This window comes from Lissotriton helveticus, chromosome 5_1 (genome assembly GCF_964261635.1).
Source record: "Lissotriton helveticus chromosome 5_1, aLisHel1.1, whole genome shotgun sequence".
NCBI lineage: Eukaryota > Metazoa > Chordata > Amphibia > Caudata > Salamandridae > Lissotriton > Lissotriton helveticus.
The window spans coordinates 83810778-83954857 of record NC_136065.1 but is presented as its reverse complement, the minus strand read 5'-3'; the positions used below and the strand labels follow the sequence as shown (position 1 = coordinate 83954857).

The following is a 144080-nucleotide window of genomic DNA, read 5'->3' as shown; positions in this document are numbered from 1 at the left end:
TTAAAGTTAAGGTTCAGAGCAGCATCCAGTGAGGCTCGCACCTCCCTCCCTACCCTTGCAACCCTGAGTGGCATTAAAGTTAAGGTTCAGAGCAGCGTCCAGTGAGGCTCGCACCTCCCTCCCTACCCTTGCAACCCTGAGTGGCATTAAAGTTAAGGTTCAGAGCAGCATCCAGTGAGGCTCGCACCTCCCTCCCTACCCTGCAACCCTGAGTGGCATTAAAGTTAAGGTTCAGAGCAGCATCCAGTGAGGCTCGCACCTCCCTCCCTACCCTTGCAACCCTGAGTGGCATTAAAGTTAAGGTTCAGAGCAGCGTCCAGTGAGGCTCGCACCTCCCTCCCTACCCTTGCAACCCTGAGTGGCATTAAAGTTAAGGTTCAGAGCAGCGTCCAGTGAGGCTCGCACCTCCCTCCCTACCCTTGCAACCCTGAGTGGCATTAAAGTTAAGGTTCAGAGCAGCATCCAGTGAAGGCTCGCACCTCCCTCCCTACCCTTGCAACCCTGAGTGGCATTAAAGTTAAGGTTCAGAGCAGCGTCCAGTGAGGCTCGCACCTCCCTCCCTACCCTTGCAACCCTGAGTGGCATTAAAGTTAAGGTTCAGAGCAGCGTCCAGTGAGGCTCGCACCTCCCTCCCTACCCTTGCAACCCTGAGTGGCATTAAAGTTAAGGTTCAGAGCAGCGTCCAGTGAAGGCTCGCACCTCCCTCCCTACCCTGCAACCCTGAGTGGCATTAAAGTTAAGGTTCAGAGCAGCGTCCAGTGAAGGCTTGCATAGCAGTTCAAGGCACGGAGAGGGCTCGAAGCAGCAGCGGAGACCGGACATTACCATCAATATCTCGGTAAGAGGAGGGGAAACACAGGTGTTAAAATATAGTGCACTCTGGTGCTCAATACGTAAAACCGTTTTCCAAAGGGAGTGATGGTTTACTACCAACTTTTCAAAAAGCATTCAGGTGAAAGAAAGTTTGTGGAAATCCAAGGCAATGTCAGAGACCAAGTTGTATCTGCCGGCGCTAGAAGAAGTAGGCAGAAAAATAGGTCGTCTAGGTGGTCCCAGATCTCTAAGAAGACCCACATAGCGCCATGTGGAACCCCAACTGAGCAGAAGAAGGAAAGGGCAGCACTTCACACAACCAAAAAGAGCCACTGGAAAAAGAGGATTCGAACCAATGAAGAGCAGGATCAAATAAGCAAGGCCCCAGAGTCAGCGATGAACGGATTAATCTACGGACGGCCTTCTGAAAGAAATCATGTGTTTTAAACAAAATCACCGCGCAGGAAGGGATCCGCGTTCTTTGCTCTCCAACCCTCCTGAAAGTATTTGATGCAAACCTTCAGTGAAGGTGGAAACGCATTTTTCAATTCCGTACAAAAAATAAAAAGATGTGACAAAAAAATATCAACACTAGAAGCATTTCTATTGTGGAGCGGAATCCTGTGTCAGCGAGCTCGTGGAATTAAACACAACTACTTTACTAGTGGTGTCCTGGCCACTGAATGCCATCCCCTGTTCACAAGTATTACTCCAACAAAATCACATGACAAAATGCAGAGCCCAACGAAATGTCATATAGCGATTTGATAAGCTGGGAACCAGAGACACTGTGCTTAAATCGTGTCTTCACCGCTTCGTGACAACTGTGATCTTGAGCAAATCATCATGTGTCTCGATTTCTTGATGTGCCAACATTGGAAACATGCCAGTCATTAATATTATGAGCAATATCAAAGAAAATATCCTCATGCTCAACCCAGAGTTGTTGACATTTTAGCGCCATGTGCTGTGACTGCTCTGTCTCCTTCATTGTCTGTAGAAGAAACCTAATGTAGCCACATACACAACCCTCTACTACAGCATGACATCATCATACACACATAAGGCACGGGCTTCTGTATGCTGAGACAGGCTACAACGAACAAAGGGCACGCGCTTACAAAGACATAACAAATTTCACAAAGATGGAGAGATACAGACCATTGCACAAAGAGCCAGAAATCGGGCCAATATGAGCATCAGTGACCTTGCAGGTGTGGGGGCGCGCAGCTGGGAGCCATTTCACTGATTAGGTGAACACTCACCTGTGCTCGGGTGAATAAGCCACGTCCACGCGCCCCTCTATGACGGATGCAGAGCAGACCCCAGGTGTGCCGTTTGCAGGCTCGCGCTGGCACCAGGGCTGCAGCCGTCACCTCCCATGGAATGCCGGCCCGGGACAGCTCCTAAGTTCAGGGCGCGGGCCGCTGTGTTTGCTCGGCTTGACAGGTGTTGGCCTGAGCGGAGCCGTGCCTCGCGGTAATGAGGGGACTGCAGGAATGACAAGCCTCCTCCTTAAAACAAAAAGGAGAAAAAAACTCTGGCAGACACTCCCTCCTGGCAGCATTCCGCGGGACCCGCCGCCTGCCAGCAGCTCTTACCTTATTCGCATTGCTGGGCGAGATTAACATACCTGACCCACTCCCCCCTCGACCTGTCACTCCGCCATTGTTGACCCAGCCAAGAGTCTCTCGGCTGCTTTGTCCCCCCGCCGCATTGTGGGGGCCCCAGTACAAATGTTTACTTTTTTTCCCGGCGTGTCTCTAAACTTTGCTAAATCCAGCCATGTTGAAGGCTAAAAAATTGTCGAGATTATAGCTGAGTGATGGCTTTGCGTGTTTACACGGTGAAATGCGCCCCGGGCGAGCTGCACATCTCGGTGCTCTGCGCCTCTCGGGTTTCTGTTTTGCAATCTCCGTCTTTTCCCCTGGAACACTGTGAATGGCAGCCGGCTCCGTCCTGGAGACATGCCTGCCAGCCAGAGGAAAGAAAGCATGAATCGCGGCCTAGCGCCTCCCCAGCGTAACCGGACTTAAGACAGTCAGCAAATTATGAATGGGGAGTCCCTGCCAGCCCTTTGTTTACTTGCAACAAGCATGGAGCGTTTACAAATCAAGTACCTGTATATTTACATGTCCTCCATAGAGTGCATAAGAAATGGATTACACAAAAAAAACAGCAACACGACTGTCAATAACAAGCTTTGGCCGGGAGCCAGCATGCGCGCCCACACAGCTGAAAAAAATGGAACTGGAAAGAGGTGAATGCGCGCCGAGCATCTGGCTTCAATTACGCGGCCCCTGACAGCTGGTAATTGATGAAATATAGCCTTCTGCTGCGCGTGTCCGCACAGAATATGCAGGAAGTGCAGCAACTCTACAGACTATGGCCTATTGCGTGCTGCCTTGTAAAAACACAGCCGTGCGAGGGCCAATTGCCATGCAGCTGCCATAAATAACGAACAAAATTCACGCGCTTCTCTGGAATTCGTAGGTTAGATTTTCGAAGTCCTCTCAAAAGGACTCTGAAGCCACACCCACTTCGTGGGATGTAGGCCGAGCCCTAAAAAGGGGGTAAGGATTTTTTTACTACTACTACATTAAGAGAGTCCCTAACCCACTACCTATTCTTACAAAACATCAGTGTTTAGAAACAATGATACCTCTGCATCGAATAAAACACTTAGGGTCGTGTACAGAGGGAGCATTTTTCGAGGGATTAACACAGATTAGGCGCTTGCGGCCGTAAAAATGTTTTTTCTGAGATGTACTAATTCCATTTTAGGAGCAAGAAAACGTTTTCCGACAACACAATGCGATTACAAAGTGATACTGATCCGTTTCGTTATCTGAAGTGGCACGTTGTAGGAGACTGTTGCACATTCAGATTTAGTATGCTATGAATCAATAATTTGTGACCGATATCCAGCTGCAAAACATTGAAAAGTTACCTATACCTCCAATAAGGAGGTAACCCAGTCACAAAAGGGAAGGAATCCACCTAAAGCCCCTTCCCCTATGTGAATTAAAAAAATAAAAAATTAAGTTTGCTGAGGTATAGGCAGTGGTTCACGAGGCCACTGCCAACTCTCAAGCAAACAAACAAAAAAACAAAAGGGGCAGATTTATGAGGCCCTTGCGCCTCTTTGCGCCGCAATTGCGTCACTTAATTTGAGGCAACGGCGGCGCAAACAATGCGCCCTATTTATAACGTGACGCATCTCCTAGATGCGTCACGTTGGAAAGCCCTGCGCCATAAGGAGGCGTTCTTGCGCAGGGGGGGCGTTCCTGCGCAGGAACGCCTCCTAAAAGTGGCTGAGTGAAATCTATGAGATATCACTCAGTCACTTTCTACGTCAGTGACGCACCATGCATTGTAGAGGTGGCCCCTGTGCATTGCAGGAGTCATGTCGCACTTGCGACATGACTCCAGCAATGTGCCGCCCGTACGCCGGAAGATGCGTCACGCATCTTCCCTCCTTTGCACCATGGTGCGCCGCATTGTAAATGCGGCGCACCATGGGTGGCGGAGCTGTGGCGCACTGTGGCGCACATTAACTGGCGCATCCCTGGGGATGCGCCAGTTAACATAAATCTGCCCAAAGGCTTTTCTTTTTAAACCCAGTCACTTTCCTTTAATGAAAATAAGCTACAATTAAAAGAAAACTAGCTTTTATTTATTTGTGATCACAGACATGGCGGTCTGATGACCCCAGCTGGTCAACGTCCCTGTGCTGGCCTCCTGTTGTAGCGAGTTGTAATTATTATTCATAAGGTGGGTCAGATTGTGACCCACTATGAACTGGAATTTTTTAACTTATCCATTAGTACATAAGTCAGTTCGAAAAATTCTTTACTGGTTGCACGAATACTAGTCACAATTTGCAACCCGTTTTTGCAACTCCCTATTCATACAGCTGGCGCATACCAAAGCACACTCCAGTTGCTGCCCTCATTTGTAAGTACGCGTGCAAATAGCATGCATATGGTGTGGTACATTTTGCCTCATTCCTCTGCATAGCTCTAGAAAAGTTTGATCATTCACATGAGATGAGGAATGAATAACAGTGTGACGGCAAATACAAATCTAGCCACACTGTCCCCCTGACTCGAATGGGAATGGGACTATAAAACAGCATATAAGAGTTAACATATGATATATTCAAAGAAAAAACCATAATCATATGCTTCAAATCAGTCGTGTGTTAAGCACTCACTGCTGAGATTTGTGCGTGATCACCAGGTCACAGGTTCAGATCCTGGCATTACCAATTCAGCCTCTCATCCTTCCAAAGAGAATGGAATGAGCGCTGGGGCTGATTACGAATAGATGGAGTCTACAACTTCATGCATAAAATGCTTTGATGAAGATTGATAATAACAGGATTTGTTAAAATAACATAAGGCATCACCCCCACCGTGAAAGTCCAGTTTGTTCATTTGCAGCTCATGTTGTTTTTGTGCTATATTAAGCATACAACTGAAAAACCTTCTTCAAACCCACTAACAACTATACAATTGCCAGAAATCCTGATGTGCTCAGCTAAAGTTAGATTCTCATGGCAAAAGCCCCATAAACCAATATGAGGTTAAAAGGTGGGCGACTCCCTCAAGTGGACAGCTTGAAAGATGCGCCTTCTGCATCCTTAGGAGGGACGGTGGGGGGCGGTGGAAGGAGGGGGCCACAGTGACTCCATTGCTCAGCTCACATGAAAAGGGACGCGCCCCTGAGTCCTTGATGGCAAGAGGCAGAGTACCAAGCAGCCTTTCGATTGCAGTGGGACTCCAGCCCCTCGCAGCCACACTGCCCCGCCGCTTGTGGTGAACAGGGCACCTCTGGGCGAGGGTTACCCTTGCACAGCTCCTCGCAGCCACACTGCCCCGCCTGTGCCCTGGTGGGTGCGCTTGGGAGGAACAGGGCACCTCTGGGCGAGGGTTACCCTTGCACAACTCCTCGCATCAGTGCCAACCCCAATGCACTCAGAACGATGAGACTTTTCAGTGTGCGACCCGCAGGGTCAACAGAGGTCTCCGCAGTGTATTCATTATTACCCTGAACTCTTGTATTTGCCTTAGTAGTAAGGACAATCCTTCCAAGAGCAGGGATCGCACGGTGGCTCCCAGGCCCGGAAGAAGGGCTGTTCCTGGCTGTGTCATAACACTGGAAGGGACAGTGTCTTGTTTGCTATTAAAATGAACCCTCCAAAGCCGGCACGGATCGGCCCCGCCGCGGCTCCAGCTCTGCGGAGTCTCCGCCAGGACTGCAGGTGCGCAGGCAGAGACGTTTCAAGGCGTGGGCCAAGTGGGCGGTCGCCCAGGGCGCCCGCCTGTAAGGCGCCCCCTACAAAGGTGCACGCTCTCTCTATTCCACCTAGTTACCTATCTCAACTTCTCTTTTCCTCCTCGGCCTCCTCTACCTCTGTCTCTCTGCCTATTGTTATCATAAGGGTGTGTGAGTCCCAAGCAAGACAGTATTCAACTCTTGCTGAGTAACCATTACTGAAAGCTGTCATTACAGCCTTGTCCAGGGCCCTTCACATTCTTACAATGACACTGTGCGCAGCCTCCTGGACCCCTCCATCCTTTTGAACTTTTAAAGCATGTATTTCTACCTTAATATCGGCATTTGTAGCAACAGTAAGAGATTGAACAAGGCAGAGAAGTAATAAGGGGTGCACACAATGATATGCCGCCCATCACATCGCTATAGAGATTGCTTAAATATTTTGAGATAAGTATGTAAAATACACATGAAATATATTCAAGTCAATTGCAGGTTGTGTAGCATAAGTGAATGCTCATTGTGGCTGCGAAGAAAGAACAGGGGTCAAGACAGGAAGAAAGTGGCAACACGTGCTTGTTTGGCACAGGATGACAGAGGGAACGAGGTGCTGGACAGCACAGCGGCGTCACTTGTGCACAGAGGCGTCACTTGTGCACAGCGCATTGTTGTGACCCAGCCTCTCCGTGCTCTCCTTGAGCACAGCCGGAGTACGTGCATTCGAGGGCTTGTTGCCACCAGAGCAGGGAACGTTTATACCCAGGCTCCTAGCGGGGTGAGATCTGTGGGGTGGGGGGTACATGCTGAAGTCAAAGGTCTGTGCCAGTGTGCCAGTGCTACCTTAAGTGTGAATACACTACATGCCAGTGTACCTTGCTCCCTGACAGAGACGCTCGTGCCAGGGGCGGCCTTAGGCATGTGCAAGCTGTGCACCTGCACAGGGCCACCAAACCCCAGGGGCCACCACGCCAATATATATCCTTAATATAATAATCCTCTGACCTAAAGGTGGTACTTTGGAGCATCCCAGCACATCTCGGCAGGGGCGGCCTTAGGCATGTGCAAGCTGTGCACCTGCACAGGGCCACCAAAGCCCAGGGGCCACCACGCCAATATATATCCTTAATATAATAATCCTCTGACCTAAAGGTGGTACTTTGGAGCATTCTAAACACACAACAGAGCAGACCAGGTCAATAAAGGGTGTGTGGCCATACCAGTACTGTGAAGCAATTGGATGCATGTATGAACCAGTGATGTTAGTAAATGCGAAACACAAAATAATGTTGCAAACATAAACTCGCACAATTTCCATCAGCCCACCATTCAGGTTGAGTTCTCGTCATGTGGAAATTGTTGATCGTACCATGCCGCATCCGACCTTGTAGTGCCGGTGCGGGGATGGCTAGCAGTAATCTAGCTAGGATATTTATCGTCGATTAGTGTAAGATAAAGTGCAGTGCTCAAATAATAATAACAACAATTAAAATTGACTACACAGATCCTGGGAAATGTTTGAACAGAAATCTATGTGTTAAAAGTTAAAAACACGCTGGGTGGTAAGACCACCCCGTAGCGCTATGCACAATGGTCGACATGTTTCAGCCAAAAGGGGGCATTGCCCCGGCTTTCTTCAGGACCTTATAATATGAGATAGCTTCTGCAAATATACATCATATACTGGCTAAGAGTGTCAGTAAATGTACTTAAAGAAGGTACATATCTACCAGGAGCCTGGAACGTTTCGTTTGCCCACTGGAGGGAGAGAAGCATATCTTCTTCCTAATAAAGACAAAGAGTCTTGTTAGTTCTAACAACACTAGTTAACCCACACACAACCTCATGCATACACAAATAATCGTATGGACAGGCACACCTGCATGAATGATTTGCATTCAGCATATTAAAACAGCATATTAGCTGAATCAGCTAGAGGCATTTCCTCTAGTGATACTCACCCAGCTTTTTGTGGGTGAAGACCTCACCTCACCCGGCGACCGCTCGGGAGTATGAGGCCCCGCTCTGTAGTGTAGAAACAAGGACACAGTCAGCACTCAACTGTAAAGTGCCCAACCTAATTACTCTACACATATATAACCCAACACACGTGTAGCAGACATCCACCCACCCATTCAACCAAGAACCGATCTACACAGGGACTTATATGGGCCATTTAGAGATCCCACATGCTGCGACATTTCTAGTGTATCAGGACACAGTAAGACCGCAAATGTACCTTTAAACCTGGTGACATTCACATATTGGTGGGAGATAACTTAATCCAACCCACAGGCGGGATATATGCTCCAAAATAACTCTATAGACCACCCAAAGGCACAAAGACATTATCAGTACCTAGGGAGTAGAACCAACCAAGTCCAAAGTGGGAGACAAAGTCATTAGAGGTTAAGAGCGTGCTAGTTCTCTCTACTCAGTTACATTAGAATGGTGTCTTACCCTCGACAAGTAACGACTACTGTGAAGCGAACCATTTAAAGAAAAGGACTCCGGTAGCTCACCTGTCCGTCGGTGCCCCGGATTCAAACCAAGCGGAAATGGGAGGTGAACGCATTGCCGCCTTTCGTCTTTTTATATTCGCCGGTAATTGGGTGATAGGTAATGCAAAGTGCGTTAGATTGAGGGAATGCGGAAAAGCAGAAACGTGTGCGCAGAACCACTGTTCCCTCGCGCATGCGTGCTAGGTCAAACCCGCGAGGTTAACCACGCCCCAATATTGAAAAAGGAGAACAATCCTTTCCAGAATCTCCTTATCGTTAATAGTTATAGCGGGTATAAAGAAAACTGTCTTTAATCGTTAGCCAGACAGTAGAACACAATTAGTTAGACCGTAGCCAGACAGTAGAGCACAATTAGTTAGACCCTATTTCCTTCGCCGGTCCAGTGTCGGCTCCCTACGCATGCTCAGAGGGGAGACATTGTTCCCATGGTCATGCGCACGGAGACCCTCACTGAACGAAACCTAGGATCGACAGATTAGCAAAGGGTCATTCTCGATGAAAAAATGCTCAGTTGGAAAAATAAATCCAAACTGTTCTAGATAGTTGTGTACAATGGCACACCTATACTCGAATCACCTCACATCACATCAAGTACTCATCAAATGCTGGAGAAAGGGAACTCCAAAGAAGCGTAAGTCTGTAATGGGTCACTGTATAATGGAGCCTCACTAAGCCCCATATAGAGTTTGAAAGTAATTGTACTATAGTTGGCATGGAGTTCTTCACTTATTGATGGAAAGTGAAGAAGGATGTTGTTATCATAAAGTATCAAAGCGGAGGTAGATGGGACTGGGAGAGCAGGGGGGCGGCATGTACAATTGAGTTGGGTGAGCTGGAGGTGCAAACTGAGATGTGTTTGCATCCAAAGTCAAAAACTTTATTCGGAGGCATGTAATTCATGTCCATAAAAGTACATACATATAATACATGTTAATAAAAAATACACATTAATAGAAAGTACACTTTACAATCGCAATCCGCAAAAAATACAGTATGATACATATAATGCATCAAATAACACACTTTAAAAAGTTTCCAATAAATAAATTATTTTAAAAATTTGTTATTATATTAAAAAGTCATGCTTTTTCTAGAGCTAATTGCCTTAAGTAAATAACTAGCCGTATAAAAACAGATGTCAGGGTGATGCAGATTAAAAAGTAATTTAATTGCCGCTTTGATGGTTCTTACTCCAAATTTAATAAATAATGGTTTTAAAAAGAATTTACGATATTCACTATAGAGGTTACATATAAGTAAAAAGTGCTCTATGCTTTGTTCTGAAATGTTGTCGCACCGACATGGACCTATAGGGCGCATCTTAGTCTCAGGAAATGCAACCAATAGGTGGACCGTACCCATCCTCATCCTGGTAAGAACAAACCGATGTTGCCCTTTAGTTACCTGGGAGAGGTAAGGGTGTAGGCCCACAAATTCGTTCAATTGGTTATAACGTATACAGGTGGAAAGTTTAAGATCATCCGTGGCTCGTCTTTCTGCACAGTGATTTAAAAAGATTGATTTCAAACTCTTTTTAGAAAGATCCGAAGCAGAACAGTGATCTAATATAACGTTTAACCCAAACACATTAGAAAAGGATTCAATTGTGTATTTAATCCATGGGATTTTAAGAAAGTAGTCTAGACGTAGGCAATCCTCAATAATAGCCCTATTAAATGAGGTTTCGTCTTTCATCCAGACCGAACGCCATAGTAACAGAGGTCTCAACAATAATAGATCATTTAAATGATGTAGTCCTAATTCTTTGTGGACCAAACTATTGGCAGTGGATGTCGGGAGGCACAATAATTTTTTCAGAAATGTATTCTCTTCCACCTGTAGAGATTCTACCCTGGATACCCCCCATACCCCTGCTCCATAGAGAGCAGCCGAAAGACACCTAGCTTCAAAGATCTTAAGCATTTCTTTGGGCCTTCTACTACCTAATTTACTTGCAAAAACAAATATTCCAGTGGCGCTCCTGGTCATTTTGTCGCGCACCACCTTATGCTCGACATCCCAGCGACCATTTTTGGAAAAGGTGACCCCCAGGTAGCAGAAGTTTTCCACACACTGCACCACTTGACCATCAATAAGATACCTATAGGGTTTTTTAGTTTTAACATTTCTAGCTCCACACTCCATCACATAGGTCTTGCTCTTGTTAATGACCAGCTTTCTTTTTTCAATAAAGGCCACAAAGTTGTCCATCAAAAGCTGTAGACCCCGAGGAGTCCTAGAAAGCAACACAGCGTCGTCCGCATAGAGTAACACGGGGATGGTACTTGTGTTTACTCTGGGGGCGTCCGCTGGCGCCTTCTTAAGGATCGAGTCTACTTCGTTAATAAACAGGGTGAAGAGCAGGGGAGCCAGAACACACCCTTGTCTGATACCTCTCTTGACCCTGAATTTGTCTGTGCATTCGCCCGATGTCCCATACCGAACACTCGAGCTAAGCCTCTCATACAAACGGGCCAGAAAATATATAATTTCCCTAGGTGCTCCCATTTCTAGCAAGGTGGTCCATAGTATGGCGTGATCCACCAGATCAAAAGCGCTGCTCAGATCAGCGAAACAAAGATAGAGTGAACCATTTTTTGCTCTGGTGTATTTCCCTATCAGGAGTTCCAGATTTAAACATTGTTCAATGCAACCTCTTCCTTTCCTGAACCCATATTGGCAGTCTGTCATTATCTGATTAGACTCTGCCCACTCTTCTAATCGGACGAGGAGTACACGGCTCATAATCTTGACGGACGAATCCAACAATGAAATTGGCCGGTAGTTTTTAACATTTCCTCGGTCCCCTTTCTTATGAATGGGAACTATTATTGATTCAGACCAGGTACACGGGATAGTATAGTGAACAGCAGCATTAAAAACTTTGACTAGTACTGGCCCCCAAGTCTCAGGTGCGGATTTATACACGTCAACTGGGACACCGTCGGGTCCCTGGGCCTTACCGCCCTTACTAGCCCTGATACTACTTAGAACCTCCTGTAAGGTAATATCTAGGCTAAGTACTGGCCAAGAGCAACTTATCTGCAACATTACCGTGTTAGGATTAAAAATGCCAGAAAAATGCTGTACCCATGATTCCTTACCTACGTTTGAGGTTAACACAGGGAGTTTATCATCTTTTAAAAAAGGACTGTTTACTACTGACCAAAAGAGAGTACAATTTTTCGATACAGCCGCTAAATCAAATCTCTCCCAAGCTTCCTCTCGTAGTTCAGCTTTCCTTTGCTTAAGAGCTAAGTTATAGTCAGATCTAAGCTTAGCTACAGCCGTTTTGTCTCTAGGTTTGGTGGATAATGCCACTTTTAATGTCTTCAGGGCCACAGTACATGCATTATTAAACCATCCCCTAGCTTTATTGTTAATATTCCCAGCAGCCCTAGTAAACTTACCACTAATGAAAACATTGATTTTGGTGAAATGAATGATACAGGCCTCCATATTTGGCTTCTCATCAATAATTGATGTAATATCATTTAAGCAGCATGAGATAATGCAATTAGAAGTTACTTCAGCTTTATCCCCAGCCCACCTTATTCTAAAACCGTTCGGCCTATGTACATCAATGTTTGTGATAGGGCTGCTATCTGGAATTATACAAGCCTTCCAAAACCTAGTTTCAATAACAAGACAGTTATGATCACTAACCATATAGTCTACAACCTTGACATCAGAGCTAAAATGGGCTAGTTCGGAAGACATACAAATAAAATCTATTACAGTGTTCGCCCCCCTCCCTACAAAAGTTGGCAAGCTATCACCCTTCCCATCCTGCTCAATCTCTAGGACCTCCATATCATAGGCGAGTAGGAAGGAGTTCAAAGTTTCTCCATATGTATTGTGTGGGAAATGTGTAGCTGGCTCTCCAACACGGTTCAAGGTGCCACACAACATTTGATTAGAGAGAGGGCAAACAGAAATGTTAAAATCTCCAACATATATGAACTCAAAAACTGTATTAGAAGCTTTCATCAATTGTTTGATTGCGATGTCTAATTCTAAAATAACCATATGTCTGCTAACATCAAAGACATTATTATACATGTTAATCAATAAAATGTTTTTGTCTGCCTCATCAGCTAACCACAGCAGTAGGGAATTATTGCCCACTGTGATATGCTCCTTCACCCTAATTCGCATTTTCACAGAAATCAGAATTAGCAAACCACCTTTGGCCCTCCCAGAGGTAGTTGCCACCGCTGGTAGCTCATATGCTACAAAACCATCGAGGCCCTTAAAGTTTAGACACCAGGTCTCTTGTAGACATAAAATATCAAATGTTCTGATTAGTTCTAGCCACCCTAATACTTCAAATTTAGAAGCTAGTCCTGCTATGTTCCAACTAGCAATATGGCAAGATGTTAATGACCCCTCTAGGATATTGCAAGATGTACTCACAGGCTTAAGCAGTGTACTACCTATAGTATTTGGGGACTGATTTAGGTCTACTTCTGCGGATGCTCCGGCAATCTCGTGTCTGACCTCTTGTCAATCACAATTATTAAGACCAGACAGGGCATCAAACCTGTTGTGTAACAGCAGGCTTGGTACTGGGGGAGTAGGCCAGCGGTTATGCATATTCAAATTGTTATCCCATCCTAATGCTGGCGTTTTTGGTAGGGTTACGTTTTGCTGTTCCCCATAAAAAAATTTTAATGTTAGGGGAACCACCGTACCTCTTCTACGCTGGGGCGGAAAAATATGAGTTAAGACATTTGGGAGTACTTCAGGGTGTGTAAATGTCACCGCCACACAGTCCCCTTTAAATCTTTTGGGGCGATTCCCAATCCAGGGGACGCGTTTAACTGCTTTAATATCGTGCGCCAGTTGCTGTAACCCTTCAGGTGCTAACCTCATATTACCAGAAAGCCAATGGAGGGCCTTACTAGTCAGAGAGCTAGATCACTCGGTAATGCCCTCGTCCAAAAGGGGAACATTAGCTAACACCAGTACAACAGGTGAGGCTTCCTCAATAAACTGCAGTGGGTCTGTACCGTGAACTTGTGCTTGTGGTAAAGTTACTATCAACGGACGCCCTTCTGCTGTTGTTACATGTTGATTATCTTTTGGAGCTGGCATATGGACTTGATTAGTCAGTACACCAGATGTCCCTTCTCCTACTAGGTTAACCCCTTCGGTACCATTTCTTGCTGTTAATAAGGTATTAAGACTGCCTATTTCCTCTGTCAGCTTTATTTGCACACCTCCAAGTCTTTTTACTTCAGCCTGCAATTTATCGATTTTAGAGATCAGAGGTTTTACAATTTCGTTCAGTTTACCCTCTACAACCTCGAGCAGTTTACTAATCATTTCATCATCTCCTCTGTTTCTTAAAGTCCCTTCCCCTACAGCCTTTTGGGGGGCTCTCGAGGAGCCTGGGGATAATGTTCTCTTCCTTTTCACTCTTGGCCTTTGTCCGCCCTGTTTCCGCTGGTTCTTCACACAGGTGCGCACAGGCCGAGGTGTGTGCTCAATCGGTGGTAAGTCGTCCTCCACAGGACCAGTTACAGTTTCTAGATCTGAATCTATAACATTGTCAGTGTCTACATCCAGAATAACAGGGGATGGTAACATAGTCAATGGCTGGCTACCAGACTCAATAGTAGGTGATGCATTTGGTGAAAGCCTAGTTTCCACCAACACGAAAGGGCTATCATCAGTTGACAGAGGTAAAGTAGGGCTTAGCCTGCGCAAATCTGGTGACTGGCTTAGCCCAAGTGATTCCCTCCTTTGTTCGTTTATTTTCTTTACTGTTTGCACAACAAAGTTATCCATGGTGTTTGCGGACAGAGCAGCAGGCTTCTTTTTGGACATCATCTGTATATAACGGAGTTAGCAAACAATACAGGGACAACAACAGAGTCTTACTTGTAGGGGCGCCTCCAATGGAACAGGGGGTCGGGCCCTGTCCCTGCCTCTTCCTGCCGATGAGGGCCGTAGAGGGCCCGCCCTTTTCCCGGGCTTCTCCCGGGCCGCTCCCGCGCGCGACTCGCGGTTGCGAGGGGCGTTCCGATCTTTCAAGCGCCTCCGGGCGCTCGTGCGGCGTCACTTCCGCCGCCGGGGCACCTGGGAGTTGTAGTCTGGTCGGGCGCTGGAGCGCTAGGGTGCTGAGCGCTAGTAGCGCTAGCCGTTTTCCTCACGGCGTTGGTAAGGCGCTGGAGCGTTAGGATGCTGAACGCTGGCAAGCTGTCTGCTGTACTCGTTGGCCGTTCACCTCACGGCTTGTGAAGATTTCCCGCCGGAGCTCTGGGCGCTCCGTTCTTTCAAGCGCCTCTGGGCGCTCGTGCGGCGTCACTTCCGCCGCCGGGGCACCTGGGAGTTGTAGTCTGGTCGGGCGCTGGAGCGCTAGGGTGCTGAGCGCTAGTAGCGCTAGCCGTTTTCCTCACGGCGTTGGTAAGGCGCTGGAGCGTTAGGATGCTGAACGCTGGCAAGCTGTCTGCTGTACTCGTTGGCCGTTCACCTCACGGCTTGTGAAGATTTCCCGCCGGAGCTCTGGGCGCTCCGTTCTTTCAAGCGCCTCCGGGCGCTCGTGCGGCGTCACTTCCGCCGCCGGGGCACCTGGGAGTTGTAGTCTGGTCGGGCGCTGGAGCGCTGGGGTGCTGAGCGCTAGTAGCGCTAGCCGTTTTCCTCACGGCGTTGGTAAGGCGCTGGAGCGTTAGGATGCTGAACGCTGGCAAGCTGTCTGCTGTACTCGTTGGCCGTTCACCTCACGGCTTGTGAAGATTTCCCGCCGGAGCTCTGGGCGCTCCGTTCTTTCAAGCGCCTCCGGGCGCTCGTGCGGCGTCACTTCCGCCGCCGGGGCACCTGGGAGTTGTAGTCTGGTCGGGCGCTGGAGCGCTAGGGTGCTGAGCGCTAGTAGCGCTAGCCGTTTTCCTCATGGCGTTGGTAAGGCGCTGGAGCGTTAGGATGCTGAACGCTGGCAAGCTGTCTGCTGTACTCGTTGGCCGTTCACCTCACGGCTTGTGAAGATTTCCCGCCGGAGCTCTGGGCGCTCCGTTCTTTCAAGCGCCTCTGGGCGCTCGTGCGGCGTCACTTCCGCCGCCGGGGCACCTGGGAGTTGTAGTCTGGTCGGGCGCTGGAGCGCTAGGGTGCTGAGCGCTAGTAGCGCTAGCCGTTTTCCTCACGGCGTTGGTAAGGCGCTGGAGCGTTAGGATGCTGAACGCTGGCAAGCTGTCTGCTGTACTCGTTGGCCGTTCACCTCACGGCTTGTGAAGATTTCCCGCCGGAGCTCTGGGCGCTCCGTTCTTTCAAGCGCCTCCGGGCGCTCGTGCGGCGTCACTTCCGCCGCCGGGGCACCTGGGAGTTGTAGTCTGGTCGGGCGCTGGAGCGCTAGGGTGCTGAGCGCTAGTAGCGCTAGCCGTTTTCCTCACGGCGTTGGTAAGGCGCTGGAGCGTTAGGATGCTGAACGCTGGCAAGCTGTCTGCTGTACTCGTTGGCCGTTCACCTCACGGCTTGTGAAGATTTCCCCATCCAAACAAGGACCCGCAACCGGAGGCTGCTCAGATACTATAAAAAACAAAAAGTGTGGAGGGTCAAGGGGAATATTAAACGACCTGTCTGCTCAATCCCCTACTTACAAGATTCTAAACACACAACTTGGTTGGTTCTACTCCCTAGGTACTGATAATGTCTTTGTGCCTTTGGGTGGTCTATAGAGTTATTTTGGAGCATATATCCCGCCTGTGGGTTGGATTAAGTTATCTCCCACCAATATGTGAATGTCACCAGGTTTAAAGGTACATTTGCGGTCTTACTGTGTCCTGATACACTAGAAATGTCGCAGCATGTGGGATCTCTAAATGGCCCATATAAGTCCCTGTGTAGATCGGTTCTTGGTTGAATGGGTGGGTGGATGTCTGCTACACGTGTGTTGGGTTATATATGTGTAGAGTAATTAGGTTGGGCACTTTACAGTTGAGTGCTGACTGTGTCCTTGTTTCTACACTACAGAGCGGGGCCTCATACTCCCGAGCGGTCGCCGGGTGAGGTGAGGTCTTCACCCACAAAAAGCTGGGTGAGTATCACTAGAGGAAATGCCTCTAGCTGATTCAGCTAATATGCTGTTTTAATATGCTGAATGCAAATCATTCATGCAGGTGTGCCTGTCCATACGATTATTTGTGTATGCATGAGGTTGTGTGTGGGTTAACTAGTGTTGTTAGAACTAACAAGACTCTTTGTCTTTATTAGGAAGAAGATATGCTTCTCTCCCTCCAGTGGGCAAACTAAACGTTCCAGGCTCCTGGTAGATATGTACCTTCTTTAAGTACATTTACTGACACTCTTAGCCAGTATATGATGTATATTTGCAGTAGCTATCTCATATTATAAGGTCCTGAAGAAAGCCGGGGCAATGCCCCCTTTTGGCTGAAACATGTCGACCATTGTGCATAGCGCTACGGGGTGGTCTTACCACCCAGCGTGTTTTTAACTTTTAACACATAGATTTCTGTTCAAACATTTCCCAGGATCTGTGTAGTCAATTTTAATTGTTGTTATTATTATTTGAGCACTGCACTTTATCTTACACTAATCGACGATAAATATCCTAGCTAGATTACTGCTAGCCATCCCCGCACCGGCACTACAAGGTCGGATGCGGCATGGTACGATCAACAATTTCCACATGACGAGAACTCAACCTGAATGGTGGGCTGATGGAAATTGTGCGAGTTTATGTTTGCAACATTATTTTGTGTTTCGCATTTACTAACATAACTGGTTCATACATGCATCCAATTGCTTCACAGTACTGGTATGGCCACACACCCTTTATTGACCTGGTCTGCTCTGTTGTGTGTTTAGAATCTTGTAAGTAGGGGATTGAGCAGACAGGTCGTTTAATATTCCCCTTGACCCTCCACACTTTTTGTTTTTTATGGTACTTTGGAGCATCCCAGCACGTCTCGGCAGGGGCGACCTTAGGCACAAGCTGTGCACCTGCACAGGGCCCCCAAACCCCATGGGCCGCCACGCCAATATATATCCTTAATATAATAATCCTCTGACCTAAAGGTGGTACTTTGGAGCATCCCAGCACATCTCGGCAGGGGCGGTCTTAGGCATGTGCAAGCTGTGCACCAGCACAGGGCCGCCAAACCCCAGGGGCCACCACGCCAATATATATCCTTAATATAATAATCCTCTGAGGATGGATACATATTTGCGTGGCGGCCCCTGGCAGGGATGTGGTGGCCTCCGGCTCTGTTCCACTTCCAAACACCCTGACCCCCCCTCTTCACTGGCCTCCGCGCTCTGCCCCGCCCGAACCCCCTCTTCCGGGGCCCCCTACCTACGCTCCCTGCCCAGGGCCACCATGAGCCTAGAGCCGCCCCTGCTAGTGCACAACGCCTAGCCTGGGTGCTGAGGTGAATCTTCTGTTAGGAGCTTATCACCTCCACTCTGGCTACCTATTGTCATCAGTGTCTGGTTCACGATGGCTGTAACAGACTTTATTTACACCTCGCTGCACTCTCACCAATAGCGTGGAGCTTTCAGAGTGGAAGAGTCGACTCAAATCTGGAATATCACCATCAGCACTTGATGGGCAGGCTTCCCAGAATGAAGCGCCAGAGATATAGACAGGTTTGATACACCCGTTCTGTCATCCTTGCAACATAGGTTCCCTGCTGTGCTCTCTTAATATTGTGAAATGAGTTTCTCTTACATTGGCTTTGATTTATACTCAGCCTTATTTTGTCTTAACATACATATTATCAAATGACTCCTGATACAGTCTTCCGTTATTTTTAACCTCAAACCAAACATGATGACGTGTCCAATACTGTTTGTGACACTCTGAATGTTCAATGTCTGATACATGCACCAGCACTCTTTGGACATGCAAGACTGATCTTGGGGAGTATGTTTGCAATTCCCTGAGTGGGCCCCTCTGCAGTGACACTGGTGCTTTGTAAGGGATCAGTCACTTTGAATTTGTCAACAACTTCTGTCACACAGCTCTTGACAGGTGTGTGGTGCCTCTGTCGCTCTGGGCAAGAGATGTGAAGGTTAGGCAACCCAACTCAAAAGTTGTTGGTGGATTGTCATAATGCAATGCTCGGAGAAGTGCTTAGTCATTTGACTCAAGGCTCCGTGACTGAAACACAAAGGTCCACCAAATTGGCAACATCTGTCACTATTCAGAACTTTGCCAATTGCTCGTATTGACCAGAGAAAATGCAGTAAACCTAATTCTGCTATCGAGAGTGTGAAATTAAAATGGAGAAATTAGGAGGAGCCTAGCTAGCAACCAAGATGGCCGCATAGGCTCCCGGCTCCGCCGACCTCCGCCGGCAGCTCATCAATCCTGTTAACTATCCTGAATCTGCACCAGACTCCCGTGTGGCTGAAGCTCTCCTGAGTCCGTGGACGCAATCCTGGGATTTCCAGCTTTCTGAATAACGAAGATACGCCGTGTTCTATTCTCGGCCTCACCCAGCGTGAAAGCCGGGGCCTCGATTTTGGACTCATCCGGGTTGGAAGTGAACAACATCGGCTGTGAGACAAGGGCCGAGTCCGGTCCCCCTCGACGGGGAGTATATCCTGTTTGGATTGGATGGCGGTTTGATGGTTGGTCGTATCCAACGACACGACGGCGTGTTGCACCGGTTGCCGTGGTCAGGGGTCCGTTGCCCGGAGACTCCGCGCCCTCCGGGTCGACGGGCGCGGGCCCTCGCAGGAGGCGACGGTGTTGGTCTTGTGAGATTGTGAGCGCCCACTGTCTCCATCGGCCCCACTTGTGTCTGTTACCACGGAGTAGGCGTCCTCCGGGGTTTCCGACTTGTTTAAGTGTTTTGCCAGAAGGATGGAACGAATGGAGACTGAACCGTCGCGGCCGACCGTCATGGCCGCCATTGAAGCGCTCCAATCGCAGATCACCGCCATCATCCATAAACCGACTGCAACGGCGGTCTCAATTAGTTCGATTCCGGACATCGGCCCTTCGACATGTCTTCCACCAGTTTTGTTGCCTGCGGTGCAGGTTTTGCCTGTGGTCGAGTGCCCCGCGCTCCAGCCTGAATTGGTGTTTCTTGATCGTTCCCCCACAGTGGCTACTGTACCAGTGATTCCCGTGAGCTCTCCGCGGTCGATGCCGGTACCGCCCGAGGGGGAGAGAGACGTTCCTTTCTGTCGAGCTCCGTCTCTCGGGGACCATCGGAGTGCTTCATCATCCCTTTCCTTTCGGCTGGTGCGATCTCTTTCCTGGGACTATTCTGGGACGTACGGTTGTCTCAGTGTGACTAGTGGTCTCCGGGTGCGGATGCCTTGGCTTCTTTTCGACTACATTGACATTGACTTTATTGAACGTTTCGCTCTTCTTCTTGAAATGGCGGTCCGCTTGGAGAGGGTTCGTACAAAATGTCGGCGTGGACAAGGTTGATTTGACTGACTGAGTTCTATGGCAGGGTTTCATTCGCTGCGGGATTTCTGGACTATTATGTTGTGGGAGGCTGGTGCTTCTTTCGAATACCCCCGATGGTTGATAATCGTTGCTTGAAATTGTGCTGTTTATATCGGGGGGGTTTGATTCCGGCGGGGGTTAGGGGGGCCGGGGGTCTGTATGTTCTCTCCTCCTCCACTTTCTTTTTCCCTTCTATTAGGGCAAGTTCTGGGGTGACAGGCACGCTGCTAGTGGGTTAAGGCTGTAGCCATTGCAGGGGTGCAGGGTGGGGGGTTTGGGGAGGGTTTGTTATTTTCTCTTAGTTTAGTTCTATGGCCTTTCTTTTTCTTTTTCTTTTCCCTCCCTTTTTGCAGGTGTTTCGTATATCCTGACCCGTGCTTACTCGCTTATTTTGGTGTCTTCTTTGGTTTTCTCTATCCTACTCGGGGGTGGAAGGGTTTTGCAGAATGTGTCTTATTGCGCTAACTGCCAGTATTGTCTGTCCTGTTCTACGAAGTAACCTGTTGGTCTTGCGATAATGTACTGATTTCTCTGCATTTCCTCATACACCTGCCTTATGTATCGTATTCTGAATATGGCACCTGATTTGTGTACTGTTCCTTCTGCCTTTCTTCAATAAAAAATTATTAATAAAAAAAAAATGGAGAAATTAGAAAACTTGGCTCAAGATGGAACAATAAGAAAACAAGAGTTTAAAAGATAGGATATGTAAAGCTTAAGTGAAACAAGCATTGGCATAGCCAATAGGTCTCGCCTTTGGGATCTTATAAGTGTTTAGTAATCCAGCACAATAACCTTGGTGCAAAAACATCAAGTGTTGCATGGTTAAACACTGATAAGGTCCCAAAGGCAAGACCTATTGGCTATGCCAATGCTTGTTCTCTATCTTACCACAATGGAAGCTTAGAGAAGTCAGTCTGTCACAAGACGGCTCCGCAGGAGTCAGGATGGCCTGGAGGACTATCACTGTAGGCAGGCTGGGGCCGGCGGCAAACTTGATTGCTACAGCCTGCAGCGACTTAACAAGGCCTGAGCCCGTCTACAACCAGCCTTGCAGACCATGGTCGCAGACTTGCAGACCATGGTCGCTGCCTTGCAGACCATGGTCGCAGCCTTGCAGACCATGGTCGCAGCCTTGCAGACCATGGTCTCAGCCTTGCAGACCATGGTCGCTGCCTTGCAGACCATGGTCTCAGCCTTGCAGACCATGGTCGCTGCCTTGCAGACCATGGTCCGAGCCTTGCAGACCATGGTCAGAGCCTTGCAGACCATGGTCAGAGCCTTGCAGACCATGGTCGCAGCCTTGCAGACCATGGTCGCAGCCTTGCAGACCATGGTGGCTGCCTTGCAGACCATGGTCGCAGCCTTGCAGACCATGGTCGCAGCCTTGCAGACCATGGTCGCAGCCTTGCAGACCATGGTCGCAGCCTTGTAGACCATGGTCGCAGCCTTGCAGACCATGGTCGCTGCCTTGCAGACCATGGTTGCAGACCATGGTCGCAGCCTTGCAGACCATGGTCGCTGCCTTGCAGACCATGGTCGCAGCCTTGCAGACCATGGTCGCAGCCTTGCAGACAATGGTTGCAGCCTTGCGTTATGGAGTGCGAAAAGCGGAAGGACAGAATTGGTTAAGAGAGTTAAAAACCGATATGGGAGACTGGGAGCAAACCTGTTGTAATGCCAGTGCCCTGATTATGAATTATTTCAGGGGAAGGATTGAGAAAGCAGTTATATTTCAGCCTTTGGAATATTAAGTAAAACAGCAAGTGCAGGAAGAAATTGTTTCATAATTATTTTCCAGATGTCAGTACAGTTCTAAAACAAATATTATAAACAGACACAGAAATTATTGCCACGTTCAAAACCACACAGAGGATTTTATAGAAATCCATATTTAGGAGAGACCGCTCCTGGCACTAACAGAATCTGAGAACAAAACAAAAATGCTGGGATTTTAGCTGAGAAAGAAGGGAAACCTCGAGTCAGAGCCCAGGCAGCAGAGGAGTCAGTTCACTGCTCTGAGATTGTAACATGAACCCGGAAGTCCCGGGGCAGCCAGAGAGGGGCAGAGGCACAGACACACCCACTGCACACGGAGAGGGACAGACGCACAGACACACCCACTGCACACAGGGAGGGGCAGACGCACAGACACACCCACTGCACACAGAGAGGAGCAGACGGACAGACGCACAGACACACCCACTGCACACAGACGCACAGACACACCCACTGCACACAGGGAGGGACAGACGCACAGACACACCCACTGCACACAGGGAGGGGCAGACGCACAGACACACCCACTGCACACGGAGAGGGACAGACGCACAGACACACCCACTGCACACAGGGAGGGGCAGACGCACAGACACACCCACTGCACACAGAGAGGAGCAGACGGACAGACGCACAGACACACCCACTGCACACAGACGCACAGACACACCCACTGCACACAGGGAGGGACAGACGCACAGACACACCCACTGCACACAGGGAGGGGCAGACGCACAGACGCACAGACACACCCACTGCACACAGACGCACAGACACACCCACTGCACACAGAGAGGGACAGACACACCCACTGCACACAGAGGGGGGCAGACGTACAGACACACCCACTGCACACAGAGAGGGACAGACACACCCACTTCATAAAGAGAGAGAAACTGAAACTTACCTTCACTTCCTGCCTTTCTCCATCATGGCGGCGGCAGCTCAGCTCGGGAACCTCAAGGAAGAGGCCACTTGTTCCATCTGTCTGGAATATTTTAAGGATCCGGTGATGATTATTGAGTGTGGACACAACTTCTGCCGCTCCTGCATCACCCAGAGCTGGGAGGGAAGAGATGGAAACTTCCCCTGTCCAGAGTGCAGGGAAATATCTTCAGGGAAAAGCCTCCGACCCAACAGACAACTGGGGAACATGGTGGAAATGTTAAAACAGCTTCATCTGCCCCCCGTGAAGCCCCCGGAGGAGACTCTGTGTGAGAAACATAACCAGGCACAGCTGCTGTTCTGTGCAGAGGATCAGAGGATGATATGCTGGGTCTGCCGGGAGTCCAAGGAGCATAAAACTCACTCAGCAAGTCCTATAGAGGAGGCTGCAGAGGAGCACAAGGTACGTCTGTGGATGATCAGCAGAGGCGCAACTAGAACCAGATTTCGGGGGTGGGGGGGTGCTGAATCTTTGAGCAACATGCAGAATGCAGCTGCAGGGGCTCTTAAAAGGGTGAAACAACAGCAGGGCGTCATTAACATGCAAATGGTCTTTAAAAGACGTGTGAAATGCTCGGTGCGGCTGTGTGTGCCACACACGACGGGGGGGGGGGGGGGGCTGAAGCCCTTTGAGTCCAATGGGTGTTGCGCGCCTGGTGTTCAGGGATCACAAGTCACTTGTTGAGCCACGCCAAGGGGCAGTCGAAGATTATAAACTGTGTGTGAGTGAGAGTGTTCAGAGATCACAAGTCACCATTTCTATAAGGTGCCAAAAGGCGCCATGTCACTGTGACAACACATCTCCACTCCTGGATTTTGCTTTTTATATATCATTTTCATCTGGTGTGTTGGAGCAATAGGGTCAAGTAAAATGAACCAAGACTACAACTCCCAGAATGCACTGATATGTTAAATCAAAAGTACAGAAATTGGAATGTTTGTCCCGGTGGCCTGGGGCATCTTCTCCCCCTACCTGTGTATGCCATTGAGGAGGCTGCAGAGGAGAACAGGGTGTGTCTGTGGATGTTTTTGGATCATCATAACGCACCCGTGGGGCCCAAAGAGAGGTCTGTGCAAGGAGTGTATGTGATTATTCAAGATTCACAAGATAAGACGTTCTGTACGTCCTAGGAAGGAGTTGCAGATGAGCACAACGCGCGTCTTTGGACGATCACGATTCACAGTTGAATACATTTGTTAAGTCTTTAAGAGTGTACAATGTATATTTAGGGGTGTTGTCTGTCCCTAGAGAAGGCTGCTGAAAATTACAAGGTGTGTTTGTTGGTGTTTAGGGATTGTAAGTGAATCCACTCCATGAGGGCTTTATAAGAACCTGCAAAAGAGCACACAGTGTGTCTGTCCGAGCGCTGTGATCATGGGCCGTATACTGTGAGCCAGAGAGGCGGCCGCAGAGGATCAGAAGGGATGTGTGTGGGTGTTTTAGGACCTTACACTAGACTCAAAGGACTCAGGGGGGGCCGGGGAGGGGACCGAGGGGGACTACAACGCCCAGGTGCCTTTGCGGCCGGAAGCCGCCAACATCCGCGCCAGGAGGCGCATAAAATCATGGACACCCCCGTGTCCCGGGACCGCGCGCGGGCCAAGCCGGGCTAAGCCCGGGCAAAGGGCGGGTCGTCTAAGGACGGAAGAGGCCGGGCAGGGCCACCCCCCCCTTGGATGTAGAAGAGTGCAAGACCCTTGTTGCCTGTTGGACTGAGAAACATTATACAAAGTAAGACATTAAGTCTATTAGTCATCTTGGACTGAGCCCGGGTAATTAATAACATCTTATGTGGTATTGTCTAAGGTTATTGCTTGGGTGTTTGGATTTGCTAGGGTAGTGTGTATCGAGGAAAAACGGGGTAGTCCTCTTACATCAGTATTAACATCACCCACCCTATTTATAGCATGGCTAGCTGTGTGAAAACCCACTCATCAAAAGTTAAATCGCACAATACCCCCACTACTGAAGCCACACATCCGGAGCCTAACTTATCGCTCCCACGAAACGCACAGCCCACCGCAATTGACATCATGTTGCGGAAAGTTATTGGGGCAGTTTCTAGCGAGATCGTGCTCACAGAGAGACGCCTCTCCTTAACCCCAACGACTGACCCACTTCCTCCTCAGAATATTACTGACAGCGAGATAGTGGTGGTTTACCCCCAGGCTACTTTGGCGTCATCCGCATATGATATCCCTTGTGCCCAGATGCCCGTTGTGGCAGAAATGCTGACAAATGTACCCGATAAGGAAGAATCTAGCTGCAAAAAAAGAAGAGTATACCCAAAGAAGTCAGGTGCCAAAAAAATAAAAAGGAAGGCTGTCACATTGCCATCAGAGTACATAGATTTAGAGGATAGGGAAACCCAAGTAACAGAGGACCCTGTCCCGCCGAGGTGGATGGCCCAAATAATTACGGGCATACAAAACCATATAGAAATGTTTATTGCAGAAGGGAAGAAGTATGCTTGAATAACGGGAGAGAGTCAAAAGGGGATTTTGAGGAGAAACGAATAAGCTCATCAAAAGAGAAAGGGGACAAAAAGACGCGTTCAATCGAGAGGCAGAGAGGTGAAAAAGGAGAATCCTCACTCGAAAGCCACCTTGAAGCCTGGCGAAAGGAGAAGGATTTGTGGTATAGATGAAAATCAGGGAAATTAATGCCACCATTAGACTTAGAACGACGAGGAGAGAGAGATTCTGGACTTTTTGCCCTTCCAAAGAAATTTGGAGATGGAAGAATCAAGACGTTTGAAATAAACAGCAGGGATATGAACAGGAAGCATAGAGAGTGTATAAATAAGAATCGGAGCAACCATCATTTTAACAGAATCTAGCCTACCCCACCATGAAAGGAAGAGTGGATTCCATGAGGAGAACAATTGGTCAATACGCGAAAGGACAGAGGACATATTTAATTTGACCGAAGAAGCAATAGAGTTAGAGAACCAAATCCCAAGGTATTTAATCTTGGCAGTATTCCAGGCGAAGCCTGTAGAGGAGAAAAGGTGAGGAAGACAGAACTTCGTCAAAGGGAGAATTTCTGTCTTATCCGAATTAATTTTATAACCAGATACAAGGGAGAACTCATGGAATTCAGCCAGTAAAGGAGGAACGGAGGACTCCGGGTCCGAAATGAACAAGAGGATATCGTCAGCGTAGGTGGAGAGTTTTAACTGTTGGTCGCCAAATGGGAAACCAGAGATAGAAGAGTTCTGACTAATAGAGGACAAAGAAGGTTCAAGGGCCAACACAAAAAGGAGTGGGGATAGAGAGCAACCCTGACGAACGCCTCTACGAAGATTGAAGGAGGCAGAAAGTTGACCATTGACAACTTCTCCCCTTCATCTGTTTCCCGTGATTCCTTTTTACGTCAACCCATTTGGTATAATTCGCTTATTCTTGTTAATAACAGGCCTATTTGCTGGTCTTCTTGGAGACGTAAAGGCATTATATGGACTCATCAAATCTTTGACGGTACTGCTCCCTGTTTGTTTCCACTTTTCCGACTTCAATTTTCTTGCCCGCCTTCTTTTTTGCATAAATATACTATTCTCATGGGGGTGATTCTCGAGCGCTACTATTCTTTGCCTTCTATGTTACCGCTTGATCCTCCTTCCCCTCTCTCGGTTTTGCTTTCTACTCTTCCTAAAGCGTCCCTTGCCTCCCCTAACCCAGACCGTCCTAAATCCAAAGTTGAACTCTCTTGGGAGGCGGATCTGGGCTGTGTCTGGCCCACTTACCTCTGGGATAAACTCTGGCTCAAATCCTTGAAAGTTTCTCGCTCTGCCTCTTACGCAATCTCTCTTCTTTCTATATCAGACTCTATCTTTCTCCTATCTCCCTCTCTCTCTTCTCCTCTTCTTCTAACTCTGCCTGTTGGACTTGCAATTCACCAGATGCTGATCTTCTACACTTGTTATTCCATTGTCCCACAGTCTCTATTCTTTGGAAACAGGTTTGGCAGTGCATTTCTCAGATTTTCTCACTTTCTGTTCCTTTCTCACCTTCTATTCTTTTCCTAGGTAGTCTGTCTGATGCATTCACTCTACCATCGCATTCTTCTGGTCTCTTTGATCTCATGCTTGCACTCGTTTTTCAGCACATTTCCTCCAATTGGAAAACCCTTGCAAAAGTCTCCAAGCAGCATTGGTGGAATTCCATTTGTCACTTTCACAGACTTGATGTGTCCTTCGCCTCCTCTTGCAAACCGTCTCGTGATGTTGACCGTTACTGGCTTCCCCTTACTGTTTATCTAGATATTTCAGCAAAACCAAAGAAACCGCTCCCTATCACTTCTGAGAATTTTATGCCCCCTTAAATGGATTTGCTCTCTATTGTATTCATATTTTATTATGTGTATCTTCAGATGATGTTTATCAGTTTTAGGTTTCCTCCTCTGTTTTATTGAGATGTTTATCGAGCTGTGTATTCAATCTTTTTTGTTTTTCTTCCTGATTGCCTTTACTGCTTTTACCTCCCTTATTGCCTAGGTGTGTTATTTCTCCTTCTTTCCCCATTCACTTTCTCCCCTCTTTCCTTCTTTCCTCCCCCCTTTCTTCCCTCTAAAATTCATAAACTGGCTTTCGATCGCTTTAATTTTTTGACATTAGGAGTTCATATGTTTGCTTCTCAAGCAAACACATATTTGTATCCTACTTCCTTATGCCATTTGCTCATCTTTATTATATCAATAAAGCCTTTTCAAACAAAAAAAAACAAAAAAAGAAATGTTTATTGCAAGCCAGATTAAACCACTAGCTAGCAGGCTAGATAGAATCTTAAACGAACTAAATAAACGGGGCAGGACACAGGATACCGCTATGATCACTAAAACATCAACCAATACGGTTACTAGGGTCCATAGTACGGAGCCTCAATTATTGACAGAAATCACTAACCAAAGTAACAAGAATCAGCCTGTCAGCCAGGTACAAAGTTCCTCTAACACTACCATACAATTGGGTGTGGGTAACACCATGGGGAAAGAGCCAAAGGGTGCAGACAGGGGAACAGGTCAAGTGCCATTGCAGTCATGTAATAACAAGCTCCCTACCCCTAAACCAGTAGAGGCACCTCATATAAGGCAGGAGAGAACCGGAAGAAGTCTGACCTCCGTGCCTACCATTAACTTACCACCTGAAGCCTGCCCCTACGTGGTTGTACTGGTGGGGGTCCTGGAACTCAGGCCAGAACAGAAAGAAACACACAATGAATTAAAAAGTAAAATAACAAACTGGTTAAATCTGAACAGGCTCTTGCCAGAGAATAAAAGTGGGGAGATCCTCCATGTGAGAAGAGGGAACTGGCTAGGCACAAGAATTAAAGACACAACAGGTAATTGCATAATCGTGTACTTCGGGGACACAAGTCTAGTGGAACATATACTGTACAGCGGCTACATAAGCCCGATAAGTTCCATAATACCGCTACCATTGGGTTACTTTTATCCTGTGCATGGTGCTATGCTTAATGCAAGGCACTTGTTGGGTAGACCAGGGCTGGTTTCAAGAGCACACAATGCTACCAATTACACCTGGGAGGGCCGTATGTGGAATGAACAGGGTGCAGCAGAATGGACAAATAGATTTAGCCCCCTTATGTCCCTGGACGCGAACGATTGACTGTCTAGATCAGCTCACTATACCACTGATTTAATTGGGGCGGAGTTAGAAACCATTAGGATACAGGAAATGACAGAATCCACGACAGGGTTGATTGATGTTATTGTCCCACTACAATCCCCTGATATGAATCTGACTAATTTGCATGTACAGCATAAAAGGGGTAATATTCAAGAGTACGAGAACCAACATATCATTCAGGAAGGCCCCATTAGTGTAAAGGGGCAAAGGGTGGTTTCAGCACAACAACCCACGTTAGCCCAGGGGGAACAGTCTGTGATGGCAAGGTGGGAGGAAGGGTTGACAAAAGCACCCTCGGGACCAACAGATAGGATAAATGAATATTCACTAGAGGGGCGACTGAAAATACTGTCATGGAATGTAGCGGGTTTGGCGGGGAAGTTTGACAACAAAGAATGGCGACAATATATCAGTGGGTTCCAGGTTCTAGCTCTGCAGGAGACATGGGCGGTGGATAGCACCCTCTATCATATAGCAGGCTACAAATGTTTTTTTGTGCCTGCTCAAAAAGCTAGATCAGGAAGGGCACTTGGAGGGTTAGCGCTATATGTTGACCTAAACCTAGAAGGAGTTTGGACACTGCCCCTCTGGTCCTCACTTACCCTTCAAGGGGCTGGATTTACTGGGGGCGGCTGGAGGTTGATTTTATTCAACATTTATAACACGGGGCTTGCAATAGGAAATAATTCCCCGATTCAGGAATTAGACCACAGACTCACTCAGGAGCTAGCTTGCAAGAAAGGGGTTGTAGAACCTTCTGTTTTGGTGATGGGTGATTTAAATTGCCATTTATGCCCAAACTTGTTCCCATTGACTGGTGATTGGTCAACTTGTACAATCAAGAAGGGCTCACACTTCGAACATACTGTAGAGGGAACAGCCCTTAGTAAGCTTCTAAAATCTCACGCGCTGGAACACACGATCGACATGGTCAGCTTGGAGGAAGATGGATCTTTGACCCCTACCTTTAAAGGTAGAGATTGCTTCTCCTATATAGATTATATTGTGGTTTCCAGACTTTTCAGAAACTGTATTAGCTCGGTTAGGATAGATTGGAGCATAATCAGTGACCATAATCCCTTGGTTGTTGTACTTATAGATAGAGGTAGACCCGGATATCGAACTGAGAGCTACGGACCAGGGTAGACGACTGAGGTGGGCTAAAATCGATAGCAAAGTTTTTTATAAATCATTATTGGATAAAGGGGAAAATTTGATAGGGCAGTGCCTAGATCTAGAGATAGTGGGCAGCCCCTTGGTAGGGGCATTTCGGTCAGTCACTAGCCTGGTCTTAAACCTATTAAAGGCAAAGGGCCCTGGGGGAAATATCTCCCAACCAAGATGGTTTGATAACAAATGCTCACATGCACTGAGAGACCTAAAATCCAGCTTGAAAACCAAGCCAAGGGATAGACTAAGGATAATTCACTGTAGACAGATATACAAAAATGCCCTAAAACAGAGGAAGTCTTCTCTTCAAGCTGAAGCGTGGGCCGATCTAAGGGAGGCTGGAGAAAAAAGAGACCAGACAGCATTCTGGAGAATAATCAATAGGCCATGCTTCCAGGACAGTACCGCCCCAGACATAGGGACACATATCCTACCCGAACAGTGGGTGTCTCATTTTGAGGGCCTTTATAATCATGAGCTGGCAGGAGATGGGGGGGGGGGGGGGAATGCGGAGTACGGACGTTGAATTCTTTCTAGAAGAAATTACATGGGGGATCCAGGGCCTGTCCCGTAATAAAGCCCCAGGCCCTGATGGTACACCACCCGACCTATACCTAAGCAATGTTGACTTATAGGCCCCCATTCTAACAAGGGTTTAAAATGCGGCAGTCAAGTCTGAACTACCTCGCTCTTGGTCCACCGCAATAATTGTCCCTATCTTCAAGAAGGGTAATAGGGACAACCCTCAATGTTACAGACCCATCTCACTGATCGATGTCTCTGCCAAAATCCTGGGTCGGGTCATCCTTGAACGGTTAATTGACTGGACTGAAAAAAATAGCATTATCGTAGATACCCGGTATGGCTTTAGAGCAGGAAGGTCCACCAGCGACCAATATTCAAATCTGTACATGCTGGTGGCCAAATACACCAAAGCCAGCAATGAAGCCATGTATATAGGGTTTATGGATTTAGCGGCGGCATTTGACCATGTGAACAGGAGCAAGTTGTGGGCCATGATGAGTGAGATGGGCATTGACCCAGGTTTGATCAGTATTCTTAGGGAGTTACATCGGGACACTACTGCAAAAGTGCGCTATAATATGGATGGGGGGAATACTGAACCTTTCCGGTGCACCAGTGGAGTGGGACAAGGGTGCATTCTTGCCCCTTTCCTTTTCTCGCTCTACATTAACAATTTAGAGAGGTCCCTAATTGCCCTAAACACAGACTGCCCGCAAGTAGGCTCGCGCCATATACCGGTGCTTTTGTACGCAGATGACGCGGTCCTGCTTGCCCGCACCCAGAGGGGTCTGCAGTGTCTGATTGACGGATTCACCAACTTCATGGACACCTTAGATTTATCAGTGAATCTGAGTAAGTCATTCGTGATGCTGGCAGGCATGAATCCCTGCAAGAAATTTGTATATAAGATAGGGTCCCACACCCTAGAGAAGGTGCAGTCTTTCTCTTATCTTGGCCTGCTTTATGACGGGGCACTCAAATTTAAACCTCTAGTAGACGAGCGGTCTAATATCTGCCAATGGTGCCATAACAAATTTTGCCCGTAGGCTTCGCCTTTGCTCTCCAGAACAACTTATGAACCTATATGGAGCCATAAGCAGTACCAAAGCCACGTATGGTGCAGAAGTGTGGGGTTTTGCGGACATCAAGCAGTTGCAACTGGAGGAAGATAAGTATTTAAGAAGGGTTTTAAAAATCCCAGCAAGTTCCCCGGCAATAATAGCGCACAGAGAATTAGGCAGACCATTTATGGAGGATCAGGCCAATTATGGCATGGCTAAGAATCTGAGGAAACCCAGAAGCTGACCTGAACAGACTAATTATGAGAGACTGTCTGAACATGGATAGGAGCCAGCAGATCCCGTGGCTTAAATATGTTAAGGATACTCTAGAAGATGTAGATGAGCTGGATCTTTTCAATAACCCTAGAGCAGTATCGAACCTGGAAAAATTGAAGATTAAAAAATTGCTACTTGATCAGTTTGATACACGTAGGGCACAAGTGGAAGCCTCGAAACGCACAGTCAGATCCCACTGTCTCATTAAGAATAGTGTGGGCATGGAACCCTATTTGTATCTGATGCATAACGCCCAGGATCGTTTTTTAATGGTTCGTTTTAGGCTCAATTTATTACCTAATATACTGGCTGATCCACCAGGTTTTACTGTAACCATTGAGCAGAAGGGTGGCTGCGACAATAGGTCTCCGCAGGACACTCTTCATTTTGTACTTTTATGTTCTTATTATAGGCCCCGCTGACGGAAATTCTTGGCAGATATTTTAAAACAGGCGAAGTTTCGTCATGCCAAAGAAGCCCTACTGTTTTTACAAAGAGCTAATGACGCATACACCTTATTTTGTATAATGAATTTCATTAAGGTATCAGTTAGGCTGAGAAACACTAGAGGGTTGAGCTAATCAATGTTAAATATAAGCCTGTTTCTACCTTTTATCTGTACTGACTTTTTTTACATGGAGTTCAGAGATTGTATTTAATTTGGTTTTAATTGTAGATATGTGTTTTTATTATGTTTTTTTATTCATCGAATAAAGATTACTGAACTGAACTGAGTTGTCGGTGTCAGAAGACTTAACGCGACAATGCAGGGTGTAGCGCACCGGCTCACATAGATATATACACAGCAGAAGAGCTACAGCAATCCATTGTGACGCGCACAGGCTCACCAGGGCAGTGGTTCAGATGACTCCCCAGCGGTGCAGGGTTCAACAGACACAAAGTGAAGTGCAGGTCCTGGCGCTAGACTTCCATCGTCATTGGGCACAGGGTGAAGATCTCCTGTAGCTTCAGCTGCTTGAAGCTCGCTGCTTCGGGGACCCCGCACAGGATGAATGACCGTCGGGCCGGGATGCGATCACCGGCTCCTGGTCTGGGGGAGCTCAGAGTCTTCGACCTCCTCACCTCACGGTGCTGAGCACTGAACTGGGCTCAGGACAAGCCCCCCCCACCCCCCATCTGACCCCCACCCTCCTCACAGGCAGTCCACCGGACGCGGGAAGTAAGCCCTGCGCCGCTTGTTTTAGCCTTTTTGATACCAATACAGAGTGGACTTTTCTGGGCAGCCCGTGGGAACGCTTTTAAGCTCCTTTTAATTGTGTGATCTCCTTAAATCTTTTGAAAATCAATATATTCTGCACCCTGCACTTTACCTGCTTGCTGGATCAACTACCTGGTCCCGCTTCATGATTGCTGCCGTTCAGGAGTGCAGGGTGGTGTTGGGGAGACCTTTGACCAGGGCCTTGTCCCCACCCCCATGGGAGAAGCCTTGTACGTTTGTTCTAAGGTCATCTTCCAGGAGAAACAACCTCTTCAAGAGAGGACATTGGAATCAAGCTTTCTTGGCATTCTTTGTCTTTCTTTCAGTGTGTTGCTTGAAGAGAGGTCTGTGTCGGGGGGGGGGGGGGTAAAGACCGATGGGTTTACGTTAGAGACCCAGGCTTAAATCTGTGGCTGTTCTGAGTTGGTGGCATAAAGGAAGAGTTCAGTCTTCGTGGGGTTTAACTTTAATACATTAGTTCACATCCAAGACTGGATGAGATCAGGGCAGATGTGAGGATGTCATTGGGTGAGGAGATTTAAGGTAGAGTTGGGCATCATCTGCATATTGATGGATCTTGATGCTGCTGTCTGTAAGGATGGATCCGAGAGATCCCATGGAGAGGTTAAAGATGAAGAGAGAAAGGAAGGAGCCCTGAGGTACTCTGCTGGAGACAGGGCATTTCTGTGATCTTGTGAAACCTATTTGCATGAACTGGTGCCAGTTTGTGAGGTAGGATGTGATCCATTTCAAGACAGTTTCTTAGAATCCCATCATGTTTTTTTGTGCGTTGATCAGGGCCAGCTGGTCGCCTGTGTCGAAGGCTGCAGAGAGGTCCAGGACCAGGAGGTCAGGGTCCGTTCTTGTCGATGAGGAGGAGGCTGTTGTCGACTACTTGGAGTGTGGCTGTGTCAGGGCTCCATTCACAGTTATTGCACTTAGAAAACGTGTTTGCTTAGATATTTTCACTTGGTTCTGTGTTGTTTTGGAATGTTTGATAATGTCTCTAGGACAACCTTTCTTCTTTAGTGTCAAGTCTAAATGTTTCCATGCTTTAAGCATAAAGGGCCCGATTCACAGAATGAACTTAAGACTAAATCCTAAACTTACTACTATTTGGTATTCACAGAATGCACTTACTACTTTCGGGATTCACAGAATGAACTTACTACTTTCGGTATTCACAGAATAGATTTAAAACTACTAACTTTACGGCCGCACTCAGGCCGGAAATTCCGGCCCGGGGGCGGAGCTTCCGGCTTGGGGGCAGACATTGCGGCCAACGGTACGTACAGTCTGGGCACTTGTGGCAGGTAAAGGAGTGACTCTTTTTTTGTAATTAAGACCACACTCTACAGATCTACACTTATTTCTTGCACTCTCATCCCTATAGGTGAAACTTCAAGAGTGGCTGCTTGTCCTTAAGAAACAGGAGGGATATTTTCTGGAGTCTAAACTCAAGGAAGGGGAACAATATAAAACCATGAGGGTGAGTGGCTGCAGTGAGTGCTGTGACTCTTTGTCTCTGTATATATCTGTGCCCATGTCTTTGTGTGGCCTCTTAAAGTTCAAGACACAGGCGCTGATGAGTCACACTGCAGACTGGGTTATGTTCCTCACCCGATAAATATACTGACCGGAGTCATTGCACCTGGATATTGGGGCTGAAATCGGACAAGGGCTTGTCCTAAAAAACCATAAAATCAAGGATTACTCTTCTGACCTTAAGGTAGTATGTGCATACACACATGTGCATGGTGTGTGTTAGAGTATGTGTGCAGTAGTGTGGCAATATCTGGCTGGGAGTACCTACCAGCATGTGTGTGTGCATATATGTGTGTGTGCATGTTCACGCTTAGGGATACGCGTCTAAGTATGTGTTCATATATGGATGGACCTGGAGTTATCTTTGGGAGTACATGCATGTCTGCGCGTCCCTACATCTGTCTGTTTTTTGGGCATGGATTACTGCTTGTGTGTGTCTCCATATTCATATATACATTTTGAGCCACAGAGTATACAAATACATGTCCTTATCTTTATGCATGCGTGTTTGAGGGTTGTGTATGCTTTAGTCTGGATTTATTGGCTGTAAGTTTGTACCTACATAAGTGAATGCCTGCCTGTGGGCTTGTATATCACAGGGTCTGGTGGCATTTGTGAGTGTACCAATACATGTTTGCATCTGTGAGTTTGTGACGTGTATGCATGAGTCTGGAGTTATACATCCATGAGATTTTATATGCATCTGTGTGTGAGTATATATGTTTGAATGTGTGTCTCTGAGTCTGTGCATGCATAGACTGAACGTATCCATCCGTGAGTTAGTACAAGGTTTGTCTGTGAGTCTGCAAATTAATGTGTGCATCTGTATGAGTGTGTACCTCTGTGGGTGTGTGTGTGTATGGATCTGGAGTTACCTATCCATCCATCAGACTGAGCAAGCCTGGTGTAAAACCCTTCCTAAACCAAGGTTTTAGCAATGTAATCATTCTACAGTATTGTATATACATCATCAAACCACTAAACATCCAACAGAGTTCATCTAAGTGATAAAGCGAGCATGGGAGCTCCAACATTGTGTAGATGAGTTTTAGCCCACAAATAGTTCATCAAATGCCCTCTAATCTTAACACGTTTCTGGACATGTACATTCCCTTCTTCAGGACATATGCATAGCTGACTGGAATGTCCCAGGATAACTAGTGCACATTTTTTAATTTTTTTAATTGTATTTATTGATTTTTCAGAGGTTTGTACATAGATCCTTGACAATAGTGAGTGTACATAATATCTTTCATACAGGTATACATAGAACACTGATGGGGTACAAGGATATAATAACAGCATTACACATACTATAGAATTGTGGTTTGTTGTCAATGTCCCATCGGGAACTCAAGATCATATTAATTGTGCAAATATATCACCATGAGCATTGTTAACATTAACAAAAACAACTGTCCGTAATTTACCATTCATCTTTGACGATTATCTATCTTGTGCGCAGGTCTGATCATGATCGGGTTTGTATGCGTACTTAGCGACATGAGGTTTCGGTTATGTCTGCAGTGTGTGTGCCACAGTGTGCGACCTCATGATTTGGGCTTGGAGATTCCTATTACCACACATGTGCTGCACATCCACCGTACGTACATGTACTGGGCATGCACACTGAAGGTTAGTGCAAGGGCCTGGGGCTCACACCGAAGCAGTACAGTAGACTGTACTTTCATCCGACACAGGAAAGAGGTATGGTCATAACTAATGAGCCAATAAACTTAATACGCTGCCACCACCACTTTAGGTGGCTAACCAAGGACAAGAGAAGTAGTGTCATCTCGGTTATGAGGGCACGCTTGGCACGCCTTTCCAGGTCACCAAACAGGTACTGTTCTGCGCTTCAGGGAGCTATAACATTACAGTTTTGCACAACACAGGAACACATTCCTTATTAACACTGGTGATACAAGGACACAACCCTCTTCCAAGGAGAGAGCTAAGAAGTGCAACCCTCTGCCAGTACCAGTAACATAATACAAGAGCACAACACTACCAGGACTGGTGTCACATCACAGGAGCCAAACCTTCTACCTGTATACTAGTGACACGTACAGTAGCACAACCCCCTACCAGCAGTGGAGACATACCCGACTCCACAAAAGGTCTGACTCTAGTCATTTTTGATGATGCAAGAGAAACACCACTCTCTCCACTGCTGAAACCCTCCTATTCCTACTGGGGCGAGGCGTGCCTCGCCTGATAACACACAGGCTCCTGCTCTAAGCCACAGTGTGACATACCTCACCTGATAACTCACAGCCTCTTATCTTAGAATAGGACAAGATGTCTAACCAGTCTCCTCATTCATCTTCTACAGAAATCGCTGAATTACCTTCAGAAACATTGATTTATCTGGTAATTCTCCATTTTGTAACGGAATGCACATACATTAGTTATGATTTGGAACGGGCAAACACATCCATTGTGCTGGCAGGACAGGGGCAGTCCGCACTCCCCAAATCTTGTCTTCCATCCCTAAGGGCTAAAACTTCATGGCACCACTTCTTTTACATCATCTTTTGACTTCAGCCTGTCTCTGGGTGTTTGACTGTATCTGCCTGCAGTGGGTTCTCTCCCTTGCACTCGCTGCATGGATCGAGCGACTCTGCCTGCAGTGGGTTCTCTTCCGTGCACTCACTCCATGGATTGAGCGTTCCTGCCCCCAGTAGGTTCTCGTCCTTGCACTCGCTCCATGGATCGAGCGTCTCTGCCTGCAGTGGATTCTCTTCCTTGCCCTTGCTGCATGTATCGAGCGACTCTGCCTGCAGTGGGTTCTCTTCCTTGCACTCGCTCCATTAATCGAACGTACCTGCCTGCAGTGGGTTCTCTTCCTTGCACTCGCTCCATGGATCGAGTGTCTCTGCCTGCAGTGGGTTCTCTTCTTTGCACTCGCTCCGTGGATCGAGCATCCCAGCCTGCAGTGGGTTCTCATCCTTGCACTTGCTCCATGAATCGAGTGTCTCTGCCTGCGGTGGGTTTTCTTCCTTGCACTCTCTCCATGGATCAGGCTTATCTGCAGCTGCACAAATTCTGACATCTCTACAGTTCATGAGGTGTCTGAGGGAAGGGGGAGGGCAGGAGTGTGAGAAGGATGGAAGACGATAGAAGGAAAGGTATTAAGAGATTGCAGTTCCGAAATTAGGAAAAGCACATTAGTGGTCTGATTTTTGAAGGAACTATCAACCCCTCTACCCTCCTCCTGGACTCTGACTCTAAGGACGGCTTGTAGAAAGCTTTTTAATATCTAAACAACTTTTCTTTGCTTCTGACAGAACAAGCTAAGAACTGAGAAGAATAAAATTGAATCTGAGTTTGAAAAGCTGCGGCAGCTCCTGAAAGAAAATGAGCAAACACTGCACAGAAGACTGGAGGAGATGGAGAAGAAAATGACCATGATAGAAAATGCAAATATCACCAAACTGTCCAATCAAATCACCGCTCTCAAGGCCCTGATAACGGAGATAGAAAAGAAGTCTGAGGCGCCAGCGTGGGAACTCCTGAAGGTGAGATACTGTTTGGGAAATAAAACAGAAGAAGGAAGTGAAATATTCATATTTTGTGTGCATTATTAAATGTATGAGTGGAACACGTATGTCCTCCTATCGGGGTCAATGCACAGTGACCCCACACACTCTGAGAGCCGCACACAATATACAGACATGGATAATTTACATTGTCCTTCTTGATGCTTTGAGCCCAACTCAATGTACAAACTGTGAAATGTACAGTCACGGTTTACGGTGTGATATACAAGTTAATAACACATCTATATATAAATTATTTATGTATTTTATCTATGAGGGAGAATGCAAAACACCAAGCAATTCCAGGACAGTAAATAATATATGAAGACCGCGGAGAAAAATGTGTTAAAAGTTCGATAGAAATGGAAAGCTTAATGAGAGACAACACCTGAGAGAATGGGAAAGAAACCAAATTTCTCGTTTTCCAAGAAATTTGAAAACATTTCTGTTCTAATGCGGTTACTTTTCTCCTGATGTAGGTGGTCACCAAACCGATTGTTAGGGTGAACAGCTATATAACTGGGAATCTGGAATAGGTAATGGCAACTCACTGTTTTTTTTGTCACCCCAGGTAAAGATAGAGATTGCCACAGAAAACTCTTTAGTTTGAAAAATAGTGACAATTTAATATGACGGGTAACCCTTGGTTATATTACAGAGTGTGCAAAATGAATCCGCAACTTGCTGCCCGCCAGCAAAAGAAATTTGATTTATGACTGTATTATCTTGACACCCTGAACAGCAACCAAATTCCTCAACAATATGGCTTAGGGTGGGCTTAGAGGTATAAATTTCCTTATTGTGGTCATACGCTGTCACTTTAACAGTGATGCTCTGCTCAGATAGTTTGATTAGTTTACAGCCAAGAAGCTTCCAGAGAAGTAGCTCCATGTAAAGGGCACTAGTTGATGGTGACAGAGATTATCCAGGACATACCTCCAAGGTTGACCGAGAGCATCCCTCGGAGGGCGACAGAGAGCATCTCTTTTATGGTGACAGAGAGCATCCCTCGGAGGGCGACAGAGAGCACCCCTCGGAGGGCGACGGAGAGCACCCCTCGGAGGGCGACGGAGAGCATCCCTCGGAGGGTGACAGAGATCATCCCTCAGTGGCTGACAGAGAGCATCGCTCAGTGGCTGACAGAGAGCATCCCTCCAAGACTGATAGAGAGCACCCCTCTCTGGTTCGTACACACATGTAATTCACCAGTTAGTCTAAACACATGCTCAAATGCCATTTCTGCTTCTAAGAAAATAATAGATAATAAACCTATGCTTCCCCTGTTGACCCATTTGGGAATCAAGCCCACCACCACCAATATAGATAAAGTTTGGCCCATAGTTTTGCGCCAGTGTTGAGAAATGAAATGGGACCAGTTAGACCCACAGTCCAGGGGAGGCTCATCATTCTTACAAGATAGGACCACTCTTGCCTCCTGCTAGAATGATGGACCCGGACCCGTTGATATGACCTCGCGACTCATTTTAGGATGCTCTCCCGTGACCTCATGGAGTAACCTCTCTTGTATTTACAGGAAAGTGACTCCTGACCTGTTGATAAACCTTTTTTGTCATCAAGGACGATGGCCCATGATCTGTTGATGACCTTCAAAGGGTCCTATGCGTTTGGGTTATCTGATGATAGTGGTCCCCTGCTTGCTACCACCCACTAAGGCAGTCACTCTACTGACTTCTGATTGCAATAGATCAGGCTTCTCCAACGAGGAGCTTGTGAGCTACTGGTATCTCTCCAGATACCTGCAACTTGCTCTTGTGTGTAGCCCAGGCTTCAAAATTAGACGTTTTTGCTTGGTTGAATTAATATATGTGTACTACAATTCTGAAGCCTGTATTTGAGATGAATATGTATTGAGTTTCAGAACTCATGAACTGAACTTTTGAGGAAAAATTGATTTCTAAAATATATTTAAAGCTGTTATTTGAGTGATCAATCCTGCAGCTTTGGAGAGACGTATTATTAATATTATTATTATTATTATTATTAATATTATTATTACCCAGGGCCGGGGGCATTGTACCTCTGGTGTCATGTATTACTCATGCAGCTTTGGAGAGATGTATTATTAATATTATTACCATGATCCAGGAGCATTGCACCTATGGCCGTCTTGTATTACTCATGCAGCTTTGGAGAGATGTATTATTAATAACAACACCATGGGCCGGGGGCATTGCACCGGTGGTCGTCATGTATTACACATGCAGCTTTGGAGAGACGTATTATTAATATTATTACCATGGTCCTGGGGCATTGCACTTATGGTCGTCATGTATTACACATGCAGCTTTGGAGAGACGTATTATTAATATTATTACCATGGTCCTGGGGCATTGCATCTACGGCTCTTATGTATTACACATGCAGCTTTGGAGAGACGTATTATTAATATTATTACCATGATCCAGGAGCATTGCACCTATGGTCGTCATGTATTACACATGCAGCTTTGGAGAGATGTATTATTAATATTATTACCATGATCCAGGAGCATTGCACCTATGGTCGTCATGTATTACACATGCAGCTTTGGAGAGACGTATTATTAATATTATTACCATGATCCAGGAGCATTGCACCTATGGTCGTCATGTATTACACATGCAGCTTTGGAGAGATGTATTATTAATATTATTACCATGGTCCTGGGGCATTGCACCTATGGCTGTCATGTATTACTCATGCAGCTTTGGAGAGACGTATTATTAATATTATTAGCATGGTCCTGGGGCATTGCACCTATGGCCACCATGTATTACTCATGCAGCTTTGGAGAGACGTATTATTAATATATATATATTTTTTAAATATATTTTTATTGCAGGAATCAGTTACAGTTACAAGTTGGTCACCCGTATAGTGATCCGTAATGTAAGCACCGACAGTGTAACAGCACTCATACACGGCCATTCAGCCCACAACCCGGAGGTCGGGCGGCGTTTACATCTAATCGTTGCATTAGGGCCCAACGGTCTGTCAATGTTGAACAGGTGAAAATGAAAGGTACTCTTCTGCTTTTCTAAACAACCTGAAAAAACTCCCTTCCCCTCCCCAATAAACAAACCCCCCCCAGAGGACTAAGTTCCAAATCTTCCGTGCCATAAATCTCCACTGTTGACGGGAGCAGATGACGCTCCCCCTCCCTCTATCCCCCTCCCCCCTCCCAACTCGCCATCGGTGATCTAGTATACGTTTGAAGAGCGTGTGGTAAGAGACAATATCCTTTCTGACGGGAACACCACATCTGCGTTACTCTACGGGGATGGAGGCTAGTCACCATCAACACTATCAGTGTCAGTGTGTGTGTCGTGATCGCGCAGGGCCTGCACCAATGCCTCCCACGCCTGAGCCGCCTCTAGCGCCTGTTCGTTCTGTTGCCGCCTCGCCAGCTGATATCGCAAGGTGCTCTCGCCCCCTGCCCATTTAAGAAGTTCATTGCGCCATTTAGTGCCTGTTGGACCAACCCGTGCTTTCCATTGTCTGGTTATTTCCCGCTTCGCCAGGAGCAGCCCCAAATCGATAAACTTACTAGAAAGTTTATTTTTGGGGGTATGCGGGAACCAGTGTAGAATCCCCACCGCGGCGTCAAACTGCAGGGACCGTTCAGTCACCCTGTTAAGCGTGTCCCCTACGAACGTCCAATATAAGGTCAACGCGGAGCAGGACCATAACATATGAATGAGGTCAGCCCCGAGCGTCCGGCATCTAGGGCAGGCTGCCGTGTCCGAGGCGAAGTATTTCTGTACTTTCTCCGGGGTCAAGTAGGCCCGATGCAGTATATAAAAGTGGACCAATTGGAATCGAGCATTACACGTGCTCTTCCAGGCCCGGCGTAGTAGCTGGGCCCATGTGGTCTCCGGGATGTCCTTCCCTATGTCCACCTCCCATCGGGTCCTGAGCGTGTCCAGGGGGGATAGCCTCTCGTTGACCATCCTGGAATACAAACACGTTACTGCTTTGACCGTCCCCGCCGTCATCATGACGTATTGACATTCCGCTGACAACTGCGGTTCCTCAGGACCATTCTTCCAGTGAGCTTGGAGAGCCCTCGTGACCGCCGCGTGAAGTAAAAAGTCGCCCCGGGGGATGTCAAAGCGGTCCAAAAGCACCTGAAAAGGCAGTAGCACTCCATCCTCATAAAGGTCGCCCATGAGCTGTATTCCCGCTTCTTCCCAAACCCGCAGCTGCGACCAGTCGCCGCCATGCGGTAGTGCAGTGAGCATCCCTAGCGGGATCTTTGGGGCATAAGGGCGTGTCACTCCCAAACTGCGGTGTATCCGGTTCCAGCACGATCGTATAGTGCATTCTTCTTGAGTGAGGTCCCTCAAAGCTAGTCTTTGTTGCAGCGCGATATAGGATAGAACGTGTCTGGGTATGCCACGCCCCCGTGTCTCCTCCGGGCCTCGAAACTCCCGTGCTATCTCCTGAGTGTAAGTCTGCAGTTGGGCAGCCATGTAATACGTTTCAAAGTCAGGTAGGGCCAGGCCCCCCTCCGCTTTTGGTCTCATCAGGGTCTTGAGTGCCACTCTGCGGCGGCCCGATCCCCCAAAGAAACGCTACAATCAAGGAATCCAGGTTCCGAAAGACAGTCGGTGGGATCCAGACCAGAAGTGTCCTAAAGTAATCTAATAGCCGAGGAAGCGCCACCATCTTCAACAGTGCAATTCGTCCCACCACCGACAGCGGCAGGGTGGCCCAAAAGGACATATTTCCCTTCAACGCCCAGACGCATCTGGAAATGTTGCCCTCAAGGATGTCAGCAGGGCTATGATAAACGTACACCCCTAGATATTTAAAGCAGCTAGGCTCCCATCTGATCGCTCTGGGAGTGGCCGGTTGGGGCTCACCTCTGCGGACCGGGAACAGGCAAGTCTTCGCCCAATTCACTCTGAGGCCCGATATCTTGCCGAAAGCAGTGAGTACTGCATCGGCCCCGGCCAAGGCTGCACCAGCATCCTCAAGGAAAAGCAGTAGGTCGTCAGCATAGAGGGAAATGTATTGTTGTCCCGACAAGGCCCACAACCCCCTGTAATAGGCCCCGGTGCGAACCGATAGCGCCAAAGGTTCCATCGCAAGGGCAAATAGCAGCGGGGACAGCGAGCATCCCTGTCTCGTGCCCCTTTCCACTGGGTATTGTTGGGAAATCAGCGGGCCCGACCGAACTCTAGCCACCGCCGAGGCGTATAACACCGTGGTCCAACGCAGGAACCCCTCCCCCAGGCCAAAGCGGCCAAGCACTCTGCGGTGGTAGTCCCATTCTAAGCTGTCAAAGGCCTTTTCCAGATCAATCGAGAGGATCATGGGACAAGGGGCCTCAGCGTGGTCCCCTTCCAGCAGGCGAAACAAGCGGCGGATATTCATCGTAGTATTACGCTTGGGGATGAAACCCGCCTGGTCGCCATGCACCAAGGAGCCCATGTGACCCAGCAGTCTCGAGGCTAAAATGCTGCTCAAAATCTTATAATTCACTGTAAGCATCGATAGCGGCCTGTAAGCCGCCGGCTCACCGCCCTCCCTATCGGGCTTGAGCAGGGGGACCACAAGGGCCTCACGCATCGAGCGAGGCAGGTGCCCCAGGTGCCTCGCCTCCTTGTAAACCCCCAAAAGCCGTGGGGCCAGGAGGTCTATGTAGGTGGAGTAAAACTCCACCGGGAGTCCATCTAGGCCTGGCGTCTTGTTTCGCGCCATCTTTTTTATGGCGCTGCGGATCTCCCCCAGCTCCACATCTCTCCCTAAGTCCTTCGCCTATTCAGGCTCCAGGGTGGGGATCGGCAAATCCTGTAGGAATTCGTCAATAGGGGTGGTGTCTAGTGGCAGTCTACTGCGGTATAATACCTCATAGTAGCGCCGAAAGCAACCAAGGATCTCTGGTTGGGTATAAACCTCCACGCCCTCCGCAGTTCGCATGGCCACCGTGGGCGAAGTACGCCTCGTAGGGTTGGCCAGCCAAGCTAGAAGCGCCCCCGATTCATCACCCTCAGCTAGAGACCTAGTCAGGTAAGCCTTGTGGTCAAAGCTTCGCAGCCGTTCGACTTCCACAGCTACCGCCTCCCTCGCCGCCGAGGTCTGTTGCTGGAGCTCTGGGCGGCCGGGGCGGAGGAGCTCCATCTCACGGAGTTTCTGATCAGCCCTGGCCAGGTCTTCTAGGAGGACCCGTTGCACTCCCACCTTCTGCGTTATGCAATAGCCCCTAACCACCACTTTAAATGCGTCCCATTCCGTGGTTCTCGCCCCAGCTGTGCCCTCGTTCTCCGCAAAGTACTCAGTGATCCTGTCCTCTAGGTCACTCCGGAACACCAGATCTTCCAATAACTCGGGGCGCAGCCTCCAAGTCGGCACACAAGGGGTGCTCGGAAGCCACCGAAAAGCAGCTAATAGAGGATTGTGGTGGGAGACGGTCCTCGCCAGGTACTCAGACCTCACGGCCGAGGAAACCAGTTCTGCCGACCCCAGTAATCCGTCCAACCGCATATGCAACTCGTGCATGCCGGAGAAGTGGGAGTAATCTCGGGTGCGGGGGTGCTGGGCTCGCCAGATGTCCGTCAGTCCCCACTTAGTATGCCAATCCATCCTACCCCTGGCCACTCGGTGGGTTGGTGAGTCCGGGAGGGGAGGATGAGATCTGTCAAGGTCGATGTCCACCACCGAGTTGAAGTCCCCCCCCCCCTATCAAAAGAGGTCCCGACCGGTAGAGGGCCAGGGAGCCCGGCAGAGCGGTCAGAAAGGCGAGTTGGTCCGTGTTAGGCGCATAAATGCAGCAAATGTTCAGGTCCCTTCGCCCCAGCCTGCCAGCAATTGCCACGTATCTCCACTCCGGGTCCACGATACATCTATTCACCTGCAAGGGAACCCCGGCCCGTACCCAGATCAGCGCGCCTCTAGCATAAGCTGAGTATGTGGTGTTGTATACCTGCCCTCTCCACCTACGCTGTAACACCAGTCCCTCTGATTTGGTGAGGTGTGTCTCCTGCAGCAGTGCAATCTGTACGCCCCTGCGTACCAGGTAAGCGTGGACTTTGTGGCGTGCGTCTGGACATGGAGTGCAGGCCCCGCACATTCCAAGTGATGCATTTCAAGGTGGATAGATCAGCCATTTTCCCATCGTATCTCCTCCAGCCTCCCCCAACACTGCTCAAACACAGGTAAGCACTTAGTTAGTTCCGCACAGATGGCGAGTCCACCCCCCAACAACAACATAACATCCCCGAAACATTCACCCCCCTCCTCCCCCCCCCCCCCCCCCCCCCCCGAACAGGTTCCAAATAGTACCATCCAGTTCCCATCCAAACTATACCCACAGAAAAATCCCCCCAATCTAACCTGACGGTAGCCACCGCAGGTGCGCCTTAAAGGCAAAGTGGGGGCCGAACGTCGATAGGGGGTCTCCGCACCTCAATGCTACCTAAGTGCGATCGAGCCCTAAGTTACGAGGGCCGAAAGAGGGTGCAACCGCAACCCACCATACAATCAGTTACCCAACAGTTCCCACAGCAAGACCCCCCTCCTCCCCATCGCCCCCCCCCCCCCAACCAGAGCCGGCTCACCCGAAATCATCATTGTCCATCAAGCAGGCCCTCCGCCGTTTCTGGAGTGATCACAGGGAGTTTCACGCTGTCAGATTCCGAGCCCTCCGTGTCCGAGCCGTCACCACTTTTTCGCCTGGCTCCGAAATTTCAAGTATGGGTCCGCCTTGGGAGCCAGATATATTGGAGACCATCTCCAGTGCCCCTCGTCGCTCCGCCTCAGCCTCCACCGTCGAGGGTCGAGCAGATCTGCCTCTGCGGTTCCGGAACCTTTTAGACTTCCGTTGTAGGTTGATCTCCGAAGTGGGCTGGGAGGAGGCCCCAAAGCCATCTTTGCCAGCCCTGTACAACTCAAGCCAGCTGCATGCGTCCTCCGGGGTATCAAAGAACTTGGTTGTACCGTCCAGGATGATACGGAGCCGTGCTGGGAACAGTAAGGAATATTGGATGCTCTCACTCCGCAGTTCCCGTTTGATCGCCAGAAAGGAGGTCCGTCTCCGCTGAGTCTCATATGTGTAATCTGGAAAAATGTTCACTCGACTGTTTGCCACCTGGTATGGCCCATTTCGTCTGGCGGCATTGAGAAGGAAATCCCTGTCGCGGAAATTAAGTAGTCGCGCCACCACCAGACGTGGGGGCCGGCCCTGCTGCGGCGGTCTGGCTGTCACCCTGTGTGCCCGTTCCAAAGTATAGAAGGAGGAAAGCCCCTCTGGCGCCACCACAGTCCTTAGCCAATCCTCCAGATACGCCACCATGTCCTCACCTTCTATTTTTTCTGGCAGGCCTACTACACAAATGTTATTCCTCCTATTACGCCCTTCCGCATCTTCCGACCGTCTCTCCAGTGCATCTAAGCGGGTCAGGGCGCCCTTCATGGTAGCGTCCAAAGTTTTTTGTGCGGGTTCCAAGAGTCCCACCGAGCTCTCCACCTCTTTGACTCTGTCCGAGAGCTTGCCGTGGTCCGCCCTGAGCAAGCCCAGGCTCGTCGCGACTTGGGCAATGTCCTATTGAAGGGCCGACCGTGTATCAGTGATCGCCACCAAGATCCTGTCGAACTGCTGTTGAAGGTGCGGACTCCCTGGCCTCTCCGGATTTAAACGTTCGTCGTTATCAGGCGCCTCCACATCTGAGGAAGTCTGAGTGCCTCCCTTAGCACCCCTCGGCTTCCCCATAGTGGTCGTAGTCTCCAACGGAGACCTTGGCGGGCCCTCAGTCGGGGTAAGGGTAAGCGGTGTGCTCCTGATCGTTGTCGATGGATCCGTGTTGAAGCGGTACAGTTTTAGTTTATACCCCAGCCATCCGGACTCCAGCTGCGCAATGACGGGTAGTCGCCCAAGGAGGCCTGACCATCCGTCGAAAGTCCAGAAAACCAAGGAGAGTATCTGTGAGGCTTCGCAGGCTCGGTGAGGGCACCGGGGCCAGAGTACAATGGTGCCTTCCGCTGGCGCCACGTGGCGTGGGACCCAGTGCGTCCCCTCTTCCCACAGTTCGCAGAGGCAATAGGTCGGGCGGGAGCCAGCAGCCCTTTTCTCGGAGGTGAGGGGGGAGGGAGGGGGTAGTGGTCACTGCTAGGCAGGAATATACCGCTGGGGTCGTCAGTTCCCCGAGGCACCGTCGCCTCCGTCACCAGTTGTATGCCCCCCCGGCTGTCCGGTAGCCAGCCCGAGCTCCGTGCCACCGCTCACGCTGTCTCCCCGATCCCGGTCGGGGCTCGATTTCCTCCCAGTGTGGTGGACTTAGGTCCGCTCGCTGCTGAAGCCGGGGACCTAAACGGTGGAAGTCCGTGTGAGTTGGAGCAGCGCGATGTGAGCCTCCGCCCCCCCCTCCTCCACGAGGCTCCGTGGCGGAGAGCGGCGGTCCCGGAGGGCATCGCCTGTTGAGTTTCCTGGTGTCCTCGGTCCCTCAGGCAGTCGGCGTTGGCTTCACCCCCCCTGGGGGGAAAGGAGAAAGACAGTGACGTCGGAGGTGCCGGCCTCTCCAGGTCTACGGGCCGCTTCAGGACCTCGGGGACGAAGCGGGCGCCATCTTGAGCTCCGCTCCGTGCGCCTCGCGGGTACTCGTTCTCCTCGAGCGGGCTCCTTTACAGGTCCCCAGCGTCGCCTCCTGGGTCAGGACCCACAGCGGTCGCCGATATGGGGGTCGGGGCGCCCGTGGTGCCCGGAAAGCAGGATAAGAGATGGCTCGATCGCGGAGCCGTGCGCTCAGGCGACCTCCGCCATCGGCGTTCAAGCCACGCCCCGAGACGTATTATTAATATTATTACCATGGTCCGGGGGGCATTGCACCTATGGCTGTCATGTATTACTCATGCGGAGGGCATTTCAAATTGCTGGTAATCGTGCACGGGACAACCACTGCTGTAATCTTGTCTGACATGGTCACTATTACAACACAAATAATAGTATCTCGGGAGCTTTTCTTTGATCTTAAGTGGCTCTTATTACAGAAAAGGTTGAAGACCCCAGAAATGGACAATACACAGATGTGGGGAGCAAGACCTTCAAAGATGATAGAATTTCAGAGAAACATGCAAATAGAAACAATATATTCTTGTTATATATAAGAAATTCAATGTTTACTAGAAAGATGTTTTCTTTGACAAATTCTGAATCATATTGAACGTAAAACACCATTTACATCATTGATGGTCATGAATTACTATAGTAGTCTTATGTTCAGCTCTTCCTAATGTCACAGAGTATTATATCACAAATGCTGGTCCTCTGAGAGTGGTCATCAAGGTGTAGTCATTTGCTGTGAATCAATAAACCACTACAACGCACACAGATTTCACAGTTGTAAATATTGATCTGAAAGTGCTTTAAAATTATTTCTTTAATAGTTTATATTCTCTCTTAGAGTTATTCTGTATTTCTGATGAGGACACTTTCCATTCGCCAGCTGTGAACCTGGCGTCACCCTCTAAACAGTGCGTTTGAGTCCTTATACTGACATGAACTTAGCCACGCCGCATGTGGGTCATAGACAACTTGTCATAAAAAGTCCAATATTCCAAATCCTTTACTCTTGCCTGGTTCTTCTTTAAACGTTAATAGAGGGTCTCTCATCTCAACCTCTTCACTCCAACAGCTCACCTCATTCTGGGATGAATTAATCCAGTAACTGGCGGGAGCTTCACACAAGCAGATCCTTCAAAAATCCATAACTGCACAAGAGGTGATCACAGGTCTTTGTTCTTCCTGGGCAGCTGTGATCTCGTTTCCTAGACGGCGTCCACTTACAAGCACTCCTCTAGTATCCCTTTTGCCCATACCTCCTCCCCTGCAGGGCACCTTCTAGCCCCCCCCCCCTCTTCTGGCTGTACCTCCTCCTGCGGGGCACTCTTCTACCCCTTCGGCTCTTAACTACTCCTTCATGGCACTCTTTTAGTAATGCTTCTGTTCGTTCCTTACTCTTCTGAAGAACACCCTCTAGTATCCCTGCTGTTCATACTTCCTCCTGCAACGCCTGTTACCTGTAATGCTATCGATCTATACTACTATTATAAAGAGAGAACTGTGTCCTTTGAGCCAGGTAAACTCGAAAAGTACACCACCAATCGCAACACCCAATACAGTGTTGGAAAGGGGGGGGTCCTGTAGATGGACATAGGTTATAAAAAAAATAAAAATAAACGTTATTTAAAAAATAAACAATAAAAAAAAGTAGTCCCTAAGAAGTAGCGCCGGCCGTGTGCGCTAACAACGTGGACGTGCGTGCTGACATCATCTAGCGCGGGGAGGAGCGGCGGACAGCAGCGGTGAAGTCGGGCTGACATACATGAAGCGCGGGGAGGAGCGGAACGTGTGCGGCTCAGAGAAGCGATGGGAGGAGGCGGAACGAGGAGCGGTGAAGTTGGGCTGATGGGAGGAGGCAGAACGAGCAGCGGTGAAGTCGGGCTGATGGGAGGAGGCGGAACGAGGAGCGGTGAAGTCGGGCTGAGGTAGGTAAAGCGCGGGAGCGCTGGGAGAAGGCGGAACATGTGCGGGTGAGTGAAGTGCGGGGAGGAGTGAAAATGTCGTGGCTGGCGGGGGCCGGGACGGGAGTGCACGCAAGCCTGAAATGCTGCCCCCAGCCCACTTCTGCCCCGGGCAACGCTGGGGCGGGCTGCTAGTACTAATATAATAAAGAGAGAGCCCAAACCTTTGAAGCGGGTAATCTCAGGAACTACAGCACCAATCACAACACCCAATACAGCCTTGGAAAGGGCAGTTGCAGCAGAAGGACATAGGCTATGCAGACGCCCACCATATACATTTAAAAGGTAAAAGAACCGTGCCAGCAAAATAGTCCCTTGTGGGCGTGTCTGCGTTGTGCTGTGGGCGTGTGCTGGGGGCGTGACAAACGCTGGGGGCGTGTGGTACGTTCCGCTCTTCATGCCATGTCTCATATCATGGGCGTGTGCTGTGGGCGTGTGCGGGGCGCGGGATTACGGAGAAAAAAAGCGAGCGTTGTGCCCAATATTTCATTGTTTTTTCTTCCCAGGTTCTGTACATTCCAGCTCCGGGTGTCTACCCTGCTCCCTTTAAATACCCCTGCACCCCATAATCATAACCCACCCTTACTCCTTAAAATACCCCAACACCCTTAAACACTAACCCATCTTAACCCTATAAATATACCCTGTACCCCAAAAGCCAAACCTATCCCTAAACCCTAAAAATACCCCTGTACCTCAAAACCCAAACGTAGCCCTGAACCCTATAAATACACCGGTACCTCAAAACCCAAGCCTACCCCTGAACCCTAAAAATATCCCTGTACCCCAAAACCCAAACCTAGCCCTGAACCCTAAAAATACCCCTGGACCCCAAAACCCAAACCTACCCCTGAACCCTAAAATACCCCTATACCCCAAAACCCAAACCTAGCCCTGAACCCTAAAAATACCCCTGTACCCCAAAACCCAAACCTAGCCCTGAACCCTTAAAATACCACTGTACCCCAAAACCCAAACCTACGCCTGAACCCTAAAAATACCCCTATACCCCAAAACCCAAACCTACGCCTGAACCCTAAAAATACCCCTATACCCCAAAACCCAAACCTAGCCCTGATGCCTAAAAATACCCCTGTTCCCCAAAACCCATACCTATCCCTAAAACTACCCCTGTACCCCATAACCCAAAACTATATCTGAACCCTTAAAATACACAAACACCCCAAAACATATACCCCTATATCCATGCTTACCTTATCCACACATTAAAAAAAAAACATGCTTTTACCATTCATGCATTTACAACGAATTTTGTTGTAAATGTATGCGTGGTAAAAGCATATAAAATGTAATGCCATGCGTTATAATGGCATTGCGGAGTCATGGTACTTTCGTAATGAAAGTATGCGGAGCAATGGTATGCGGAAAGAAAGTTGCGGAATAATGGGTGTTTACCCTCCCCCGGTAAGTACATTGGTGGAACGGCGGCCCATATCTCCAGCAACATACTCATATTTTTTCACCACCGATTTGAAAAATGCACAGGTCTCTCATTGATAGCCAGCACCGACATACACTTTTAGACACACCTCCCGCCACAAGTTCTAGAATTGCGAACTTAAGAGCTGGGGAGCTACGTTTGAATCTCGGCATCAGCTCAACATCCTGTGATTCCAGGCAAATCGCTTTGTCTCCCCGTGCCTATCACAAATGAATGTGTTCTTCTGTAATGTAAATTGTGCTCATGCCATGTTGTTGAGTTCGCGCTATACAATATTGCAATGAAAAATAAAGTAGGGAAACTCGAGTTCACACACTACTGAACGCGCACTCTTAAGTGCATCAGCAGTGCACTGTGAATCGGAGCGTTTCACAGGCCTGTCACAGATAAGAAATGCTATCAAAACGAAATCCTACAAAACAATATACTACTGGCCGGCAGCAATTTATACTCGGACAACGTCGGGACGGGCTGCTAGTTAGTATAAAACAACATGGTGTACCGGGATCTACAACGAGGACTTCTGGCAGATTATTCACTGTTAATGTAATAAAAAATTGGCAGAAAACGAAGGTGGAGCACAACTCTCATAGGGGTGAGCTGCCTCTGTCTCCTTGGCACTGATTTTACTCCCTCTGAAGCTAGGGGTTGCACATGCAGTGCCAGGGGTCACAAGGGGCAATCCAGGAGTCGCAGCTGCGACCCCTGTCAAGCCCTAAATAATGCCCATGCATGTGACCCTGTTGAGAACATGATACAATGTGTCAAGTGAACCCATTCCACATATCAGAATTTGCTGTGTTTTGTGACTCCATTCAGAATGACTCTGTGCTGTGTCATTACCATTCAGAATATCAGTTTCTGCTATGTCATTTGACGTCATTCAGAATGTCACACTCTGTGCTTGGTCATGCAATGCCTCAGTATGTGTTGTCATGTGACCCCAGCCACTGTTTTCTAATTCTAGATAGATCGAAGTGTTTCACTTCTAAAAATACTGCCATAACTTTAACATCTTCTCTGGAAACTGATTTCACTTTGTTTCTCTGTTTTGCAGGATGTCAGAAGCACCCTGAGCAGGTAAGGCTGGTTTATTATTCGCCTCTGTGTGTAAGGAGCAGGTCTCACTGCTGCAGTGTGTAAATGCCACTACTGAGCTCACACAAAGTGCTAGGAAGCTTTCAGGTCCTCATAAAATCACTTTGTTTCCTCAAAAAGAACCTTAAGTCCTCAGAAAATACGTTTGATTCCTCTGAAAACTTAAGTCCTCTGAAAACTACCTTGTGTCATCAGGAAATGCTCTTAAATTTTCCTAAATCCCTGTGAGTCCTCAGAAAACACATTTGAGTCTTGAAATAATTTCTACAGAATGAGCTGCTGTCCTCACAAAACATACTTGTATCTATAAAACTTAACTAAGGTCCTCTGAAGAGTTCCCTGAACAGACAGAAAATGAAGGCACATTCAGGAAACTTCCCCTCTGGTTTCTTCATTTAGGAGTTGTGGAAACACTCATTTGAAGTTTGCTAACTACGATGCCAGTCTTCAAAACATCCCTTCTCTGCTTCTAAACAGCATTGAAATGTAATTAAAGCCATGTTCAGGCCTCATTCCTTAGTACATTCCCTCCAATCAGAAGAGGTCTCATCCAGGTCTCATAAACTTCACTGTAATCCTCTGCTCCGAGTTCTAAGAAATCTCTGTCCGGTCTTCAGTGACCTCCCTTCTGTCCGTAGCATCCTCTTTAGAAGCCTCATTTCAACCCTCAAACCTCTGACCAGGTCACTGACCACTCCTTCCAGGCACCACATCCTTCTTCGAGTCCTCAGAGACCTCCTTGTGTGTCTTCTGAAGCCTCATTTCAATCATCCTTTTCATTTCATTTCATGAAGCTTTATTCGGTACATGATATACAATGACCATAAAAGCACAGCAAAATGTTATACAGTTATAAATACAGGTATAAAACAGGTGAATATTTAAAATATCATACTTTTCCTAAGCTGAATTGATTTACATAAAAACGTAGCGGTATAAAAAAATATGTCTGGAGAATTCATATTAAAAATCCACTTCATGGCATCATCCATTATAAATACTGTACTTTATAAACATTGGTTTCAAATAGGCAACCCTAACGTTCAGATAGATTGCATATTAACATAAAGTGCCGTGTGCTTTGTTTCGAATGGCCATCACATGGGCAGAGTCCAGCTGGGTGCTTCTTTGGTTGAGGGAAAGCCACCAAAACGTGAGACATTCCAAATCTAAGTCTGGTTAAAACAAACCTATGAGCTGGTCTTGTTACAAGGCTCAAATGCAACTGGAAGCCTTCGCTTTCGATATATTTGTTGTAAAGATTAACTGAAGTAAGGCGACCATTAACAACTAGACGTTTTTGGGCTCTGTACGTCATAAAGATATTTTTCATGTCCTGCTTGGGAAAATTTCCAGCGGAACATGGGTCGACCAATATATTAAGTCCATAGATAAACTGGAAACTGTCGACAATATATTTAAGCCAGGGTATCTTAGTATAATTGTCCAGGTTGAGACAATCCCTAATAACGTGCTGATTAAAGGCTGTCTCTTCCTTGTGCCAAATTGCACACCAGATCATTAAAGGCCTTAATAAAATGAGGTCACTTAAGTGGGCACTCCCCACTTCCCTATGGGTCAAATCAGTTGAGGCTGAAGTAGGTAGGCATAGAAGTTTTTTAATGAAGGTATTTTCTTCCCTCTGTAGGGGACCTACGTTGGTGTAGCCCCACAGCCCCGCCCCATATAATGCAATAGAAACACTCCTTGCCTTATAAATTTGCATCATATCCCTGATTCGTCTGTCGCCGATCATAGAGGCGAATTTAAATATACCATAGGCACTTTTTACCATCTTGGACATAACATTTACTAGTTCCTGAGACCAACTACCATCGTACGAAAAGATAACACCCAAATAACAAATTTTTTCCACCTGCTGTACTTTCACCCCATCGATAAAAAAGGCATGGCTTTTGTTGGTACTGGCACCACAGATCATTGTGTGGGTTTTACTCTTATTAATTACCAGCTTCCTTTCTTTAATAAAGTCAGAAAACCGATTCATCAGGCGCTGAAGACCTATGGGCGTCCGAGACAGAAGCACAGCATCTTCTGCATAAAGCAGAACTGGCACACCTGACCCATTAACCTGTGGTGCATCAGCTTTGACTGTTTTTAAAACTGAATCAACAGCATTAATAAAAAGGGTAAACAACAAAGGGGCAAGGACACAGCCCTGTCTTATTCCGCGCTTAACGCTGAAATTTGGGGTGCATTTCCCACTTGCCCCAAAGCGCACACATGTTTGCATCTTATCATAAAGTCTGGCTAAGAAAAAAAAATAATAGCCTCTGGTGCGCCAAGTTCCAGCAGGACTGGCCATAGAATCGAGTTGACTACCAGATCGAATGCGCTGCTTAAATCGGCAAAGCAAAGATATAAAATACCAGGCTTAGCCTTGGTATACTTGCCGATTAGTAGTTCTAAATTCAGGCATTGATCTAGTGTTCCTCGGCCCTTCCTAAAGCCATATTGAGAGCTCGCAAGAATCCCACACTCATCCGCCCACTCGTCCAACCTATACAGCAGCACTCTACTCATGATTTTCACTGATTAGTCGAGCAGGCTAATTGGACGGTAATTACATGCTGCTGACTTGTCCCCCTTTTTATAGATCGGGACAACGATGGAATCCCCCCATGTAGGTGGAATCAGGGTTGAAACTGCAGCATTTAATACCAGGGTAAGTATAGGTCCCCACAGCAGGCAGTGGGACGGTCTTATATACATCAATGGGTACTCCGTCAGGTCCTTGGGCCTTACCCCCCTTACTGTTCTTAATACTATGCTCGACCTCACCCAAAGAGATATCTAAAGGGATAATAGGCCAACATCTTTGTTCTGCATCAGAGGGGCCTGCGGCTTGGAATATAGCTGAAAAACGATAGACCCAGGCCTCGCTACTAACATTAGATGCAAGTTGTGGGACTTTATCATCCTTAAGGAATGGGGAGTTGACCGTGGACCAAAACAAGCAGCTATCAGAAGTCTCGGCCTCCTGCGACCAGTTATCCCATGCTTCTTGCTGAAGCTCCCGCTTCCTTCTGGATTGTGCCATTTTATATTCATGTCTCAAGTGTATGACTTGATTCTTATCCCTAGGTCTAAGTGCTAGAACCTGTTTCAGTTGGGAAAGGAGAGCTGTACAGGCGTGGTCAAACCAACCCTTTTCCCGGGCAGGCTTGCCATTCCTTCTTCCAGTAAATATGGCATCGATTGTTTTATTAATATTAATAAAATATTTCACAGTGGAAACCGATGCACTGTCTACTGTCAGTAAGCCATCAATATCCGCCAAAGATTTTGATATGATGGTCGTCATTACTGTTGCTGATTTTCCCCCCCTCCACCATAACCTGGTCCCATTTGGCCTACAAGGCTCAATATTACATAAGGTTCTGGACACCCGCTGCCTATCGCAATCCCAGAACTCTGTTCTTATTACAATGCGGTTATGGTCACTTAGAGTTGAATCCTCGATTACAGAACTCAAGCAACTTGAGACAGTGTTTGATGAAACCATAACATGGTCAATAATAGAATTAGTTTGCCTCCCAATATAGGTGGGGATAGTTTGGCCACCAACATCTTTAGCAGGCTGCAGTAGCTCTAAATCGTAAGTGGACATAATATTGTTTATTGCCTCGCCATAGGCATTGTGGGGAAAATGTGATGTGTTGTCACCGCTATAGTTTTGCACCCCACAAGCCCTAGAAAGCGACAATGGACAAATCGGGGAATTAAAATCCCCTAACCAAATGTAGTTAAAAGTACATTTTGCTTCTGCTACAAGCTTCTCAAGGGCACATTCTAATTCCTCGATAACTATGTGCCGTGTGTTATCGAAGATATTATTATAAAAGTTTATTAAAAGCACCTCCGGGCCTTCCTTTTGTTGTACCCATAGAATTTGTGAATGGGTTCCTACTGTTTATATTTAACAACTGTCAGCAATAAATCCACGGATAACAAAAAAAGCAAACCACCTTTTTCTCTACCATGCCTAGACACTGAAGCTTCTAGACTATAGCAAACAAAACCATCGAGGCTAGGTTTAGCGGTGCACCATGTTTCCTGGAAACATAGAATGTCGTATGACCTAATCAGATCCTCCCATCCCAGTATCTTTCCTTTGGATGCCCAACCAGCTATATTCCAGGAAACTATAGAGATTCCCCCTGTTAGACTACTTTTGGATTGGCCTTGGGCATTAATACAAGTAACGGCCTCCACACAGGGTCCATCCTCAGCTGGACTAACATTTATATTCTCAATACATGTAGATAGCTGATCTTCTGCCATTCTCTCAACAACATGAACAAGTTCAAAACTTTTGCCACCACCCTCAGCTGAACCAACATTTATATTCTCAATACATATAGATATCTGATCTTCTACCATCCTCTCAATAACAGAAACATGTTCAGGACTTTTATCAATGGTCACTATAGGGACACCATTCAGAGTTGACTCTGGGCCTATACCAGTCCCATTCAAATTGTTACCGCTAACATGCCGAGTTAAACTCAGGTTCTGCCTGCTGCCCTTTAGATGTCAATCGTTCATGTCCAAAGAACATAAGGGTATCTGTTCTGTGTTGGAACCTCAAAGGTCGGGTAATGGTTGGGGATGGAGGGAGAAAAAGGTCTACCTCTATTGGTAACCTGGGGTGCCTTAATAAGATGGTTATAAAATAACCCAGGTAGTGAACACGCACACTATTCTGGTATGGGGTTAAAGAGGCTGCTCTAAGCAAAACAGTTGCGACATGCTGAGGGTGTTTGAAGTTAACAATGACACAATCGCCCCTGCAGGTTTTTCTTGAGTTACCTATCCAATTTACTCTACATGTAGTTAATATTTGGTCAGAGTAATTGGTAGGAAACCCGCATTGTCTGTGCAGCCATGAGACAGTTTTATTTTTAAGTGAATTGTGTGTTTCCTGATACGGTTGGGACAGATTAGAATCCACAGGCGGTACATTGGAGAGAACTGCATAAGGGGCACAGTCAGGTGGAAGATTGATAGAACCGCTTTTCATTGGTGCTAACACTCCCTTCGTACTTTCAAGTGCCGCAGTTGCCTGTTTTTCCTGACTGGCCTGTAACGGGGGATCAGGTAGAGCTACTTGATTTGGGCCTGTCTTTCCAACGTGCGGCTTTGGTACAGCGTTACTAACTGGTACACCCCTCTCTTTCGGCTTAGGACTTATAACCTCACTAACCTTGCCAGTATGGGCATCCAAGAGACTACCTAGCCTAGATACTTCAGCTGCCATTACATCGATTTTATCCACTAGGGGTTTAACAATAGTTTCAAGCTTAACCTTAATGATACTGACTAAAAAATCAAATTGCTCAGTATTCAGAGTAACAGCACTGGTCTCAGTCTGGGTCAGGGTCTCCGAGTTACTAACAGTACATCTCGGTGTATTTTCAGTTCTTTTCTTGTTATAGTTCCCCCCACGCTTAAGTTGTGCTTTCCTACACGCCCTCACTGCTCTCTTTGCCGGGGTACGCCGTGTTGGTGTATCATGGAGTGCATCCGGTGAATCCTGGGTGACTTCTGGCGTTACTTGAACTTCCACCAGTGTAACTTCAGGGTCACAATTAGTGTTCGGGGGCAGTGTAATATTAGCAATGGGCGATGTAAGGGGTAAATCCGGTGGACCCCCCCGACCCAACGATTTTCTCCGTTCATTGTTAATTTTATTTTCTACTTTTACGAGGTAGTTATCCATGGTAGATGTTTGTTTGGACATAATGAATATTATAGATGCTGATAGCTGACCCCTTGATCTCCACTCATAAGCATACACACTGGTATCACGAACAATAATGGATTAGTCAATGCGGGAAGGCCAAGTTTAAAAGTTTAAAATATCCTCAAATGGAAGTAAATTGCGAAGTCACTTAGCTTACTGGCTGAACAGTGTAGCAGCAGTCAAGGGGTGTGGCCCAGCCCAGCCTCGTCCTGCCCCGGACGGCCACAGACGGTCCGCCCTTTGCCCGGGCTTAGCCCGGCGCCGCCCGCGTGCGTCCGCGACGCGGAGGGAGCTCGTGAACTTAATGCGCCTCCGGGCGCGCTGTCTGGCGGAAGTGGGCGTTGCGTCCTGAGGAGTCTGGGAGCTGTAGTCTCCCCTCTCTGCGGCCCCGCGGTGGAACTTGTGGTGGCGGCAGGGGAGACCAACAGCGTCAGGGCCCCAGGCGTGTGTAGCAAGACGAGTGACCGGCAGCCTCCACCAGGTAAGTCTTTCCGCGTTGTCCCCCTCATCCTTTTTCTTTTAAGGTCTTCATGTGTCATTTTATGTAGCAATACAGATTCAAACAATAAACAGCGGCTCAGCATCTTGTCGTACTTCATTGAAAACATGGGGTGTGGTCCTGGAGCATCAGATCATTGGCATTTTTCATTTCTGAAATATGATAAAGCGACATTTGTTTACAACTATGGCACCGTGGTCACACTATTGGCGAGGGTGTCACTCCACACACGTCTCTGTTCCTGTGGGCAATGTGGGGAGGGGCTGACTCCAGCCCTCTCAGCCACCTTCCCTCACCTGCAGAGACTGCCCCCACATCTTGATTTCCTGTGGAGTGTCTCCATTCCCGAGGGGTCCTTCCACGGGCCTCATTTCAATCCTTAAACCTGTAAATAAGTTTCCAGAATTTCACCATGCGGTGACACACACATATGTGCTGCTTGTTTACTGGCTGGTCTTATTAACTCATTATTCACAGGGCATGATGAGACATCATACTTCTCTGTAATGTATTCTGTTGTGTAGCTAACAATATAATCTCCTCAAAGCCTGCACGGATACACACCCTTTGGATCACTTAACGAAATAAATAAAGATGGTGGTGGACCACATAAAATATTTGCACATGTTTCCAACACTGAGGTTCCGGTCAGTTTCACGAGGGATATGCGGCCTTGGCAGTTTGTCTGTTGTGGCCCAAAAAGGTGCAAGGTGAGGAAGTTCAAGCGGCGTGTGACAAATAAACTGGCTCGGAGGTGCAGGGGGAGGTCATTTCAGGTCTTGGCTGCCAAATGGGAGAACGAGCGGACGCCCCTGTTAGTCCAGCGGATGTGACTGGTGGCAGCGAGGGATCCAGATCTGAGTTTCCTGGTGGGCTGGTGAAAGGTCATGCGTTGGTTGAGGAACGCAGGCTCTTCATTGTGTGATGCCTTGTATGACTTGTATTGTACTGGTATCTCTTCATGACTGGTAGCCAGTGGAGTTTCTGAGGTGAGGGGTTATGTGCGTCCATCTGGCGAGGTCGAGGATGAGCCTGGCCGCTGTGTTCTTGATCGTCTGGAGTTTCCTCATGAGTTGGACTGTTATTTAGAGCTACAATAACGTATAGTGAGGTATAAATTAAACGGGAAACATCCTTTACAACGCAACTTTTATCACGCAGTGCCTTTACGATGCAACTTTTACAACACAAACCATTACAACGCATTGCGCTGGGGGGGCGCTCTAGGATAGGGAATAGGTTTATTTTACTATCCAACACCTTCCCTACTATCCACGGGGACTGGAGTTGGAATAGTAAATTAAACAATTCACTATCCAGCGCCCCAAAGCACTATCCCTTGTAAAGGCATGCATTGTAAAAAACGCGTTGTAAAGGCATGCGTGGTAAAAGCATGCGTTGTAATGTCATACATCCTGTAGTGTAGTTCCTATCATCCCAATAGGCTGTGCGCATTGGAATAATACCTTCAATAGTAAAGGCCTAGACCAGACGTTAACTAGGTCTACTACTGTCGATATTAGACTTAAAGTTTTGGGTTTGCCAGCTAGCTCAGAGTTCACTAGAAACTTTCTCGAATGTTCAGGAAAGAATTAACTCCCCTGATTAGACAAGAAGGGATTTAGTTTCTGACAACCATAGAACATGACAACTTTGCTCTCCCCTAATCAAGAGTATATCTCGAGAGTCGTGTGAACAAAAGGCAAATTATTTTACTCAGTCAGTACGTGCATTCTTAGTCTCATCAGATTGTAGAGAAAAGGAAGAGACGGGCGTGTTCAATAAAAAGGTGTTATTTATTGATCAGTCTCTTTTCTCATACAAGAGAAATGGATCGATATTATTGCAATACTTATAGTTAAGTAAAGTGCATACATTAAAAGCAGAAGTATAAAATAATACTGTAAAAACATTGATATGGTTTCTAAGCCATAAGATGTTTTAAAATGAATAAAATATATTACATACACATATACATTTGACTAAACGTACTCAACTGGTGTTTCTAAATACGCCTACCCCGTGTACCTGACCTAAGCCTAATACGTGGGCGGGAATAGAAAGTTACAGTTTAAGTTAAGTTTGTTTTTGCCAAGTGACTAACTTAAGAATTCTCTGTGAGGGGTTATTCAGTTCTGTACCTGGAAGTTAGGATGAATGAGGGATGGTATCTCTCTCTCTGGTCTCGATATTCCAGGCTGCCTGCGAGGGCTACCCAGAAGCGCCGGTGCTGGATTTCTCGGCAGGAGAAAGCAGCGCGTCTCTCAGCGCGTCAGGAAGGCGGGGCTGCGCCAGCGGGGTCTGCTCTGCTCTTCGCTTCGGCAAGTATGGCTGCTCCGTCTCGTCACCACCGCGTGTGTTTGCATAGGGCAATATCGGTAATATTTATACCTTTAAGGTGCCGAGATTGACGTAAGGATGGACATAGATACGTCAATAAGGATGTCATACGACTTGCTCGTTAGCACATTCTTTTGGTGAAGTTCTCGGTGAAATCAAAACAATGGCCGCAGGGTTTTGCCCAGGTTGTCATAGGTTTGATTTGTTATGAGAACTCCGTATGCCTTATCAGGGGCTGGAGGAATATCGCTTGTCTAATTAGATCGCAAGCGTTATGACCTAATCAGATAACACGTTCCTGTGCCGTAGTGTGACTGCGTCAGATAACGGTATCTGCATCATGGGGGTTTTCTGCCTCATGGGCTGACTGCTAGTTAACTTGTTGGTTTGTTAACCAGAATAGGGTCAGGAATAGGGGGATCGATTCAGAACCTATAGGAATACATCACACCCACTCCACGCTAACTATGGCCATATTTACTAATCTAGGCATAGTATAACATAGTACAACATACTATAGAGTAGTGTGTATACCTTACCACCCCAAAATACATAAATGCATTTTGAAATCATCAAATATACGGAAAAAATGCAGTCATATGTATAGTATGCACTCAAGCTGTAGAATAATGCTAAAGTAATCACGCATTTGTATACATTATTGCTATTTGGTATATGAGAAATTACACATGAAATGGCTCTTAATACAGAAAAAAGGTTCGAGACCACTTCATCACAGAATAAAATATTTATGAACATACCAGCGGGCAGCTAATGTCTATAAGCTATCTAAAATTAGAAATTTTAGTTCTTTAAGAATAGTTTCTTACTTTAAGCAGAAGATAGTGTCCCGAAAAATATGCAAAAATATTTTGGGGCTGTTGAAAAAGTTGCTGTCCGTGAACTGGAGGGAAATTGTTCATGTGACTTTATTTTTAAAGTTGAAGGCCGAATTCACGGAACGCCGTGTGCGAGCTTGCTCAAAAGTCTATATTTCTGCTCTGGTGAGAACATCATATCATTTAGGCTTTCGAAAAAACTGTCAACAGCTTCCTGGGAAAGTTCCACTAACTCGGAAATAGGTGTAACCATGCATTCGTGCGCATGATTGTCTCCATTGACATTCTGATTATTATTACTGACAGAAGGTCGTACCTGTTCGATGCTGCTTTCATCTTGAACTTCACTACCCATCAATCGTAGTGGTGAAGCTTCCACGAATGCCGTCATCAGGATTGGTAGCCTTTGAGGGCAGCACAAAGCATGAACCTTGATCGGGCTCAACAATGTTTCTGCATCCATCGGCGCATCTGATTGTAGCGTCAGACAGGTGTCTAACACGCATTCTTCTCCGCATAGCAGACACCTTAGTACAGGTAAAACACATCTTTGCCACATTGGTCGAAATGATAGAAACCAAGTCATGTTCAGGTCTCTAAGCCGGGAGAGTCCCAGGATTTTTGATATCCGGTCTCGGTATCCAATGGCTAGGATTGTTTCTTCCCTTGTCGCAAGAGTTTTGTCTGTGACATGGGTTGCCATAACGAAAAATAAGGACTAAGAATAGGATTCCTGCAATTAGTCCCAGGATCAGGGGAAGTCCGCCAAAAATCGAATGGACGAAATCTGGAAAAATACCCAGTATGGCTTTGAATGGTGTTAATGCCTTCGAAAATACTGTCTTAAATACCTGTGAGACCCCATTGGTATCAGAAATATTTAAGATTTCGTTCAGGATTTCCGCGAAATGTATGGGGGAATTAGTTGATAACAATGAATGTATCTCTGCAGTCGTCCTTGCGACTTGGAGATCATACGTTTCTTTTGATGACGTGAGTCTAGTAGGCGTCTGAAGAAGCACTGTTTTCATTCTGCTTAAAGTATCTATTCGAATAGAAGTAATTTTCAAATTGGGCCATGCCCTTGCCTCCCTGTCTGGAAAGGAGCTGGGGAACAATGAGCGTCCACAGCACTTGACCTTCGCAGTCGTAGTCACGAGATAAGGAGTCCCGGGCATAAGACTACAACATCTGCGGTCTACAATTAGAATGTAACTCCCATTATAGAGTCTTTGAAAGAATGGTTCTATCTCTGTTGCAGGTGCGCCTTGCTGGTGACATGAAAGGTTGTATGAATTCCCTTCACAGGCCCCATGCAAACTAATTCCGTTACACAGAAGTGTGCCGCTTAGTGACATCGCACAATTATTGCCACTAAGAAACACTTTCTGTCCTTTATTACTGACACATGCATGTGAATAGGGCAGGTTCCATGTTGTTTTAATGTACCCCTTTCCCAATTTCTCGTACATGCCAGCCTGTATATATTTTTGGCAGTATTGAAACCTGAAGGTTGAGATTGGAATATTTATTATCCCATGTATTATCCATTCACTGACAGGTCGTTCTGACATTGTCACTGGTAATCTTTCGAGTTTTTCAATGCTCAAGATTGTATAATCAGCACCCTTTTGTGCCATACTGATTTGTCTATCAGTAAGGTTAAAGATTTGGAATAGTGACGTTGTGTTGATTAAACGCCAAGGCACATAGCCTGAACGCAGGTTTTGTAACGTCCAGCCAAGCTGTACAATAGAACGCAATTGAGACTGACCGTGTTGTAACAACAGTAAGTCCTGCGATAATATATCGATTGCTGAAGACACAATGCTGATCAAAGAAAAAATTCTGGAGGACAGAGTCATTAACCCATTGTCCACTACAGAAAGTGATTTTTCCAAATTAATACGGTCAATTTCCCGTATTCTCTCTGCTGTTTCAATTTGAGTAACCTTCCAGGCCTCATTGTATGCTGCATATACAGAGGCTGCTATGAAACGTTTTTGACGCTCTTTGCGTGGTCCCATAATGAAATCGGGCAAGTCAGCACCATCAGTAAGTAAAGTTAGGTGTTGCTTAATTTCTGCCAGTGTGGAAGTTTGTAGCCATTGAAGGCATAATTTGCCCACACTGTAGGGGGTTATTATCCCTGGGTGATGCCTTTGGGGATATCTAGGGTCTGGCCTGGTCATTTTGAACCCCTGTGTTTTGTTCAGGAATCTGTCTTGACAGTTATTAGTATCTGTGGGCCAGATCAACCACTGTTTCCAATCAGGATGTGTTCTGTTTTGGTTTAATATATGGTTTACGTCTATCTCTTCATCTGTATCAGAGCTATTGCTGAACATTGTTGGCTTTGGAATAGACGGTTTATTTAAGTCTTTGATTTTGGCTAGGCCAAGACAGGTAGTCTGTTGAACAGTGTCATTTAAAAATATAATTTGTTCTGGGATCATGCAGGCTCTAAACAAAGATTCTATACCCTGTACTTGCCATTCTTTTGTGCCCCAAACACTTTTCAATTCAACATTTTTGTCCCAATAATCAAAACCAAAAGTATTCATTTTTTCAAAGAATGAGTCTGAATATATCAATTTTGTGTTTGTTATCATGGTCTTAGTTCCTGTCTTATTTGACAATTTGAAATAAAATGCTTCAGCATTACTTGTGTTAAAACCTGAAAAGTATGAATATTTGTCATAAACGGTTCTTGAGCTTCCTTTTGGAGGTGTTGCACAATGTTCCCATTGATTATAATTTAAAACATTTCTAGGTTGTGCAGATTTATGTAAAAAATGGTTACCATAGTGGTTATAGCAATACATACTATCATAATTTGTAGAACCCTGCAAATAATCATGTTTGGTAAATTTAGCAGACATTACTAAGTCAGACATCATATTATTAATGCTTTCGAAGTCCCAATCATCAGCAAACGAGTTTGGTTTTACAAAGTCACTCAATGAGATCTTAATTTGGTGTGGATATTTCAGGATTTCAACCGGACCATAGATTTCGTAGTCAGTGTTGTCCCATGCTACCCCACCCGGTATAGGATTGGCTGTGAAGTTGACTGAAGAAAGTTCTCTTTTCTCGACGTGTGAAGATGTGTGTGGTTTGAGGATCAAGTTGATTTTCTGACTTGCTGTGTCCATTTTAGCATATTTTCCCTCAATGAAGCGTCCCAAAGTTAGTATCATGATGAGCCAAAGTGTGAGGATAAATGCACCAAAACCCACCCAAAATTCAATCCATGGAGAAATCAGATATGTTTCTTTCAGTTGTTTCAAAAGTTCTTTAGCTTTATCTTTAAAGGTTTTTGATGATGGCTGTGTCTTTGATTCACTGAAGCCTTCAGAGGAATCATCGAAGTTTATGAAGTAGCCGGATGCAGTTCTGTCAATTGTTCCAATTGGTTCAGGATTTCTGTTTCTTGCATTTTCACTTGGTACTTCATTATAGATTGGTGTGTCTCTGCTAAATGTTTTTATTTGGGTTTTCAGAGGTCTGAGTTCTATTGCATTGTTGCATAGTCCTTGTTGTTCTTCTGTAGGCGTTTCGAATGTGATGAGCCTCTTTGTTAGGACCTCTGTACTGGTAGCAAACCTTGGTGTTCTGCTACTTATTGGGAGTCCACTTGGCCTACTGTTTGTTATCGGCCACATGATTGTGGTTTTACCAGGTCGATGGATACAACTCGGTTCTCCTTTTTACCAGCAAGTGGCGGTAGTACAACTGATCTTGTCCCGTTGACAGACAAGACAGGAACTGCTTTTCTGTAAGAAGGCCCAAATTCCTTCTTTACCGCGATCTTCTCCCTGACTAGATCCCCGACTTTTGGAATCCAGACAGGTCTCGCTGGGACAGGTGGTGGTTCTTCAGTGGTTGTTGGCTGTTGTTTCAACTTTATGTTGCTCAGGTCTTTTCTTGTTTTGTTTAAGTCCTGCAAAATAGCCAAACGGTCTTTGATATCAAAGCTTTTTTCTTTCACCACTGAAGTCTGACTGTCAAGGTCAGAGATCAACATCCTAGTTCCAAATAATAATTCGTACGGACTGAATCCCTTCAGAGAATTTCTTGGCAAGTTATTTAGACTACATTGGACACTTATTAGAGGTTTGACCCACCCAGCTCCCGAACCTAATATCCTTTCCGTTATAGATTGCTTTATGCCTTGGTTTTTTCTTTACACCATCCCGTATCCCTCAGGAAGGAAGTGAGAAGATTCCCGCTGTGCTATGCTCATTTGGCCATGTTTCCCCTCAGGCTGGAGGGCTCGAGTGAAAACAATGGTCAAACGTAGCATGCTCTTAGCGTATATGCCATTTAGACTCGCAAATCTTTGTATAACAGTCCAGACGTCAGCCGAGTGCTGGTGATCTACATTATAAGTGGAAACTAGCCTGTATATGTTAATCGCAAGCCTTGATTTTTACTGGTGATATTATCTGCAGTGAGACTCCACGGTAGTTTACCGTTTCTCTCACCTCTGCGATTCCTGTTGCAGTTGGGGCAGTTTTTTACAAACACGGTGTGATGCACGCTCATGCCTGGCCACCAATACCTTGATTGTAATTCTTCCAGAGAATCTTTTAGTTTGAGGTGTCTGAGACCCTCGCCCATATGTGCGTCTGCGATTAACAAGTGTCTCCTGTCCATGTTTGGAATCACTCTATCCCCCACTCCAGGGATTCGAGCAAAAGGGACGGAGTTTGCATCGATTATGTATGTATAATTGAGTGGATAGTTGATCGGTAACGCTGAGCAGTCGCCTTTTGATGACGTTTTTACCGCCAGCATTGTTTCACCGTCAATGTATTTTAATGTACGCTTTTTTCGAACTACGGGAGCCGATTTAGTGGCTGCCGCTGTGGCTGTTTCAGCCAATGAATTCCCTGCAACGTGAACGCCATCACGCTGATGACTCAGTGAATGTGTCACGTGAGTCTTTGGTAGTTCTTTTTGTAAAAGAGCTATTTGTTCTCAGAGCAGTTTTTGCTTTATTGGTGCATCTGTGTCATCTTTGTAATCGTTTTGAATCCATGTCTGCAAATCCTTGTTATATGATTTGACGCAGTAATATGAATCTGACACTATAAGTGTCGGGAATTCGCGATCCGCATTATCTAGCGCCATTTTCAATGCTATTATTTCAGTCTGTTGTTCTGAATTAGTTTCAACTGAGTGTGTTTTTGTTAATAGAGGTCTTAGTTTACCTCCGCGCCACACTTCTTTTGTAATCCCACATGTGGGGTTGTATGCTTGTTCTCCCCAAACGGGGGGTTGAGCATGTCCGTCTGTATAGATTACACAGGCGTAATGTCGTAAAGGCAGAATGTCGATTGGCAGAGGGAATGTTCTTTCATATTCTAGATTTTCCATTTCTTCTAGTTCTGGATCAAAGTAGTAGTATACTTTGTCCGTTGTGATTGAATTCACCCATTGTATCCATTCCGGATTCAATGTTGTTGTTGGTAAATTACAAGGTGTTGTTAGTGCCTCAAAGGCTGATTCTGCTGTTCTGACTGTGATATGTCTACCTTCAGCTTGATCTTTTTCTCTAGCTATTGCAGTTTGAACTGCACGAACAATTTTTTCTTCAAAGCTGAATTTCTTTTCAGCTTCTGTGTACAAGTGTGATTTAAATGCAATTGGTACCTTTTCTCCCTCATTAGAGGTCAGGTATGTGAATCCGCATCTTCCTGGGATGACTCGAATCACAAGATTGCGTGTGTTATCACGTGTTTCTAATTTTGTTTTAATTAGCATGTCTGTTTGTAAGGATCTCAGAATTTCTGTGTGTATTTGAGTCCAATTGGATCTTTTAAAATCTGGTTTTATCAGATCATAAAGGGGTTTGACCCTTTCTGCGTAATTTGCAATGTATGTTCTTCCGAAATTTAGGAAGCCTAGAATTGACTGTAGGTTTTTTAGTGTTCTAGGTGCTTGGATTACGGCACATTTCTCTAGAAAATTGTCAGCCAGGCTTTTGCCTTCACTTGATAATTCATATCCTAAGAACAGGACTTTCAGATGGGCAATTCTGGACTTTTTAAAGTTGAATTTGTAACCCTCTGCTGCGAACCCAAGTATTATGGTGTTCACTCTCTTCAAGTGAGTCTCCAAGTCATCATCTGTTAAGTATATGTCGTCGACATAAGATAATGCTTCATCATCATATATTTGTAGTAATTCTGTTACTCTCGCTGAGAATACTCCCGGGCTGTTTTTGTACCCCTGGGCTAACCGACAGAATTGTTTTTGAGTGCCATTTATTGAGAACGCAGACAAATATCTGCTCTCTGGTGCTATGTTTTGACAAAAGAATCCGTTAGAAATGTCTAATGTTGTTTTGTATTTTTTGCGCACTATGTTATTCATTAGTGCAGCACTATGTGAGTTTTGCACTGCAAAAGTTTTGCAACATGTGTTAAGGTGTCGGTAATCCAAAACTAGACGGTATGAATTGTCTGGTTTGGAGACCGGAAACAAAGGGTTGTTCATTTGTGAGGTGCAAGTTTCAATCACCCCCTGGTATTCTAGCTGATCTAGTATTTCTTTTACCTGTTTTTTAGCTTCTTGCTTAATTGGGTACTGCCTTTGTGCAGTAGGTTGTGATTTTAACTGGATTTTGTGAGGAGGAGAGTCCTCATCCCATCCTACGTGATTTTTATATAAAGCAGGAGCTAGAGCTACTGCCCCCTTTCTAGCAAGTGTATATTTTTTATGAATTGGGATATGATTTGAGAAGGCAGGCATAATTACTTCTTCGCCATGAGGGCACTCCCTGACAAACTCTGGTGGCCAGCCTTTTTCAGCTAGAAGGATGTCATAGCCTTTGGAGAGATTATCCCAAAATAGTCCCCTTATTTTCCTAGTCTTATCTCCCTCTATACGTAATGTTATTTCGTATATTTTGTGAGGTTTGCTAACTCTGGTGTCTGCAGTTTCCACTTGAAGATATTAATTCGTGTCCACTGTCTCCAGATGATTCATAAGGACTTTGCGAGCTATGCTCACTTCTGCTGCGCTGTCTAGCATTGTCTGAGCCCATTCTCCGTTTTTCAGTTGTGTCCTCAGAATTCTCGGCATTGTTAACTATTTTGCTGGCTACCTTCTTTTTTGGAAATTGTAATTTCTTTTTTAGCTGAGCAGGTTCCTTGTCTTTGGACTTGGCGTGCTCTTCTCTTTGTTCTGATCGTCCTCTTCTTTCCGATTTCTGCGAGGAAGTCTGAAAAGATTGAGAGGGACGTGTATCAATGTCTTGATATCTATCAGGCTTTTTTATATTATCCCTATTTCTAAGGTTATATCTTTTCCCAGAGGGGTCACTTTGGGGTGACCTGTGTCTTTGGTTCGGAGATTTTTCTCTTCGCCTAGGAGACCTTCCTCTGGACTGGAATTTCTTTTCTTTAGGATTGGATTGTTTGTTTCCATCCCAGCTCTTTTTCTGTCATGTTGAATTATTATTAAAAAATATTTTTTCAGGACTTTCAATCAGTTGTGGTTTTACTGGTATTCCACCTAAACTATCTCTACCTAGTTCCTCATAGGATTTTTCTATGATTCTGGCAATTTCAGCTGGTTGGTCTGCTATATCTGTCTCTTTTAACCTCTGGCGGATCGCCACGTTTGCTGCTTCTCCCTTGATGTTGGCTAATAATATAGCCGAGACCTGCTTGAAGTCTTTCAGTAATTTCATACCAAGAGTTAAAGCGGGTTCTGGACCATATTCGTCTTGAATTTGTTTTAGCACATCTGCTATTACCGAGATGGATGGAACACCGTGCGTTTTTGTGTAGATGGAAGCAAAGACTGTACCCCAAGTGTCACAGTCCTCAATGTGTGGAGCGATTCCCATTGGAAGACAGATAGTCAGAATCCTGTGTTTTTCTAACGGGGTGGTGTCAGGAAACACCGCCTCTATTTGGGTGATTTTCTGTGCTAGCCAGAATGGTATTTGTTCCCGTTTAGCCGGTACTTTACCTAGGCAGGACTGGATGTTCTGTGGTGTAATTTTATTTGTGTTCCCCTGGTGAGGGGTCAGCTGTGGAATTTTAATTGCTGGCTGAATTGTTGAAGTCCGCATCACATACTGGACTAATTGTCTATGAATTTTTAATGATTGTTTTAGCTGTGTTAACAGGTCTGCTGCAGGCATCCTTTCGATGTCTGGATGTGGTGTGTATCCGGCTAGGACCGGCCACGTTGCTCCTGGTCTACCTAAAGGACCGAGCCTGGTGATGTGATTATTGTGTTTTAGGGCGCCATTAAATAAGAGCAAATGCTCTTGAAATTTAAGTGGTACTTCCACCTCCTCGAAAGGAGTGTACATTTCAGGAGGTTCCTCTATTTTGTAATAGTGGAAGTACTTTGTTACAGCATTTGCTGCTGGAAAATGTATCCATAAATAGTATACCTCTGTCTGCCGATATTCGTGTGCCTCAATTACGAATATGACTGTGCCACCTCTAGGTGTCAGTCCATTTTCTATTAGTTTTAAGGTTATAGATTTCCTTTTGATGACCGGGATGAGTATTATATCCGGGTCTGCGTCTTGCATAGTAGCATCAGCTGCTGCGAGTTCAGTTGCTAATCTGACTGCCTCTCTTTCATCTTCACTGTCCATTTTACCGACAGGATGGTTATTTCTTTTGTTTGCAGATCAGGTTTCTTATGGAAACAAAGATTAGATGCACAATATTTTGGAACAGTGTATCCTTCAACGTTGACTAAACCAAGAACCATACATAGGAGTTCCCTCCTGCGAGGTTTTGGAGGATATTACCTTTCACCCACTCCAGACGTCTTTGGAGTATTATGGGGAAAAAGGGGTCTGAGTGAGAAAGCACGACTGAGTTACTCTAAATGTCTTACGTTAGTTTTATCGCCCTTTCCAAACGCGTTGGGCGCCATGTAGTGTAGTTCCTATCATCCCAATAGGCTCTGCGCATTGGAATAATACCTTCAATAGTATAGGCCTAGACCAGACGTTAACTAGGTCTACTACTGTCGATATTAGACTTAAAGTTTTGGGTTTGCCAGCTAGCTCAGAGTTCACTAGAAACTTTCTCGAATGTTCAGGAAAGAATTAACTCCCCTGATTAGACAAGAAGGGATTTAGTTTCTGACAACCATAGAACATGACAGCTTTGCTCTCCCCTAATCAAGAGTATATCTCGAAGGTCGTGTGAACAAAAGGCAAATTATTTTACTCAGTCAGTACGTGCATTCTTAGTCTCATCAGATTGTAGAGAAAAGGAAGAGACGGGCGTGTTCAATAAAAAGGTGTTATTTATTGATCAGTCTCTTTTCTCATACAAGAGAAATGGATCGATATTATTGCAATACTTATAGTTAAGTAAAGTGCATACATTAAAAGCAGAAGTATAAAATAATACTGTAAAAACATTGATATGGTTTCTAAGCCATAAGATGTTTTAAAATGAATAAAATATATTACATACACATATACATTTGACTAAACGTACTCAACTGGTGTTTCTAAATACGCCTACCCCTGACCTAAGCCTAATACGTGGGCGGGAATAGAAAGTTACAGTTTAAGTTAAGTTTGTTTATGCCAAGTGACTAACTTAAGAATTCTCTGTGAGGGGCTATTCAGTTCTGTACCTGGAAGTTAGGATGAATGAGGGATGGTATCTCTCTCTCTGGTCTCGATATTCCAGGCTGCCTGCGAGGGCTACCCAGAAGCGCCGGTGCTGGATTTCTCGGCAGGAGAAAGCAGCGCGTCTCTCAGCGCGTCAGGAAGGCGGGGCTGCGCCAGCGGGGTCTGCTCTGCTCTTCGCTTCGGCAAGTATGGCTGCTCCGTCTCGTCACCACCGCGTGTGTTTGCATAGGGCAATATCGGTAATATTTATACCTTTAAGGTGCCGAGATTGACGTAAGGATGGACATAGATACGTCAATAAGGATGTCATACGACTTGCTCGTTAGCACATTCTTTTGCTGAAGTTCTCGGTGAAATCAAAACAATGGCCGCAGGGTTTTGCCCAGGTTGTCATAGGTTTGATTTGTTATGAGAACTCCGTATGCCTTATCAGGGGCTGGAGGAATATCGCTTGTCTAATTAGATCGCAAGCGTTATGACCTAATCAGATAACACGTTCCTGTGCCGTAGTGTGACTGCGTCAGATAACGGTATCTGCATCATGGGGGTTTTCTGCCTCATGGGCTGACTGCTAGTTAACTTGTTGGTTTGTTAACCAGAATAGGGTCAGGAATAGGGGGATCGATTCAGAACCTATAGGAATACATCACAATCCAAATTAAACAAATGCAGTGCTCTGTAAGAGTCCTTCCAGTTCTGACACATTGGGTTTATGAACAGATGAATCCAGAATAAACAAGAACAACCAAAACAATGACCTGCCCGTAGTAACTTATCTCTCCATCTTCGTGCATGTTTGCGTAGTGTTTCCTTGCTGCTATGTTACTCAACGTCCCCTTTGCGTAGTGTCCACGCTTATTCACATTAAGTGGTCTGCGTACACCCATGGAATATCATGGAAACGCCCGTTAGCGGAATGTATGGTTCGCTACATCTATTCGCCCACGTCTCGACCAGGCGAATCCTCAGGGTCACCGCCCGCATCTCATTTAAGAGGTTGTCCCAACATGCTGCTGTCGTTTCTCGACACAGTCCTAACGTTTCTTAATGCTTGATGGAGATGCTTTCTGCCTTGGCCCATGCTAACAATGAGTGACGCCATGCCCGTACATGTGGTGGGTCCACCACATTCCACCATCTACTTAGGAGCCTTTTAGCTACTATTATCCCCAAGTCTAGGAACCTAGACACTACTTTGATGCACGAGGTTTACGGACCATTAAAAAGGTAGTGCTCGACCTATGCATGTGTGTAATATCCTGGCTATCGTGTTCCAGTACACTCCTATTCGGGGGCAGCTCCATAACATTTGTACTAGTTCATCTACTGGTGGGTGTTGTGTTTGTTTCTTGGGGTTGGTAGGATTCCTCAGGGCGACTTCCATCAGCGCTTGCTGTGATCCAGTTAGTGAAGTTGTCTACTGCTTATTCCGTGTCCAGGGGGAGGTGGGTAGGTGGAAGTTGAGGGTGTTGATCCAGCGATGTTCTGATGCTTTGGACTAGCTGTGAAATGTTTTGTTGGCCGTGGAGGTGGAGGTGTTGAGGGGCTCTGAGACGAGGAAGTGGGCGCAGTGGTAGTTAGTCCAGGTGAGCTCTTCAGTGTGGGTGTAGTTTACTCTGTTGCTGGCTGTAAATATAGGGTCAAGCGTGTCTCCTGCGATGTGAGTGGGGTCGGTGACTAATTGCTCAAGTTTGAGGTTGGCCATACTTTCTAGGATGTCAGCCGTGTTGGTATCATCAGTGTTTTCAAGGTGAAAGTTGAGGTGCCCTAAGAAGATGGTTTCACCTCAATGGTTATATGAGCGATGAAGTCGGAGATGGGGTTGCAGAAGGGAGGGCGGAGTCCCGGAGGTCTGTAGGCGAGGGTGTCTCCGAATGTGGTTTTGCTGTTCTTTTGGAGTTGGAAGTTGAGGTGCTCCATGAAGGGGGTGGTGTTGTCTGTGGTGATTGCACATTTGAGAGTCTCTTCGTGGATTATGGCAGTGCCGCTGCCGTTTCTATTGATCTGCTCTCTGTGCGTGATCTTACATCCATCTGGTATGGCTGTGGCAATACTGGGTGTTGATGCGGAGTTCAGCAAGGTCTCTGTGATGAAGACGGTGCCTGGGGTGGTGATGATTTTCCAGATTTCTGTGGCATCATTTCCAAGAGAGCATGCGTTGTTCAGCAGGCAGTTGATCTCTCTGAATGGGTTGGCCACGGCCCTGCTGTTGAGTGTAAGTGACTTGTTGCGGCTGATGAACGTGGTGTCAGTTATTTCTCTTCTGGTACAGGTAAATCGGCAGTTCCGGCAGGAGAAAGGGCCGTTGGTGGTCCAGGGGGAGGGCTGGGCGTAGGAGTTGTTCTGGCATCTGGGGTCCAGGGCTCTGAGGGCCAGATGTATCAATATAGTTATTTGCGATTCCCTATTTGCGAATCACAAGGATTCGCAATTAGGGAATCGGAAAATGCCATGTATGAAGGTGTATAGTACACCTTTTGCGATTCCTAGGGGGTCGCAAATGACCTACCTCATGAATATTAATGAAGTAGGTCGCAATTTGCGACCCCCTAGGAATCGCAAAAATCACGGGGTTGATATCCTGCTGAGATCACCATGTCCGTGTTTGCTTTTAAATAAAGCAATCTTTTTTTTGTAAAGCAGCGCGTTTTCCTTAAAGGAAAACAAGATGCTTTACAAAAGGAAAAATGAAAAGATTTATTTTCATTTTTAAAGATTAGCTTCTTAAGAATGGTTTTACAAACATTCACAAAGGGGAAGGGATCCCTTGGGGACCCCTTCCCATTTGCGAATGGGTTACCACCTGCTTGAAGTAGGTGGTAACATGCAAATGTTTTGCCTCCGCAAATGCTGTCACAAATCATTCATACATACCTATGCGATTAGGTATTAGGAAGGGACAACCTAAACACGCCCCTTCCTAATACCGAATCGCAAACCCATTTTGCGATTCAGTAACAGGTTACCGAATCGCAAAATTTGGTTTACTGCATCTGAAAAGCAGTTTTTGTGTTCGCAAACGGCGAATCTGCCCGTTAGTGAATGCAAAAATGCTTGATACATCTGCCCCAAAGTTAATCTGCTGTGAAGCTCAGGGGGTCCGTGGTGGGTGGAGACCTAGTGCAGAGCGAGGTCCATGCACGGCATACCCACTGTGCGCGTCTGCTGCATTGGTGTGCTGTGGTCTCCATGCCAGAGGACTGGGTTACTGGAAAGAGGGTGCCAATGGTGCCCATAGGGGGAGACAGCAGGCACAACAGGGAGCGACGCGGGAGGCGAGGCGTAGGGAGCGGCAGGCCTCCAGGCAGCAGCAGAGCCGGGGGCAAGGCATAGGTCGGGCAGGCAGGGACAGAGGGAAGACGAAGAAGCTAGACTGCAAGGTCAAGTGCAGCTGGCCCAGGCTACCAGGGCCAAGAGGGGCGCGGCTGGACAGTAACTACTGGGAGTCTGGTGCAGGTTGGGCTGAGAGGAGAGCGCTGGGCACGGTCTCATGGGGCACAAGGCCACAGAGCACTGTAACTGAAACTGTGGGCGTAAGAGGGGTGGCCCAGCCTCCTCCTGTTTCTGACGGCATTGGACGAGCTCACCCTTTGCCTAGGCTTTTCCCGGGCACCGCCCGCACTGCTCCCGCGAGGCAGGAGCCGCAGAAGGAATTAATATGCTGCCGGAGATGCGAAAACAGGCCAGGCCCACCTCCCGGAGGCTGCTGGGAACTTTAGTTCCCTGAGGCTGATGGCGGCGCTGGCTCTGGCTCCAGAGTGGAGCAGGGAGAGTCGTGAGGCAGGAGTCCCGGGCCTGGAGAAGCAGTTGAGGGAGCGGCAGATACTGCGGTGTCCCATCCTTGGTCTGTTGAAACTCTATCTACCCTCTATGACCATTGCTTGACATCAGTCTTTGTAAGTGCCTGGGTTAGATCCGTAAAGGCTGTCAAGTTCTTTGTGAACTTACCACAGTATGTCATCATGCCTAGGAAACGTCTTACTCCTGTCATGAAAGCTAGTGTGAGTACAGATTTCTTGTCTTTGACTTTGTTGGGATTCGGAGTCACCATTTCCACTGAATATCTCTGTTCGAAGAAACTGATGTGTTTCTTTAGAAAGTCACACTTGCAGGGTTTAGCCTGAGGCCGCTTGAAGGCACTGCAGGACTTTTCGGGGGCAATAATGACTGACATTGTGTGCCTACACCAAGATGTCATCACAGATGTTAAATATTCCAGTCAATCCGTATAGAACTTCTTGGATGGTGTTCTCAAAAACATCAACGACACTGGAGATTCTGAAGTTTGATCCTTTGTATAGTCTCAGACCCAGGTGTGTGGAGAAGGTAGTGATATATCAACAAGCATTTGCAATGCAATAGGTCTCGCATTAGGAAAGTTTGAGCTATTGTTATTGTAAATGACAAATTTTGTATTTATGTGTTGGTTTTGAAAATAGCTAAATTAATAGCTTTGTCATTTACAATTCCAATAGTTTTAACTTTAGCAAATGTGACACCTATAGCATTTGTACCCTTTCTAACAAAATACGTGACACTGCCTGGTGTTCGCTGCTGGCACAAAAGTCCTCCTCCCAGCCCACATGTTCCGGCCCCATTACTGGACTCTCCCAGCCTGGGGCTCCGCCTCTGTGGAATTCTTTTGGGGGTGGGGGGGGAGGGGTATGAATTAAGAACGCTCAGCTTGTTGGGTTTAAAGGCCCTGGGCAAGGGGGGATGGGCATGCACTTACTACTCACCCTAAAGACATGCACCCAGGCAGACTTCGGCACTACGGTGGATCGCACGCATACATATGTGTGCATTTGTAGTGGATTCATTAAATAACAGAACGAAAGTGAAGCACCTGAACTGTAAGCAGGAATAACATAGTTACTTTAATGCACTCCAACCGGGCGATCAGAGCAAGAATAAGACACTGACATATGCAAAGACAAAACGCGGCATGCCACGTTAATATGCAGAACCAAACAAAAGTTGGCATCCACCATATTCTTGCAAGGACGGGGTGGAGGTGGGGCAATAATAAGGCCAGCATTGTAGTGAGTCCAGAGCCCTCAGGAGCCGCATGGACTGCTTAAGTAAAGCGTGTGAAATGCAAGCAGGAACAACATGGTTACCTTAATACTCTCCGACCGGTACAGCAGAGCAAGAATCCGATGCTGATACATGTAAACATAAAACATGGCATCCCGCTTTAAAATGCAGAACCAAACAAAAGTGGGCAGCTGCCATATTCAAGCAAGGACCGGGTAGGGGGTTGGGCGATAATGAGCTAAGAATTGTGTTAAAAAGATTAAGTAAAATATGTGAAATGTAAGCAGGAACCACATGGTTACCTTAGCGTACTCAAGCCTGGCCATTTCGCAATAAATGATGACATGCAACGGACTGGTGGTAAAGGGAGGGCACCACACGGTTAGATATGGCATTCCCTGTTTTTTTTTAATAAGCTGTGGACTACCTGTTGTTAAAATGCGTGCAGGCTCCAAATAACAAGAAGTGGGGAAGGAAGTGGCAGCCGAGAAAAGGAGCAAATGGCAGCTGAGCGCGAGTGCTGCTCGAGTGTTGTTAAAAGGTGCGTTCCTCACCGAGTGCCTTGGTGCACTTACTCCTCACACTAAAGACATGCACCCAGGTACACTTCGGCACTACAGTGGGTCGCACGCATACATATGTGTGCATTTGTAGTTGATTAAATAACAGAACAAAAGTAAAGCACCCGAAAAGTAAGCATCAATAACATGGTTACTTTAACGCACTCCAAGCGGGTCAGCAGAGCAAGAATAAGACACTGATGCATGCAGCGTCAAAACGCGACATGCCGCTTTAATATGCAGAACCAAACAAAAGTGGGCAGCTGCCATATTCATGCAAGGACAGGGTAGGGGGGTTGGGCGATAATGAGCTAAGAATTGTAGCGTGTCTGAAGCCCTCAGTGGCCGCGCGGACTGCTGGGTTAAAAAGATTGAGTAAAGCATGTGAAATGCTCCATGGATTTGTTGTGGGTACACTTGGAGGGGGGAGGAGAAATGTGAGACACGGCCTGGCGGCCGTGAAAGTGAAAGTACGGCCGGCCATGGCCGTGGGAGGAGAAATGCCTGATGCCGAGCGCACGCTGTGGGCGGAGCCTTTGAAGTTAAGCTCTCGGAGGCAGGCGGCACGGGGAGAAGGGCGTTCACGAGGACATGCACTGTTTGAAATCCGCCGTTGGTTTGAGAACGATTTTGCCCACTAAAATTCTCCCCTATCCATTCCTTGCGGAATGGGATAGGCGAGACCTAAAAAGTTGGGTCGAGCATCAGCAGGTGATACCCTGGCTTAAGATCTGTTTTGGAGAACAAGCTAGCTCCTTTGATCTCATTTATTAGTCCATCCTTGGTAGGCGTGATATGTTGTTGTCTTTGGCATGCATGATTTAGGAGGTGCATGGCCTCACACAGCCACACCTCTCCTAGCTGTTTGGGTTTCCGGGTGACAACAGTTGTGGAAACCCAGGGAGTGGCCCATAATCTCTCCCGTGATGTCAGCCTCTTCCAGCCTTCATAGCTTCTCTTCCACTTTTGCCTGAAGATGAATCGCCACTCAGTGATGTCAATAGATTGATCGATATGCAGATGTACAGTCTTTCCTTTCAAACACCCAAGGCCATTAAACAGGCTGTTGCTTTCCTGGAGAAGATTGTCCAGCTCAGCAGTGGAGGCAAAGTGGATCAGCTGAAGACTTGTGGCAAACTACCCGCAGAGCACCCCCAGTGACTTGTGATAATGTACAGATGAAATGTTTTCAGGACTTTACGCTCAAAGTTCAGAGACAACGCCGCAGCTTTCTCGAAGTCCAAAAAGCGGTGAGGGACAACGCAATTAAGTGTGCACTGCTCTTTCCTGCTAAATTATGAGTGGAAGCAGAGGGAACACCATGGTTTTTCACATCCCCAGAAGAGGCCTGGGAGTGGTTAGATGGTTGGAGAACTGTCAGCAAGCAGGGGGCTACGAAGCGGCTTGGATGACGATGATGCCGTTCAGGAGATTCATCAGGACAACAGACCCGAGAAAACACATCAGGAGGAAACAAGGGAACCTCCTGAACACGATCCATGAACAGAACGCAAAGAGCTGTTTTGAGCTATTTTCGCACTATCAGACCTCTCACATGGCACCCTGGAACTGTGTATGGCACTGGCCAGGATTGAAGCACAGACCCCAGACTACTGAGATATGGGTGGCAGGGAAGCTATGAAGATGGCTGAAATATATAGATGCAAAGGGATGATAGACGAAAATTCTATTTAAATGTTTTGCACTACTGTGGGGTTTAGTTGTGCTCTTTGGTACCAGTTATGGGAGAGGCCGGCAGGTGCAGTTCGTTGGGTAGTCCACGGTTCCTGTTCTTGTTTCATTTGGGGTGGGGCGATGGGCACTCTGCCGAGTTTGGTGGCAGGCAGTTTTAAGTTTGCTGTGCAGGGAGGAGGGATGGAGGGTTTCAACATTTGGGGGGGAAGGGAAGGGAATGGGTTGTGTGGAATTTAATGTTATTTCTCTTGACGATGTGCTCCACGCATATTGTAACGTAGAGACTACACTTTATCTATGTACGGAGAGGCCCGGCCCCGCATGGCTACCGACAACACTAGGCCCTTGGAATGACGATGCGAGCAGTCTCTGATATCTGCATCCTATCCTGGAATGTGAAAGGATTGGGGGACAGAATCAAGCGGGGGTAGTGCTTCAATATGTTAAACGGCATTCACCTGATGGTGGTCCTACTACAGGAGATGCATCTGATGGGTAACACTTGCAAAGCCCCAGACGGCAGGGGTCACAAGTTGGTGATACATGCAGGTTTCACAACAAGCTCTAGAGCAGTAGGCATTTTATTAGAAAATAATTGCAGTTGACAGTGAAGCAATCCCCTACAACCCCCTACATAGATGCACAGCCCTCTCTGGGATATGGGAGGGGGAACCAATAAATATCCTATAGGTGTGTAACCATCTGGCCTCGCATTGCAGCACTCTTCTGGACTTGGGTGAACTCCTGTTAGGGGGTGGATTTAATATGACCATGCATGATTCACTTGACTGTCGACCCCCACGCCATGTGACCACTTCCCACATACATTTGATGGACTTCTTTACAGCAATGGGGTTGGAAGATGTATGGCGCACATACAATCCCATCACTCAGAATTTTACATTTCCCTCGTAGGCTCATTGGGCGTCTCTCCCGTATTTCCCTCCTACTCACTTTGGCCCACCACGTCTCGTGATTCCAAGAGATGCACCATTTGGCGAGGGGGATATCTGACCGCTCCCCCATTTGACCTATATATATGGCATTGCTAAATGGAGCAAACACAAGGAGATGATGGACGGAGCGCTGAAACATTTTAGACACTCACCCCCAGTCACAGATCTGGGCTGAATCCATCATCATTCTTTAGCTCACTTCGCCACCTCAGTTCAGACCTAGCTATATGTAAATCGGTCTTCACCCAGTGCCTCATGGGAACAGTCCAGCCCGAATGGCCAAGCAAGGTTTTCCCTGAACCGGAATCAAGCATCCTGGGACCGGTTTCTGGTGAGCAAGGGACCCACGTCTGGGCATACCCTTGCTCACTTTGCCACTGAATTCAAGCTAGCCTGGCTGATGAGAGCTGACACTCACAACCCTTTCTCTACTTGTCCTTTTGAGGCTGGAAAGGTCCAGGGCTTTGAGCAAAATTCCCCCATAACTCTAGGGTTTCATATCCAGATTCAGGATCTCTGGACCGTTCTTGTTTACCCTAAACTTTAATGGCAGCGGTCCCTAATGGGGAGGTCCTACCTGAAGCATCCCTGTTAGAAAACAGAATATTAGATGACTACATGGTATGCAAAGCAATCTCCTTAACATATCAAAAACTTATTAACAGTGCATCCGGCACATTGCTTCAGCTCCGGCAACGTTGGGTACTGACATAGGAGACATGGAGGATGAGGACTGGCTGGTAGCCCTAGCCTCTCCCAAAGAGATGGCGATCAGATCACGATTTTGTCTGGTGCAACTCAAGATACCACAAAGGGCGTATGTCTTTTGCAATACATTGGTCAAAATGGGAAGGAGCCCTGAATCAGCTTGCGTGCGGGGGTGTGGGGGAGAAGGCACCTCTTACCATATACTCTGGCACTGTCCATCAATACAGACTTATTGGACCTCAGTGGTGACCTGTATAAACCGTGTCAGAGGTGGGGGCTCGCCTCCCTCGGCAAAGTGCTGCCTCCTGAATGTGTGGGAGGCCACGGATCTGGGCCGCATGGAGCAAATATGGGTCACCCTAGGCCTCATGGTCCCCAAAAGGAAGATAGCAAGATTGTGGGGAGAAGAATCACCACCATAGCTCAAGGAGTTGAGGTGTAATATGGACTGATGACGGTGGCGGAGAAGGTGATCTATGGGGGTCGCGGTTGCCCCCGTAAGTGGGAAAAGAGTTGGGGGTCACTGGAATGAACTTCTGCTCTGCTTCAGGAATGAGGTCCTCTTTAATGGCCATGGGCGGGAATGTAGTCACAAATGTATGTAGTGATGTAGACTTATGATAACGTCGAGTTCCAACTTGTGTGAAGTGGGGGATCCTGTCTCTATTTATGTATATCTATAAAGCCTGATGATATTGATTGGATTTTGCTGTCGTCTTATATTCAATAAAAAGATGTGATAAAAAAAGAGTCTACACTCTGTAAGCCTGAACCATGTCCGGAACCAGGCCTCGTGCTAGAGGGGTCTACACTCTGTACACCTATACCATGTCATGGTCCAGGTGTTGTGTTGCAAGAGTCTACTTTGTAACGCTATACCATCTCAGGAGCCAGGCATCTTATTACAGGAGTCTACACTCTGTAAGCCTAAAAAATGTCAGGATCCAGGCCTCGTGCTAGAGCGGTCTACACTCCGTACGCCTATACCATGTCAGGAGCCAGGCTTCGTATTACAAGAGTCTCCATTGTAACGCTATACCATCTCAGGAGCCAGGCATCTTATTTCATGAGTCTACACTCTGTAAGCCTCTAAAATGTCAGGATCCAGGCATTGTATTACTGGTCTGCACTTTGTACACCTATCCCATGGCAGGAGCCAAGCGACATATTACAAGAGTCTACAGCCTGTGCCGTGTCAGGAATCGGCATCGTATTACAGGGGCCTACACTGCGTACACCTATACCATGTTGTCGTCCAGACGTTGTAGTACAGGAGTCTACAATCTGTAAGCCTATCACTTGTCAGAAACCAGGCATCCTATTACAAGGGTCTACACTGTGTACGCCTTTACCATGTAAGCATCTATGCATCGTAATACAGGGGTGTACATTCTGTAAGGTTACACCATGTCAGGAGCCAGGTGTCATATTACAGGACACTATACTTTGTAAGGATACATCATGTCATCAGCTAGGCGTCATATTACAAGAGTCTACGCTTTGTAAGGCTAATCCATATCAGGATCACTGCGTTGTATCACAGGAGTGCACAGTCTATAATGCCAACAGCAGGCTCGGGCAGATCCAGGCAGGTCAAGTTGGTACTGGTCAGCAGGGCAATTGCAGGGAGGTTTCTAGAAGCTTGTGGTGTCAATGTCGCTCACACAGGAGATCAGTCGACTAACCCTTAGAGTCACTCTGGGTAGCCTGTGACCTAGGCAAGCAGGTCCAACCCTTCCTCTTCAGACAGCAATGCAGTCCTTCTAGCAGCATGGCAGTCCTGCCAGCAGCAGGGCAGTCCTTGCAGCAGCAGGGCAGTCCTTCTAGCAGCATGGCAGTCCTTCTAGCAGCAGGGCAGTCCTTCCAGCAGCAGGGCAGTCCTTCCAGCAGCAGGGCAGTCCTTCCAGCAGAGGGGCAGTCCTTCCAGCAGAGGGGCAGTCCTTCCAGCAGAGGGGCAGTCCTTCCAGCAGCAGGGCAGTCCTTGCAGCAGCAGGGCAGTCCTTGCAGCAGCAGGGCAGTCCTTGCAGCAGCAGGGCAGTCCTTCCAGCAGCGGGGCAGTCCTTCCAGCAGCAGGGCAGTCCTTTCAGCAGCAGGGCAGTCCTTCCAGCAGTAGGGCAGTCCTTTCAGCAGCGGGGCAGTCCATCCAGCAGGGCAGTCCTTCCATCCAGCGGGGCAGTCCTTTCAGCAGGAGGGCAGTCCTTCTTCTGAATCTTCCACATGTCCAGGAGTGTTCTGATGGAATGTTCTGAAGGTCCTCATTTCATTCTGGTGTCAGCTTTTTGTGGGGAAATTCCCCAACCAACCCCAAAACTGGTTCTGGTCCGTTCTTCCCCATCCCCTGGTCTTGTCTCTAAACTGTCCAGAGTGACAAAGGCAAGACCAGGCCTGATGTCAGTTTCCTTGTGTGAATCTTTAGAAGTGTAATTAGGGTGGGGTCCAGCTTCTCCCCAGCCATCCTATCAGGAAGGCCCTTCCCCCTTACATCCTTTGCTCAGTGTCTGGAAGGGTGTAAACCAACGCCAATATGTTTTTAAGGGAGAATCAGTCGGAGCTGGGAGGCTTTGACTGCAGCATTCATTGCAGCCCACATTTGACCCATTAAAGGTAATCTGATGGATGCATTGTAGGTGTAAATAACCCCAGACTGGGATTGAATAAAGGGCTTTGGATGCACATCCTTGTGCACGTGGGGGCTTCCAGTGCACAGTGGGTTCTTATTTAACACATCTCGTTCTACACAACTGTATACACAAAGAAGGAGTCAAGATGGTAATATTATATATCAATAATAAAATGAATGCCCATTCTGACCCTATGGATCCCCCATAGGATAAATCACAGATAGATCCTATGGATGCCACAGACAAGTTCAGTCAAAGATGAAGGAAGAATCCTAAGAAGTAACCGTGCCTCGAGGTTGCAGCATGTAGTGACATGAACTCGCCTCTGTGCAGAGGTAGTATGGGGCTCTAATCCCATTAAAAGTTCTAGAACAGGGAAGACGGGGTTTGCAGTTGCAGGGATTGTGTGTTTATTGATCCAAGGTTCTAGAGCAACGATGAAGGGGTTTAAAGTTGTAGGTATTGCGTGCTAACCCCACCAAGGTTCTAGAGCAGAGATGATGGTGATTACACTTGCAGAGATTATGTGCCTGTCTCCCTCTGTAGTGAGGGTATGTGGGCAGAGAACTGTGGGCAGAGATCTCTGGGCAGAGATCTCCCAAAATACTGGAGCTTTTGAGCATTCATCATTGCTGATAACAATATTTCCATTACCCACTGTGTGCAGCGTAACAACCTGAGAAGGATGAAAGGGTGAGTTTGCCTTGCTGGATTTCACAGATATGTCTTACAGGTCAGACAGATGCTGGCAGTGAGCACTTACCTCACTGAGCCATCTTGTAAACTTGAGGATATATTTTTAGAGGGGTTTGTGCTCTAAAGTTCTAGATCAGTGATGATGGAGTTTGCAATAACAGAGGGTGTGTGCTAATCCTGCCAAGGTAGTAGAGGAATGGCTTATATATTCTTGTCCTCATATCCCCATCCAGCTAAGTAAGCTGTGAGCCAAGATGCCTCCATCTGGAGCGTCCAGCGTACATGCATGCTGAATATTTCTTATAGTTTTGCCCTTTTGTAGGAAGGAGAACTGCCCATTTCTCAGCAAGATAGAAGTATAATCATAGGATGTTACAATTTACTTTGCCATATCACAAAGGGACGCCATCTTTTCTCTTCTGAGGCCAACTTGCGGTCCAAGTCCAGTCTACTGACATCTCTTACAGATCTTAGCTTTTCTTATACCTTTGGCGGGTCGGGAGTAATCCATTTCTTACAGATTTCTTTTCTTGCTAGAAATATCAGAAAAAATATACATGTATTTATAAATATCCAAGTTTAACTCGTCCCAGTAAAGGCACAAGTCCATTTCAAATAGGATAAGGCAGGGGCTTACCTTAAGTTTTTCAGCCAATAAATTCTTGAAACACCTGAGTTACATTTCCCCGGAAGAAGGCCAATAACGGCAATCCACAAACATGCCATTCGTATATTGTCCGCTTCTGGGTCACTGTACTTCTTAGATTTTGATGGTTCCAACATGGTCTTTCTTAGCTAACTTCGCTGGTGACCAGTAAGCTCTATGGAGAGTAAACAAATGATTATTTTTAAGTGGTGCTGGTTTGACCAGAGTGTATAACAGATTTAAAGATACTCGCCATAATTGCTCTGTAGCCAGCTCTGGAAGATCCTTTTCCCAGTGCAGAGATGGAACTCCCATTATATCATCTGCTGTAGAAATAAATATCCAAAACCACTTGAAAACCTCTTTCTTAGGTTGTTGCTTAGCTCTCACCCACTCGAGAAAATCCTGCACCGAACAGCTCACCTCCGACAACTTTTTTGGATGACCGACAAAAACATAGCTGCAGGTAATTAAACTTGGAGAGCGCCCCCCCCAACCCCCAATTTGTCAGATATCTCTTGTTATGTGATGAGGGCATCACCCTCCCTGAAGTCTCCTCAGGTGGAAAAGTTGCCATGCTGGAGAGGATAACTAAGTTCATCTTTAAGCTACTTGGGGGTTCCAAGAGAGCCCTAAATTGAATTGGTGCCGGTTCCGCTTTGTAGTCTATCCCGAGAATTTTCCTAAAGAAGACCCACACCCTCTGTGCCGTTAAGAGTACCTTCAACGTAACTTGTTTAAAAACTTTGGGTCCCCAAACTTAAACAAAAAACGTATTGAGGCCTAAATGCTTCAACATAACTTCATACAATTGACTCATGTAAGAATTATCTAGCTCTCCAGCCAAGAGCCGGGAATTCTTGAACTGGAAAGCATAACAGTCTCATCCAGAGCTTTTTTCATGAGATCCCGGCTCCCCTGGATGCCCATATGAAGCTTCCGACCCTCCCTTGTGATTTCTGCAAAAGCGTTTTGGGGAAAGGAAGTGGTTTAGTGTTAAACAAGACGATCACCTTAGGAAGAACCTGCATCTTAATGATGTTCACCCTCCATAGATACCGAGGGGCAGATTATCCCACCTTTGAAGGAGATCATCTCTATAGTGGTGTTGCTTGAACATGAAAGATCTTTGAAAAACAAGAGACCAGAGGCATTTGGCAAAAGAGGAACCGTTAGTTTGATTAAACATAGCAGCCGGGAGAACAGTTACAGGCACCGGGTCCAATTTCAATCACTCTGTAGCAGTCTTATAGAAAGTTCATTATTAGCAGTAAAATGTTTCTGGCGATCCTTGTATGGTGAGGAGTACACGTTTAAATTATTTTTAATGGATAATCCAGGTGGGCCTCGACCTTGCATGGGCACAATGCGGCCAGTGGGTAACGTGTCCAGATGTCTGGCATGGGGAGCGCCCGATTGCTGTGTTCTGATTGGCTATAAGCCCATTACAAAATAATGGGGTAACCCAATAATTGCCAGAAATTCTGGGTACAATGAGGTAATGAACAAGTGGTCCTTGACTGCTTTAGAGAAGAGTCATTTATAGCTTATCATGTGTGTGTTGCTTACGCCAAACACTGGTAAGACATACCAACAATGAACACAACAACATACCCTGCTATCTAAGATAGCATTTTTCAAAACGTACAGTCAATGTAAAACACAAAAGCGCCAAAGAATTGCTCAAGTCCAGTATATTTAATTTCATATACTTGAAACAGATCAAAAGGTAATTTAGACAAAAGGAAGGTACAAAGATTGCTCAAGGGACGGGAGTCGAATGGGTGTGCTCGTGATGGGTAGGGAAAAGTGAATAGTCACTAATATTCAGAGTTTATACATTTTTAATGCTTAAGCAATGGACTGGTAAAGAGACCAGTACAGAAAGGTCTGTCCCAAACAGATTATTTATAACATTTTTGACTGTTTTTTTGCAAATGCATAAATGCGTCAACGTTTCGACTCGGCTTGTGCATAGAGGGTGACTTATACCTCCGCTGAGAGTCTTCTTCAGGACGAAAGGGGGGGCAGGGGCAACCTAGGGGTGAAAGATCAACTGTCGGTTAATTGGCGTCTATTACCCAATCCGCGAGAGAATTGAGTGACGTTATATTACTGACCTAATCCTGGTGCCACACAGGCATCTCAGGTAAACCACTGGAGGTTGAGTAGTTAATGGCTCTGTCGGGGCTTTCTGTGGAAAACCAATACTAAAATTAGTATGCATACAATTCTGCAATGTGACGCAAGGTATGAGGTTACTCTGATTCTGCACTCACCCATTAGTAGTGAGCTGAAATCCACTCATGAGAGCCCACCTTGTGAAGTTCTCACCGGTATTTAAAACCGTCAATTAATTAGAACATGGTCATCAGACATTTGAATTAATCTGTCAAGACCTGCAAGTTAAGGAGATGGAACAAAGTTAAATAAGGGTTAAAAGCTGCCAAAGTAAAGCTTGTCGTTTTGGCAGTGGTTTCAGAAATTTACCTTAAATGAAAAGCTGGGAGTCGCACGCCTCGTAGAATCCCTTCTGCCAAGTTCAGAAGCAGGAACGAACTGGCAGAAGGCTTCCGTTTATATGCCGAAAGCAGTGTGAGCGAGGAAACATGCACGTCACACGTTCAGCCCTCGCGCGTCATTCAAGGAGCTCAGAGCTCGTAATCCACGGAGCCCGTAGGTTAAGTTCAAAGGCCTAGGTTGGATGCCAGAGAGTGCAATACTGTAATATCCTTAAAGCCATACCGGCAATTTTAAAAGGCGCAATTATATACAGTGATAACTCTTAAATGAGAAGGTACCGACAAGAAACTGGGTTCCAATCTCAATTGGAGAATAACATGTGCATCCAAGCATGCCTAATCGGAGATATGTGTAGGAATTACATAACACGTATGTGTACTAACTCCCTACAGTGCAGTGAGAGTGATAGGGTGCCATTATATGCAGTGTACTAATACATAATGGGAGTACGCAGTGTGGGAGAAAACGAATGTGGTATTCGCAATCGTGGTAATTATTCATGTGAGGATACCGATTTGCGTAGGGAGCTGTACATATAACATAGGAGGAGCTTAAGCGGTTTATATGCAAGAGAAGAAAACATAGTAGTTCAACAAACCATGGGGATACATATTTATGCATGTATAAAGGTCACATTTGAAGGTACGGAGCGACAACAATTAGGTGTATATACATGATGCCATGGATGGGAGGTGCATACATATATTACAATTCATATTCACAAGCGGTGTATATACATGGAGTGCATACATATTACTAATCATATTTACAAGCGGTGTATATACATAGAGTGATAAGGAATCTAATGTATTCTGCCTATTTACAAGCTATAAAGTCGGTGCTGGGTAGCAATATAGCCTGCCTATATACATCCTACGAGCTATATATGCCGTGTCAGAATGTGCAGGTCTAAGGACCAAGGTTCTGGATGGGGGTGTTTAGCCAATACTCAAAGTTGCCGCCTGTCTGGCTATCTCCTCGTAATCGTTCAACCCCCTAAGTGCTGTGTCAAATGTGTGAATCCATTTACACTCACAATAGTTCAGGGTGTTGGAGAAATTCCCACCCCTTGGGTTCCTTTGGACTTTTTCGATCACCCACCCTTTTAGGCTCTTGGCCGAGTGCCCAAAGGTGATAAAGGGTTCTACTTGTGGGGCACCTTGTACCCCACACCGTATTCAACTACAGTTTTGTAAGACACGGGTTTTGACTTTCTGCGTTGTTTGCCCGATATATAAAAAGTTACAGGGGCATGAGATGGCATATATGACCCCTGAAGAGTTATAATTGGTGTGATCCCTCATTGTGTACGTGTAGACACTTAAAACGGCCCTTGATGGGGGTGATGTTCCATAGTGGTAACTGGACACTGTTGGGTTTGGGTGGAAGTAAAGATTTCACCAAAAAGTCCCTGATACTTTCCCTTTTCTAAAGGCATGCATGGTGGGGTTTGGTATACCCAGATCGTCAGCAACCAGGTGGCAAAGTTTGTTCACAGTTTTCCGAATTTCATTGCTCTTGGTGTAATAGGTCGTGACACAAGTTAATCGATCCTGTGTCTGGGAATTATTGTTTTAAGGTTCCAGAAGATACTCCCTGTGGCTAAACCAGGCCCTCTTACGCGCCTTCTTGAGGAGCCTGACGGGATAGCCACGATCAGTCAACCAATACTAATTTAAGTATTGGTTTTCCACAGAAAACCCTGACTGAGCCATTAACTACTCAACCTTCAGTGGTTTACCTGAGATGCCTGTGTGGCACCAGGATTAGGTCAGTACTACACCGTCACTCAGTTCTCTCCCGGATTGGGTAATAGGCGCCAATTAACGCACAGTTGATCTTTCACCCCTAGGTTGCCCCCCCTTTCGTCCTGAAGAGGTATAAGTCACCATCTATGCACAAGCCGAGTCGAAACGTCGACGCACCCCACCCATCAACGGCCTGTATCTCATCCCATCCCCTTCACTTGATGTTGCATTTATGCATTTACAAAAAACTGTAAACATTTTTATAAATAATCTGTTTGGGACAGGCCTTTCTGTATTGGTCTCTTTACCAGTCCATTGCCTAAGCATTAAAAATGTATAAACTCTGAATATTAGTGACCATTCACCTTTTCCTACCCATCACGAGCACACCCATTCTTCTCCTGTCCCTTGAGCAACCTTTGTACCTTCCTTTTGTCTAAATTAACTTTTGATCTGGTTCAATTATATAAAATTAAATATACTGGACTTAAACAATTCTTTGACGCTTTCGTGTTTTACATTGACTGTACGTTTTGAAAAATTCTATCTTAGATAGCAGGGTATGTTGTTGTGTTCATTGTTGGTATGTCTTACCAGTGTTTGACTTAATTAAGCAACACACACATGATAAATTATAAATTACCCTTCTCTAAAGCAGTCACGGACCACTTGTTCATTACCTGATTGGCTATATGTTCCTAACTAATGCGGCATCTGAATTTGTAGTGTTTTAGGAGCACACGTAACCCCTCCAGCCATGCGTGCATTATTGGGGCCAATCTCCGGCCGTGCGTACTTTATATACACAAGACTCCACCAGGAGCAGATGTAACCTGTTAGTCAGCCCCCCTCTCACTGAGCTGACCCCCGCTCATAGACAACCCAATCTGACGCACTCCGTGGACTCACATGAAGCACACTGGTCCACTGAGCTATCTGCCATAGAACACCCACATCCTGTCATAAGATGTCAAAGGTACTTTTGGATATCGTTAGAGCTTTGACTGTTGTGTATAAACAGTAACTCACACTGAGCTCTAGTCCGCAGGCGCTGCTCTTAATACTGAACCTTATTTCAAATACAGGTCTTGTGTGATGTTCATCCTCTGTTCCTGTAGCTGTCATTGCTCTTTAATACAAAGATGATGTGTCTGTTATTTATTACAGGTGTAATAATGTGAAGATTCAATGCCCAGAGATGGTGGTGAAGCATTATAAAGGTAAATATCATTGTGACGATTAGCTCTGTATGTTATTGTTCATGAAAATGATGTGGTATGGTATGGTTTTGTGTGGTATGGTATGGAATGTTATGTTCGTATGGGATAGGAAGGGATGAGAGTGTGTATGGTATTGTATGGTTTGGAACGTTATGATTGGATGGGAGGGTGTGGTGTGCTATGGGTTGGTATCGTGGTGTAATATGGTATGGTGTGGTGTGGATTGGTGTGGTGTGCTATGGAAAGGGATGGCATGGAATGTTATGGTGGTATGGTATGGGGTAGGAAGGGATGAGAGTGTGTATGGTATGGTATTGTATGGTTTGGAACGTTATGATTGGATGGGAGGGTGTGGTGTGCTATGGGTTGGTATCATGGTGTAATATGGTATGGTGGGATGGTGTGGTGTGGATTGGTGTGGTGTGCTATGGAATGGTATGGAATGGTATGTTATGGTGGTATGGTATGGAACGTTATGATGGGATGGTGTGATGTTCTATGGGGCGGGATCATAGTATAATATGGGATGGCATGGAATTGCAACTCAGAATTTGGTATGTATTGCATAACTCATTCTGTGTTCCAGAGTTCTAGGTCCAACAGTGACCTAACGCATGACCCAGCACATACTGACCTAGCACATGCACCCACTCTGGCCTAGCCCATATATCTACACTGATGTAGTGCATCCATCTACAGTGCAGTGTAGTATATGACTAGTACTGTATACCTTCGAGTAGCTTTCTCGCTCTGTATCATATAATATAGAATACTAACTAGTACAGTATGTCTTGGATCAATTCTGTTTTCTGTACAATCTAATGCACTGTACTGGCTATTACATTATAGCTTGGAGTAGCTCTGTAGCTCTGTACCATCTAATGCAGTGTACTGACCAGTACTGTACTCCTTGGAGTGGCTCTCTCACTCTGTAACGTTTAATGCAGTGTACTGAGTTGTACTGTATACCTTGGAGTAGTTTGCCATCTAATGCAGATTACTGCCCACCATTACCACCGTATGTACTAAATCGCGATGCCACTTATGGCATCCTTAAGCCTAAGTATATAGTTGGCAAAGTTATGCATCCCAACCCCCGCATTTCTCCTCAACCCTCATCAGAACTAGAGACTATGCTCAAATGCTACTATTTGAATACTAGGTCAATGGCCAAACACCATATGGACATATTTTTTCTGCTGCAAGCTGAGCAACCTGACATCTTGCTCCTTACGGAGACTTGGCTCAACGCTGACTCACTACCATATATTCTGGCGGCCGTTCCTTCTGATTATTACATTTTAAATGTCAATAGACCTGCTGATAAAAGAGGCGGAGGAGTAGCAGCCATTATCCGCAACATCTATAAGTTCTCATTACTACCATCCCTTGACCTTACAGGGTCAGAGAATATTGTTTTTAAAATGGACACTGACAGTGGATCATTATTAATGATCCTCATCTACCGCCCCCCTCAAACCATGCCTATATTTGCTGTATCACTGGCAGAACAAATAGCTCCCCTTACTATTAACTATAAAAAAATTGTGTTGTTGGGCGATTTTAACCTTTGGCTTGATGCCATTGCCTTAGACACCCAGGCAGCTGCATTGAAAGAGGCATTATTAGATCTGAACTTAACTCAACAGATTCACTCGCCAACTCATGAAAAAGGGCATAGCCTTGATCAAATATGGTCTCAGAATATCCCCTTGGCTATCTGTTCCATTACTCCTTGTATTTGGACGGACCACTTTCTGATACACTTTACACTCGCCATTGTGAAGAGTAGAAAGCAGCCTTTCCAGACAGGTGGGAAAGTTAGAATATGGAAGAACACTGACATCTCCGCTTTTCTGGACATTTTGACGTCGTCTCTTCCCCCCATGGCTCAGGACATTGATGGCATTGAAGAAACCTATTCCAACTGGCTACGTCAGGCAGCTGACGCTCATGCCCCTTGTTCAAACATTCCCCGCTCCCGCCCTAATGACGCACATAAGTGGTTTACACCACACTTGAAGTCTCAAAAACTTGAAGTCCGTCAAAAAGAGCGGAAATGGCGAATTGGTTATTTGGCACAAGATAAAGCCAACTATTGTAAGGCCCGCAAGGACTATCAGAAACTTGTCCTAAAACATAAAACTGACTATTTCTCGGAGAAAATTCTGAACTCTCATAATAAATCAAAAGAACTGTTCAATATTGTAGATGGTCTTAGTGGTAGTGACAGAACTACTCCATTGGTCACTCCTACTCAGGACCTCTGCAACTCATTGAACTCTTTTTTTCTTAATAAAATCTGCACCATAAAACAAAGTATTTCAACTGCTTTGCCCCCTCCCCTTCTGGATGATGCGTACCATAACTGTTTGACGCTGGAATCCTTTCCCCTTATTGATGGTGACACCCTGTCCAAGCTGTTTACCAGGGTCAAATCGGGTTCACCTGACGATATCTGCCCCCCGCACATCTTGAGAGAGGTGGGAACAGTTATTCCTGAGGGTGTGCTCTCTCTGTTAAACGGATCACTTCTACAGGGTAAAGTCCCCAATAACCTTAAAAAGGCCTTACTCATCCCCTTGATTAAGAAAGTCGGAGCTAACCCGCTTGACCCGCTAAATTATAGGCCTATATCATTGCTGCCGTATAGTGCTAAGCTACTGGAGGCTCACGTCTGCGCAAACATGTCTAAATTCATAGAAGAAACAGAATACCTTGAATTTAATCAAGCCGGCTTCCGTTCGTGTCATTCAACTGAAGCAGTCATCCTGGCGGTACAAAATACCCTGAGGCGGAATGCGGACAACGGGATTCACCAGGCCCTGGTTTTATTGGACCTTTCGGCAGCGTTCGACACGGTTGATTATACCATCTTGGTCAACCGTGTCGAACAAGCTGGCCTTAGGGGACCTGCGTTGAGTTGGATCCGTTCATTTATTACTGGACGCACTCAATCCGTAAGACTGGGCCCTTTTACAGCCCCCACTATTTCCACCACATGTGGAGTACCTCAGGGCTCATCTTTGTCACCTTTACTTTTTAATTTGTACCTGCGCCCGCTACTGTACTCCCTAAGAAATGCGAAAGTTACCATCTTTAACTATGCAGACGATCTGCAACTCATCTTCCCTCTGAACACCAAGGACTCGGTGGAGGAATTCCAAAACACCATGTCACATATCCAGGGTTGGATGAGTTGTAACCATCTGAAACTCAACCCAGGCAAGACTGACCCACAGCACCTTGACCAAGTATACACTTGCGTTGTACTACTTTGGCAGAGTTTGGGACTATTTTGGAATTTATTTACGAGCGCTTTTCACAAGCGCAACTGTTTATCGTAAAGTCACTTTTCACAACCACTACTGTGCGCCCGCCCACTTTTTGTGCATGCCGCTTTGCACCTTTCCTCCCTCCTCTTGTGCTACATGTACCTTCGTCTAATTACCGCCCCCGCTTTTTGCTCCACCATGAGACTGCCCGTAGCTCCTCTTATGTTGTTCATCCCTTCTGCCATTAGGGTACCTTGCCCTCTCCTGTGGCCAGAGCAGATCTGCTAAGCAGCCCCTCCCGTTGCTGGCTCCATTATTGCTGCCCCTGTGTGGGCTTGGTCAGGGAGGCATTTTCAAGTTGAATACAATATACACGTTCCTCATACCCCGCAGACGCACCGACCAAGATACGAGATGTCCATTAACTTGATTAGGATTCACTAATTGTGACTGATTGGCATATGCAGCGGTAGTGCTGTGGAATTCAGGCAATATTTATATATGTGATTTTCTTTTTGCTTGTGTCACGGCGCAAGGTATTAAACTGTTATTACGTCCATGTACCAGACCGAGGTCAAGACAAAGAGTCACTGTAGGTGATGCACAGCTGCTTGTTTATTGTCTCCGTTTCTGGGACATTTTAGCATCAAAGTCGGGAGCTTCTTGACAAGATGGTTCTGAATGGACAGATGACATGGTACTCCCTTAAGTGCAGAAGTCACTTTGCAGCAATTTCCACAGCTTTATTAGTTGCCAAGATAGACTGATTCATTTTACCACACACAAGTGACCCCTGAGTGCCTGCGAATGTTGGTTTAGGGATCATAATGAAAGACTTCAAATCAAATCAAATTGAGCTTTATTCGGTTGTACGTAGAACATCCATAAAAGCACAGTATATATTGCATCTAAAAAAGTACAATAAAAAACAGTTGGATAAAAAAATTGTACAATATCAACAATATGACAGTTTCCCAAAGTTCCATTCATCCCATAGATACTTTTTACTCTTTATATGGAAGCTACGACCATAAGAGTATAAGCTGCTAAAGCGTAAACACGGAATGAGCCAATACAATCGAGGTAAAAAGCTTACAAGTTAAGAAAAGTGACAAACAATGCATCATGAATTGAGATAAAAAAATACAGCAGAACTTAAAAGAAAAATAAAACCAATCTATTTTACAGATACACAAGATACGAGTCACTGTTACTCTAAATTCTGCCTGTGCTTAATAGTCAATTTCAAGAAGTTTACTATTGATTTAGCAAAAGATTCAACTTCTAGAAATTGAAGCGCAAGGAATGCCGGGTGACACCTGTGTAAGCCCATAATTTTCAAAATGGGAGTGAGCCACTGTTTCCTCAGATCCTGGTAAAACTTGCAGAAAAGTAACGTGTGGATCGTAGTTTGGGGGGAGCAATCATCGCAGGGGCATGGTTGAGGGTCTTTTTCCCAGTTATTAATCTTAGGGAAGGTGACTAGATGGTGAAAAATGTTAAGTCTTAACCTTGTTAGCAAAAGTCTTTCATATCCTGAAAACTCAAAGGTTAAATAAGGCTGGACCGTCATTGTTGTCTGAATCTGTAGTGAGTGTTGCACAGTAGATTTAGAAACCTCACTGGATAATCGTAAAGATTCTAGATGAGTCAGACACGCCTTTTTAAACCGTTTCCTTGGTATTACTGCAATTGTAGAGGGCGAGTTGAAGAATTGTTGCATACCAAGGTCGCACAGGGATTTCCTGACATATTCTAACCAGGTGATGTGGTGGCCCTTATCTAGGGAAATACAGTCCTCAATAAGCTCCCTACAAAGAGAGGTTTCACTGGTGGACCATATGCGGTGCCACAGAAGAAGGGGTTGGATCCTTATCAGATCTGTTCTGAATGTCAAGCCCAACTCCATGTGGCAAGCATAGTTGGAAGTTCCCTTTGGGACAGCCAAGATAAATTTTAAAAAGTTATTTTTTTTTTCAGAACCAAATTTTATTGACATTTCAGATACGATTGCAAGACATCCACAGTACTCCGAACACCGGAGGGGCTGTGAGCATGTAATCAAGAAGCAAAGTATAGCAATCAGTACAGTAAGCAGGATAAGGCATTGATTTTGAACTACCCTTACCCCCCCAACCCCATAAAGCTACCCCCTCCCGGGTCCCACCCTAGCCCTGTTCATGATGGTCACCTGGATCTAAGCTAATCAGTCTATACAATAGTGGTAATACACTTCCACCCTCGCCCCGGTTCTCAGAACAATTGGTCTCCAGTTACATCCTGCCGCGGCGGCGGCTCCAGCCACAGCCCCCTGTACTCCGCCCGCCTCGTCCAAATTTTATAGTGCTTTCTGGGGCAGCGACGGGCCTCAAACACTGGACGTTCCAGTCCCATATAATAGTCCAAGCCCCGTTTCCATACCTCTATCGGGGGAGCCCTAGGGTCTTTCCAGGCGCGGGCCACATCCCTCTTGGCCACTGTAAGACCCAGGAGTAACAAGTGTCTTTTATATATGTTGCCACCCACCTGCTCCAAGACATGTAAAAGGCCCAGCTGTGATGTACGTGGGAGCTGCCAACCCAGTAACTCATCCAAACAGTCCCATACACTCCCCCAATACCTCTCCAGTGCCCCACAGGACCACACTGTATGAAGGAACGTGCCCACCTCTCTGCCACACCTCAGACAATCGGGAGAGGCAATCAGTCCAGCTCGCCACAGCCTCTCTCTCGTGTAGTAAGCCCTGTGTAGGTATTTAAATTGGATAAAGCGCAGTCATGCGGCTATAGCCGCTTCCCTTGGGGCCGCGAGGGCCTCCCTCCACCCCTCCTCATCAATTTCTCCGACATCTCTCTCCCAATTAGACCGCAAGCCGTTCCGGGAGGAGGAACAATGAATAACCAGTGATTGATAGATGCGGGATATTTTCTTTTCTGTCAGTTCTCCCATAAATAATTTGGCTTCTAGCGGACTGAATTCCGGTAGGGAGTCCAATCCCTCCAAGGCAGGGGAGATAGCGTGTCGAAACTGCAGGTATTTGAAGAACTGGGTATGTGGCATATCATACTCATCCCTCAGCTCCTGAAAGGATTTAAGGGTTGTGCCCCTCACGACATGCCCCAGCGCCGAGATACCTATCGCGTCCCAGCCGCGAAACCCCTGCAAAATCGCCAAGGCCGGCAGGCGGCAGTTCTGCCACAGCGGGGTCTCCTCAGTCAGCCTGTTCCACCATCCCATACGACTAAGTGCTCGACGCCAGACCTGGAAGACAACCTGCGTAGCCACTGGGAGCCTCTTCCTCTTCCCCGCCGAGTACAGTAACGTATGCAAAGTATCCGGTTCCATTAAATATCTCTCCAGAGCGTACGCCAGATCGCTCCGATCTCCATACCACCATTCATTGAGTATCAATAGATGGGACGCTTGATAGTAGGAGAGGATGTCCGATGATGCCAGGCCACCACAGTATGTAGAGAGGAAACAGGTGCGGAGGGCCACACGAATAGCACCTCCCGCCCAGAGAAAGCGGCCAGCGCCGAGTTATCTTGGCGAAACCATTGTGGCGAGATAGGATAGGGGTGATTCTGCAGTTGGTAGAGCAGACGAGGAAGGGCCACCATCTTAAAGATGGCCGAACGGCCATACAAGTTCAAGGGCATATGGGACCATGTTTTCATATCCGACCGGACCCTGTCCCAGACCGGAACAATATTACGCTCCCACGAGACTCCAGGGATGTCTGTTATGAACACCCCAAGATATTTAAGACCTCCTGTCGCCTTCTGTAGGGCGGACACCCAATTACCAAGAGCCACACCGCTGACCAGGGTCCACAAGATGGATTTCTTCACGTTAAGATTAAGCCCTGAAACCTCTCCAAACACCCTCATGATATCAAGGACTCTTGGGCCCGACCTATTAAGATCTGTAAGAAAAAACAGCACGTCGTCTGCATAAAGCGCAATTCTGTCGGACGGCCCAGCTTCCCATTAGAATCCCTTCATCTGCGCGTCCATACGCACCCATGCCGCGAGAGGTTCCATCGCGAGAGCGAATAGGTACGGCGAGAGAGGGCATCCCTGCCGGGTACCCCGCCCAATAGGGAAGACGTCTGAAATCGCACCGGCCACTCGCACAGACGCTGTCAAATCAGTATATAGCAGCCGTATATACGAGAGAAAATGAGGTCCGAGATTTAGACGAGGTAGAAGCGCTTGTAGGTAAGCCCAGCTCAGCGAGTCGAAGGCTCTATCAATATCGGCTAACAAAAGCGCCGCCTGGGAGCCGGCAGCTCGCATCATTTCCAAGGCCACTTGGGCCCGCCTAATATTGTGTCTGGTGGCCCTGTGTGGCATAAAGCCAGCCTGGTCCGGATGGACCAGGGTGGTAATCAATGGGAGGAGGCGGTTGGCGAGCGCCTTCGCCAGTATCTTCGCCTCGATATTCAGAAGTGAGATAGGGCGATACGATTCATGGCGATCCGGTGGTCTTCCCGGTTTGCAGAACACCACGATCTCAGCATGCCTCCAATCAGGCAGCAGATGACCCAACTCTCTAGCAGCATCTAATGCCTTCTTAAAATGTGGCCCTAACTGCAGATGATATTTCCGAAAAAACTAGCACGGGAAACCGTTCGGCCCTGGGGCCTTCCCATCGTTCAGTTCTCCAAGGGCCTTTCCCAATTCCTCCACGGACAATGGAATCTCGAGACGGTCACGCTCCTCATCGGAGATCCCCCGTGGCGGGAGATCCGCCAGAAATTTGTCAACAGCCTCCGCCGGGAGAGAATCTCTAGGGGTATATTGTGCTTCATAATAGCGCGCAAAGCTGTCTGCAATGACCCTTGGATCGGATAAAGAATTCCCGACCTCATCTCCGGCAGCGTCTGAGCTTGGAACGTGCCCTGGCACAGTCTATACAACATTGAGCTAGATTTGTCCCCCCACTGGTTAAAAAGTTATTTTTCACCCTTTGGACCTCCTCAAGCTTGGCAAAGCCCCAGATCCCGGCACCATATATTGCGCTCGAAATACATTTGGCATTATGGATTTCAAGAAGTTCGACCGGGGGGCGCCTGCCTAATTTATTAGCAAAGTTAACCAAGGCCGCTGTTGTCCTTTTAAAAGTAAGCTTCCTTGATTCGATGGCAGGCTTCCAGGTGAACTTGTTGTCAAATACTACTCCCAAATAGGGATAGGTGGCTGTGGAGGCCAATTTTTGGTTTTCAATATAGATGGGCTTGATATTCTTCAACCTTGGGCCTGCGGACATAACAAACGTCTTTTTGATGTTTATCTTTAGGTCCAGGTTAGCCATGAAGTCGTGATACTTTACAAGAGCACGCTGGAGCTCTAGGGGGGTACGCGCTAATATGACAGCGTCGTCCGCATAGAGTAGGATCGGTATAGGGCGCTTTTTTATAGTGGGGAGGTCCTTAGAACCCGCGACCATGGCTTTTTCCAGGCCATTGGTATAAAGATTAAATAAAAACGGGGCTAGGACACAGCCCTGCCTTACGCCGCACTCTACTCTAAATGACTTTGTTAATTCACCCCCAACTCCAAATCTAACTCTAGCTGTAGCATTTGAATACAGTTCTCGCAAGAATGTTAACAGACTTGTTCAGAAGGGGTACAGGTTCGAATCCCGGCAGTCCATTCTGATGATCAATAGCTTTGATTGCAACGATTTGACTACCAGGCATTGGCACCTTTTGCAAGTTATGCAAGCTCTTACTGACCTGTTGCTGTTCACAGATTCGGCTATGGGCAGAATCATAGACATCAATACACCAAAATGGCAGGTGTAGCGGAAGTGACATCACACATCCTTTGACTTTAATGACATCACATTAGGGGATGCATATGACTACTACTGACTCCAAGGCATGGTGAATAGTGGCACGGCTCATGGTCCTCCATGCTAATTCAGCATCATGTCAAGGGAAACAGTGATGTGGCACTCTCCAGCTGTGATAATTGAGAACACGAACATGGTGAAAGGACAAAAAAAACACAGACTACTCTTTCAAGGAACTTGGTTCCTTTGTTCATGCAGTACATAATGCAGGAAATTGACATGCAGTCCATCTCTTTGTGTGGGTGTGCAACTCTGATCATGCCTCTGTCCACAATTCTTCATTCTCAGGAAGTGGCTTAGTCAAACGAAGGTGTACTCAGCCTTCCTGCTCCATCAAAGTATAGGTGATTTCACACAAGATGCATACACTTGGCGTTCCATTGGTTTCTGGAGGGAGGGAGAATGAGAGATAGGAGAGCAGTAGAGGAAACGGGTAGGAAAAGGAAGGAGATCAGTTCTGACTACTAGTAAACCCTGTTGATAACTGTAGGGTCTGAATAAATACAGGACTCCTCCCAAAGTGGGTGTGCTCCTCCCATCATTTAATTAAGATCTACTCACACATACATTTGGTCCTAGTTAGGCTAGCCATGTAAACGACATAGATTTGCACAGGAAAAGCTGGTAATCGTTCTCTACATGGTTTGATCAGCTGCTACTAGTCGTTGTCTTGGCCGATTCATGGGGCTGGTCGTCGTTTTGAGTGTATCCCTACCACACATCAGTGAGACACCTTCCGAATCATGTACAGCACCCATCAGGAGACTTGTTACCCGGATCTCATGTACAAGAAAACGCGTGGAGTCGGTCACTTGAAAGAGAGATCTACTGAGCTGTGACCCTGGGCCCAGAGCACTGCTCAAGGCCTCGCACATGGTCACAGATGATCTTAATGGTGATATTACATCACTATTGACATTTTTGATGATATCACTAAAATCATGTTTGCTGACAGTGGGAATATTGCTGTTTAATTGAGTGACCATTGCAGGGACATCTACATGTTGTGGTAGTGCAACCTTCTCGCTCATTTTAATGTCTGATTATGTGTATTGGTGGAGTTTCAAAGACATCAATCATTATTGTTGACTGCAGCAATACATTGTTTTGATTGTTTTCCATGCTGCCTTAAACACTGATCTTGAATAAGGGAATAAACAGGGCATTTTCTAGTCAGCCTAAGACTTGCTACCGATCGTGTTTTCACACTACTGCCCCATGTTTAACAACACTGAAGGGAACATTTTCTGTTGAGGTACAGTTTTTACTGTTCATCACTGTATTTGTGTTCGAAAGAAAAGCTATTAAAATAAAAGTAAATATCCCATCATTCAACACAAAATACCATTCCACATAATTCCACTCATAACACACAATCTCACTCCACATAGTTCCACTGCACTCAATACCACATAATTACTATCTGCATAATTCCACTGCACGCCATGCCACATAATTCCACTACACAAATCCCCTCGACACAATTCCGCAACTAAAAATTACAATCCAACCCACATAATTCCACTACACAACACATGCATACACACACATAAAATGTGTTTTACACAGGTGAAGCACATTGCCATTTACAATGCCAATAGCTCTAACTCAAACAAACGCGAGACCTATTGCATTTCCAATGCTTGTATTGAATGTTCCCTGTAAGATGAATGAATGAATATACAGCTACATAACAAGAGCAGCTTTGTTTTTATTAGATCATTAATGCTCATAATATTTGTGCAAAAATGAACCCCTTTGTGGTCGATGCTAAAACAAATTCAGTTTGGGATGGATCCCTAAAGACATTTACTAATTCAGTGACAGCACGGCATGTAATGCGGGTTTACCCATCGTGAATTTAAAGGCCCAAACAGCAATCTTTTTTATTTTGATATCTCTATCAGTAGTTCATATAAATAATATAACAGCAGTGACACGGTGTCACACAAGGCCCTTTTCCGTTTCTCGATAGCGCATGGTATATTCTCCTAATGGGAGCTTCTTTGTTATTCACATGTAAGGGACTTAAAGCTTGAGTAGATCATCACTGCCATTTGCTTTCACGCACACAAAGCACTCCACAACGCCGGCCCAGCCCACCTTAACAGCAGACTCAGCTTCTACACCCCCACCCGCCAGCTCAGCTCCGCCAGCCTCGCCCTCGCCGCTATCCCCGCATCCAACGAATGACCTCCTGCGGCAGATCCTTCTCCCACCTCGCCGCCAAGACCTGGAACACCCTCCCTACCCACATACGGCAGACCCAAGACCTACTCGCCTTCAGAAGACTCCTCAAGACCTGGCTCTTCGAGCAGGAGGAGCCCCCCCTCCCCCTCTGCGCCTTGAGACCCTCACGGGTAAGTAGCGCGCTCTACAAGTACTCTGATTGATTTCAAGGTGCCCCAGCACTGACACAAGTGCACATAACCCGGAAACATCCCACAAGGTTCGTCTTCATTGTAGACATGTGTTGCAGCATTTTTTGTTATTTCTTTTTTAATACAGGTGATCAATTATACATAATATAATACTAATTATATATAAGCTTACAGAAATGGCAATAGCGCTCGCTAAACACTTATAAGGTCCTAAAGGCGAGACCTATTGGCTATTCCAATGCTTCTTTTTAAAATTGGGTAGACTTGACCAGACTGACTAGCATGCGATCCACTCTTTCCCAAAATGTGACTTTTTGCTATGTGCTTTCCTAAGCCTCTGACGCTGTCTTTTAGTCGGTTGTGCGATGTCTTCCAGTGGGTCGCACCTTAATAAAGTATGGGTAATATGGGTTACTGGTTTTCCCAGATCTATACTAGTTTTGCGAGGTGGACAAAGCAGAGCGACACCACAGCTTTCAGTTCTTCTGTGGCACCTGCTAGTTAACGACCTTTCGGCTCCACCTCGCTGCTGTTCCGAAATTACTTCACTCGACTCCACTGTAACCTTTCCTAATTGTGTTGTTTTTTTGGCAAATAACTTTATTTTTTGAGTCAACTTGTGCCCTCTGGAATGTAGCTTTTGTATTCAATAAGTCCACCTAGATGTCTGTCTTACTAGACTGGTCTGTTAAGGCTTCGATGACAGTTTGAAATGAACTAAGCAAAATATCCCATGTATTGTTGTTTTCTCCCCAACAAGGGGAGTGGCGGTCCAGTACTTCAGCTTGTAGAGAGATGTCTTGAGACAGTGATAAGGGAGGGCCAGCCAGAGGTATTCCTTCTCCCTGTATCAACACAGGCTTTGCCTGTGGCTCCACCTGTGAGTCAAGTCAAGTCAAGTATACATTTGTATAGCGCACTACTCACCCAGAGGGTCTCAAGGCGCTTGAGGGAGGGGGGAAGCTTTATTTATCAAATATCCAAGTTTTTAGTTGTTTTCTGAAGGAGAGGTGGTTCTGTGTAAGGCGGAGGTGGGTGGGGAGAGAATTCCAGGTCTTGGCCGCTAAGTAGGAGAAGGATCTTCCTCCCATGGTGGATCTTTGGATGCGTGGAATTGCGTCGAGGGCTTGATTGGACGATCGAAGTTGGCGGGTGGGGGTGTAAAAGGTCTCATCCAATCGAGTCTTCTTCCCATTGGTAATTTACTGTTTTGTTCCCTGGACAGGATCCTTGCCGTCCAAGCCTGAAAGTTGAGGCTTAAAGCTGTTATCGTTGGAATTAAATGGTTGGTGCACCTCAACGATCACTTGCCTAACCTTGCTCTTTGTCTGGACAGTGTTTGGCTCTATTACACATTTAGCCGCCAGTGGCCCAGTGGAATTAAGAACCAGTCCCTCAGGAACTTTATCCAGCACAGACTGCAAAATCTCTAAGTCATTCTGACTTCAATGAGCCCAACACCTGAGTTTGCCTTCTCTCCATGGCTTGGAAGCTCCTTTTCCCCAGTCCTCCCACCGGAAGGCAGGTTTTTTAGTTTTAATTTCTGCGGAGGTAACAGATTTTAAAGATATCTTCGGAGTTTTGGGTGTTATTTCGGAAAAACCAGGTTAAAATGCACGTAGCAGGCTTGTAATCCACTTGCCTCGTTGTGATAAGCAAGTAAAGCAGTTACTGGATTCTTTAAAAAAAACAAATTTCGTCTGCATTTTCCCCCTGTATTATTTGGCTGGTAGTTTGAACCTCTGCTATAATTGAAGGAAATCCCCTGCTTGTTCAATCAATCAATCAAATAAACTTTATTCGGTTTCACAAAAGTAAACCATAAAAGGCCCCCCCTTCTTGTTTTGTTATAGCCTCTGCTTGCGTGGGTTTCATTTTTTTTTTATATCAACCAATTGGAACACTTTTGTCTACGCCGAGTAGTTATTTGCTCCGCTCCTGTTCTTCCTGAGCTCATAGTGGGACTATCAACCTCGCTATATGAGTATCTAAATTGACGCAGTAAATATAATAGCCGTCATGTGGTGAGTACCTTCATGGGTTTTCCTCTTTATGCGCTGTCAGGGGTTTAAAGATTACACTGCGCACCCTACGTAACCACAAGATGGTTACTTCAACACGCAAAGTAAGACACAAGTCTTTGCCCCAGCAAGGCTACTAGTGGGAGGGTTTTTTTTTCACGGTGGCACTGATATGTTGGATGGTCTCCTACAGGTGCGGACATCCGAAGGAGCAACCCGCACCGGTCTTGTGCCAGCCGCTCCCGCGCCTCTCGGAGATTACTGCAGCACTGGCCTTACCGGCAATTAGTGGCGTAACGAAAGTTGAGGGTGCCTCCCTGCAAGTTACATGGAAGGGACACATTCCGCATTTAATCCGGAGCTCTCAGGCCTGAGTACTGTGCTGAGGGGCCCCCTGCAGCCCAGGTTCCCCCTGCACCACAGGGGCTGCGTAGGCCTTTGTTATGCCACTGCCTGCAACCACCTGCCTCCTGGGTTCTTAAGTATAATCCCCAGCTCTAGTTGCTTCCAGTGTCACTCACTTCTTGTTGCCCCTGTGTCCTCGCCGGTTCACCAGCCGCACTCCTTGACTTAGCCTGAATATCCCAGCTGCAAAGGGGCTGATGCTGAGCGGAGCGAGCCTGAGCGTGGTAAATGTCCCACGCAGGGCCACACTACCGCTACTGCTGCCCACGCCAGTGTCTTGCTGCTGGAGCCCTTCTGCTGAGACCTCTCTGCCAAGGGACCGCTGGGACCGCACAGGCAACTTCCTCTTCGGAGCGGAGCCGTGGGGTGCCAGCGCAGGCTGGTACAAGCTCTGAGCTCCAGCAATGCACCCAGACCGGAGTAACGGCCGGAGGCTCAAAGGAGCTGAGCCTCTCCGATCCGCTCCTGGGATTGCGGTGCGTCCTCGTATCACTCGTGTCACTCATTACCATCTAATACAGTGCACTGACTAGTACTGTATACCTTCTAGTAGCTCTCCTACTCTGTACCATATATTATATAGCACTGACTAGTACAGTGCACCATGGAGTAGGTCTGTCACTCTGTGCCATCTAATTTAATGTACTGACTACAACAGTTTACCTTCTAATCGCTCTGTCACTCTAGCAATTTTATGCAGTGTATGGACTAGTACAGTACACCTTCTAGTAGCTCTCTTACTCTATCGTCCAATGCAGTGTACTGACTAGTACCGTTTACTTTGAAGTAGCTCTGTTGCTCTGTACCATAAATTATATATTACTGACTAGTACAGTACGCCTTGGAATAGCTCTGTCACAACTAATGCAGTGTGCTAACTAGTACTGTCTACCTTGGAGTAGCTCTGTTGCTCTGTACCAACTAATCTGGTGTACTGGCTAGTACAGTTTACCTTTCAGTAGCTCTGTCACTCAATACCATCTAATGCAGTGCGCTGACTAGTACAGTACACCTTCGAGTAGATCTGTCACTCTTTACCCTCGAATGTACTGTACTGACTAGTACTGTATACCTTCTAGTAGCTCTCCCACTCTGTACCATATATTATATACTACCATCGAAGGCAGTGTAATGGGTAGTACTGTAGACCTTGGAGTGTGTATTTCATTCTTGGCCATCTAATGCAGTGTACTGACTAGTACAGTGTACCTTCCAATAGCTTTATCACTCAGTACCACCCAGTGCAGTTTACTGATTAGTACTGGGTATCCTGGAGTAGCTCTGTTACTCTGTGCCAGGTAACGCAGTGTACTGACTAGTACTGTATGCCTTGGAGTAGCTTTGTCACACTGTACCATCCAGTGCAGTGTACTGCCTTGTACAGTACTCTTTTAGTACCTCTGTTACTAAGTGCAATCGAATGCAGTGTACTGACTAGTACTGTATACCTTCTAGTAGCTCTCCCACTCTGTACCATATATTATATACTACCATCGAAGGCAGTGTAATGGGTAGTACTGTAGACCTTGGAGTCTGTATTTCATTCTTGGCCATCTAATGCAGTGTACTGACTAGTACAGTGTACCTTCCAATAGCTTTATCACTCAGTACCACCCAGTGCAGTTTACTGATTAGTACTGGGTATCCTGCAGTAGCTCTGTTACTCTGTGCCAGGTAACGCAGTGTACTGACTAGTACTGTATGCCTTGGAGTAGCTTTGTCACACTGTACCATCCAGTGCAGTGTACTGCCTTGTACAGTACTCTTTTAGTACCTCTGTTACTAAGTGCAATCGAATGCAGTGTACTGACTAGTACTCTATACCTCCTAGTGGCTCTCTCACTCGGCACCATCTAATACAGTGTCCTGAACAGTGTTCCCACGAACGTGCGAGCTTAAGCGCGCGCGCACATCAATGCCCCCGAGCGCGCAGTGCTGTATGAGTGGCCCGCACACACATCCCGAGAGCATTGGCGCTGCCACTGCAGTGCGAAAAACGGGCATTTCAAACTTTTCAGAGGAAGAGGAATTTAGCAAGTGCTCCCTCCCAAGGAGGGAGCACTTGCTAAATTTCTTTTGTTTACTAGAGGGCGACTGTGGGGCTCATTGTTTTCTTTTGTTTAAGTATTCGTGTTAATGGCAGAGCCCTTCAGGAGCTGCGATTAACATGAATGCTTTAAAAAAAAGCAAACAATGAGCCCTATAGTCACACTCTAGAAAATGAAAGAAATGGAACACCAAACACAGCGTGTGCTTTTAGAATCACCTAAAAGCCCACGCTGTGTTTCTAGACTTGCTGCATTTCTTCTCTTAACAGAGCTGAGTTGCCGGGTGATTGTGTGCCTTTTTTAAAGTGTTCATGTTAATTGCAGCTCACGAAGGGCGCTGCCATTAATATGAAAATGTTAAGAAAGGCCGCAGCTGCGCTCTAATAAGAGAAGAAATGCTGCAAGCCTACTAACGCGGCATTTGTTGGTGCCTTTAGCACGTGCATTTATCTTGTTTTGTAAGCTGTTGTTGCAGCCTAAGCTGCTTGCACAGATTTATTCCTGTGTTTTTGTGCTGTCCTGTTCAGACAGAGTTAGCTCTGTCAGTGCAAAGTGGTATATATTTAGCAGCCCGGGAGCAGTAATTTAATTTCTCAAAAATTAAAAAATGCTGCCAAAGTAGCACACTCTGCATCTTCAAGCAGCTGTTCTGCATCTGTACTGTAACTCTAACATGATCAATTGTTATATAGCAACACATTTTCCCCAAGAAGTATATGCAGAAATTTTAAAGTGAACTCCAGCATCCACAGAGGCCTCAATTTCACGTGTCTCAGTACTGGGGCCCTGGTTATTTCAAGTGATTAAAAATGATACCCTGTGAAAGCGCCAATGACATTTTTGTCCGCTGTAGTAGAGATAAACTTGAGATTTTAATGGTTATGGCATGAAAATCTACATGCCTGTGTATATTCGGGACTTTGTACCTAAAGCTATTTATTTGGTTACTACTAGTATGTGGGAAGGCACTGACTATAACAAGGGCCTTGTCACACATCAATGGATGCTGTTGGCATCCGGTGACACAGCAAATGAGCTGTAGGATTGAAATGACTGATGGACGCATTCTGATTGCTTCCTGTGTGGGCAACATACTAAGAGGTAGAGAGCATTTGATTGATTGAAGACAAAACTATAGATGTCCCTGCGCCAACTCTATCCTGCATTTTATGTTCATTTACTTTGGTTATTGGCACACAAAGTGTCAGTAACTTATATGGAACAACTGCTCACCAAACTACAATTTACAACCAAAGACAAGTATTAATCACTGGCAAAACAATACATTTACCCATGGACAAAAACACCAAATCACATAATTCAACTCAACAACACAACACACAACACAGCACATACATCAAATCCCTACCACAAAATTCCACATCATGCCACAAAATTCCGCAGCACACCACATAATTAAACTCCACTACATGCCGCTCCACAACACTAAAAAAAAAATCCATATATATATATACACACACTCCGTAACACACAGTCCCTCTCCACATTATTTCAGTACACTGAATACCACACAATGAATAGCCACATAATTCCAGTACACAAGCCCACTCTACACCCCAATATTGCACGCCACACAATTTCACAACTATCAATTCCAATCCAACCCACATAATCCTACTACACACTACATACATACATACACTCCATAACACATGGGTAAAACACATTGTCATTTACAGCGCCAATAACTTTAACTCAGCCAATTGCGAGACCGGTTGCATGTCCAATGCTTGTTATTGACTTTTAAACCAGTCAAGTACAATCATAAAAACAACCCATAGAGGGCATTACATTCTGATTATATGACCATGCAACCATAGACTTAGCCCTTAATGCGCACTTTAAGGCCTATTATACCTTCTTAGCTCGAGCCTGGAGGCAGCGCGCATGCAAGACTACTGTAGAAGAGTATGACAGAGAAGCAGCGTCCCACTCTCCGCCCATATTTTTCATTGGCTTGTGTCATTGTCTTTCCTAAATGCTGCCTTCAGATTCATTAATAGGCTTGTTTGTCCCTCCTTATTACAGCGTTGTCTTCATTTGTAACCTCCCATGGGTACTGGCCCCTTTACTTTGGTTGTTACATGGAACCTGTTATTTTGTCTGTAAGCACTATATACTTAATTGAGTTTCTCTTACTGCAGGCTGGAAATGCGCTGCACTTGTGCACTTGTGATCTGGTTGGTACATGTTCTGTGCAGTAGGCAAATTAGCCCTCTGCGCTACCTTTCCATGAGTCAAAACTTCCACTTGACAAAACTCCATCTCTCTCTAGGACATTAATCACCGGAGTTATCATGTCATTTTTATTGTTGCCTGAAATTGCTGGAGGCCAGGAAGGAGGCAGCAAGTGCTTTTAGAAACATAATATATTTGCAAGCATGTCACCCCACCCGAAGTCAGCTCCCGGTGCGATCACACAGCCCAAGAGCCACCTTGCTCAAGAGTCCTGTGACCTCGGTGACTGTCGCGCTAGTGTGTGCTGCTTCATAGGCCTGCCTGCAAGACTGGCGGTGAACTTCAGTCTGGATTGTGGATGACAGGCCTTTAAGGTTAACCCACATTTGCCACTGTTAGGGGTCCACATGCTAGTGCTAAGACACCAGGGCTTCTAAGTTGTAGCAAGGCAATGTGCTCCCTCAGGAGAGTGGTCTGGTTGACTGGTCATGAAGGCTGAACCTGGTTCCCCAGTTCCAAATTCGTCAGCTCTGACCATAGTGCCACATCATCTCTTCCACTGAACACCATACTGCCCCATTGAGAGAAATGTGCGCTGCCTTCAGCTACAACCCAATTGTGCCCCGCTATAAACTTCTGGATGTGAGACAAATAAATTACGCATTTGACAAGAGTAATATGCTGCCTAAGAAAAAAAGTAACAAAATCATGGACAAAGCAAAGACTCATAGGTAATGCAAGTTTAAGTAAAGCATGTGAAATGTAAGTAGGAATAACAAGGTTACCTTAACGCTTTTACATTAATTTATTCAGAAATCAGTGAGTGCTTTTCCCAGTGGCACAGCAGAAGTGGACACTGTCCTGGTCTTCTCTGGGCAAGAAGGAAGAGACAGAGTCCTTTTCCTTCTCTACCCGCCCCGCCCCGAACTGTCATGAATGCCGAGCCGGATCTGTGTGCCTTGGCTATTTCTGCCATCCTGTGACGCATGTTTAAAATAAAAAAACGGGGAACGGAACCTTTCAAATTAATGAAGTAGAGGCAGCCGTGCCCTGCCAATCCCTCCCACTTCGACCACTGCATGTGTGGTGCTTATAGGCAGCAAGCAGACTACTTCAAGGGTTAATACTCGTCTTGCTACTAGAATGGCTGAGCTAGAGTTCATGAGGTGAATCAACATGAATGGACAGAGTCACTACAAAAAAGAAAAGGAATAGGATGAACATAGTTTGTTTGCCAGTGAGGGGAGAAAACCCCGGCAGAGCTTCATTTTCATTCTATTGCTAAAAGATGTTTAATTCCCTTCTCTGTGCAGCATGCAGAGTATTTTAATGAAAGCTCTACTTTTTACTCCTGGGGTAATGAATCACGAACACTTAGAATTACCAATTCCATTCCCTTTCCCTGAAAACCTAATTCTTGACCCCTGAACTGATGTGTTCTCAACAGCATCAACCGTGTGACAAAGCAGTAAGACTGCGGGGCGCCCATCCTTGTGGAGCAGGTGGGAGCTGAGGTATGGGTTGGGTAATGACCGGAATCTCCCAAAGTCCACTTTCCCAAAAGAAAAAAATTTGTTTTTTTAGAGATAAAGCAAGGTTTATTGACGGTGAGTCTAGTTAAACAACGATGATTGGAAAAGTGTGGCAAAGCAGAATATTTCCAAAGCAAAGTGTTTTGAAATATATAAGCGATTATTGCTTTAAACCCAGATCATACAAACAGAATGTCTGAAAATATGGATTATAAGCAGTTTTTAAAAAAACGCCTCCTACCTCTGCCGGTCGCACTTTAACACTTGTGACAATCAAGTCTCGGGATCAAGTGACAAGACCAGTACTGTGCCTTCGGTTCATGAAAGTACACATGTTCGAAGGGCACGTCAGGAGCTGAGAAGTTGACTGTTTTGTCAACAATCTCTGTCCAGGCTGATTCGGGGGCTTAGGAGAGAATGGGTCCAGCAGGCTGTAAACTATAACATCCTGCGCAAGAGGCTCAGGTAATGTGACTTCTTTGCTGGAGAGTGCGGGAAGGCAAAATCAAGCCGCCACCCGCCGGTGTGTCCAATCTTCGAAGCATGTGTGTGCTTCTGGTCACCAAAAGGGTAGTGTGATTGTGGGAAAACAGCAGGCAAGACCCGCTCCATGGATCACCCACGTGTTTGCTGGTAACCCCAGAGTAGACTCGCAGGAAGGCTGATTGGGGCACGGCTAATTGATCTGTTAATTTCTGGCCTGCCTGCTCAGTGCTGTTCATGAATATTCTATCTCTGACGCATAGCATTTCAAATTTGAAGGCGCAGTTGCATGCTCATATATGTTAGACAATTTTAGTGTGCTGGTACTGCCTTCTTAGCAGTATGCCTCAATTACAGTATTGTCAGGGGGGCGCGAGAATGCGTGACTAATGCATTTTAATTTGAAGATGTGGACACTAGCATTAAAATGCGTTAATTGAAAGCTTGATGCGGCCCTACCCTAACCCACCCCTGAAACTGAGAAAAATAAAATTATAAGAACAACTTTATTATAATTTTATTTTTCCTACATTTGTTAAAGTTTTCATGTTAATCGCAGCGCCCATCATGAACTGAAATTAACATGAAAACCTGAACAAATGCACACAATCACCCCGCAGCCCAGCTCAATTAAGAAAAGAAATGCAGCAACATAGCTGCCAAGTTTTCAAATTGCTATGTGGGACTGTTTCAAACAGGCCTTAACACCGTTCACGTGGATTTGTATGTGAGGAAATGCACCGTCTTTTCGCTTTTTTAAGCAAAAGTTTGGAGTGATATTTGGCGCTATACCCACACGCGTGGTCTGGTTACTGGCGCACATTGCCTTAGTTGCAGCGCACAAAGACCTTACACTACCGCACACAGAGGAAAAAATTAGATGGAACATTGGTTATGACTAGTACTGTATTCCTTCTAGTAGCTCTCTTCCTCTATACCATGTAATATAGAGTACTGACTAGTACAGTACTCTTCTTGCATCTGTTACTGTGTGGTAGTGTGGTGTAGTATGTGCTGCGAGGTGCAGTGTAGTGTGTAGTAGAATGCCTTGTCTATGTAGTGCAGTGTGATGTTCAGTGTAGTGTGTGCTCTAGATGAATGTGCGCTTTAGTGTAGTGAGCGGTCTAGTGCTGCGTGCTTTAGTGTAGTGAGCAGTGTAGTGCTGCATGCTTTAGTGTAGTGAGCAGTCTAGTGCTGCATGCTTTAGTGTAGTGAGCGGTCTAGTGCTGCGTGCTTTAGTGTAGTGAGCAGTCTAGCTCTGTGCGCTTTAGTGTAGTGAGCAGTCTAGTGCTCCGCGCTTTAGTGTAGTGAGCAGTCTAGTGCTGTGTGCTTTAGTGTAGTGAGCAGTCTAGTGCTTCGCGCTTTAGTGTAGTGAGCGGTCTAGTGCCTCACACTTTAGTGTAGTGAGCAGTCTAGTGCTGCATGCTTTAGTGTAGTGAGCGGTCTAGTGCTGCGTGCTTTAGTGTAGTGAGCAGTCTAGCTCTGTGCGCTTTAGTGTAGTGAGCAGTCTAGTGCTCCGCGCTTTAGTGTAGTGAGCAGTCTAGTGCTGTGTGCTTTAGTGTAGTGAGCAGTCTAGTGCTCCGCGCTTTAGTGTAGTGAGCAGTCTAGTGCTGTGTGCTTTAGTGTAGTGAGCAGTCTAGTGCTTCGCGCTTTAGTGTAGTGATCCATCTAGTGCCTCACACTTTAGTGTAGTGAGCAGTCTAGTGCTGCGCTCTCTAGGGCCACGTGCTCCTTCCAAATGTGGTGTAAATTAATCATATGTAAAACAGAAACAGTAATTACAGCCTTTCTTTGTGTGATTAAATCTATAATTGTGAATCTCTTCTCTGCAGTGATGGTGACTCTGGATCCTGACACGGCTCATCGTGAGCTCCTCCTGTCTGAGGGGGGGAGACGAGTGAGATGGACGGGCACAGCACAGGCCCTGCCGGACACCCCCAAGAGATTCACCCTCTACCGCTGTGTGCTGGGGAGCGAGGGGTTCACCTCCGGCAGACATTACTGGGAGGTGCAGCTGCTGCAGGAGGGGTCAGGGTGGGAGGTGGGGGTCGCAGCAGAGTCTGTGAACAGGAAGGGAGGGATCACATGGTCACCTGAGGGGGGAGTCTGGGCTGTGGAGCGGTGGAAGGGTCAGTACTGGGCTCTCACCTCCCCTCAGACCCCTCTGGCCCCTCATGAGAAGCCCCTGAAGCTGGGGGTGTATCTGGACTATGAGGGAGGGCGGCTGTCCCTGTACAATGCTGACTCCATGGAGCTTCTCTACTCCTTCCCGCAGGCCCCCTTCACACAGAGGCTCTTCCCGTTCTTCTGGCTCAGGGGAGGAGCGGAGCTGAGGCTGGTGTGAGCCCCTCCCCCCAACTGTCATCTACAGTTCAAAGAATCTTCAAACACCAACATTCCAAATAATCAACTTCACAACGACCCTCCCACATGTTGCCATGACAACCAGAAGCCTCATGTGAAACTGACTGCTTCATATCTCTTTTCCTTGTACATTTTTTAAAACAAGGGCAGGAAATGTTTGCTGTGTGAATCATGCACCAGACATCATGTAACATATGATAAAGTCTCTGTAAAATTCAATAATGTGTATTTCCTTCACACGTGGAGCTTTGACATTAATATGCAGATTATAGCGCTGCGCTGAGAAGTACTTATTGAAAGTGATTGTTTTTAAACATGGCCTTGAAACCATTCCTGCCCCCGCCCAACAACCGGGATATTAATAATGACCTCAGACGCAAGACAGTTGTCACGTGAACCCTGTATGTAACTCAGATTCAGGGCGGCTTTAGGGCAGTGCGACCGGTGCAGCCGCACCTGTGCTAACCTGGGAGAGGCACTGTGTTCAGAAATAACGTTGGGTTTTAAAAGCACCTGCTGCTTCCTTGTGTGTCCAGCAGGTTTCAGGCAACAATAAAAATGTCAAGATAACACAGGTGATCAATGTTTCTGCTGGAGGGAGATCGAAGTTTTGTCTTGTCACAGTTTCAACTCATCCTTAAGTAGCGCAGAGGGTTAATATGCCAGCTGCAAAGAACGTGCACATGCAGAACACAGAACGTTAATCCTCATTGGTTTGTGTAACATTTCCTATAGACTGATTTACTCATATAAGATTCATTGCCTGTTAATGTGTGTTTGTTGTAAAGTGCTCTGACACCCACGAGTTGGCATGAGAAGTGCTACAAAACAAAAGACATGTGTATGAGAGAGGGGCTGTACAGAGATGGGTGCCACTGTTGGAAGGTGGGAGTGAGGGAATATTTGGAAATGGTGGTCATGGGCGGAGGGGCGCAAAGAAATATTGTCACACCTGGCGCCTCTAACTCTAAAGCTGGCTCTGCCCAGATTCTTTTAGATCCATTAATTCACACGCAATTGTTTTTTGTAGCGCTGGTATTCTAAACTCACGGTTTTGAAGGTGCTTTAATATGGGATGAGGAAGAAAATGGACGATCGGTGAAATCAAATATTTTTCTAGGATCACAAAATTTGGTTACGCGGTGAAGCCGCAATTAATCCAGGTGTTCTAGTTTCCCTTTGAACAAATTACCTACTAAATAGGTATCTATTTGTCTCTCCTTTTTACCTTAAATGTTAATGCTTTTGTGATCCATCATCTATGAATTAAGCTGATATTTCTTTGCAAGGGTTTAAAACTTCTTTCTGATGACAGTGTTTTTGTAACGTGAGCATGACGAGGCCAGTGAAGATATATCACAATACAGAACTATTTTAAAATATTGCAGTTTCTAAACTGCAAAGATTCCATCACAATTACAGACCATCATGTATAAGTTGTTTTCTTGTGAAACGTCTGCCCTGCTGCACAAGCCACTATTGTAGCTTATGAAATGTGTATTGTTCAAAGATATGCAGATTATGTGAACAATGTGCAATAATGTTCTATTCCAGCAGCACAAATACAACACAATAGCCTCCTGCAGGGCTTTCAGGACTCCACAAACATTTCCAGGTCCTGCAAACATATTAGGTAGAATTAACTTGTCTGCAACATTTTTTCCAGACGTTATTGTGTATTTACAGGCCATCCTGTATTAAAAGCAGAATCTATTTTTGTCCTGAAACTTAAAAAATATCAGCTAGATGTGTGACACTGAGAAGTAAATCTGCCTTTCAAGCCAACATCACGTGCATGCTGAGACTGAGATAACAAGGTACTTAATAGAAAACCTCAAACTACAAGTCCCAAAATGCAAAGTGCTGTTGATACAAAATGTCAGAGGTTGGAGGGGTCACTGAGAGTGAGATTTTGACACCAGGTCAAGCAAAGCAGAATGATTTTGCTATGAGTTTTAAATGATGCTTCCTGTACGACAGGAATATTGTGTAACGCTTGTCACCTCTTCATCCCTTCAGGGGTTTCTGCTTCTTAATATCCTCGTCTTTGCTTCATGGAGAATGGATGTAATTCTTGTCTCTTGAGTAAGACGTGGGCTAAGTATGTTCTCTTTCAGCTTTAGTGTCATGACGTCCTTTTATAAGGTAGCTCAGTAGGCTGAGGCACATCTGCGAGACCCATGATCCAGACGTCCCAGGTTAGACTCCTGGCAGGGGCTTCTCAGACTTTCTAATGGTTGCACAGTATTGTATCATTTATATAAACCTTCATGCTGTTACCAATGGCTGCAGCTGACGTCACTGAGAAATGGACCTCCAAGGCCTAGACATTCATTTAAGATCCTTATGAATTCTGGGCTTGTAGTTTTGGTTTACTTCAGTACAAATATTAATAATATCAGATTTAAAAGAATTTTTACTGGTGATAAATTAATATTACCACCAAAACATTTACAAAAACATACTAAACAGATCAATTTCCGATGCTTGCAATTGTCTGACTTTTTTCAGGAGCTCTGTGTCAATCTGGGGTAACTGGACTCAAACTATAACAAAGTGAACCTGTTACCACTGGTTTCAGGGGGCTTCACCTTACTGTGGGGTCCAAGACTGAGCACTAAGTGAACCCCTCACCCTTGGACACTCAAAGGAGTGAAGTCGAGCTGTCCGAGGCTTACTCAAGGAGAAGGTGCGGGTTAGAAACCAAGAACTCTCTAAAGCAGAATACAGTTAAATGATTGTGCAGCCAGTACTTTTACTCGAAAAATGAAAGGTGCTTTAATCACAAACACACAACTCAGGACTGTACACAAAAAATAGAGGGGACAGACAGATGCACCTAGTGATACTCTGGAGGTTGGGGGGTGGTCCATAGGGACCATCATGTAGATAGCCCTGTTGCCCCGTGGATGATGATAGAACGACATTGGTACTTAGTGCGTAGAAGGGCCTTGTACATGATGTTTGAGGCATCGTGTTAATGTTGTTTGAAACTAGATATGTAAACAGAGCAGTTTCAGAGAAACTAGTCCAACATTGCCGTGCACGCAAATATGTGCAGAAGGTCAGGCAGAAATGTTTGTGAAAAATAGGACAATGTAAGAGACGAGCAGCTTCGCTACATAGGCCTCATCCAGGCATATAACAGTATTGTGTTGTCGCAGTGAATGTGCTGTTGGACAGTTGTGAATGAGGACAGTTATGCAGTAGAACAGAAGGTTGAATAGGACTTGGTCCTCAGGCTCTCGCCGCTCTCTCTGGGTCTGTAGTTATTCCCCCTTTCCTTCTGGAATGGGCTGTGCCAGTTATGGACTGTAATGTTATGTTATGTTATGTTAAATGCAATTTATAGAGCGCGCTGACACCGAAGCTTCCTGGCGCTGACAGACAGAACAGATGAGGGGGGAGTATAGATGACAAAACTAGCCAGAGATGGGGAAGAGGTGGGTTTTTAACATTTTCCTGAAGTTCAAAAGGGAAGAAGAGGATTTGATTGGGAGAGGGAGGAGATTCCAAAGCACAGGAGCTAGGTAGGAGAAACGGCGGCCGCCGAATCTCTTAGTTTTACTCTTGGGGGTGATCAGCATATCGCAGTGAGCTGATCGCAGATTGCGTGTGGGACAGTGAGGGTGAATGAGGGATTTTAGGAAGGCGGGACCAGGGCAGTGAAGTGCTTTGAACGTGAGACATGCTACCTTAAAGGCGGCCCTTCGATCGACTGGGAGCCAATGAAGGCTCGTGAGCAGAGGCTTGGCTGATTGCCATCTGGGGGTTCCATGAATCAAGCGGGCCGCTTGGTTCTGGACAACTTGGAGGCGTTGTATCAGAAATTGCGGCAGACCGTGATAGATGGCATTAGAAAAATCCAAACGGGAAAGTACCAGCGAGATAACGATTTGGGTAAGTGCTGCTGGGGGGAGAAGGTAGCGAACTTTGCGGATCTTCCGAAGTTGGTACATACAGGAGGAGACCACCGCTCCAACTTGAGCCCTGAGGGAGAGCTCGGTGTCAATGATGACACCCAGACTCTTTACTGTTTTTACTGGGGTAGGGGGGGAGCCGAACTCTGGAGGCCAGAACTGTGGGCCCCAGTAAGTGTGACTGAGCCCAGGGAGGAGGAGCTCGGTTTTACCGGGGTTCAACTTCAATTGGTTCTGGTTCATCCAGAGTTGGATGTGAAGCATGGCTCCGTGGAAAGTTTTGATGGCATGTGGAGAATTGAGAGAAAAATGATTTGTAGATCGTCGGCATAATTGTAAGTGACGATGTCCCATTTCGAAAGTGACTGAATAAGTGGCCGAAGATAAAGATTAAAAAGGAGCGGGGAGAGAGAAGAGCCCTGGAGAACACCACAGGACGTGGGGGTTTGTTTGGCAGTGTAGGGACCTAGGCGGACCGCTTGGGTTCTTCCCGTAAGGAAGGATTTGACCCACTCAAGAGCAACGCCTTGGATGCCCGCCTGCTCGACACGGTGGAGAAGGATGTTATGATCCACCGTGTCGAACGCGGCAGACAAATCCAGTAGGACAAGGGCTTGGGGGGTTCCCGCGTCCGCGTTACTCCTGAGTGTGTCGAGAACTGCCAAAATGACGGCTTCTGTGGAGTGGGCAGGTCTGGAGCTGGCCTGAGTCGGCTCGAGATAACAGGAGGATTCTATGAAGCTTGACAGGCAGCGGGTGACATGGGCCTCCATAAATTTGGAGAAGTAAGGGAGGAGGGAAATGGGGCGGTAGTTCGACGGCTCCGACATGTCAGCACCCGTTTTTTTTAGAAGGGGTACCAGGATGGCCTCCTTAAAGGAGATTGGACAGATGCCACTGCTGAGCGATCTGTTAAGTAGATGTAGGACACTATCTGGTAAGTTAAGGCAGATGCTCCGCTGGACAGATGGTGGACAGCAGTCGTTCGGAGAGCCAGATTTCACGCGGGTGGCTAGTTCCGCCAAGGAGGTGGAATCTAGAGTAGGGAAGGAGGTGAAGGTCAAGGGATTGTTAAAGGAATTGTCTGGTAGTGACGATTGGGGAAGTGTAGGGATGGATTTTTTGATTATTGCGATTTTTTCTAAGAAGAAGGAGTTCAGGGTGTCACAGGCCTCCTGGGTGGGGGTCTGGGCTGGGAGGGTTCTGTCGTCTGTAGTTAGCTCATTCAAGACTCTGAACACCTCCTTAGATTTGTCGACTGTCAGGGAGATCCTGTTGGAGAAGTGTTCCATTTTGGCTGAGCGGATAGCTGTTTTAAAGTCTTTGCGTGCGGCCAGATAAAATTGCTTGGCTAAGTCAGAGTAGTCACGTCTCCAGATGCGTTCTAACTGGCGTGTTTTTAATTTCCAGGCTTTCAGGTCGTCGGAGACCCACCTATGAGAATTCCGGTGTCTAGTACAGGGGAATTGGACTAGGGGGGCAAACAGGTCGCTAGCCGACTCTAACCAGGAGGCGATGTCTTGTTCTAATCCGTCGATGTCGTTGGGGTCGCGATTGACTGGGCAGGAGTCGGCCAGGGCGATGAGAAAGCCCTGGGAGTCGTATGAGCTCCATTTACGGGAGAGGCCACCAGCCATCAGGGGGGCAGGAGTCTGACCGACAACTGTGATGGTGGTGTCCACCAAGTGGTGATCAGACCAGGCACACGGAAGTATGTCTGGTGGGGACAGCGCCAGGTTACAGGTCCAAATCTGGTCCAATATGTGTCCCTTAATATGGGTAGGTTGAGAGACATGTTGGGCGAGATTCCGATTTTTAAGAGTCTCGAAGAGCTCGGTGGCATGAGGGCCGGCATTAGTGTCGCCAAACCAGTAGTTTAGGTCGCCAAAAATAACAAAACGGGAGTGCAGTGTAAGGAGGGCGAACGGTTGTTCACTCATAATGGTGGAAAAAGATGGCATAGAGAGTGGAGGCCGATATAAAAGGAAGAGAGTAAGAGGGCCGGTATCCGTTTTCACGTTAATGAGTAGGTTCTCCACCTCAGGGAGGGGAAGAGAGTAGGAGGAAATGGAATTCAGGCGTTTAGATATGATGGCCGCTACCCCACCCCCGGGCCGGTCGCCGGGACGGTAGGCGTGGAGAATGTAATAATCGGGGGGAGGGCCGCCAAGATGTCTGGCAGAGATTCTGAAGTAAGCCACGTCTCCGTGAGTAGAAGTATATCAGGATTAGAACTGGAAAGCAAGATGAAAATGTCCTCAGAATGCTTTACTAGCGATCGAGTATTCAAATAAGATACCCTGATGGATGTAGAGTTCTTAGTCAACGTAGCTGGAGGTAGGCGACCGTCGACAAGGGATTGGTCGGGGCGCGTGAGACCAGCAGATGAAATGTGTTGCAAAGTCAAAGGAGATGGCAATATGGCAGTGTTCTGAAAATCCCTGAGTGCTTGGGGTGAGTATCTGATGGGATGGTCCGCGTGACATGCCCTCAGGCCCGTCCTGGCGCGGACGGGCGCAGACGGGCTTGCCTTTGGCGTGCCTTCGGCGTGCCCGCTGCGCGGACGTGGGAAGCACATAGTTTAAATAGAAGAAAAACAGGAAGGGGCGTGGCCTGTTGTGAAGGGGGCGTGGCCTGACCAGGCTTCCCCATAATGATGACACCAGGTATGGCGGCCCGCGACAGCGTTCAAATCGGCTGTGCAGGGGGAGTGCTAGCGAGGGTATTGGCAGGTAAGTAAGATTAAAAGCACACAAGAAATACAATTTTAAAATAATGCTTGTTGCTCCCGGCTTTCCGCCTCAGGAGTTCTTTCTATCTGTTCGGCGCTCGGATTTTGGCGCGTTATGAAGGCGGGGGGCGTGGCCTGTTGTGAAGGGGGCGTGGTCTGACCAGGCTTCCCCAGAATGATGACACCAGGTATGGCGGCCCGCGACAGCGTTCAAATCGGCTGGTGCCAATGCGTAATGGTGCCAATGTAAATGTAAATGTAAATGTATTTCGATTTATATAGCGCACGAATCACCCAGGGGTCTCAAGGCGCTTGCTTAGGGAACCCGTCCTGGTATTCCCCTGTGAGATACCCCGGCAGGGTATCCACAAGGTGAAAGCCAGGCATCCCGCCGCGAGGGGCCGTAGTGGAGATTAAGCAAGCTATTGCCCAGAGTCGCAGAGTGTGACCCCGTGAGTCGAGTAGGCACCGGAGCGAGAATTGTCGAGTCCGTGGAATTTTTGAGCCCGAGACCCGCCGAGGCGGGGAATCGAACCCTGGTCCATGGCCGATCTCAGCTTCCGGGTCTGCCGCCTCTAACCACTGAGCCACGCTTCTCCACCAATGTCTGTGGTGGCCCCTTCTTACAAGGTCTCAGTTCACACTGTGCCTTAATTCTAGTTCTCTAGAGGGCGTTCTCACTGGACTCGTCAGGGAGTGCCACTCCAATAGTGCACGTGCTCACACAGAGCTCCTGGAGGCAGCCAGGCTGACTCTGCCTTGGCCCTACCTTGAGCACTTATTCCCGTTGGTTCCCAGGGGCATGCCTCCAGTCCAGGTGAGAGGCGAGAGAGAGAGAGAGAGAGTGGCAGAAGTGATGGGTAGAGAGGGAGCGAGAGAGTGGTGACATTGGAGGGGAATAGGAGAGAAGAGAGAAAGTGGTAGAAGTGAAAGGAGAGGGAGAAAGAGAGAGAAGGGAGTGAGATTTACTAATGTGGAGAGAAAGAAAGGGGGAGATAGGAAGGAAGTGGAGAGAGAAAGCGAGAGATCGAGAAGTGTAAGAGAGACAGGAGGAGGTAGAGAGTGGAGAAAGAATGGGATAGAGAAAGAGGGTGGGTGGTGGGAAACAGAGAGAGACTGCCAGCAGTCAGTCCACAGGAGGAGTGTCTGCTCAGATGAAGGAGCTGCACGTCTGAGGGTTGTCCGGCTTCCACCACCTGTGATGGACTGAAGTGACCCGGGCCCTTGGGATCTGCATTAGGAGGACACCATGCTTTTGACCCGCCCAGCTAGACCCTATGGAAGAACAGGTGTGTAATCTAGCGCCAAGGTGCCCCGGCCGGAGGATCATGGCAGCCCAGTTAAAATGCACCAGATGAGAGTAGCTGTCCCCTCCACACCCCCCACACCCATACCCCACACCCCCCAAGGACACAGCAGCAAAGCTGAGGCTGGTGTAGGAACTCTACCCCACCCCCACCCTACTGCAGTAATGAAAATTTAACAAGGGGCACAAGCAGAGATGCTGCCACCAGGGCCAGTCTCTTGCAGCAGAGTGAGAGGATGGTGATAGTTTTATCCAGGAGGGTGGCACTTTGGGTGCCCCCCCCCCCACTCAGACCGTAACGATCTATGTGTCATGTCCATGCACGAGAGGCTGACAGTGAGTCAAAAAACCATCAGTGACTATCGGGGGGCATTCCTGTCCTAGCATCTTATCATTTTAAAATTATTAGGTACACACATCTCTCAACTTCCTTCACAACTGACCCGTCAAACTCTTGCCCTTCTGAACTAGGGATCTGCACATAACTCTGCCAATCCCCTCAATTCCAACTTGCAGAGACCTCTGTAAAACCAGCCCTGGCCGCTCTACCAGTGTATTAGAATCCTGACATGAAGTATCGCAGCTAAACATGTGATCAGTCCATCACAAAAATTGCCGATGGGGTGTTGCACGTCTTTACCACGACCGGTGCCAGCGGCACTTACATCAAGTGGTATGCTGATTCAATACCAGCCCTTGCTGGCTTTTCCCGTCTGTGGAGTTTGGAAAGCTATGGAAGAGGACAGCCGGGGTCCCAAGAGTGGCATGTTATACATATAACAGTGGAATGTGCTTCCACCAGTTTTGCTGTTGTTGGTATGAATGTTGTGGCTGTGTGTGGAGACACCCGCTTACCAATGTTTGGGCTGTTGATGGTGGGGGAACAGTGGGAGTCATCCCGGGCCTGGGGCAGCAGTCTGAGCCTTAAATGATGGCTTGACTGTCGTTATCCAGAGAGGGAAGTGGCCGTCAGACTCAAAGGGGGTTTCAGTGGTGGTTTTACATTGAGATATCAAGGCCCGCGACAACAGTGCTGGTCAGCTTTAGTCAGTGATGAAGGAGAAACCAAGGAAAGAAGTGGAGGAAGAAAGGATTGCAGGTCCAGGTTTGAGTGGTCATTGCCAGATTTGATGCTGTCTCTTTTGGGGGTAGTTTCAAAGAAAACCCCAGGGGAATATTGTTTAATTCACCATTTATCGTGGCCGGAGGGGGCGTAAGTGAATGGATGCAAGACTCAGGAAGATGCAACAGAGCAGTGGGATGCATCAGTTGATACTATTAGTTTTGGGCAAAACAGGTAAAATGTTACCTTAAGTTGGCATTTTACATAATGCCAGTTCATACAGTGGAGATTTCTTTGCTGGGGATGTCATTTGAAGGGACAATATATGTAGACTGAGTTTTGTCCAGGGGTTGTGCAAATTCTTGTCCTCTTTTTGAATTTTTCTGCACCTTCTTATAATGTGGTTCGTCAAGAAGAGCTGGTCACAGGCTAATTTTCATGGATAATTTCGTGTTGGTTGACAAGGAGGTTCATTTAATTACAGAGAAGTGTTGGGCATTTTTCAGTACTTGGCAGAGGATTTTGGGGTGTCCCTAGCACCAGAAAGACAGAGGGCCCGAGTACTGCATTGATTTTTTTCAGAATTGTCACAAAGAAGATGCAGGCGAGATTGCCAGGAGACAAAGTGCAAGAGATTGTTTTATTGGTAGAAGAGACGCGCAAAGAGCGGAAGTTTGTGCTCCATAAGGTTAAATGTTTGTTGGTGCCTCTCAATTTTGCATGCAGAGTGGTCAGGGCTGGCAGAATGTTTTGTACAAGGTTGGGCTTTGCCATGTCGTGGGTGGATTTACTGCACCATAGAGGGTGAATGACAGTTCATCCTCGGGCAGATCTGCATGTATGCTAGCATGTTATTGAGAATTTAAACAGAGTAAGCATGTTTTTGCATAGGGCGAGACAAATTGACGTGCAGATTTTGTCTGAGCAAGAGGCCCTTGGTTGTGGCTTGTTCTGGGATGGATGGCGGTGCAGAACAGTGACTTTTTTACTGGTGGTTGCTTTGGTCGTGTGTTTTTTTAAACTGACGAACAGAAGAGTAACGTTCAACGTGGATAACATATCAGGGGTTGAGTTGTTTAACAGAAGGCAAGCACTTGAGGGTTTCGCGGCTCTTATGGAAGGGTTGTAGGGTTGTCTGTATTTCAATTTTGCTTTTAGAGCAAATCATATTCCTGGAACGAGCAATGACATTGCTGATACTTCATCTTGTTCGCGGTGGAAGAGTTTTCGAAGTTTCGCCCTAGAAACGGAAGAGATGACAACCAAGTTGCAACAGGACATCTGGTCACTGGGGCAATGAGCATGCTGGAACTTGCTGAACATTCTGTATCAGTAACTACTAGATGATCCTACTGAAAGGCTTGGTGGGAGTTTAAATATGGATGAGGTAGGAAGAAAGGGGGTGATAAAGACGGTTTGGAACTGAGTAACGAGGACATCATGCATTTTTTATTTTCTTTGATTGACAGGAGCTTATCAGCTGCTACCATTGCTGGGAACCAGGGAGGTTTGTCATCCATGTGAAGTTATTTTAGGGATATGACCCCGGGGGTTAGGAACTGGTGAGGCTTGTAAACTTGTAATTTCACTTGTTGACAAGTTTAATCTGGGTGTTTGGGTTTTGCTGTTATAACAATTTTGAAGTTAAAATCTTTTAGTCTTTACCTGATGTTTTTATGGTGTCTGCATTGTTGGGCTCAAGGAAGAGACCAGGTGTAAAACAACAAGAGGTGGGGATGGAAGATATGTTTTTGAAAATATGGCTGAGGCGTTCCAGAACAGATCGCAGAGGGATCAGGAGATGGGTTGTCTTGAAGACTGGGCTTGTCACAGAGGCAGGTGGACTTTTGACAAATGTTACAATTTCCAGGTGTGTTTAGGAGATGAGGTTGTTTACCCTACAGTTGGTGAGACAGTGACTGCGGCCAATCTTTTGGGAATATTGAGAAAATCATTGGTTTACTTGGAATTGAACGCGAAGGGCTTTGGCATGTGCTGTTTACAGACTGATGCTGCATCTGAGACAGCAAGGTCTTCAGACTGAGGACATAAAGAGGATTGAGAGAGGACGATCCAGGTGTTGTGAGAGGTACATACGAGGTTAGGACCAGGGACACACCACAGCACTCATCCTACTAGACCTCCCTGCGGCCTTCGACACCGTCTCTCATCACACCCTCGCTGCCAGACTGCACGACGCTGGGATATGAGGAACCGTCCTCTCCTGGATCGGCTCCTTGCCCTTTAGCAGAACCCAGAGGGTCAGACTCCCCCTGTTCCTCTCCGGGTCTACAGAGATCAACTGCGTAGTCCAAGGATCATCACTCAGCACCCCGCTTTACAACATCTACATGGCCCTCCTCGCTACCGTCGTCAGACACACAGGCTCAACATAGTATCCTACGGCGACTTTACCCCGCTCATCCTCTCTCTCACCAAGAACCCCGACGACACCAGACTCTGCTTCCAAAAACGAATGATAGATGTCGCGGCCTGGATGAAAAGCAGCTGCTTGAAGATCAAGTCAGTTGTATGCAAGGCCATTGGGAGAAGGAATAGTGATGTGTGGGTGGTGCGGCATTACTTGGTTCAGGTGGCTGCAAAGTTCACTCATTGCCTTCCATAAGGCCGCTCCTTGGGACTGCCAAGTAGCAGACTTGGGATATATTCATGGTGTAAGAGTAGGATGAGGTGGGGGCAGCTGTGGCTGTTAATGGCTGAACTATTAATTAGCAGAGGATGTCTAGATGTACTCATAATAAATCTAGCAGAAAATGATCTGTGCCACTAATAGGCCTTCCTTTGTTGAAGAAGATGAAAGAGGACTTGGTGAGGCTGAAGAGCTTTGGGGCTGCACATGCATCGTACGGACTGAGTCTGTTCTGAAAAGGGTGTGATGGGATGATATGGAAAACCGCGCTAAGGACAAAGCAAGACCAAACGGAATAGAGCAGTGAGAGCTTTTTTTGTACAAGCTTGTGGATAAACGTGTCATCACGTGTAAATATTAATGAAGAAGATGCCGTGTTATATTGCTCAGATGGAAGGCATGCATCCCTTTTGAGAAATGTATGTTGTTTTTAGGTCTCGCCTAGCGTTGCAGCGTGAATGCGCTGCCATTGCTTTGCGAGGAATGCAGTATACACTATAGTGTGGAAGCTACGCCAACTCTCCAGCCCATCTTCTTCATTGGCTTAGGCTACAAATGCTGCCTTCCGATTGGTTTTAAGCTTGTTAGTGACGCCCCATGACAGCCATGTCAGTTATTTGTACCCTTCCATGGCTACTGGTCCCTTCACAGCACAGACTACTTTCTTCCCCTTCTTTCCCCAGTCCATGCCTTCTCGCTGCTCCCCCTCCCGCAGTCCGATGCCTTCTCGCCGCCACCCCTCCTCCCTCGAGCCTCGTAGCCCGCATGCATTGCCATTTGCAATGCAATAGGTTGGTCTCGCGTAAATGGGAGGTTGAAGTGCCGTTGACCAGGAACACAGGGTAGGGGAGATGCGTGGGCAGCCGGCGGGGTATTAATATTACAACAGAAGTGGTTAGTAACTGGCAAGAACGTTATAGGGCATTAATAAAGGTTAAGGAAAATCTTTACATTATATATCTGGGTATTCGTGTAATTCACCTTTCGCCAATCGATTTATTGGCCCGAGAGCGCACAGTTGCTCATCTATCAGAGATCCCCACCCAAGGCTAGATTTCCTCCTCGTTTGTTTTGCTATTACTTGTGGGCACCAAAGGACAAGCAAGACTATTCAAATATGGCCGATCCCGTCTACGGTATCTGCACGCGCAGCCGCAGTGTGGAGCACAGATCTGTGTGCGTCTCGGCAACAAGTGTTATTATTGCCATCACCGGCCTGTCCTGCTGGAGTGAGCATATGATGCTGTACAAGTGCTGGGGAGGAGCCCCTAGTCCAGCCCCCGTCACACTGAGAACATGGGGGTCTACCCAGAGGTTGGCGGCTCCCCGCAGACAGCTGCTGTGCCTGCCTTCATTGTCAAGTCGGGACTCTGTTGGAGGAGCTAAGCAACAACCAGCGCTACTGATCGAAGAGCCAGGTCTTGAGAAGTCTTCTGAAGGCCAACAGGTCCTGGGTCTGTCGTAGGCTGGTGGGGAGAGTGTTCCAGGTCTTGGCGACGAGGTAGGAGAAGGATCTGCCGCCGCCGGTGGCTTTCCGGATACGAGGAATGTGGCGAGGGCGAGGTTGGCTGAGCGGAGGCTTCGGGTGGGGGTGTGGAAGCTGAGTCGGTTGTTGAGGTATGTAGGTCCGGCGTTGTATAGTGCTTTGTGTGCGTGGATGAGGAGTTTGAAGGTGATCCTCTTGTTGACGGGGAGCCAGTGCCGGCCTTTCAGGTGGGGTGTGATGTGGCTGCGTCGGGGTACTTTGAGGATCAGTCGTGCCGAGGCGTTCTGGATTCGTTGTAGTTGTCTCAGGAGCTTGGTTGTTGTTACTAAGTAGAGGGTGTTCCCGTAGTCGAGTCTGCTGGTGATGAGGGCCTGGGTGACGTTTTTTCTCGTGTTGGAGGGGGGATCCATTTGAAGATCCTGCGGAGCATTCTGAGGTTGTTGAAGCAGGACGCGGAGACGGCGTTGACTTGCCTGGTCATGGAGAGGGTGGAGTCGAGGATGACCCCCAATTTGCGTGCATGGGCTGTGGGTTCGGGGCTGTGCCTAGCGATATGGGCACCCCAAGAGTCGTCCCAGGCTGATGGGGTGGGTCCGAGAATGAGGACCTCCGTCTTGTCTGAATTCAGCTTCAGTCTGCTGTCCTTCATCCAATCGGCTACGGCCTTCATTCCTCTGTGGAGGTTGGCTTTAGCGGTGTGGGGGTCTTTGGTGAGGGATATTATCAGCTGGGTGTCGTCGGCGTAGGAGATTGTTAGACCTGGCACCTTGGCGTGAGTCTCCCTTCGACTGTTTGCAGATGTGCCTCAGATGTTTTGGATGATGTTCGTTGGCTTTAGCGGTGTGGGGGTCTTTGGTGAGGGATATTATCAGCTGGGTGTCGTCGGCGTAGGAGATTGTTAGACCTGGCACCTTGGCGTGAGTCTCCCTTCGACTGTTTGCAGATGTGCCTCAAATGTTTTGGATGATGTTCGCTGCCGCAGTGCAAGTGCTCCCAATATAAAGTGTACCTGTAATTGATTTCCATGATTGGGTCATTGGATTTACTGTCAGCCCCCAGTAAAGTGCACCAGGAGTGCCACGGCTTGTAAATGCCAATACTGCTAGTGGGCCTGCAGTGCTGGTTGCGCCACCCACAGAAGCAGCCTTTTAAATATGTCTAGGGTCTGCCATTGCAGAACCTGCGTGCAGTCTGATACTGTCATGCTGGCTGGGCAAGTGCACACACTTGCCATCCTCTAAACCTTCCCGTTACTTCATATGAGTCACTCCTATGGTAGGCCCTAGGGCAGGGTGCCTTGTAAGCATAAGGTAGGACAAGCCCTGATGTGTGTGGCATGTCCTGATAGTGAATTTACAGCCATTTTCGTTTTTCACTATTGTAAGGCTACCTGTTCTCATAGGCCAAAATGGGCTGCTGGAATTATTACACCCTATAATCCCAGCAGGCTCAGGGAACATGGCGGAAGGTCAAGTTTAGTATGCCTGAACTCAGAATAATAAAATACTTCTTTTAATAAAGTTTATTTTAATATCCTGTGTTTGCAAATGCTACTTTTAGAAAGTTAGCATTTGCTTGCCTAACCATTTCAGCCCGCCTCTGCCAGGATGTGTATCTGCTGTCTGGGTTGTGTGAGTGACAGGGCTGGGGATGACAGGTGGTGGGAGTGCCCCTTGACTCTGAATAGGGCTGTGCTCTGCCACCACAATGCTGGCTCCGCCCCCTGGGGAGTGACTGATGACTGCTCGACACCTAGCCCAGGAAGAGGGAAGACTGTAAACAAAGTGCTCCTGACTGTACTTGTCGTCACAATGCTGGCTCCACCTCCTGCGGAGTGTCTGTTGCCCTGCCCCACACACTGAAAGCAGAAACCTGTTTTGGCAAAACAAAGTGCTCCAGGAGCTGAAGTGAACTATGCAAAGGCCCCCCTGGCCTGAAAGAACAAAAGAAACTTGGTATAAAAGTAGGAGCCCTGCTTCTTAGAAACCAGATCCTGTTTTCCCACAACGAACCTCTGCCCAACCAGAAGGCCCCAAGAAGAAGCTGACGGACTGATCTGCTGTTTGCCTTGCTGAGGAAGGAGAGGAGAAGCCCTGACCAGGACTTTGTTTTATTGTGCTGAGAACTATCTCCAAGGGCTTGACTGAGCTTGACCCCCTGAACGGAACCCCAGGACCAGTGGGTTCCCTCTATCTTCGCCCGTCTGTTTAAATGGAGCCGTGAGTTCCTCCCGCCGGAGCTGAGACTGCGCCCCCTTCGGCCCTCTTAGGGCCGTGGCACTCGGGAGCTCACCTGCCCTCTACTCGTTGAGAGCCTCGCTCTGCTAGAGCCGCTCTCTGCCCCTCGGGTCAGGCCGCCTGCTCCTCTGCCCCCGCCTGCCACTGGAGTGTGCTGAAGTGCTCTCTCGCCCCTGCCGCCGGAATTCCCCTCTGGAGTGCCATCTACGCCTGGACGGCCACCCGTATGACTGAAGCATACCCGGCCGTCCCACCTGGCCTCCCAAGGCATACTACAGGTCGCGCCGCCCCCTCAAGTGACCCCCAGTACCGTCCGTACTGAAGGTCGGGCGCCGCGCCTACCCGTGAGAATACACCTGCTGAGTTGAAGATCCGAAGCTACGCTGGTGCCCCTAGCGCATCAGCCACCTACGACACGTCCCCTTGCACGAGGGACAACTGAATACTCCTATGCTTTTCCAGGTACGCCTCCATCTCTTACCTGCACCGGGCTCGGGGCATGCAAAGTTCTGTTTTCCCCGTGGTCTCGCATGCTGAGACCTGCCCCCGTACGCTCCTGCCTACTCAACGAGTACGCTCCTGCCTGCCCGCTTTGTGCACTGACAGGGTGAGTGGCGTACCCGGTCTCTTCAAATCCCCGGCTAATCTTCCAGTGCGAATCGCACTACAATGGTACGACACGTACCCGGCAGGGAAAGCCCCGTACCATACGCGGTGAACCGCCCAAAGCGTGATGATCGGCACGGCCTGGTCTACAAGCCATACAACGTGCCCATACGCGCACCGAAGCCTCCTGCACTCACGACCTTGGCCCCAACACCCTAGAATCATACCTGGAACATAACATTACCGTTTTTAAGACAGGATGAATCTACAAAAAGTAACCTAAGCAATTCTAAGAACTTTAAGACAGAAACACTTGCCATTCTGAACTCTTGTGGCCTCCTTGAAACAAGTTATAGAAGGTCTTGTGATAATTTACCTACCTGCATATATTTTTACATAAAGAAGACGTATTTTCTGATACAAACCACAGCCTGGTGTCCATTTGTGGGGGAATCAGTGTATTTATTGTGAATGATTACAAATGCTTAACTGACAGCACTCCTGAGATTAGCTTTGACTGCTCACGCCACGCAACCTAAAGGGTGAGCAGGTGTTATTCTTAAGGGGGTAATTCCCTTGCCCTGATTAGAGGATAGGGTCCCTGCTTGTCACAAGTACCTACCTGTGCCAACCAGAGAGCCCCAATTCTAACACTGGACGCAGCGGAAGGGATTTTCGAATTTGCATTTGTAGTTTATTTACAGTAAATTATTGATCACCACATAGCGAGAGCAGACCTAGAACACAGCCACAGATTTTTGGAGAAATCTCCCATTATTGAAGCCATGCCTGGCTCACTCCCCGCTGGAAGAGCACTCTCTGTGATCTCTGGAATTGATGATGTAGACTGGGAGCCCCATGGACTGGAGTACACAGTAGAGCAGTTGACAGGCCACTGTCATAAGCTCAGGGGTCCCCACACAGGATGCAAAAGGAAAAACCAGTACATCAAGGCCCTGAGAGCCTGGAAGGAGTCAAGAGAGCCCCAGAATGCGGTGGTAATGGAACCACCAGAAGGCCTTGTTGATTTCAATAGAGGCCCCTCGCCAGAGGAACTGGCAGACAGGGCAGCCAACAGGGCACATGAAGTGGATATGGCAAAATTAAATAGCCAAATGGAAATGGAAAAACAAAGATTGACCATGGAAGAAAAGAAGCTCCAGATGGAGCACGACATGAGACTGAAGGAGTTGGAGCTGAAAGCAAAGAGTCTAGAAACAACTCTTCCTGGTGGCAGCACAACGCCAGTACAGGTAGAGTCATGGGTGTACATGCCTAAAGAGGTGGTAAAGGAATACTTTAAGGGGGATGACACAGGGAAGTGGTTCAGGGCCAATGAAGTAGCCATGTCCTCCCACCGGGTCCCTGAGAGAGATTGGGGAGCGAGGTTGTGGGGACGGTTCCTTACTGAGGGACGGGAAACACTGCTAGATCTACCCTATGATGTTACCAATTCTTATTCCCACATGAAAGACGCCTTAATGACCAGGTTTGGGTTAACTCCTGAGATGTATAGACAGAGGGTCAGGGGTTGTACTAAAATTCCTGGGGGTACGTATGTGGAGTATCTAACCTTTTTCTGCAGAGCACTGGATGGTTGGGTGAAGGTTAGCAAAGTGAGTGATTTTCAAGGGCTTCTTGATTTAATGGCTTGGGAGCACTTGTCTAGTAATTGTTTTCCTGAGCTACGCCAGCACCTAATTGATAGCAAGCTGTCCAACCCGAGGAAGCTTGCTGAAGAGGCGGACCGCTGGCTCAGCACCATTGGCTGGTTGTGGAATCAATAAACTTATATCCATCTTCCAAGAAACTGAACGAAATTGCAACTGTCATGTTATTTGGCTCTATACATATAATGTCATTTATTGCATAATTACTGTTGATATACCTTGTTTGTTGTGTGCGAGAGCTTTGCTGGTTTTTTTGTGTCATAGGTTTGGTAACAGACCTATTTTTGAACGGTTAAGGGGTCTTTTCCGCTCGCCCTTCCGCACCACGCCATAACCTAGCTAATGATACACACTAAACGTTCACACTAGGTAGTGCGCCTTCCCTTTCTGAAAATACTAAAAACCCCATGTTGGACAGGCCACATGAAGGGCTCGCTCCCTCCCCGCAGGACAGGGCCCGGGCCACCGTCAGCACCATTGCCCGGCCCAGCCGCCATCTTGAACACGGCACCACGCGGCCGCGCGGCCTCAGCCCGACCCCAACCCTGGGCCTGGCCAGGCCCCGACATCCCGGCACCACCCTCCACCCAGGAGGTGAACGGACCACTTGGCAGGTCAATGGGAGTACGAAGTGTCGATGGCTCTCCCCCGCCAGGTGCCGAGCACCCCCAGCCTCCTCGGGCGCTGGCTCCACCCCCCTGCTGGGTGTCTGGACTCCCTCATCCCAGACCTCCCGACCTCCAAGAGCGAGGGTCCGGACATCAAAGGGCGCCAGGCCTATAACTGAGGCCGCCCCAGGACAGGAAGGCAGTTGTATCCTGGAGTCGAGAGACACCGCGACGAACTCATCCTTGACGGACTGCTGGCGCTGCCACAGCCCTGCCTTGTGAACTATTGTCCTGCCTGCTGGCGCTGCCGCGGCCCTCTGCAACCTTCATCCTCGTTGGGACCTGCTGGCGCTGCCGCGGCCCGTTGTAACCTTCATCCTCGTGGGACCTGCTGGCGCTGCCGCGGCCCGTTGCAACCTGCATTCTCGTGGGACCTGCTGGCGCTGCCGCGGCCCGTTGTAACCTTCATCCTCGTTGGGACCTGCTGGCGCTGCCGCGGCCCATTGCCACCTACGACCTCTTCGGGACCTGCCGGCGCTGCCGCGGTCTGACCCATCCGAACACCGAGCTCGAGGATTGTGAGCTATCACCGTTACACCTCCGTACCCGTGGGTACCAAGACTGTCCCGCTACCCCCTTCCCTTACTAGAGACTAGAATTGAGAGGATCATCGTGTCCTAATCGCCTTGTACCGTACCACTCTACTACCAGAAGTGCCTATAAAAGGTGTTACCCTGATCTTTGTGTGGTGTCCATCTGTGGGGGGGGGAAGTTACCTGTCTGTGCGATCACTGTGCTCGGCCGACCCTCCAGGTCCCCGTCTAACATTGGTGGCTAGCGGCGCGATCCGAACCAACGCGTACCGTACAGACAGTAACTCACCCTACGACTAAAACCACAATGACGACCAAAGAGAGCGGATCGGCGGAGAAGTTCCAGATGGAAAGGCTGGAAGAATACAACCACCGAGAGCTCAAACAATTTTGCATGGACTTAGGCATTGCTACCACCGGGCTAAACACAAAAGAGGACTTCAAAAACGCCCTAGAGGCCTGGACAGAGACAAATACCGCAACCCCCCGGGACCCCGCAGCCCCGGAAGTCAACACCACCCGAACGGAGGAACGGAGAACAGGCCCTTCCCGTGAAGAGATCCAAGAGCGGGAAAAAAATAGATTACACGAGTTAGACTTGGCACGACTCAGATTAGACGGAGAATTGAAACTGGCGGAACAAAAGATAAACTTAGAACACTTACGGCTCAGGGAAGAGCGAGAGGAAAAACAGAGGCAGAGAGACCTCGAAGAAAAAAGACTGGCATACGAGCACGAGTGCAAACTAGCGGAGATAGAAATACGCAAACTGAACAAAAACCTAGGGGTGCCCGAGCAACCGCACTCCCCGGGTCCTACCGAGCAGAAGGTCCACATCCCCAAGGATGTGGTCCGAGAATATCACCGGAACGACGACATACAGCAGTGGTTCAAGGCCTATGAGATCGCCATGACCGCCCACCGGGTCGCTCGAAGTGACTGGGGAGCCGGTCTATGGGGGAGATTCGTCAACGAGGGTCGTGATGCCCTGCTGCAGCTTCCGGACCATCAAATGACGTCCTATGACCACATGAAGGCCGCCCTCCTCAGTCGATATGGGCTTACACCCGAAATGTACCGCCAGAGGTTCCGCAACTGCACCCGGATCCCAGGTACGACGTGGTTGGAATACGTGAACTATTTCAGCCGAGCATTCGAGGGGTGGATCAAGGGTAACAACGTAACCACTTACGAACAACTCTTCAATCTCATTGTGTGGGAGCACCTCTCCAACAACTGCTTCGTCGAGCTCAGGCAGCACCTCCTCGACAGTAAATTGACTGAACCCCGGCAGCTCGCCACCGAGGCTGACCGGTGGGAGAGCACCCGAGTGGCCCGGAGTGGGCCGAATGAGCAGAACAGAACCAACCAAGGTCATCATCGTCCCCGAGGAGGAGGAGGAGGCCCGGGCCGGGGCAGAGACGCCGTCCCGGCCGCACCCACTAACGCCACCCCGGCCCCAGCAGGCCGGGGAAACCCCCCGATGCGCCCGGGGTTCCGAGCTAACGTGACGTGTCATCGATGCCAGCGAGTCGGCCACTATGCCAGTGACCCGACCTGCCCGAAGAACCAGGTCCCCGGGCCCCGACAGATGGCGGCCGCGGCCCTGGGAGAAGAACAAGTCTCCGAAGACACGGAGACCTATGAGTCGGAGCAGTTCGAGTGGGAACCCGCCGCCATGACCCTGGCATGCCTAGGAGGAAGAGACATGGTCCCGCGGACTCCCCTGCCCGCCAACACTCGGAAGTACAGCCAATGGGTGAGCATCAATGGGCGCAAGGCCGAGGCCCTGCGTGACACCGGGGCCAGTGTGACGGCCGTCCGCTGTCACCTGGTGACCCCAGAACAAATCCTACCAAACGTACTTTGCCCCGTCTGATCGGCAGATAACTCGGAGAGCCTGTGTCGGATGGCCTGCGTCCCCTTCGAATGGGGAGGAGTGTCCGGCATGCTGAAAGTAACTTTCCGTGACGATGCCCCCGTAGACTGCCTCCTGGGGAACGATCTCGAGAGCTCCCCGTGGGCCGCTGTGGAAAGAAGAGAGCATCTGGGGATGTTGGGTCTCCCGGACTGGGCGTGCGTAACCACCCGGTCCATGGCCACCCGCACCATCCCTAGACCAGAAGAACCAGAATGGGCAGCACCTCCGCCCTCGATCACTCCAGAAGAAGACTTCCTCCAGACCGACCACCCGGACCCCACCCCAGAGGGGTCCACACAGCCCCCCGAGCTTCCCGACCTGGCTCAGTGGCGTCAAGAAGGGGGGCCCACCCAGGAACAATTCCGGCAGGAGCAAAAGACCTGCCCCTCCCTCGAGGGATTGCGACAGCAAGCGCTCGCCCAGAGCCAAGGAGACACCACCGGGGCCCACTGGGTTTATTGGGACAATGATCTCTTGTACAGCGAACAGAAAATCGCAGAACTGGGGGCCGGGCGAGTGCTGGTGGTGCCCCTCCACTTCAGAGACTTCCTGTTGAACCTAGCCCATGATGTCCCCCTGGCCGGGCACCTGGGCCAAGACAAGACCTACCACCGCCTGGTGACTCACTTTTTTTGGCCCAAAATGAGAAATGACGTCTCCAACCATTGCCGGTCCTGCCCGACCTGCCAGGCCAGCGGGAAGAGCGGCCGCAAACTCAAGGCACCCCTACAACCATTCCCCGTGGTAACCACCCCGTTCGAAAGGGTGGGAATAGACATTGTGGGGCCCCTGGACCCCCGAACAGCACAGGGGCATCGCTTCATCCTGGTCCTGGTGGACCACGCTACCCGCTATCCTGAGGCGGTCCCCCTGCGTACTATAACAGCCCCAGTAGTGGGTCGAGCCTTGATGGGGATCTTCTCTCGAGTGGGCTTCCCCCGGGAAGTCGTCAGCGACAGGGGTACGAACTTTATTTCAAAGTATATGAAATCCCTCTGGCAGCAGTGCGGAGTCACTTACCGCTTCACCACCCCCTATCACCCCCAGGGGAACGGACTAGTCGAGCGGTTCAACCGCACCCTCAAGGGGATGATCATGGGGCTGGAAGAACCCCTACGCCGCCAGTGGGACGTGCTACTACCGTGCCTCCTCTTCGCCTACCGAGAAGTCCCCCAGAAGTCCCTCGGCTTCAGCCCCTTCGAACTCCTGTACGGACACCCCGTTCGCGGGCCTCTCAGCCTAGTGAAGGAGGAATGGGAGATGGCCCCCCTAAAGACCCCTCCGGACGTCTACAAATACCTCCTGACCCTCCGCAATCAGACCCGGAAATTCAGGGAGATCGCTAAAGCCAATCTGGAGGCCAGTCAAGAGGACATGAAGAAGTGGTACGACCAACATGCCTCCTCCATCGAGTTTGAACCGGGTCAGCAGGTATGGGTGCTGTCCCCCATCGAACCGTGTGCCTTGCAAGACAAATGGACGGGGCCCTTCAAGGTGATCGAGCGCAGGAGTCCCGTCACCTATCTCATCGACCTGGAGTCCCCCCGGAACCCCCTCCGGGTCCTCCACGCCAACAGGCTCAAACCCCACTTCATGCGCTCAGAACTCAGCCTGCTGATGGCTACCGACAGTGGTACGGAAGGAGACTCCGAGCCCCTCCCTGACCTACTGAGGACTCGGGAAAGGGATGGCTCGGTGGACGGGGTCCAACTCTCCGAGGCCCTGACCCCAGAGCAGCGTCAAGATTGCCGGGCCCTCCTGCTGCCGTTCGCAAACCTGTCCTCCCTCACACCCGGAGTCACCTCCTGGTGCCTGCACGACGTGGACACGGGGGACAGTCCTCCTGTCCGACACCGGGCGTACCGAGTACCGGATCGGGTACGTACATGCATCCAAGAAGAAGTCTCCAAGATGCTCGCCCTCGGGGTCATCGAGCCTTCGGACAGTCCCTGGGCCAGCCCGGTCGTCCTGGTCCCCAAGGCCGCGGCACCGGGCACCACACCTGAGCTCCGATTCTGCATCGACTATCGGGGGTTGAACGCGGTCACCCGAACCGACGCTCACCCTATCCCCCGCGCAGATGAACTAGTCGACCGCATGGGGGCAGCCCGCTACCTAAGCATCTTTGACCTGACAGCGGGCTACTGGCAGATCGGCCTCACCCCCAGGGCCCAAGAACGTTCCGCTTTCTCCACCCCGGACGGACACTACCACTTCAGAGTGATGCCCTTCGGCATGAAGAACGCTCCAGCCACCTTTCAAAGACTGGTGAACCAGGTATTGGCGGGCCTCGAAGAATTCAGCGCCGCCTACCTGGACGACATCGCGGTATACAGCCGCCACTGGGCAGACCACCTCCACCACCTCCGAGCGGTCCTGCAGGCCCTCCAACAGGCCGGCCTCACCATAAAGGCCAGCAAGTGCCAAATCGGCCAGGGGTCCGTAACCTACCTCGGACACCAAGTGGGGAGCGGTCTGGTGGCCCCCCTCCAACTCAAGGTAGCTGCCATCCGGTCCTGGCAACCCCCCGAGACACAAACAGAGGTCCGAGCCTTCCTGGGGCTCACCGGATACTACCGGCGGTTTGTGAGGGACTATGGCAGCATTGTGGGGCCCCTCACGGAACTCACGTCCAAGAACAGCCCAAAGAGAGTCAACTGGACGACCGACTGTCAAGCAGCCTTCGAGACACTGAAGGCCGCCATGTGCACCGCTCCTGTGCTCCAGGCCCCCGACTACAGCCGCGAGTTCATCGTGCAGACCGATGCCTCCGACCATGGTATTGGGGCCGTCCTCTCCCAACTGAACCCCGAAGGAGTGGACCAACCAGTGGCCTTCATCAGCAGACGCCTACTGCCCCGGGAACAGCGCTGGAGCACCATTGAGCGAGAGGCCTTCGCTGTGGTATGGGCCCTCAAGAAGCTCCGGCCGTACCTCTTCGGAACCCATTTCCGGGTACAGACGGATCATCGGCCCCTGCAATGGCTCATGCAGATGCGGGGGGAGAACCCCAAACTATTGCGATGGTCCATCTCCCTGCAGGGGATGGACTTCACTGTGGAGCACCGCCCTGGCCAAGACCACGCCAACGCGGATGGCCTGTCCCGCTTTTTCCGCCTCGACGAGGAAAGTCCCCAAGAAGATGGGTGACTCTCCCCGCCTTCAGCTGGGGGGGACGCATGTTGGACAGGCCACATGAAGGGCTCGTTCCCTCCCCGCAGGACAGGGCCCGGGCCACCGTCAGCACCATTGCCCGGCCCAGCCGCCATCTTGAACACGGCACCACGCGGCCGCGCGGCCTCAGCCCGACCCCAACCCTGGGCCTGGCCAGGCCCCGACATCCCGGCACCACCCTCCACCCAGGAGGTGAACGGACCACTTGGCAGGTCAATGGGAGTACGAAGTGTCGATGGCTCTCCCCCGCCAGGTGCCGAGCACCCCCAGCCTCCTCGGGCGCTGGCTCCACCCCCCTGCTGGGTGTCTGGACTCCCTCATCCCAGACCTCCCGACCTCCAAGAGCGAGGGTCCGGACATCAAAGGGCGCCAGGCCTATAACTGAGGCCGCCCCAGGACAGGAAGGCAGTTGTATCCTGGAGTCGAGAGACACCGCGACGAACTCATCCTTGACGGACTGCTGGCGCTGCCACAGCCCTGCCTTGTGAACTATTGTCCTGCCTGCTGGCGCTGCCGCGGCCCTCTGCAACCTTCATCCTCGTTGGGACCTGCTGGCGCTGCCGCGGCCCGTTGTAACCTTCATCCTCGTGGGACCTGCTGGCGCTGCCGCGGCCCGTTGCAACCTGCATTCTCGTGGGACCTGCTGGCGCTGCCGCGGCCCGTTGTAACCTTCATCCTCGTTGGGACCTGCTGGCGCTGCCGCGGCCCGTTGCCACCTACGACCTCTTCGGGACCTGCCGGCGCTGCCGCGGTCTGACCCATCCGAACACCGAGCTCGAGGATTGTGAGCTATCAACGTTACACCTCCGTACCCGTGGGTACCAAGACTGTCCCGCTACCCCCTTCCCTTACTAGAGACTAGAATTGAGAGGATCATCGTGTCCTAATCGCCTTGTACCGTACCACTCTACTACCAGAAGTGCCTATAAAAGGTGTTACCCTGATCTTTGTGTGGTGTCCATCTGTGGGGGGGGAAGTTACCTGTCTGTGCGATCACTGTGCTCGGCCGACCCTCCAGGTCCCCGTCTAACACCCCACGTGCTGTATATCAGCACGAGGGTCCAGTGGGAAACTCAGCCAAAGGTGGGCAGGGTCCCCAGCAGAGGAGCGGGGGGGGGGGACAGGGGAAAACCGAGGGAGTTCCACCGAGGGACCCAAAATAATACCCAAGGGAACCAAGGGAAAGGTTCTCAGCCTCCCCCACCACCGAAGCAGACCGGGGCCCGACGGGTAATCCTGTCCAAAGAGGGCCCCCAACTTGTTATAAGTGTGGCGAAGTGGATCATGTGGCCAGTGATCCCCGGTGACGCCTATTTGTTAAACCCGTACCCACTGGTGCTCCCCCCTGACAGATGGCTAGTGTATCCCTGGAGGAGGAGGAAGTCCAAGGGGGTGGGGATCATGTTCAGATGTCCCTAGTCTCCCTAGGAGACAGCGAGATGGTCCCTGAAAACTACTTACCCTGTAACACTAAGAAATATAGGCAAGTAGGGACCGTCAATGGAAAGAAAGTAGAGGCTCTTAGAGACACAGGAGCCAGTGTGACTGCAGTGAGGCAGTACCTGGTGTCTCAAGAGCAGGTTGTACCCCATGCCTACTGTAGGGTTGGCAATGCTGACAATTCAGAGAGTCACTGCCCAATGGCTCAGGTTCCCTTCGAATGTGGGAACGGGGGGGGGTCTCTGGTACTCTGCAGGTTGTTGTGAGAACTGCCATGCCTGTTGACTGTTTGCTTGGGAATGATCTGGAGAACTCCCCTTGGGAAAAGGTGGAGAAAACAACTCACCTGCGGGTGGTGGGTTTACCTGACTGGGCATGTGTGACCACCCGGTCAATGGCAGCCAGTAGGGGTGTTGAAGCAGTCCTCGAGCCTGAGGGAGAGGCCCAGGAACCGGCCTTAGAGGGAGGACACAGGGGGTGTGGGGGACCGGCCCCTAAAGTTCCAACGGCCCAGGAGGACGCAGACCTTGAGGGGGATGCCTTGGAGCCTACCGGGGAACAGATAGCCGAACTGGGGGACCTGCCTGAGCTGACCCATTGGCAGCAATAAGGAGGCCCCTCAAGGGAGGAATTCTGCAAGGAGCAGAGAGAATGACCCTCTCTCGTGGGTGTGCGGGAGGAGGCTGCAGACCAGGCCAATGGTAGTCAGTCCGGTACTCACTTCATTTACTGGGAGAATGACCTCCTGTATTCATAGCCTAAGGTTGCTGAACCTGGGTCAGCCTGTGCGCAGGTGGTACCCCAGAAGTTCAGAGCCTTCCTTCTGGGGCTGGCTCACGACGTTCCCTTAGCAGGACATTTGGGGCAGGACAAGACCTTTGAAAGGCTTGTCACCCACTTTTATTGGCCCCAAATGCGCAAGAGCTCAGGTGTGCATTGCAGAACTTGTCAGACTTGCCAGGCAAGTGGGAAAAGTGGCAGGAAGCAGAAGGCTCCCCTCCAACCCTTCCCTGTGGTCAGTACCCCATTCCAGCGAGTGGGAATTAACATTGTTGGGCCTCTGGACCCCAGGACAGCCATGGGCAACAGGTTTATCCTGGTCCTGGTGGATTATGCCACCCTGAAGCCATCCCTCTGAGGACAGTGACGTCCCCCGTGGTGGGACGGGCACTAATGGGAATTTTCTCCCGAGTGGGATTCCCTCTAGAGGTGGTGTCTGACAGGGGCACCAATTTCATATCCACGTGTATGAAATCCCTTTGGCAAGAGTGTGGTGTAACCTACAAGTTCACCACTCCTTACCACCCCCAAGGAAATGGGTTGGTTGAGAGATTCAACTGAACCCTAAAAGGTATGATTATGGGTCTGGAAGAACCCATGAGGCATAAGTGGGACGTCCTCTTGCCATGCCTTCTGTTTGCATACCCTGAGGTACCACAGAAGTCTCTAGGGTTCAGCCCCTTTGAGCTTCTGTATGGTCACCCCGTGAGAGGACCTCTGAGTTTGGTAAAGGAAGGCTGGGAGCAATCTCCCAGGAAACCTCCCCAGAATGTATACAGTTGCATGCTGGCCTTCAGAAACCAAAACAGGCGATTCAGGCAACTTGCTGAGGCAAATCTGGAAGCCAGCCAGGAAGAGATGAAGCAGTGGTACGACCAGAATGCCACTCTGGTGGAGCTTCAGCCTGGACAAAAGGTGTGGGTCTTGGCCCCAGTGGAGCCTTGTGCACTTCAGGATAAGTAGACAGGTCCATTTGAGGTTGTGGAGCGCAAGTGTCCTGTCACCTACCTGGTGGACTTGCAGTCTCCCAGGAACCCTTTGAGGTTCCTACATGTTAACCGCCTTAAGCCTCACTTGGAGAGGTCCGCAGTGGGCATGCTCTTGGCAGCTGATGATGGGATGGAGGAGGAGACTGAGCCTCTTCCTGAACTCTTGGTAGCCTCTGAAAAAGATGGGTCAGTGGATGGAGTTAACCTCTCACCCACCCTGACTCCTGAACAACAGAGTGACTGCCGCCACTTACTGGGGCAGTTTCCTGATCTGTTCTCCCTGGTTCCTGGTGTCACAGATTGGTGCGTCCATGATGTGGACACAAGAGACAGCTTGCCTGTAAAGCACAAGGCTTACCGGATAACTGACAGGGTCAGAGCTTGCATCAAAGAGGAGGTCTCGAAGATGCTGGCTCTTGGAGTGGTTGAGTCCTCCAGCAGTCCTTGGGCCAGCCCAGTGGTCTTGGTCCCTAAGGCTGCAGCGCCAGGAGCCACACCTGAACTCCGGTTCTGTGTGGACTACAGCGGACTCAATTCAGTCACCAAGACTGACGCGCACCCCATCCCCAGAGCTGATGAGCTCATTGATTGGTTAGGGGCTGCCCGGTACCTCAGCACGTTTGATTTAACGTCTGGGTACTGGCAGATCGCCCTGACTGATGGGGCCAAAGAGAGGTCAGCATTATCCACCCCAGATGGGCATTTCCAGTTCCGGGTTATGCCATTTTGGGATGAAGAATGCCCCTGCCACCTTCCAGAGATTGGTCAACCAGGTGTTGGCTGGACTGGCTGAGTTCAGCGCCGCCTACCTGGATGACATTGCAGTGTTCAGCAGCACATGGGAAGAACAACTTGCAACACCTCTGGGAAGTGTTGATGGCCCTGCGCAAGGCAGGCCTCACGATCAAGGCAGGCAAGTGTCAGATTGGGCAGGGTTCAGTGGTGTACTTGGGACACCGAGTTGGGAGTGGCAAGGTGGCACCCCTGCAACCCAAAATTGAGACCATCCTGGCTTGGGAACCCCCCAAGACCCAAATTGCTGTGAGAGCCTTCTTGGGTCTTGCAGGGTACTACAGGAGGTTCGTCAAGGGGTATGGCAGCATTGTTGCACCCTTGACAGAGCGGACTTCTAAGAAGCAGCCCAAGAAAGTGATCTGGACTGACACCTGTCAGAAAGCTTTTGACACCCTGAAGGCTGCCATGTGCACGGCGCCCGTGCTCCTGGCCCCTGATTTCTCCAAGGAATTTCTAGTGCAAACAGATGCTTCATAGCATTGTGTAGGGGCAGTTCTTTCACAAATGACTGATGAGTGCTGGGACCAACCTGTAGCCTTCATCAGTAGGAGGTTACTTTCACAGGAACAAAGGTGGAGTGCAATTGAGCGAGAAGCATTTGCTGTGGTCTGGGCATTGAAGAAGCTAAGCCCCTACTTGTTTGGGTCTCACTTCCGGGTTCAGACAGACCACAGGCTCCTCAGATGGTTGATGCAAATTAGGGGTGAGAACCCAAAACTGTTGAGGTAGTCCATCTCACTACAGGGTGTGGACTTCACGGTGGAGCATCGCCCTGGCACAGATCACGCCAATGCTGATGGTCTGTCCAGGTTTTTCCGCCTTAGTGATGAGGAACTCCCTGGAGTAGGGTAGTTCTCTATGGAAGATGGCTGTGCACTGCGGTAGTTATATTTGAAATTTAAGGCGTGCTTCGTGCTCCTTAGGGATACCCCCGCTCGGGAGTATATAACAATAATCAGGGACAGCACTGGCACTAAGTGTGCAAGTGTCACCTAGGGCACTGAAAAGTTAGTGCTGAAAAATCCAGCGTGTGTATATTAAACAAAGTTTTTAAATGAAAGTTCAAATAAAATATTTTGTACACTTTGTCTTCTTGAGTATTTTATTCATACTGTTATGATCAGTTCAAATGTAATGTTGTAATCACATTCATTGATTATCCATCGTAGGTAGCATAGGAGAAAATTTGTATTGAAATTTTCTCCTATGCTACTTGTTTAGAACTTTTACGTTGGACATAAACATTGTATTTAGTTAGAACCTTTACGTTGAATTTAGACATTGTATTATATATATGCATATTGCATTGAACATATAGAGTGATGAATATATTTCTTGTTTCACAGACTTCCCCGATGAAGGCCTCTTGGCCGAAATGCATTGGAAGGAATGTGGTTTTTCAGTTATATAAAAAATAAGAAAACGGAATATAACGATGGATAATCAATGAATGTGATTACAACATTACATTTGAACTGATCATAACAGTATGAATAAAATACTCAAGAAGACATAAAGTGTACAAAATATTTTATTTGAACTTTCATTGAAAAACTTTGTTGAATATACACACGCTGGATTTTTCAGCACTAACTTTTCAGTGCCCTAGGTGACACTTGCACACTTAGTGCCAGTGCTGTCCCTGAGTAGGGTAGTTCTCCCCACTTTTCAGCTGGAGGGGACACATGTAAGACCTGGCACCTTGGCGTGAGTCTCCCTTCCTCTGTTTGCTGATGTGCCTCAGACGTTTGGATGATGTTCGCTGCTCAGGGCACTGCGCCACGGTCAATCCGTGCCGCAGTGCAAGTGCTCCAATATAAAGTGTACCTGTAATTGATTTCCATGATTGGCTCATTGGATTTACTGTCAGCCCCCAGTAAAGTGCACCAGGAGTGCCAGGGCTTGTAAATGCCAATACTGTTAGTGGGCCTGCAGCGCTGGTTGCGCCACACACAGAAGCAGCCTTTTAAATATGTCTAGGGTCTGCCATTGCAGAACCTGGGTGCAATCTGGTACTGTCATGCTGCTGGGCAAGTGCACACACTTGCCATCCTCTAAACCTTCCCTTTACTTCATATGAGTCACCCCTATGGTAGGCCCTAGGGCAGGGGGCATTGTAAGCATAAGGTAGGACAAGCCCTGATGTGTGTGGCATGTCGTAATAGTGAATTTACAGCCATTTTCGTTTTTCACTATTGTAAGGCTACCTGTTCTCATAGGCCAAAATAGGCTGCTGGGATTATTACACCCTATAATCCCAGCAGGCTCAGAGAACATTGTGGAAGGTCAAGTTTAGTATGCCTGAACTAAGAATAATAAAATACTTCTTTTAGTAAAGTTTATTTTAATATCCTGTGTTTGCAAATGCTACTTTTAGAAAGTTAGCATTTGCTTGCCTAACTATTTCAGCCTGCCTCTGCCAGGATGTGTTTCTGCTGTCTGGGTTGTGTGAGTGACAGGGCTGGGGATGACAGGTGGTGGGAGTGCCCCTTGACTCTGAATAGGGCTGTGCTCTGCCACCACAATGCTGGCTCTGTGTTATAATAACGTCCTCGGGATCGGTTTGTTGATTAGTACGCCCACCTCTAGATCGAACCAACGCCTGAATTGCCGTAATGGCACAGAGCATTGGGAAGATCAAGCGAGGGGAAAAAGTGAAATGATCAGGGAAGGGAAGGAAGGGGACAGCAGGGAGGGAGATCTGAAAGACATAAACAGAGCACACGCATAAGACTACGTTTGCGCTAAACAGAACTAATAGTACATATGAAACAACCTTCTATTAGTTATACCTGTAAAGGAAAAAAAAAACACGTAGATGTGCAGAGGTATCTGGTAGCGTTGGAGTTGTTGCGGTGTAACTACAGCAATACAAACAGGCATGTAACAGTAATATGATAAATGTCAGAACCCTACAGGATATCCCTTGACTCACATGTATCACACATAAGAACCTACATAAGTATACCTCTACAATGCTTCACAGGGGTAGAGTGTAAACCATACACCTCAGGAAGACCCCTGTTAATTAGAAGAAGTATAAACAATAGTTAACACCCAAACACAAGTCAATGCATACTGCCACCTTAGGATGTGAAATCCAGTTCAACAAAAACAAACATTTGAAGACCCCTGGAACTCTTAGTTCTTCCAATGACCCATATAATGCCTCTTAGATGGGTATAGGGGAGAATCCTTAGTATTTACAAAGAACAACTGTAATAATTCAGGAAACAGCTTACAATTAAGGGTTTTAATTCAGCAGCACAGCAACATAACCCAGTACATCAGAGTCCATATACAACTGACTCAAAGATACAGAATGCTACATGAGGAAAGTTCTGTTAAGAAAATAGAACCTGTAAAGAAAGAAAACATGCCTCATGCCATTAAAGGAGAAGGAGGCACAGAGAACCTAACAGTAATACAATGACAGGATGTAACACATCTCCCCTTTAAAATAAAAAGAACAAAATGCGTACTATACAAAATCCTGTAAAGTAGTGGGTCTTCTTCTGACACGGACATCATCTTTGACTCTTGATGCTACTGAGTCAGAAAAATAACTCAAATCAATTCTGCCATCGGAATTGTTGCACTGGCTAAAATTATCTTGAAACTGAGACTGCACAATATTTTGTGTAGGACATTTTGCAACCTTGCTCAAATTCCAGACCTTGCCATCTTGAGTGATGATTGAATTACTGAAAACTTTTTTAACTTGAATAGGTCTACCATACTTGCTCATACCTTTACTCACTGAGAAAGGTTTCAGGATTCTAACCCAATCACCCACACACAAACTATGCTCCCTTGTCTTCCACCTCTTATTGTACCACATAGCAGACTTACTCTGTTTACTACTAACTCTATTCGCAACACTTTGGATATCCACCTCATCTTCTCCCAGATTTTTATATTTTTCCTTAAACCACCAAGGACATATGTTTGACGCAGGATCCCTACCCTTAAGTTACTTGAACGGACTAACTTCAGTGGTGGTATGGGGAGTTATGCGATAGGTCCAAAGCTTCTCCCTAAGTACATTTAACCAATTGCCCTTCTCCTTAATGGCATCAGCAACAAATCTCTTCAAAACTCGGTTAAAGCGTTCAACCTGTCCGTTCTCATGCGGTTCATAAAGGGATGTCCGAATGTGCTTGATATTGCAGTTTTGCAGGAAAGATTTAATCTCAGATGAAACCAACTGTACACCATTGTCTGAAACTAACAC

General features: G+C 47.7%; 1 protein-coding gene across 1 annotated transcript; it reads left to right on the top strand.

Annotated features, from left to right (window-relative positions):
* The first annotated feature begins 22443 nt into the window (after positions 1-22443).
* Positions 22444-112099, top strand: LOC144754167 (E3 ubiquitin-protein ligase TRIM39-like). Its single transcript, XM_078641749.1, has 6 exons — positions 22444-23161; positions 34051-34146; positions 37493-37723; positions 51784-51806; positions 89258-89310; positions 111346-112099. Exons 1-6 carry the CDS (start codon positions 22745-22747, stop codon positions 111855-111857), a joined length of 1332 nt encoding a protein of 443 aa, XP_078497875.1. The 5' UTR covers positions 22444-22744; the 3' UTR covers positions 111858-112099.
* Positions 112100-144080: the final 31981 nt, after the last annotated feature.

What these genes read in the sequence shown, in the direction of transcription:
- LOC144754167 (XM_078641749.1), top strand. Translation starts at nt 22,745, where the DNA reads ATGGCGGCGGCAGCTCAGCTCGGGAACCTCAAGGAAGAGGCCACTTGT. An exon ending in CAGCGTGGGAACTCCTGAAG is followed by an intron (nt 37,724 to 51,783) that starts GTGAGATACTGT and finishes TCTGTTTTGCAG; the next exon opens with GATGTCAGAAGCACCCTGAG. An exon ending in GGTGGTGAAGCATTATAAAG is followed by an intron (nt 89,311 to 111,345) that starts GTAAATATCATT and finishes TCTTCTCTGCAG; the next exon opens with TGATGGTGACTCTGGATCCT.